This window comes from Xyrauchen texanus, chromosome 4 (assembly GCF_025860055.1).
Source record: "Xyrauchen texanus isolate HMW12.3.18 chromosome 4, RBS_HiC_50CHRs, whole genome shotgun sequence".
NCBI lineage: Eukaryota > Metazoa > Chordata > Actinopteri > Cypriniformes > Catostomidae > Xyrauchen > Xyrauchen texanus.
Window position 1 is genome coordinate 34904361 of NC_068279.1, and position 144179 is coordinate 35048539.

Below are 144179 nucleotides of genomic sequence, written 5' to 3' on the forward strand. Positions count from 1 at the left end.
CCTTAGTGTCCGATTGCACCAACCCACTCTCTGATGCTGCAATCGAGAGCTCATCCTGCTCACAAGCTCCGAAAGAGACATTAAAATCATCCTGAGGTGAGCTGCCTGTCTCATCCCAGAACTCGACCGGGGCAAACGAGCATGCTGGGGAATGGCATTTCTGTGAGGGATTGCCTGACAGAACCACTCCCATTGGGGTTTCCAAATCGCCCCCCAGCACTAACCGACCCAGACTTGTACCTGTAGGTAGAAGGCACGGGGCGGGGAGCGGCTGGAGTGGCTTTCCCCCAGAAGAAGGATAGCCGCAACCGCAACGTTGCCATGGTCATGTTCTCACAGTAAGAGCACGAACCATCCACGAATGCTACCTCAACATGACTATGGCCCAGACACTTTAGGCATCGCTCGTGGCCATCAGAGGTGGAGCGATAGCAACCACATCCAGGAACTACACACAGATGGAAAGGCAACTTTAAAAAGATGCTGTCCGTCAGTGTGCAATATTTTTGAGGAAATATACTCTTTTTCTGCAAAAGTATATACTCTTCTAGCTGTTGAAGGGCCCAGGGGCGTACTTTGCATCAATTGCGCAGAGGAGGAGAAAGCCGCTGAAATGCACCATATATCCAACAGCATACACTTCTCAATAAGTCCAATGGAATGGTAGGGGAATTCTCTGCTCGACACCACTCGGCTCCGAAGAAAAAAATATGAATGAGTGTTTGTGAGCCAGCTCCTTTTACAGGAAGGCATGCAAATTCCATTCACCAATTCCCATTGGCCTTTTCTCAAAGATCAGAGGTGTTTGGGGCTCAGACGAGCGACCTCTAGTGTCACGACATCAACACAACGTGGAGTGAGTGACAGATAGGGAAAAGTACTTAAAGGGTCAATATTTTAACTAATAAGAATAAATAACTAACATGCATCTTTAGAAGAAAAAAAAACATGTATTTTTTCACTTATGGGAGAGTTTCTAGAATTATGGACATGTTATAAAAAACAGTCATAAAAGTTATAGTAAAAGCACATTCATGTACATGTTTGTTTGAAAAACTATTTGTGAAACTAAAACTAACCTTAACATGCCAATGCAATTAGTTCACCATTTACTGTATGTGTGGATAAGATTGTGAATCAAAATGCCCAAATACGTGTCATTTTGTATAAGTTTTATGGACAAAATCTTTCCAAATACATAGTGAAACGTGGTTCTATGACATACAGGATAATTCACATAACAATTAAAACGTGTTCATAAGGAGTTGGTTAGATTTCCAATGTAAAGTCAAATGCTTCAGTAGATTTGACAGAAGTGGACAGGAAATTTAGTTTTTGAAGGCAGAATTTACATTGCAAATTAATGTTTTGCCCTGTGTCTCCTTAAAAGTAAAATTATATTTGTAAATCCAGTGGTCAAATGCTGAGGGAGATGCTCCATCTTCAGTGTTATACAGTAGTTACCTGGCCAGTGGCTAGTATCAGGTCTGTGTGTGTTATTTGGTTACGTAATCCGGATTACATGTAGTCATGTACATCAGTTACTATCCTGTACTGCCTCCATGCAAACTTTCCTAAATTTGAATATTTTATACCAAATACACAAATGTGCAATTGAAGATTTAATTAACTTAAGACGCAGAGTAAAACATTTAGTAAAAAATGAGTGGACATTTTGGCCATTCATTAAAGATGTCTTGCTACACATCCAAACTGCTTCATCAATGTAAACACCCAGTGACATATGACAAATCTGAGAACTACGATTTCTAAATTACAATTTGTTTATGCGCAAACAATAGCCAATAGAATCCACTCAAATCTGCAAATGTTGTCCTAATATCAAACACATTCTTTTTATCACTTCGAAATCACAGCAATTCTAAAATATCTGCAACCCACGGTGTGCAGGTCTTATTATTTCTGTTTCATTATAGTGAACAAATTAAATATCAGGTTCAGAAGCAGGAGCCATGTAGTCTTTTAATTATGTCTAATAAATCTAACTCCCTAATTGCCCCTGGGGAAAAAGAAGGACTGCTGGGTAATAGAGGGGCCTTGAATGACACTTTGGTATTTGTAATTTTACCTTCATAGATTAAGCAAATGGACAAAAAGTGGGTGATTCTGAAGGCATGTTTTTTTACGTCCTTGTAGCTGGACTACCATTCTAATGAATATCTGAAAAACGCATGCTAATTAGATGTGTTTCCTTAATATTGAAGTGTTTCTAATGCCATCTATTCTGTTTTGCAGTTGAAAAATGTTTTTTGTGTATTTAAAAAAAAAATTGTGTTTGAAAGTAATTAATTCTTCATTAAGGACACATGCACATCTGCTTCATTAAAGTGGTAGTTGCTGTTAATAGTTGCTAATGCTCATAAACAGTCCAAGACACTAAGTTGAGATAATTATGTTGTGGTAAAGATAACGTCTAGGTTACTGTTTTAACCCCCGTTACCTGATGGAGGGAATGAGACTTTGTGTCGATGTAGTGACACTAGGGGTCTCTCTTGAGAGCCCCGGTTGCTTCTGAACTTGAGAAAAGGCCAATGAAAAATTGGCGATCAGAATTTTCATGTCTTTCCCCAGGACATACAGGTACAAAGGAGGGTGTAATACAGCTGTTCATTCAGGTTTTGCACTTTCGTTACAGCGGTTGGTACAGTGTTGTGGCAAGAGGGACACAACTTCTGGTTCCCTCCATCAGGGAACGGGGGTTACAACAGTAACCTAGACATTCCCCTTCTGTCACTCAATCAATGTTGTGTTGATGTAGTGACACTAGGGGTCCCTGTCCAATAACACATGTTACGTGAACTGCTGATGCAGGTGCAAGCAAGCTGTTGCGTTCCAAAAGAGCAGACCACATCAGGCTGCACATAACCTGCCCCAACACCCTATAAGACGTCATATACATTTTAGGTCCCTGGCATCCCTGAGGGACGAGTCGTATGGTCTTGGCCAGCCAGCCTAACAGGTTGGAAAGCATATTAGCGATGTGTCCAAGCTTCGAGCGGTGGGGTGGGGTTGGGGGGGCACTAGGCGGGCGATCACATTTGTCATACCTGGTGGGGCTTTGCAGCGGTGAGGAGCAGGTACTGTTATGTTGGGGGGCAAATTTGCATCCCTAGACAGTTGTGCTGAGGGAAAAATCAAAGCACTTACCTTGCTCCGTGTACACTCAGGAAAGTGACTGAGGAGGAGGTACTGTGGAGGCGTCCTCTAGACTCGTCAGAATGAGCCCGCCGGGAGTCTACAGTCGAAGACGTGGAGGTGAGGGTACCGTGTCCATGGTGCCGTGACTGTAGGTGTTTGGGAACCACCATGAGAACGGCGTGTGTGGACACCGGTTAGTTGAATCAAGGAGTGAGCAAGCTGCTCCTTTGGGTACCACAGCCCGGTCGGCCCTACACTGGGGGATGGAGTGGTCTAGAGGCCAACTCCGTAGCGGCCATCTCGCTCCAATAGTCAATTGTCTCAGGAACACTTGGGAGCCTTATGGGTCCACGAAGGGGTTTATGAAACGGGGGCGTCAGCTTCCTGCAGGGAGGGGCGGAGCTGCCTGAGCTTTCGCAGCTGCAGGGGGACGCCCTCGGCGAACAGACGGAGTACTTGCTCTTGAGCGATGAGGAGGCATGATGTGTTGAATTGCCTCTGTCTGTTTCTTCACCGCTAAAAACTGTTGGGCAAACTTGTCAGCGGCATCGCCGAATAGGCTGAGCTGGGAGATGGGGGCGTTGAGAAAGAAGGCTTTGTCAATATCCTGCATCTCGACCAGGTTCAGCCATAGATTTCTTTCCTGGACCACGAGGGTGGCCATTGCCTGTCCAAGTGCTGGCGATGTGACCTTCGTGGCCCGGAGGGTGAGGTCAGTTGCTGAGCACAGTTTCTGCACCACATCAGGATCAGGACTACCCAAGTGCAGTTCTTTAAATGCCTTGGCCTGGTTGGTTTGCAGGATGGCCGTGGCATGCAGAGTGTAAGAGGCCCGTCCAGTGGCTCTGTAGGCTTTGGGCGCCAGGGATGACATCGTCCTGTGAGCAGTGCACTGACCCAAGGAACAAATCGTCTAGCCGTGAGGGCTGAGGGGGGGGGAGTTCCGTTCCAGCCCAATGCTTCCGGAGGCCCGGACATCTGTGCGTCGGCCTAAGACTGGGCGAGCAGACGAAGTTGGCAGCCCAGTCGAGTCCTCAGTGTAAGACGCCGCAATGATCTCCGATGCAGCGGCAATATTCTCATTCAGCTGAGGGGGTCTGAAGAAGACATCAGACTGACTGTGGGGCGAGCCGGTCTCGCATCGGACTCGGACAGGGGCAAATGAGTGTGCTGGGGGGCGAGTGATTCGTGGGGATTTACCCTGAAAAACTGCACCCGCTGCATTCCCAGATCGCGTTCATCGCCAACCGCACTGGCCTCAATCCCATAGAAAGAAGTGGCTTTTCCTCAGAAGAAGGAAAGCCGTGAACGCAACGTTGCCATGGTCATGTTCTCGCAATGAGAAAACATTCATAAACACTGCCTCAGTGTGAACGCAGCCCAGTCACGTGAGGCAGCACCCATGAACGTCAGAAGTGGAGAGATATCTGCCGCATCCCGGAATTACACAAAGGCGGAAAGGCATCTTTAAAAAGACGCATCTTTAAAAAGACGTTCAATGCCAATGTGTACTCTTTTAGAGGTTATTTGCTCTTTTAGAAGCGCTGTTGAAGTGCCCAGGGCGTAGACCGCACTGGCGTGCAGAGATGAGCAAAGCCGCTGGTAAAGCACATAAGATCCAACAGCAAAGCTCTGCAGAGGTGAGTGGAACAGTTGTGGAAACATCAGCTTGCTGAACACACAAACGCTTGGCTCCGAAGAAAAAAATCTGAATGAACAGCCATATTGCGCCCTCCTTTGAACCCGTATGTCCGGGGGAAGGACATGCAAATTATGTTCACCCATTTTTATTTGGCCTTTTCTCAAGTACAGAGGCAACCGCAGCTCTCAAGAGAGAACCTAGTGTCACTACATTGACACAATGTTGACTGAGTGACAGAAGGGGAACCGTTGTTCTATCTGCTTCAATATATGTTACTATAAAGTGAATAATTGTATGCATTTAATAGGTGAATTCTACACTTGTGCTTTCTTAGGACAAGTTTGATAAAGTGCTGAATGTTTTTAATTGAATCAGAAATGGATTTGTGTTCCCCTGTTGGTCCCCAACTTTGAAGATAAGGAGGCCTTTTTTACAGTGAAAACACACCTTTCTATGATACATAGGCTGATTATAAACTAAAAGTCAAAATCCCATTCATTTTCTCCATATAGGAATTGATTTTTAGTGATAACTTTAAACTTTTAAAGACAGACCTACCATGAGCATTGATGGCATGTGCTTCTGCTTTTGTTTGAAAATAATGAAAGATCCCACCAATCAGAGAATTGCAGAGACAATATTGCTCAGCAATAACCACCCACTTCCCAGATAATCTCAGACTGAATCAGTCTGTACTGCCCCCGGTGGCTAAAGCGGAAAGTGTTGTTGGGTGTATGGCCACCTGTTAGCTAAATTTTCTGTGTGTATTGTCCACAGAGTGGGACCAAAAGTGATTTGTCAACAAGTTGTTTTCAGCTGTACAAGCTTTAATACAGTGAGGAGAAATGCATACTTTTCAAACAGTAAGTCACACCTTAAGGAAAAATTTATTTTCTTCTGGTCTCAAAATGTCTCAAGATTCAAGAAATACATTTATTTTCTTTGAATATTGATGGATCAACATAATTTGGAAGACAATTAAAAACAAAGGAGTCTTTTACCCCATGGAGCCTTTAGCCCCGTTGTATCCTACCCCCTAACCCAAACCCCAGGCCTAAACCTAACCATCAGTGGAATAAAAATGTAAAGGTAAAGAAAAAAATGCAACCTCTGAATTGTGCTCATCGCTGATTATGTGTACGCAGATACTTTCTGGTTTGATTCAGGTGTCTGGATCACAGTTGTGGAGTGATGCTGTACAGTCCCAGTAAACTGTGGAAAATCGCAGCAGTCTGATGCATTCACCAAATTGCATTCAACACTAAGTGTTTGCCCATGTTTGTGCCGTTAACTGATTTGCATAATTCCTTTAGTGAATTGAGTGCTAAAATAACACAGACAGTACGTGCAAATTATTCTCAGTAAATTCACCCACCAATAGACAATAGACAAATGTCCTTAAAGTACATCACACAGTGGTGCATACAGAAAATGATAAAATAACTCTGGTCAGAGTATACTGTATATTTAAAAGATGTGTGACTACAGTTGGATAAAGTGATTTCAATTCTCCCATTATCAAACATATGTAGCATTGCTCTCCTCTCAGATTGTCCATTGACAGGATGGAAGACATATAATGAAGTGATTTACATTATATCATAGAATACAAATTAGTCAGTCCTTGAGTTCCTTGTCTCATAGTCTGTCTGAGAGATGTCACTTAGCATTCTGTGTTTTGACTCAGAGGTGCCATTTGTCTATATGTGTGCTTGTATACGTACATGTCTACACCTCAAGCACTGTACAGTCAGCCACAATAGACCCGAGCCCTCTTCTGGTGGCCAGAGAAAGGGGGTTTGTTACTCATTGGTGTCTATGAATCAAACATCAAATGAATCAGAATGACTATATGGTGTGGCGTGAGGTTGGAAAGGGGCTTTGCTTTTGAAAAAGCAAAAATTAAAAAAGACCTGTTTGAAGAAATAGTTCACACAAAATGTAAATATTGTCCTTATTTACTCACACTCATCTGGTTCCAAACTGGTAAGACTTTCCTATGAGGAACACAAAAGACTATTTTTTAATGAATATCTAAATGCAATGGCAGTTGATAGTGACTCACTTAATCCAGTGGCGGTCTTAAGCATCTGGGGGCCCGTTTCAAGGGTTAATGTGTGGCCCTACCCAATAAAAAAAAAAAAACATAAAAGAGAGAAAAAAAGTTATTTTTATCAATATGTTATATTTACGGACTTCACCTTAAATGCATAATGTGCACTTTCATTATCAACAGCTCAGCATAGAAATAATCCAAACAATTCCCTTAATTAAAAATCCCATTATTTTTGCTTTGTAATAAGGAGAAGCCACGCACTTCGGCAACTACTATTTGGCACTGAGTAGCACTATGTGTTATGTATCGGCTGACATAAAAACAGCTTAAACAATTCCCTCATAATAAATTAACAACAACAGCAATAACATATTTTGCTTGGGAATTAAAAGTGTCTGAAACTACTGGTAGTTTACAATGAATTGCGCTTTTGCTCTTTCAGCACTATGAACAGCTCACTACAGGCTTGGAGAGCGACAAGACAAGGGAGAGACAGAGGTGGAGCAAACAAAGCGGGAGAGAGAAATTACGATCCAGTCAGCCTCCTGAACAGCCACAATTTAGCTATATATATTATACAGTATACTGTATAATATTTTTTAGTGGGTGATTTATTAAATTCTAGCATGTCAGTTGGGGGCCCTTTGGAGGGCGGGGCCCATTTAAATTAAAACAGGTGAAGCATAGCTAAGGCCACCAATTACTTAATCATAAAAATACTCATGGCGGCTCATCCGTCAAATTCCAAGTTTATAATTCATGCCCTTAGATTACGTAAAATTTTGCTGCACAAGCTGCATGTACTACTTTTGTGACACTTTTGGGTAAATGTTTAAGCTTTAAAGTAAAAACCACTCCTTATATAATGTTTATATTCTGTACAACAATAAACATCTCTGAACATTTTATACTTTACTGGTGTCTTCATTTTAAAAACTACATATAACACAAATGTTTGCAACAAAATGTTTCCTACACTACAACTTTTAGCATCACAGCATGGGATCAACTTTTTATGAGAATGCTGAAGTTTGTAGTCAAGAGACATCAATGTCTAAATCGTAGTTCTGAGAAATGTAATGCATTGCTAATTATTTTCCTCTGGAGAAAATTTCCTTTCAGGATTCCCTGAAGCCATAAACACATTTTTTTATATATTAGTTTTCTACTAAAAATCATTGGTCTTCCGGGCCTATTTATGAACCCTGCAGAGTCCAATGAGTGAAAATCTTTATATGAAAACAAAAGACAATGAGACAAAGACAAGAAAAAAAACAAATGAAAAAAGGTCCATTGGGTCAGCTTTTAAAAAATCAAATGGGCAGTAACATGGTGCTCTAAACAGCCTTTTTAATTTTGTGTTCACCAGAAGACAGAAAAACGAACGGTCGACAAACACTCTGAGGAATTAAAAAGATCCAGTCCGTTTTGTTAACATGTCAGCAACTTTTTTATGGCACTAGATTACTTCTTACAAAGTTATTTTATTTTGCATAGCTTGCATTACTAAGATAGCTGACAATTTCTGTAGCTATATCATTTGATATTATCTAGAATGTTAACTTTTTAACTTAGCTGCCCTTATCTGTGTTTTGTTGCTTGGTTTAATTTTTGGTTGTTTTTTGGGTACAAACTGATGATTCGAGTAGCAAAATGAATCATTAACTAAGCAATTAAGCAAGGGTCTCTTCTCTTTCATTCATATGAAAATCTATGTTTTGTTCATGACTAAATCACCAATAACTGACAGTTTCCAAACAATGTCTAAAAACCGTGGTTGTGCTAAGCATATCAAAAGGATGTATAAAGAAAATGGTTTCCGAATATGGAGATGACCAGTGTCTAACAGGCTCTCATTACAGCCACTAATAAAGCTTCTCTCTACAGTCTCTATGAACCTTAGCCAATAAATGTCAGGAGTTGAATAAGTAAGGGATAATGCCAGTCATTATCCAAAAAAAAATCCTTGTCAGGTCATGTATTTTTCTGAAGGTGTTTAATTTGTGATGATGTCTTGCTGAATGTCCATTATGCTGCTTATTAGATGGCTACTTACAGTATGAAACAAGTAGATAAATTGGTGATAAATATTAATTTGAGTTATTATTTAACCATCCTATTGTCTTAAGAAACTGTGCCCTCCTTTTGTTCTTCAGGTCATTTTTGACCCGAACTGGTTCTTCCAATATGGGCCAAAATTGACTTGTTAAAACAATGGAAGGAACAATTTGTTTTAAATTGTTATATCTTTTAAAGGATTGTATACAACAATGCATTTTCCTGTATTTTATTTTGTTTGTTTGTTTCTATGGTCTTGGCATAGTCACAACATTTGGTTCCAGTAGCAAAAACTATCCAGTATTTATAATGCATTCTTTATCTGAACCACATCAAAATTAACCTAAGATTTTAGAATGGTTCAGTTATGCTAAAATTAATTATTTAATTTAACTGATTTAAAATATTTATTATTTTAGTTTAGTTAAGTCATTTAAAAATTATAATTTATATAAATAAAATGCATTTGAGTTCAATAGAATAATCTTTTATTAATGAATTTATTACAGTATGTCAGTAGAAAGAGAATGTGAAGTTAATCAAGAGGCATGAAACAAGCACAGCTACTGTATGTAGGGAATCAGTTGCCAGGGACAAATATACTGTGTAGAGGTCATTACAACGAAGTATTAGAGAGCCGTATAATAAGTTTGGTGAGTATGTATTTCTTACCAAATCATGCCATCATCAGGCTAAGTATGCATTTGATTATGACTGATAATTTTCCTGATGCTTCCTTCAGCAATCAAACAGGAGTATTGTCAAACCTTACTTTGACCCTGTAGTGGGGTCCTGATCACTGCTGCACAGTTGCATGCCAGTCTCATAGTCCCTCTTTACCTTTTAAACAATCCGGGCCTCTGCTCTACAGGCCTTTCAGCGTCCAGAACTCTGTGAACTCTCAAAACATTCAGAGTCACTAAGCATGGCCCCGGCCACACTCTTTAAACACTTGTTAAGCGTACTTTTTTTTTCTGCAATGTCAACAGCTTCCAATCACCCTGCAGGGAAGGCTCTAACAGCCCTGCAAAACTGCTGAGAGATGAAAGAGGAGAAATGGAGGGAGAAAGATCAAGAATATAAACTGTCCCTCTCATTGCTCTCCTCCCATGAAGGGCCTGATTGAAAGATGGATGACAAATCCATCCAAGCGTGCCAACCACCACACCTCTGGCTGAGAGTCATGAAGCCCCAAACTAGACAGCAGAAACCAGGGATATCTGTTACATTCCTATTACCTGTGAAGTTTTGGCAGCACAATGTACTCAAAATGGAAATGCTGGGCAAATAAAATAGGCCGGAGCTGTCTGCACTCTCTCCCCGCAGATGGATGGTGAAAGGCAACTCAAGCAGGGCTTAGATAACCATTGGCTGCCCAGAGGCCTCCATCCTCCTCTGGAAAGTGTAGTCTGAGGAGTTTCCATTGTTTTAGAGAAGCAGGAAAGAAAAGACCACCGGTGGAGGTGTCCATATGGATTATCATGAGTGCTCTTAGCCTGTGATCTTCTGCAGGCGCCAGAGCAAGGCATGGAATAACTCTCTGTGTTGGCAGGGACAGAAAAGAGCAAAACTGGACTGCCCAGAGTTGATTGCATGGCCATTCCATTGCATCATAGAAAGACCCTTTCCATTTTCAGTACACCACATACTCTCTCATGGCCAGTGTTGAAAGAAAATACCAGCTAGTTAACTGGGTATGTGTATTCTGTAAATAAAAATTACTTTTGAGGGTTATATGTATAGTTCATCCAAGCATGAAAATACTGATTATTTACTCAACCTAATTTTGTTCCAAACCTCTGACATTCTTTCTTCTGTAGAATGTAAAGGAAATGTTAGGTAGGAAGGCCATACAAAGAAAGTGAATGATAACTGAGGCACTAACATTCTACCTGAAATCTTCTCTTTTTGTGTTCCATGGAAGAAGAGGAAAAGTCATACAGGCTTAAAGCTAAATGAAGGTAAGTAAATGATGACAGAATTTTCATTTGGGGTGATCTGATCCCTTGATCAGTTAAACATAATAATAAAAACAAAATTCCCTCTACAATTGCTGTTGGAAGTCTATGCGATACACTTTTCCAGAACATACATTGATGCTTGTAGCGTGTAGCCCTTTAGCCTTGACTGGATCTTTTTTTTTGCCAGAGAATTAAGAGAGAGAAGGGCCTCCACTTACATAAACAACCAGCAAATTGACTTTGTCCCTGTTTTTCCAGCCTTTAATGATGTTTTTCACCCTCCCCAGCATTACCAGAGATGAGAGTAATTCATTCCAGGACCTGCAAAAATAAGGTGTTCCAGCGTATCTCCCCCTTTCTGTGAATTGTAGCGGAAATAGGAGAAATGATTGTGGGGGGACAGGAGGAGAAAACTTAATAGAGGAAACCATTTAGACATTACCGTCATTTTAATGTACTTATGTCTGCCTAAAATCACCCTTTGAGCAGTGCACTGCTACAAGTCACAGAGTATTAGTCCTGTCAGCAGAGGCTTTGAGAGATATTGACTGCACAGGTAGCTGCTAAAGATGGAGTTCACTTAGCACCGGATAATGTTTCTGACCCAAGGAAACTGCAGCACGCTCTTTCCACTTCTTTCTTTTTTTCTTAAAAAAAAAAAGAAAAATTGAGTTAACGGGACTTGAATGGTGATAGGAACTACAATATCTTACGGTAGTGAATCAACAGCTCTCGGGTATGGAAACCATTTTAAAGAAAAGTTTACCCAAAAATTTTAATTCTGTAATTATTTATTCACGCTAATGTTGCTTAAAAACCATTATTACTTTTTAACACTTCCATGGAAGTCTTCACAGGTTTTTTTTTTTTTTCACCATAGTGGAAGTGAAAGTGTATCTGGTTTGTAAAGTTATATATATTAAAAAAAAACACCATTAAAAAGTAAACTTAAACATTATGACTTATGCACTATATTCCTAGTCTTCTGAACCGCTAAAATCAAATATTGCAGTTAGATCAATAACATCATACCTAATTGTTCCCCTTCTGTCACTCACTCAACGTTGTGTCAATGTAGTGACACTAGGGGTCTCTCTTGAGAGCCTCGGTTACCTCTTAACCAATGGGAATTGGCGAACAGAATTTGCATGCCCCTCTCCCGTATATATGGGTATAAAAGGAAGGAGGCGTGCGTCTGTTCAGACATATTTTTTCTTCGGAGCAGAGCGGTTGTGTTTCAGCGGGCTGAATAAATCCACTGCAGTTCCACTCACCTCTATCAAGAGTGTATGCTTTTGGAGATACAGCACAAATCATTCGGCATTTCTCTTCTCTGCACCCAAGGGTGCTTCGACAGCCACCTAAAAGAGTTTATTCTCTAAAAGAGTATGTTTTCTCTAAAAGAGCAAGCACTTGGACTTTGAACATCTTTTTAAAGACACGTCTTTCTCAAGATGCCTTTCCTTCCTAGTGTTATTCCTGGATGCGGTCATTACCTCTCTGCTTCAGACGCACACAGGTGCTGCCTCGTGTGTCTGGGCAGAGAACACACTGAGGCAATATATGTGTATGTTCATGTTCTCTTTGTGAGAACATGAGCATGGCAACGTTACGGTTGCTGCTTTTCTTTCTTCTGGAGGAAAGCCACTCCAGCCGTCCCTCATGTTGCGCCTTCTACCCACTGGTATAGGGCTGGCGCGTCTGGTGCTAGGGGCGATTTCGAGAGTTCAATGGCCGTGGTTTCACTGGGTAAATCCCCGTGGACCACCCGTTCCCCAGCACGCTCGTCTGCCTCCATCTGGGTCCGAGATGATATCGGCTTGCCATACGGGAAGTCCGATGTCCCTTTCGGACCACTCAAGCTGGAGAGTTTCGCCACTGCACCTGAGAGAGTCATGGCGGACTCCGATGCTGAGGACTTGACCGGGCTGGCGCCTTTGGGCACGGAGGTGCACAATGAGTTGACAAAGTTGTGGAAGGCACCTTTTACTGCCTGAATCTGACTTCCTTGATCGTCTGCTCTCACTGCCCTTGATGGCAGGGCTGTCCACGGATACTCCCCCAGGTGGATAAGGCTGTTGTAGTGCACCTGTGCCCGCAAAACATCCCCACCTAGCGGGATCAAACATCACTCCCCTCCAAGGCCTGTAGGTTGACGTCGTCTCTGGTGACCAAGGCCTACAGTGCCGCTGGACAGGCCGCCTCTGCCCTGCATACCATGGCCCTCCTGCAAGTCCACCAGTACAAGGTGCTCAGAGATCTGAACTTGAGTAGTCCTGATCCTGATGAGCTGCAAGAACTGCGCTCTGTGACTGACCTCGCCCTCCGGGCCACCAAGGTCACGGCTTATGCACTCGTAGTCCAGGAACATCATCTGAGTCTGTTTGAGATGCGGGACCCTGACAAGGCTCGCTTTCTCAACGCTCCCATCTCTAAGATTGGCCTATTCGGGCGGTACCCACATTGTCAAAAAAAGAGCAAATTTTCCTCACTACCTGGGTCACTTAGCCGGAGCTTAGTTCTCACGGCGATAAGACACAGAGCACCTGCAGACGGGCCCCAACAAATGCAGACCCTCCACCTTGATGTGCCCAACTGCACCACACCCACACCTCAGGCTGGTGGTGACAAGTCTAGAGATCGTCGCTACAGAACCTCCTCCTACCCGATGAGGCCCCATCTCCAGGTACGTCACATGTGATAGTCCCCTTAGTGCCCCTCGCCCAGAGCTTGGAAGCGTGGCTTACGCTTTCCAACCCATTTGCGGTGGCTGGCCATGACCATCCGACTCGGCTACGTGATTCAGCTCGCCAGGCACCCACCCCATTTTAGCAGCGTCCGCTTTACCTCAGTGCAGGGCGAAAATGCATGCGACGGCATCAAGATTGGTTTGCGGTGGTAGACCTGAACAATGCGTACTTTCACGTCTCAATATTACCCCGTCACAGACACTTTCTACGGTTTGTTTTCCACAGCCAGGCATATAAGTACAAGGTCCTCCCCTTCGATCTGTCCCTGTCCCCACGCGTCTTCAAGAAAGTCACAGAGGCAGCCCTTGCCCCATTAAGGGAAGTGGCCGTTTGCATACTCAACTACCTCGATGACTGTCTAATCTTAGCACACTCTCAACAGTCACTCTGTGCACACAGGGACCTGGTGTTCATGCACCTCAGCCGTTTAGGCTTTGGGTCAACTTGAAAAGAACAATCTCTCCCTGGTTCAGAGCATCCCTTTCTTGGCATGGAGTTAGACTCAGTCTCAATGACAGCGCCTCACAAGCAAGCGTGCGCAGTCAGTGCTGAACTGCCTGAGTACGCTCAGAACCGGCACAGCAGTTCCACTGAAACAAATTAAGGCACGGCCTGCTCTCAGGCTAGTTACGTCGCTTCCTTCCCTCAGGGATGTGGTGAACTATATGACGTCTCTTGGGGCATTTGGGAAGGATACGTGCAGCTTGCTTGCATCTGCATCAACAGTCCACGTTAGACGTTCAGTGTTGTGGCATTTTTAAATAGGGACTCCTAGTGTCACTAAATCGACACATCGTCGAGTGAGTGACAGAAGGGGAACATCTCGGTTACTGTCATAACCTCCGTTTTCTGATGGAGGGAACAAGACGTTGTGTACCTCTTGCCACAACACTGTACTAAGCCGCTGAAATGGCCGGGACCTTTCTCTCGGCTCCTCAGCTCAAAACCTGTCAAACATTTCTCATTGGCCTTTTCTCAAAGATAAGAGGTAACCGAGGCTCTCAAGAGAGTCCCCTAGTGTCACAACATCGACACAACGTCTCGTTCCCTCCATCAGGGAACGGAGGTTATGACAGTAACTGAGACGTTATTGACATATCCGCCATATTTTATTTGAGCACTTTATCAATGGATTTTAGAAATAATAACAACATAATTAGTCATATTTTGCATACCTTTACAGTGGTTTTAAAACCTTAAACATGCTCTTGACCAAGTGAGAGTAATTGATGGTCAACAGCTCCGGCCGGGCATCGCCATTGTATACCCATATTTTGCCATGATTAGAAATCGGTTATATAGAGTGACGCAGGACGCTTAAACAAAGGAGGACAGGGATCAGGTGTTCAGCACAAGGTAAGCTTTTAATTCTCTTTATAATACACAATATCATGCAAGCGCACTGAGTTGGCTTGTCGTCTCTCCCCCACTGAAGGCTCGGTGTCTGCTTTTATGCCACTCTCCTCGTGCTCACTGGAATTAGAGACAGGTGTTAGGCATAATTTAGCTAAGGTGTAAGCGCCCTTACCGCTTTCCTCTCCCGGACGGGCGCTTGACCACGCCCCCGCTGCCACACTTACAATTGCACTTTCTGTGGGTCTTATATTACATGTCACATTGTCATAAGCCTGGCAGTAATGACAAATGGTATAGGTGTTTTCCAACACTACTTTAAGTCACCATAAACAGGATGGCAGTTGTTATCTGGCTTGCCATACTAAGGAAGGTATCCTGTTATCTCCCTAATCTCAGTTTTTTTTTTTCACTTATTCAAAAAACTACTTTGTGCCTATTCAGTACCACATATTAATTTTGTTTGTCAATTATGGATTCAGGGACAGTAAAATTAAATGCTTAGACGGCATTATAAGCTTACTTTCCACCAAAATTTGGCTTTTTTTCAACACAACATTTGCCAATAACAAAGTAGAAGCCAATCAAAGCAAATAGCACAGTGGATCTTTACCGTATAATTGGGATACTTGTAATCATTAACCTTGGCGCAGAACGAGGAAGTTAATGAATCAAATCAATACCTCTCTCATCTGATCCATAATTATTTGAAAAGAGATGAAAAATTAAACAGGCCCGGCCTATGAGTTTATCATGCCATGCAATTAGCTCGCCGGCGGGAGATTACGTTACCTAGATACCAACGAGAGAAGTGTAATTTCTCTTTCAAATGAGAATTTTTTTAATGAAGAGTGCAATTAACTAAATAGGTCAGCAGAAGACATTGAAGCAGTTTTCATCCCTACCTGAGAGAGAGAGAGATTTAGAGACGAAAAGAAAGACAAAGAGCGAGGCTTTCCTCTGCATGGGTGTTTGAAAAACACACACACGCAAGCGCGCACGCACACACAAACACACACACACACACACACACACACACACACACACACACACACCTATCCCCAACCATTTGGATCATATGTCTACAAGAACTGCTCATTATCTACCTAGAAACTGAGTATACACAACAACAACAGTGATAAAATTCATAACCAGCATATATTTATACAATAAAAAAGTGTCCTATTTATTAAGTAATTGCGGCATGTATTCCTTTATGAAGAATCAGAACAAAAGGTTTATTTGAATAATTGTGTTTAGATTATTTTGATTTCATTATTTACTAATGTTTCCTTTATATTCAGGCCATGGAGGGGTTTTGTTTAAGCATGATGGATTACAAAATATGGAGAAAAATAAATAAATAAATAAATAAACAAAGATTTTAATGCATGCTCCATTGTATCTCTTTCAGTACATTAACAAAGGGCATGAAAGTAATGGATTTCAACCTTGTGACACTGATGTTAAAGATCCTCTGAGATATTTGCTTTTATTAACTAGGAACACATATACACTGGTCTAAAATAGGTCAGGTATACATGCAGAAAGATGGCCAGAAATTTGTGATCTGTTTCTAATCTCTACTGTTTCAAAACACCAAGCAATAGACTCTATGTGACATTAAGAAATGGTGAGTATCTGAGTGAGTATCTGGTTCTAAATGCAGTCATTTGCTCTGAATTCCGTCTAATTGGCCTTTCTTTTACACTTTCATTAATTTTGAATAGTAGAGAGAGAGAGAGTACAGGAAATTATGTGGAGAAGAATGGGAAATGGGATCAGGAAATGTAGGTAACTAGAGTGAAACTCACATTGCCCACATAAGCACCACAACTCAATATGTCGGAGAATGTGTGCTAACCACACAAGCACGGCACCAGCAAAATCACTTATTCTTCTTGGCTTGCAGACACTTTTCAAAATAAAGCAATAATAGTTTGTGTAAATTTTAATCATTGTGTTAGATTCACATGTTTATCTTAAACACCTCATATATATATATTAAATATAATATTCTTAAAGGAAAAGTTCCTTTAAATGAATCATACATTCCTACGTAATGAGTTAGTGCTCCTCCAACCCTGTCTCATGACAAGATGCAATAATTAGTACGAGATGCATACAGTAAATAGTAAGAATTTTCACAAGTTGGCTTGTACAAAACCATGAAAATCTCACTGGCAAAGAGAAAAATAAACACATATTGTCATTCCGAAGAGTAAAATAAAGGAAGCTAGCGAATATTTGATGCCTGTATTGTCTCAGTTTGAAATTCTGTTTGGTGATTGGTTGGTTTCTATGGTAATAAAATTCATCCATTTTCATACAAGCCATATTTTACGATTTCACCATCTCGTACAAATTATTACAAGTTGTCATGAGACTATGTTGGCTTCTCAGCAGAATGGTCAAACAAGTATTCTTTCCATTACTGTTTTAGAATAAATTTAGTAGACAAGCTTTAAGGGTGATTGAGAAAACAAAATCCAATACTTATTTGATGAAGTGATAAGATTCACTGGTTAGCCAAAGGAATTACAGCCTACACAATGCACTGCTAAATGATTCCTGTATTTATTTATTTATTTATTTTTTTAAGGAATAGCTTTGCAGCCAACCAACAGTGGCATGACATATGTTACATGATGCGAGTATACACATCTGCTTTGATTATATGGCTATATTGCAATTTTGCTGTAAGCTATACATCTGCCATCTGACCCTATTTTATCTAATCACTTGGACAATCACTGGTTGTCAATGCTTCCTTTGAACTTTTACAGTAGTCACTCTTGGTTGCTTCTGAAAGGGGAGCAAACATAGGAGGCAGGTTAAAGTAACAACTGTCCCACTTTGTCAATAATTTTCAGCTCACCATTAGAATTCCAGGCTTTTCAAAATAAACATGCTCTGGATGTATTTGAATCACATCAATTACAAAGGTAATTTATTCAAGACGAATCATCTTGCTTCATCTGAATATGAAATTAAATAAGAAATTAAATAAATCAGTGCAATTTGTAAGAGACAATTTTTTTTAAGTCTATGATTGCTAATTCAGGACCAATTAGGTAACGCACGTCTTGGAGGCTAAGTTGCGCTTAACAGATAACTAATGGTTTGCTGGTAGAATAGAAAGCAATGATAAAATGATACAAAGATTTTGCCTGTATTGAAGGTGGTGGCGTTGAAGAGATCACCCTATGGGGTCTGTACACCCTCTATAAACACAACTTTAACAAAGATATTTCGTTTCACAACATAAACACTGATTATTTTCCAAGACAGTGTGAAAGTAAGTCTAATTTTTTTAATTGTTAACTTGTATAATTCACGTCTGTGCAGTTTCTAGACTTTACTTGATTATTAATCTTTTTTTCTTTTTTCTTCATGGGAGTGTTGGCATCTAACATCCACATTCCATATGAACTATGTGACCAACCAAATGTTCACTGTTGCAGGTTTGCCGAATGACAGGTGCTTCAGAGTTTTCAAATGGCCTGCCAGCTAGTGCTATTCCCCACACCAAACTTGGCAGTAACATCATGACAGCCTCTGAGCTGTGACTTCAGCAAACAAGAGCGCAAAAAATGTGTCAAAGAAGATTTAAAAGCACCAGATTAGCAGACACTTTGTTCTTCTGTGCTTTTTGCTGCATGTCATGGTGAGGGAGATGTTCTGTGACCTTGATTCGATGATAGAATGCCATTCTCCACTTGATAGATGGATCTTTTGGGGAGCAGGTGTGCCAACTTCCTCCCCCACAAAGAGCAGGGCTGAAACACAGGCATGTCAAATGATGCATTTTCTGGTATTTAGAAAAGATGCTTTTCAGTTGTATGGGATTGTCTTATTTGAAATTGCTACCCCAGGGTCATAATAAACCTTGGGTTAAGGTAATCATGGGTTATCTTGTTCAATGTTGGCACTGATACAGTATTTTACCCTAGGTTAGTAGGTGACAATGTATATATTTCGCACCATAATTTGGGTAGTCTGGAGAAGTGTTTTATAATTTAAAAGCGATGCTAATCCCTTTTCAAAAATATAAGTATGAATTGTTTTACTCATTGCTTAACTCAAGGTTAAAAGTGGCCTTAGAGATATAGTTCCCTTTCGTAGGAACTCGAGCTGTGTATTTGCTATGGGCCACCATCTATGTTTCATGCGGTCTGAAGCCCTTATCCAATCATGCCAATTTATTAGCTGAAGGCGCTTAAGCGACGCCCCTAGGGAGCTATGTCACGGGCTCCATAAAAGGTGCTCGCTTTCGCCCCATCGAGTCAGATTTCTGTTCTTCAGTGCATGATTTTGTCTAAGCCCATGTTTTTATCTAGTGACTCATGTCGAAGCGGGTATAATTAATTCTCCCTTTTGAGTGGCGAACACGCAAGGATGTTATTTATACAGCGTAAATTTCAGAGCAATTTTAATTGCGTTTTTCCTAATGATAAAAGGGTCCGATGGGGAAAGCGGTGCTTTTCGAGGCATGTCATTTCTCACCATGAGGCATTTTCCCTACTTGATCCAGTTCCATGGCCTCGAGATTTGGAGCTCTGTGTGCGGTAGCCATTTGGGATTACAGATTTGTGTTTTAGTGTATTGGAGTGCGAACGGACATCGGGTTCTTCCTCGTGTTTGTTGCCATCCCCCTGAGAAAATGCGTGAGTCTCATTGGACATGCTCTGAGGCATAGCTCGGTGGCCATACTCTAAGGAACAAAGCATGCGAAAAATATACCTTTGTGCGTCTTGAGCCATTGCCATAAAAAAAGATAATTTATCATTGGAAGGGAACAAATTGGCCCTTTTTTATTCTGGGAGAATGCACATGAATAAGGCAATGGAGGAGGGCCTCTGCCTTGCTCTCTCCCTTCCCCGTTCGAAGCGAACTGCTCACAGTGGACAGGTGAGCCCGGCCGCAGAACGAGGGGGCTGGAATAAGAAAATATTCCCCAACAGAGTGATGGCGAACAGACGCGCGGAGTGCTTTGTCGGTGCCATTATTCTTTCAGGATTCTATCAGGAGATGCAAGATATTTTAACTTGTTTTTCTTTCCCCGGTTTGTGGACCAAGTGGGCGTGCTGATGAGACAAGCGACACGCACTGCTGTCTCTGCTTGATTTTTTGGTGGCGGCATGGATGTCGGTCTTTTCAGTCAGCCGATGGATCTACATACAATGGTTTTGCAGTCTAACTAAGCGCATCGTGTTAAGGAATGTTTTTGTCTTAATTTTGGCTCTGTTTGAACTTTCCCTCATTTTCACCCCTGAGGCTCACTCTAGGGAATGATTTGGTAAGGGCGATGCTTTTTTTTGCTATCCGGGTGCTACAAGTTGTTCCCCCATTATATGGCGGGATTGGTTTAGTGTCCAACTAGTTTTTCAATACACCAATTTAGCTCAGTTTCAAGCATTGAATATTTACACCTTGAGTTTTGCTTCTGCCGCCATGACCAAGGCTCTCGGTGAATGCGTAATATAACTCAATGCACAATAAGGTCTACACACCAGCCTGACAGGCTTGCTGTGCAACGAAGGATAAGCTCCCATTCAGTGAATGAAATTGGACCATATAAAAAAGAGAGATAATTCTCTCCTATTTGCCCTTCGGTCAGTATCTATATGAGTTTGCCATTGTACACCCCTCAAACATCCGACAACCAAAATATGGTTCAGTTTTCCCCAGAGGCTTGCTGGGGAGTGAACATAAAAAAAGCTTCCCAAATTCAGCCTCTGTATCCATGACCAAGGGTTTCAAGACATGCATAATATAATTCGATGTTCACTGAGCACAAGTGTACAAAAAACACAATGAACATTAACACCACACATTGTCACATCATAAAGAATACTGGGGCCATTGTGGGGAACCTGCTTGCTCTCAATTCCCTCCATGTTTGCACATTCTGCCCTGTTCTATGCTAGGGAAGATGGTTTATCTGGTGTCCTCTGTTGCAAATACATTCAGAGTGACCACTTTTTATAATTGCAAGAATGAATTCATCCTCTATCTTCATGACCAAAGGTTTCGAGACATGCATAACAGAATTCGATGTTCATCAAGCTCAAGTGTATGCAAAACACAATGAATATAAGCACCACACATTGTCCCCCCATAAAGCATGCTAGGGCCATTGTGGCAAACCTGCTTGCTCTCAATTCCCGCCATGTTCACACATTATTCCACATTCTATGCTAGGGAAGAGGGTTTATTTGGCATTATCTTCTGTAAATACATTCAGAGTGACTGATTTTTATAATTGCCTGTTCGAATTTTGCTTCTGTCTCCATGAACAAAGGTTTCGAGACATGCATAAAATAATTAGATGTTCATCAAGCACAAGTGTACACAAAATACAGTGAACATAAACGTCACACGTTGCCCATAAATAATGCTGGGGGCCGTTGTGGAGAGACAGTTTTCATAAACTTTTACCCATTCAAAATACTAGGCAAAAGGTTTATTCTATCAGCATCCCTGTTGTAGTACATTTCAGGGTGCTCGTCATTTATGCCTAAGTACAATAATGGCAAAACATTATCAAATTCCCTTCAACCAGCCACAGGAGCGAAGGCTTCCCTCCGCTGTGTTGCTGGTTCTGGGGAAGTCAACAAAAGTAAACCAAACACATCATCTAGAGGTTACAGGTCGCGCTGCAGGCAAGAGCCATGCATTAATTCCTTTGTCTGCCCATCTGATGGCTTGGCAGCAGCTGAAAGGGGTTTCGAACTGGGTACTTCGAACGACAAAGCATGGTTATGTTATTCAATGGTTCCTTCCGTTCAGAATTGCACTGACACCGTGCAGTTTCACCAAATGCTTGGATGCAGCATTGATGCCCTGAAGGCTTCAAGACATCTGCATTTTGAATTAGCTTGATGATTGGTTGGTGTTAGCCCACATGGAGACTTTAGCTGCCCAGCATTTAGATGTCGTTCTCAGCCATTTGAGCAATCTTGGGCTGCGTGTAAACCTACACAAGATGCAGGCGTGCCTGTCTCCAGCTTGCTTTTCTGTCATTATGCTGGTGCTTCATAGCCGTTTTAATACCAATATTTGTAAAATGCACAGAAAATTAACATGGCTCAATGTGGAGACTAAATTAGATCTAAGAATCATGGTATACTTTTATGAAGTCATCAGGTATCGCATACCGTGTTTCTTCTTTGAAAAGCTTGAAGTTGTCATCAGCTTCTTTTACCATGTCCAAAAACAAACTTGATGAATTGAACAGTTTTGTATCGAGGTTCAGCTGCCTGGAATACCCTTCACATCAATATAAGACAAAGTAAAAGTACATATTTGTTCAAAAAATTATGTAATGCTTAAAACAACATAGGTTAATTTATGCGCTTTTCAGATTTCATTTAGTTCATTTCATTATTGTTGCCATCATGTTTGATGATTTCATTCATTTTATTCCACATTTCATATAAAGCCTAATATAATGTTCACCATATGACCATAATGTGGTGATTTGACTATAGAGATTTGTATGAATGTTATTTTTACAGTGTAATTTTTGTGTGGACCCCAGGAAGACTAGCAACCACTTCTGGAAGCTAATGAGGATCTGAATAAAGAATGAAGGATGGTGGGGTCCTACATCAATTGCCAGGGAGGAGTGCGATCTCATGGCATGCTGAGGCTGGTACGTCACATTTTTCTGTGAGCACAGGACAATGAGCTGTCTCTACGAGCTGTAGATGTTCTGGCCGGTTGATTTGTGGGGCGGATTTTCCTTCCAGACAGGGCTTGGTGCCTGGAGAGTGGACAATACATCCTCAGATTATGGAACAAATCTGGAGAAGGTTCAGCAGAGCAGAAGTGGACCTGTTTGCTTGGAGCGAAACATCATACTGTCCCTTCTGGTTTTCACTCTTGCCCCCAGCACCGCATTTGGCACCCCTGGACAGACTTGTGGAAGTTATGGGTATGGCACCTCAACGGGGCGCTCTTTTTACTGAAGGGTTATCCCCTGCTGTGGTTGATACATTCTAAATGCAAGAGATCCATCAACTACACACATAGCAAAATTGGTTTGCCCACACTGCCCACTTACACTCATATATAGCACATATATAGCAATGAATTAAGGTCCATGGGTGGTCCAGATCTGGTAGCCAGAACATGGGCCATACATGGCCCAGAGCATAGCCACATCTTAGCGAACTGCATAAGAGCTGGCCCTATTCTGGCCCTATGTTGGCCCAGACAAGTTTTAGCACTGGCTCCAGATATCAGGCTCCACTAAACCTTATCCAAGCCACTTAATACACACCCTTGCCATATTTGGCCCAGATGAAAAATACCTCAATGACAACAGTTAAGAAGAAATATTTATATATTTTTCACAAGAAGCACACATGACAGTTTACATAAATATAAAAATGTCCTCTGAATCTTTCTTCCTCTCCTCTTTTCCAGTGCCAACTATCCTTTAAGTAAACTTTAATTATCACAGACTACGAACATATTAGAGGTGACACTATCAACTTTTTTTTTTTTTTTTTACAAATTACTCAGGAGTTAACAATAGGTGCACCCAAAACATTCAAGTTCTGAGCAGGAAGAAATGTTTTCAACTGGTGTCATTTATGGGCAACTGATGTAAAAATGTCCTCTGTGAATCTTCCTCATGAACCAGCTGGAAGATCAAAACTCTTGAACATCTGTGCCATTTCAGTCCATGAACCAGCTGAACTGCACCCAACTATTGAACGTCCGTGCCATGTTTCAGTCTTTTAACCCATCACACTCTCCACGCACTCTTTTCTTTTCATCCTCTCTCTCATACCATCATCCCTATCCTGGGCCAGATGTAGCCATCTTTTAATTTAGGATTCTATCTCTTTTTCCGATGCCCCAGACGTCAGATGGTTATCCCTCACAGCAGCTGAAACATACATACACACATAGTTTCAAATAAAATGTTTTTATTACTAGCTAAACTGGCTTCTGATCTTTAAAGAACAATTCCACTAAAACGGAACCCAGGACGTATTGACAGACATTCTAATTTAACATCCACAGGCTGTGACTGTAATTTTGCAGATCATTTCATGAATTAGCTGGCACCATCCACCTACCAGGTTCCAATAAGGCTCCAGAAGAAAGCAAATATGAGCAGTTGTATCTCACAGAGCCACATGCAATTAAGTACAAACATATGACTGTACTTATTTTTAAATTGTGTGTAGCTCAGTGTGAACATACAATATAAAACCTTAAAAATATTTTCTTGTTTATGGTTTGACAGCGCTTTGCTTAATTTGAATTAAGATGAAAGCTATTTATTTCATAAATAAGGATGAAAATATTTAACTGGTAAACCATTACCCGACATTAAGAATTTTGACCAATTATAACTATCAGTTAAACGTTCCAAAAATGGGGGACAAGAGAGTGCTGGGGCGAAATGGTTAAACCATAGGCTACTAGATTATATGTAAAATAATCTAACTGTTGAATAGTTACTGTCAGAGTGGTGGGACACATCCTACTTGTACATATACTGTATAATAGCAATCAAAGTGTCTGATTAAAAAAAAAAAGCAGCACTTCCAAAGTGCTCAAGTGCTCCCAACTGACTTTTAAAAAGTATTTCAAGGTAATCTATGATGGCATGAAATACATCAATACAATACAATACTTGAAATACATCACCACTGATGTCATCTAAATTTAACTGAAAAACAGATTAAATTGATTTTTTTCACTTAACACTTTGCTTGTTTGATTCAGTGTGAGTGTTTTAGGCAACTGTAAAATTTGCAGCAGTGTCACCTTGTGTCAGCAGTCCAACGTCCATTGGTGGGATACTCTTTCAGGTGACGTTGCAGTGACCTGACGTGGCTTACACTGATAGGGTACAAATACATTTTAAAAAGTCGATACACGTTGGTTAAATAAGAGTCAGACAAAATTAAATCGTTGTTGCCGTTCTAGTTATCGCTAATCTGTTCAAAATACAAAAGGCACCATACTATACTTTTTTTTTAAACATTATTTCAGCACATGGCAGTCAACCTCTTTTGAAAGCTTGACATGTCCTCTGCAAATACAAAATACAAAGTTAAGGAAGTTACCTTTGACCTCTTGTAAACATGATTTTGATTGACACAAAGCCAACATTATACTGTTCTGTAACAGGTTGGAATGTTAAAGTCCACTTTTTTAGATGTTTTTTTTTCCCATAGACCAGTTTTTTGTTTGTTTGCTTGTTTGTTTTTAAGACAGAAAAAAATGACAATACAAGTAAGCACAAAGGAAAGAAAAATGAAATAGTTAATAAATCTGTAAATAAATGATCCCGAAAAGAAAATCACTAAAAATGATCAATGATGTAAATTAAAGGCATAAAATATTCTTTAATTTATATCATTTTGCTTTGTTATGTAAAACATTAAAATAGGTTTCAAACACAACCATTATAAAAAGGTTGAAAATAGACAAAAATTGTCCATGAAATAAAACCTTCAAACAAATAAGTTGACAGTTTGATGTGGAATACATTGATGCTGGATTGATTGATTGATTAGCTTGAAACCACTAAACTTATTTTGTTAAAAATCTGACTGTATGAAAATACTGACACCTAAATCAAAAAGTCCGGCAATATGTATGTGGCCTATATTTGACATTTGGGCCAAATATTATTAACAATTGGCCCACATCTCATTTGCTGCACCAAAGACGATGCCACATCTACCATACTCGGGCATGTTTGGTTCACATGCCTTCTGCCAGTGCCCGATTAATGCCAGCTGTGCCAGCTTAATGCCAAATCTGGGCCACATGTTTTTACTATGTGGGTAGGAGGCTATATCTGTGGGCATTTTCAAACTAGGATGGGCGTTTCTAAACTATTCAAAGAAAGTAGGGAATCACAATGTAGTTATCAGTGGGCGTTTCCAAACCAGGATGGGCATTTCTAAACTATCCAATGAAAGTAGGATATCTCAATGGTTTGAAAATGCCCAGTGATTGGGAAAAGACCATTTTTGTTCTGCAGAGACATGTCTCCACTCAGACGGTGTCCCATAGCGAATATGCAATGTTTCGTTCCCACTCTGGGAACAAGGGTTGCGTTCCACGTATTCACCCAATAAGGAAAATTATGTCATCATTAACTCCATCCCAGATGTGTATGACTTTCTTTCTTCAGCAGAACACAAATAAAGATTTTTAGAAGAATATCTCAACTGTTCTGTAGGTCCATACAATGCAAGTGAATGATGACCAAATTTGGAAGCTCCATAAAACACAAAGGCAGATAAAAAAGAAATCCAGTTGACTCCAGTCAGTCTCTATGCACGATCATGATTTCAAGCCCAATTTTACTGCCTTGTGCTTGGCGCATGCACAGAGCGCTAGATGGAGCTAGGAAGCGTGATCGACCTTGAAATCATGATCACCAAGGAGACTGCTGATGTGAAGATTTATGTTCTCACCCAAAACTGATTGGATCACTTCAGAAGACATGGATTTAACAACTGTAGATTTATGGATACTTTTTATGCTGCTTTGATTTGATTTTTGGAGCTTTAACATTTTGGTCACATTCACTTGCTTTGTATGGGCCAACACAGTTGAGATATTCTTCTAAAACTCATCCTTTGTGTTCTGCAGAAGAAACAAATCTTACAATTCTGGGATGGCATGAAGGTGAGTAAATGATGAGAGAATTTGACATTTTTAGATAAACTATTACTTTGATACGTGGTTAGACATGCTGTTATGGTTTAGAGTAGTGTGAAAAATCATGTACTGAATGGCTGTAATGTACATCCAAAGTGAGCACATCCTTTCTATGAAGTAGAATACATTCGCATTTCACAGATGCTTTATCCAAAGCTACAGTGCATTCAAGTAATACATTATATCAGTATGTGCATTTCTTGGGAATAAAACCCATGACCTTGGCATTGGTAAAGGTTAATGTGTGTGATATACATGTATAGTGTATAGGTGTTGAGTAAAACCTTTATTTATAGCACCAAACAAGATGGACAAAGCTAAATCTCAGCCTCTTATGTTCTACTTTTTACCCTCATCCAGGATTCAAGTCATGTTGGCCTGTTGAGCTCTGGTACAGACCCTAAAGCCCTCCTGCACTGATGATTAAAGGAAAGACTGCCCCCTAAAGAGGATCCAGGGCACTACCCTTGGCTCCCTCCTCCTTCCTCTCTTCTCTCCATGTGCCCTCACCCTCTCCATGATGTTCTGACCCACCCTGTACCAAGAAACCAATGAGACGTGACCAAGTTCCCTCTCTGAGGTAATACCGCTGCAGGCTAGTTTTTTCTAGGAAGGTTGATTATCTTAAAAAAATTAAGGAACTGGCCACAACATACATGAGGCAACTTTTGCAGCAAAGGCACACTGAGTAGTGCAAGTACTGTTTTGAGAGAAACAAGCCTGCACCTTGAGCTGATTTCATGGCTGGGATAAAATTACTTGCCGTTTGCCAAAGCATAACTGCACTGCCTATTTTCATGGATTCCTTTCCGATATTTCTCTTATAAAACTTGACAAACTATCTCTGCATCGATTTGTGTCGGTCTGTTTGCTGCTTAAAGATGAGAAGGCTTTTGTTCCTTGCTGAACCCTACATGCCATTTACCTTCCCTTCAGGGCATTTTCAGTGTGTTCCAGGCAAGGGATGAACTTGTGCATTGTTCTTTCTGGTGTAGAGTGGCAAAAACTCTGTAGTATGACAGAAGTGTTTCAGAGCCAAAGGTGGAAGAAATGCAAAGTTTAGCTGGTATCAAACACCCTCAGCCATCAAAGAACACACACCGTTGCATGTTTCTGAAACTTAAAAAGCCAGTTTCTCCAGATTCTTCCCTCCATTTGTGTGTGTGTGTGTGTGTGTATGTTTCGCTTTCTTCCTCAATCTCCCCACTCAGTCTGTGTAGGAGTTTTGTTCTGAGCATGACGAGTGGCTCGTCTTGTTTTGAAGTTTGTCAGTTTGCACTAGAACATAGCAGCCTACTCTTTTGGCACCTCGACGCATGCTCTCACTTCTTTCCTCGCAAACATTTGCCGTGGGTGGGTTGCTTGGTTTTTTGCTTGCAATGATCTATCATTATAAGGTGTGTGAGCTCAGTGGCGAGTGTAAACTTGGCATACTCCATCTGTAGCGCCACCGCCCCAGTCCCTGTTAGCTCAGCGATTTCAGAGTGGTCAGGCCGTCTTGCCACAATCGCATGCTGGCGCCACAATCGTGTAGCCCAACTGAAACCCTTTGCTTGGTAATGAATACATACTGAAAATACACCAAACCGCCACGCTCTGCCCCTCTGCTACCCGGTACCAGAGAACTGGACCATTCTGAGAGCAGGACTGCTGGCCTAGTCACCCGAACCTGACTGGACCATGTGGCCATTGGACTAACACTGCTGCACTCAGTGAATGGACAGACTGCAAACCCGCAGGGGTGGTCAGGGGTAAAAAAGTGGGTCCTGTGATTCCGGGCTTGGTGGCGATAATAAGGTTGAGTAATTATGGTGTGTGTCACTGTGTGAGCATGTGTTTGAATGTTTGAAGGTGTCTGTGTGTATGTACACACATCGAGGCTTCCAGCCACAAGACATAAATACATTTGGTTAAAAAACCTCTGCAATCCCACAGACCGCTTCTCTGCTAATTGTGAAAGAGCAGCTATCATTAGACCAGTATTTTTCACACTCTTCTTCTTTCCTCTCCACAGGTGCCCCAATATTAATTTTAACCAAAGGCAGGTCGAAATCTGTTGATACAGTTGATAAAATCATGAGAGGATATTTACTTAACACAATATTTAGATAAAACTCAACTGTCAGTACAACCTTTGTCCAGATAAAGTTTCTGCCTGAAACAATGCAATTTGCACCTAAGACAAGAGAGCAGGCTAACCAAATACATCATGGATGGTTAAAAACAGAGGTGGAAAGTAAAAGATTACATTTACTCTCGTTTTTCAAATTATTCTACTTTAAGTATAAATATTTAATAGTACATTTACTTTTATTTGATTTTAGTTGATTAATAATGAAGTATTTGGGGGCCTGGGTAGCTCAGCAATTAAAGACGCTGACTACCATACATGGAGTCGCAAGTTCGAATCCAGGGCGTGCTGAGTGACTTCAGTCAGGCTTCCTAAGCAAACAATTGGCCCGGTTGCTTGGGTGGATAGAGTCACGTTGGGTTAACCTCCTCGTGGTCACTATAATGTAGTTCTCACTCTTGATGGGGCACGTAGTGAGTTGTGAGTGGATGCAGCGGAGTATAACATGAGCCTCCACACACGCTAGGTCTCTGCTGTAAAGCTCTCAACAAGCCACGTGATTAGATGCGCAGATTGACGTCTCAGATGCGAAGGCAACTGAGATTCATCCTCCGCCACCCTGATTGATGCATGTCACTATGCCACCATGAGGATCTAGAGCGTATTGGAAATTGGGGAGAAAACTTCGCTATAGTTAATTTCAGGGGTGGAAAGAGTACAGAAAAACCATACACAAGTATGAGTACTGTTACTTCCTAAAGCGCAATGTTCCATGACACATAATAACATTCCATTTGTATTAGAGATGCGCGGATGGGCTATTATTATTTAATCCGCAACCGCATCACAAAACTCATCTGTCCGCACCAACGTTTTTTGATAAATTTTCAAAACCGCATCCGCGGCGCTGACTGTTTTAAGGTCTGAGCGATGCAAGGCGCTGCTGCCGCGAGGCTAGAAAGCTCTTGGCTGTTCTAGAAAGGAGACTGATCCAATGCAGCAAAGATATTTTAAAGGCTAAAGTCCCTAGTAGGCTATAGCCTATTGGCTATGTTGTATCCCCAGAATATCAGCAGTGAAGTCCGTTTCCGATTGGCGCACAGGGATAAAAATAAATAAATAAATAGTAACGCACATCGGCAAACCTGACTACTAGGCTACTGTAGCCTAAAATTTTATCATTTTGTTTTGAATTTTGTTTAAAATGCATTTTAAGATTTCTATTTATTTCTCATGTCTGTGAGGCAGTAGGCCTAGCCGCGAGTTTCGGTTCATTTATGAGAGAGCTCACGCAGCAAGAGATCGCGATCGGCGATTCCACGTCCTGCTGCTGATTATATGTCTGCTATATTTGCTTCTTATTTATTAATTCCAGGCAATTAGTTAATGAAACAGTGATTAAAATTAAGATACAATTTATACAAAACGAAATTTTAAGTTAAAGAAAGGCTTTCTACAAAACAAAACTTAATAAAGTGGTCAAAATCATGTCAGACCCATCTTCAATGCGAATGTATCTGAGAATAATCTTAAATAAGGAAATCTATACAGTGATTAGTTCATGCCAAATTACTGCTTGATGAAAATTTGACTATTTAAAATTGTGCTCGTTTTTTTCTTCGGATGTAGATGACAATATTTAAAGTCTGTCTATCAAAAGCGACTTCTGATGTGTGCGCCAAAGTCTGTCGGAGGACTTCTCTGATCCACTGTAATTTATTTAATGCGGTTTACCGCTATACCGCGGGAATATCTTGCTTTTCAACCGCGGTTAGAAAAAATCCATACCGCCCCAGCCCTAGTTGACAGTTTGATGTGGAATACATTGATGCTGGATTGATTGATTGATTAGCTTGAAACCACTAAACTTATTTTGTTAAAAATCTGACTGTATGAAAATACTGACACCTAAATCAAAAAGTCCGGCAATATGTATGTGGCCTATATTTGACATTTGGGCCAAATATTATTAACAATTGGCCCACATCTCATTTGCTGCACCAAAGACGATGCCACATCTACCATACTCGGGCATGTTTGGTTCACATGCCTTCTGCCAGTGCCCGATTAATGCCAGCTGTGCCAGCTTAATGCCAAATCTGGGCCACATGTTTTTACTATGTGGGTAGGAGGCTATATCTGTGGGCATTTTCAAACTAGGATGGGCCTTTCTAAACTATTCAAAGAAAGTAGGGAATCACAATGTAGTTATCAGTGGGCGTTTCCAAACCAGGATGGGCATTTCTAAACTATCCAATGAAAGTAGGATATCTCAATGGTTTGAAAATGCCCAGTGATTGGGGGAAAGACCATTTTTGTTCTGCAGAGACATGTCTCCACTCAGACAGAGTCCCATAGCGAATATGCAGTGTTTCGTTCCCACTCTGGGAACAAGGGTTGCGTTCCACGTATTCACCCAATAAGGAAAATTATGTCATCATTAACTCCATCCCAGATGTGTATGACTTTCTTTCTTCAGCAGAACACAAATAAAGATTTTTAGAAGAATATCTCAACTGTTCTGTAGGTCCATACAATGCAAGTGAATGATGACCAAATTTGGAAGCTCCATAAAACACAAAGGCAGATAAAAAAGAAATCCAGTTGACTCCAGTCAGTCTCTATGCACGATCATGATTTCAAGCCCAATTTTACTGCCTTGTGCTTGGCGCATGCACAGAGCGCTAGATGGAGCTAGGAAGTGTAATCGACCTTGAAATCATGATCACCAAGGAGACTGCTGGTGTGAAGATTTATGTTCTCACCCAAAACTGATTGGATCACTTCAGAAGACATGGATTTAACAACTGTAGATTTATGGATACTTTTTATGCTGCTTTGAATTGATTTTTGGAGCTTTAACATTTTGGTCACATTCACTTGCTTTGTATGGGCCAACACAGTTGAGATATTCTTCTAAAACTCATCCTTTGTGTTCTGCAGAAGAAACAAATCTTACAATTCTGGGATGGCATGAAGGTGAGTAAATGATGAGAGAATTTGACATTTTTGGGTAAACTATTACTTTGATACGTGGTGCCACAATCGTGTAGCCCAACTGAAACCCTTTGCTTGGTAAAGAATACATACTGAAAATACACCAAACCGCCACGCTCTGCCCCTCTGCTACCCGGTACCAGAGAACTGGACCATTCTGAGAGCAGGACTGCTGGCCTAGTCACCTGAACCTGACTGGACCATGTGGTCATTGGACTAACACTGCTGCACTCAGTGAATGGACAGACTGCAAACCCGCAGGGGTGGTCAGGGGTAAAAAAGTGGGTCCTGTGATTCCGGGCTTGGTGGCGATAATAAGGTTGAGTAATTATGGTGTGTGTCACTGTGTGAGCATGTGTTTGAATGTTTGAAGGTGTCTGTGTGTATGTACACACATCGAGGCTTCCAGCCACAAGACATAAATACATTTGGTTAAAAAACCTCTGCAATCCCACAGACCGCTTCTCTGCTAATTGTGAAAGAGCAGCTATCATTAGACCAGTATTTTTCACACTCTTCTTCTTTCCTCTCCACAGGTGCCCCAATATTAATTTTAACCAAAGGCAGGTCGAAATCTGTTGATACAGTTGATAAAATCATGAGAGGATATTTACTTAACACAATATTTAGATAAAACTCAACTGTCAGTACAACCTTTGTCCAGATAAAGTTTCTGCCTGAAACAATGCAATTTGCACCTAAGACAAGAGTGCAGGCTAACCAAATACATCATGGATGATTAAAAACAGAGGTGGAAAGTAACAGATTACATTTTCTACATTTTCTACATATTCTACTTTAAGTATAAATAATTAATAGTACATTTACTTTTATTTGATTTTAGTTGATTAATAATGAAGTATTTGGGGGCCTGGGTAGCTCAGCAATTAAAGACGCTGACTACCATACATGGAGTCGCAAGTTCGAATCCAGGGCGTGCTGAGTGACTTCAGTCAGGCTTCCTAAGCAACCAATTGGCCCGGTTGCTTGGGTGGATAGAGTCACGTTGGGTTAACCTCCTCGTGGTCACTATAATGTAGTTCTCACTCTTGATGGGGCACGTAGTGAGTTGTGAGTGGATGCAGCGGAGTATAACATGAGCCTCCACACACGCTAGGTCTCTGCTGTAAAGCTCTCAACAAGCCACGTGATTAGATGCGCAGATTGACGTCTCAGATGCGAAGGCAACTGAGATTCATCCTCCGCCACCCTGATTGATGCATGTCACTATGCCACCATGAGGATCTAGAGCGCATTGGAAATTGGGGAGAAAAAAAATAATTAAAAATTTTGTAAAAAATTAACTTCGCTATAGTTAATTTCAGGGGTGGAAAGAGTACAGAAAAACCATACACAAGTATGAGTACTGTTACTTCCTAAACAATTTAGTGTGAGTAGAGTAAAAGCAGCTATCCTAAAAACTCCAAGAGTAGCTCATTTAAAAGTACTCATGAGTAGTGAGTATTGAGTACTGAGTTGCAAAACCTATGCCCCATTATAATGAACTCTGTATGACAACTTTTAAAATACATCACTTATCTATGATAAACACTACATGAATCTGATTCCAAAAAATAAAAGGAAGACATGATAACAGAAATGAAAAGATTAAAAAGTTATTTTCAGTACACTGATCACCATTTCAGTAATGTTTGTAACAAATACAATAAAATCAGTTCATGTGTAGGGTCTAAATTCCCCTTAATGCCGACAGAGCGTTATTGTTGTGCATAAAACATGTTCAGACAGTGCAAAAATTAAAAAGCTAAATAAGCAGGATCACTTGGCACGTCATGTCCAGCACAATAGAGTAGGAAGAGCAGGCATGGGAAAAGATGTTTGGTACAGGTGCTACATCACGCTTAAAAAGGAATAATTCACCCAAAAATAATTTACTCACCTTCATGCCATCCTGGATGTGTATGGCTTTCTTTCTTCTGCAGAACACAAATAAAGATTTTTAGAAGAATATCTCAGCTAATTTCATCCATACAATGAAAGTGAATCGGTGCTAAAATATCGAAGCTCCACAAATCAAATAAATCAGCATAAAATGTGCCTTCAGTGATTTAATCCATGTCTTCAGAAGTGATTTGATAGATGTGGTGAGAAACAGATCAATATTTAATTCCCTTTTTACTAATTCTCATCCCTGTTCACTCAATCTCCACTTTAAATTTCACTTTCATCTTGTGTTTTTGGTAATTCACATTCTTCATGCATATCGCCACCCACTGGGCAGATTTCTAGAAAAAATTGAAATATTTATCTATTTCTCACCCACACCTGTCATATCAATTCTGAAGTCATGATTAAATTACGGATTTGTGTGAATCATTATAAAATGTATTAACATTTCTTAAAATATTTATTTAAGTGTCTCCTGTCAGCTAAGTAAAGGAAATTGTACATTCAGTCAGTTAATATCTTAAAATAATCCAGGCAGGTGATCAGGACTTAGTTCAACCTGAAGGGGTTTATTTTCAAGTACACTTTATGCAAAATTCAATTCCGCAGAATACAGCAATTGACCAATCAGAATCATGTATTCCAGAGAGGCGTTTTATAGAAGTTATTAGTGGCATAATCATAATTCTGTCTCAAGAGGGTTGTTGCGAAGAGTTTTATCTCATGTCCTCATCCTCCATCCATTTGTGAACTAGCAACATTCTGTATGTACAGCAGTTAGCAGTTAACAACTCTAAAATTTGTCCAAATGTTGACACAGACAATCATATCGGCCTATTTTCGGTATTTATAGCCATGTTTGGCAGCATTTGAAGGCAGCACAGTGCTCCTAATTGAATGTTGCTATTGTAAGAACACAAGTCATTGCTCAGAGATAGGCATTTCACTACTCACTGTTTCCCTTTAAAATCCACATGTCCTCCTGTACAATGCCTGCTGAAAAAAGTAACCTAGTAAGGTTTTTTGTAAGTAGCCTTGCACAATAAATGAATTAAATTACAATAATAATAAAATAAAATATCAATTGTTCCAAAGCAATCACATTGAAATTAAAGCACTTCTTGAGTAGCTTCTTAACATCAGAGCATAAGATTAATTAAAATATAAACAACAATTTAGCTTTTTATGCAAGCCGAGAGAAATATGCAAATCAATTCAAGTGAAATTTAAACTGGCTCATAGCTCATTGTACATGAATGAATTTAGCTACTGTATATTTTCATGACTATCAGACCCATATTGTGGTTTATAACATATGAGTAATGATTGTCAAATTAAGTGTTTACAGTTTAACCAATCTTCTTGCTCTGTGATATCTTATTGTTAAAACTATATGTGCACAATATGTAATATAAAATATAAGTATACTTTATTATAATACATTTTTTTGTAATTAATTGAATAAAATCCAGTATGGACAAACTGCAGCATTGTCTATGACATGAAAAGAAAGTCCCTGATTTAGTATCAAAATCAAAAGACAAGTTAAAAAGAAGTTTAAATTAACTCAAAGGCAATTATTTGAATAAAAGTGTGGACAGACAACAAAGTTGTCATAAAATTCTCTTGATTTAGTGTCAAAACAAAAGACAGCTGAAAAGGATACTTCGCCCAAAATTTAAAATGCTCTCATCATTTACTCACCCTCATGCCAACCCAGATTTTTAGAAGAATATTTAACCTCTGGAGTCTTATGGATTAATTTTATGCTGATTTATGTGATTTTTGGAGCTTCAAACATTTGGCACCCATTCACTTGCATTGTATGGACCAAAAGAGCTGAAACATTCTTCTAAAAATCTTATTTTTAGTTAATTTCAGTAGAAGAAAGAAATTCATACACATCTGGAACTATTAATTTAATTCTGGTACTGCATATCTCAAAATCAACATAACTCTTGAATATACAATGGACAATCTTTTAGACCAATCTCTTAGACTGTAAGGAGCACTGAATTGAGCAATTTTCTTTTGAGCTGATTTCTCGTTAAGGGAAGACTCTCTTTATAAAGCCGATTGGAAATGGATCGTGTTCTTTGATAGACAGAATTTTCACAACACTCTTTTACCTCCCAGTCTCTCTCTCTCTGCTTTTCTCTCTCTCTGACTGAGGCTGCCTTCACATCAGGGAACTCATCAATTACTTTCTTCTGACGTGACAGTTCCTCAGGGGAAAAGCAAGGAGGTCTTCATGTTTTTGTAGAGACCTGCATCAAGCATTGTGCTCATCCAAGTGCTGATACTTTCACACTGTAATTCAAGTCAAGGAGACACTGCTGTTTTTTATCCCTTGTCTTCTTGTTGTCATTGCTCCCGTTCTTACAACTCAAAGCAAGAGTTGTTGAAGACAGACATGTTTATGATTGGATATGCGAGTGTATACCTATGCACATCTGTATTAGGGAATGTTTGCATGTTTGATTTGGAGGTGTGTGTGATTCGTGTTTGATCTTTTCATTTTCTTTCTTTCTCATTCAACCCTGTACTCCCAAAAGGCAAAACTTATTTTGCTCCTCTGTGGAAAGGCATGAATCACAAAATTCAATAACAAACAAAAGAGGGGAAAAAAGGCATTGTAATGCTTCAGTGATTAATTATACATTAATTATAATGTATGTATGAACAGCTCTCGGAAAAATTAATGTTTGCATATTATACAGTACATTGTGCTCATAGGTTTGGATGCACTTGTTTATTCTTTGTTGTTCATGTGCTGTTCATAACAATTAACAATTATTCCTCGGTGGTGGAATGAACTCCTTTGCCCATATAGCGGAATATATTGCAATATTAAAAAAAATTAAGACACCTTTTTCAAGAGCTCTTGACTAACTACCTAGCCCTAGCACTTGACTTACCGCTTCCATTGCACTTTTTGCACAAAAATAAATGCATAAAATAGATAAATAAATACATAATCACATAAACAAACAACTTTTCTGCACTCACATTTGCTATTGTTGTACTACTGTAGTACGTATTTGAATTTGGTATAGTACAAGTCTATAGCGATTTAGTATTTAATTTTAATTTAGTTTTATTTAGTTTTGTATTTTAAGTTTTTTTTTTTTTGTTAAGTTTTAGGCTTATGTATGGTAGTGTGTTTGTGTTCTACCATTGATTAATCACTTCTACTTATTGTTCTAATTTGAAAGTCATTTTGGATAAAAACGCTAAATTAACAACTGTAAATGTCAACAGAATCAAATCTACAAGACTAGATGTGGGCTATATGCTGTAAAAAGCAGTAACCTGCAACTGTTACCGTAAGAATCTATTTCAACCTGATCTTACTATAAAAATGACTTGTGTTGGCGTAACCTAAGGTAGTAATGTTAATTAAAAAAAAATTAAAACTTTTGGTCATATCAAGGGTTTTCCTCTATGTGCAACTGAATCCACTTTTTTATTTTATTTAAATATACAGTATTTCTTCAGTCTGAAGGAGCTGAATTGTGGCAGAGCAAATGCATAGAGCATAAATAATAGATGGAGAGTGTGACACCTCAGCGGCCGCCAGTAATGAACGGCAGCTCCCGCAGGCGGCTCCGCTAACCCTTATCTCAGCTCTGACTCACCCAGCTGACTAATAAAGATGACACTTGACAGCTAACAAAGCTTGTCGAAATCCCTGCCATCCCCACAGAAGGCATCCAGCTGAGTGCCTCGCCCCCCTTGCATCTGTCCGCTAGGCCTATCTTCCTTCTGGAGAAATAAAAAAGACAAAAAATTCTAGAAAAGAAAGGAATTGTTTTCCAGTTTGTTGACCTTTGACCACCTAAACCTCTTAGTGTGCTGTCAAGTCCTGGGTGTACAGTAATACTTCCTCCACAGCTCAAATAATTGACAGCTGTCATACTTGTTTGTATGCCAGGAGCCACAATAAGACTTTCCACAGAGGAAGGGACAAGGAGAGGTGGCACCTCAGAGGATAAAGCCAGATCGGCATCAGGCTATGGGCACTCCATTTCTTACAGTTTCTTTGTGGGTAAACAATAAACATTGAAACAAATTGATAAGGTCTGTTTTAAGGCTTGCCCCCATGCCACCCCACACACCCGCTCAACCCCTAAGCCAGGCTCCAGAAATGCCTCACCGTGGTCAGCCATGAGGCCCAACCCATACTTACCCGCCACAAAACTGCATGACGGTGTGGTTTCAGCCTGGAACAGGAAGGCCATCTATTTCAAGTGCATCTCTGCAGAGTGACTCATGTGTTGACTGGAAAATCTTCTGTAATCATTCATGCTTTCGATGGTCTATCACGACCCTTAATGCTTTACATGACACCTTCTCATCACCTAGTTATGCTCACCGCACAGTTGTCATCCTGCTTACTGCAAAACTCTAAGACAGGTGTTTTCAAATATTACACACATATTTTCTTACGTCTAATTTTTAGAAATATGTTTAACATATTTTAAACAATTAGATGAAAACTCAAATACAGAGAGTCCGATCACTGACAGAGTGAGGCATATTGCAGACAAAACTAAAAAGCACTTAACAATCACAAACCCCATTCAGACTTCCCAATTACTACACAACTTATTTGAATCTTCTGAGAGGTTTTAGTCTGTCCCCAGTAAAACAAAAGTCTGTGTACAGACATTCACAGATATTGTTTTAGGATATTGATTGCAGACTGCTGCAGCACATTTTTAATTATATTCCCCCTGACCTGCTCTTACTATACATTGACTAAATGGTACATAAAAACCATTAAATGTTAATCATTTGACAAATCATTTAGACACTCTATTCCTGTCTAAATTCCTATACCAGACCTATCAGTTTGTGAATGTGGCAACAGTAGGTCAAAAGCTCTGCTGCTGTAATCAGTCTGTGTTTACCAAAATTAAGAATTTATTTATTTCGAAGCTGGAAGTGTTGTTGAATGTATGGGCACTTGTGCATTCCAGTGTCGGGGGGAATGTGTGTCGTATTTTTTGTATGTAAAAAATGATGTAATACAGCCAATAGGAATGAAGATTTTATTAACCATACACCCTAATCCAAACTTCAACCCTAAACCTAACCTTAAGTTCCCTATCTGTCACGATGTAGTGACACTAGGGGTTGCGCTTGAAAAGCCTTCCTCAAAGGGAAAGCCACTCCACCCGCTCCCCCGCCCCGGTCCTATGGGCACAAGGCAGTGACAGTTAGCGCTGGGGGTGATTTGGGGACCCCAATGGGAGTTGTTCCACCAGATGAACCCCCACGGACCTCCCATTCCCCAGTATGCTCATTTGTCCTGGTCGAGTTCTGGGATGAGTCAGGCGGCTCTCCCCAGGGTGAGTTTAATGTCTCATTCGGGGCTCGGGAGGAGGATGAGCTCTCGATCGCACCTTCGGGTGTGGGTGCCCAGTCTTCGGGGTCGAGTGGAACCCTCCACCCTGAGCCCTTGCAGCTCAAAGACCTGTTCCTGCGCTCAGAGTACTGCTTACAGCCACACTCTGCTCCAGTTCCATTCTTCCCGGAGGTGCATGAGGAACTCACCAAATTCCTGGCAGGCACCTTTTACTGCCAGAACCTGGTTTCCGAGTTCCTCCGCTCTCTCTACCCTCGATGGTGGGCCGGCCAAGGCGTACATGGAAGTTCCTCAGGTGGAGCAGTCCTCCTGTGGCAGCAACACCGGCTTCACCACAGCCTGAGAAAACCACTCTGCCCTGGTGTAGAGCCTCCCACAGGAAGCTGACGTCCCCCGTCCCACGGTCTGGCACCAAGAACCCCAGGAATGCTTCGAAGCATCCCTTAGATGGGCGACCCAGGGCAGAGGAGAACAACTGTAAGTCTGGAGGTGGTGCACAGACCACTCCATCCCTGCCAGGATGTTAATGTTTTGTTTAATTTTGTGTCGATTTTGCCACATGTGGCAAAGGGCTCCATACTTTTAAAAAAACAGCGTAATTTTCACGACAGCCGTACATCGAACATTTGTGGCTGGGGCGCTGTTTCTCTGCCTTCACGCACTTAGCTGAGGCACACTCATACCCAAACTAAGGCGGTTGTGATGAGCCACAAGGAGCCATGTCGTGTCATGTCTACTAGCCTGGCAAGCATTAGCTCTTGAGATCAACAGACAAAAGGCCATAAATGGCACATGGAGCTGGAACTTTCCAGATGGCAGCAGCAGTTCATAAAAAGGGGACAAGAGGCCCATAAAAAAGACTTCAAACATGCTCATCCTCCTCCCCCTGTCGCTGACCGGTCCTATGGTGGGTACGTGGAGCAAGGTAATTGCTCTAGTATTTCTCTCACCACTAGTTCGGGACACGAGGCCTCTCAACGTGGCAGTTCCTGCCCCGCCCCACTGTGAGGCCCCATCTGCAAGTATGTCAAAGGCAATTGTTCACTTGGTGCCCCTTGCTCGGGGTTTGGATGCATGGTTAGCTCTGTCCAACCCTTCATGTTGGCTGGCCAGGATGATCCGACTTGGCTACACGATTCAGTTCGCCAGGCACCCGCCCAGGTTCAATGGCATCCGTTTTACCTCGGGTAGGAGGTGAGGTTGCTGCTATCCTACGTGCAGCGTGGATACCATTGTCTCGCTTTTGCACAGACCGTTCCTTTGGTTTGCCTTCGAGGGCCCGGCATATCAGTACAATGTCCTCCCCTTCGATCTCTCCCTGTTGCCTCACGTCTTTAAGAAAGATGCAGAGGCAGCCCTTGCCCCTGCTAAAGGAAGTTGGCATCCGCATCCTCAACTGTCTTGATGACTGGCTGATTCTAGCTCACTCTTGAGATCTATTGTGTGCACACAGAGACCTGGTGCTCAGACACCTCAGCCGATTGGGGCTTCAGATCAACTGGGAAAAGACCAAGCTCTTCCCGGTGAAGAGCATCTCTTTTCTCAGAATGGAGTTACACTCTGTCACTATGACAGCACGCCTCACGAACGAGCTTGCTCAGTCAGTGCTGAATTGACTGAAGTCATTCAGGGGAAAAACAACGGTCCCACGGAAACAATTTCAGATGCTTCTGGGGCATATGGCGTCCTCTGCAGCGGTTACGCCACTCGGGTTGATGCTTCAGCACTTGAGTCCCGAGATGGGTATGGTGCCATATTACGCATCACGTGGCCATCACACAAATCTGTTGCCACACGTTCAGCCCTTGGACAGACCTTGCATTTCTATGGGTAGGGGTTGTAGTACTTATGTAGTACTTCCAGGTTGGTAAGTCCATGTGACACATGTAAGTCCACATGTTAACCTCCCCTTCGGGAAGGATGTGCTCTCTGTGGTGTCTTTTCCCCATGGGGAAAAAGAACACCTTCCCCGATGCGAATACATCTGGTCCCAGCTGAATTTATTAAAATTTTTGTGGAGAAAAAGAATAGAAAAAGCCAAAGCGGTTTGTGTGGCATATTCTCATTGTAAGTACGTCTTGCCCCCACCATGTGATGTATGTAGGGCGTTGGGAAGGTTATTATGGGGCTGGGTGCATTTGCTACTAGGCAAGCAGTGGCCTGCCTGCACCGCCGATCCACGTAACACAGTTCAGCTGGTTGTGGTGTTTTGAATAGGGACCCATAGTGTCACAACATAGAAACAACATTGAGTTAGTGACAGATAGGGTATGTCTCGGTTACTGTTGCAACCTCTGTTCCCTGATGGAGGGGATGATACTTTGTGTCCCTCTTGCCACAAAACTGAACTACCCGCTGAAATTACCAGGACTCTGTCTCAGCTCCTCAGCACAAACCTGAATGAGTGGTTGCAAGCCGGCTCCTTTTATACCCGTATGTCCAGGGCAGTGGCATGCAAATTCCACTCGCCAATTCTCATTGACTTTTTCTCAAATATCAGAGGTGTTTGGGGCTCCCAATCATGACCCCTAGTGTCACTACATCGACACATGTCTCGTTCCCTCCATCAGGGAACGGAGGTTACAACAGTAACCAAGATGTCAAATTGTGCTCCTCATTTTTAATGTGATTATTTTCTGGTTGCCAAGTAACCAGAATCCAAGAATCCGAGTTATCCACTATCAGTAGCTCTAGAGGGAAATGTGATCATGGTTGAATTGATTCAAAAATGTCTGATGCTGGATTTCGCTTGTCAGTAATTCAGCAGTATAAGGCTGTTCCCTTTACAAAAAGCTTCACTACGATGTTGCGCTGCTAAGCGCTACGGGGGACAGCTTTAGCTGTGAGCCGAGCTGAATAATGTGTGGAACACATCAATGAACATTGACCAGAATTTATAGCCTCGGCTGATGTAATCATTAGATGCACCTGAGGCCAGGCTATGAATGGATACGTCACCAGGTGTCGTCAGAAACTCTTTTTTCAGAGCGATTCTGTTTCTGTGTGTTTCACACAAACTGTCAAAACTTTCTTTCCTCTGTTAGGAGATAGAATCAGTTAGGCAGTGTGCAGTGAACGTTGTTCTATGTGTCTCTTCTGTTTCGAAAATATTATATATATATATTTCAAAAAAAAAAAAAAAAAAGAGAGAATGACTGAAAGCCGCAAACGGTGCGTGTTCCCCTCTTCTCGCCCTATAGCTGAAGACGGCACACATCAGTTTTTGCTGTTTGTTTGGGGGTAAGAGCACGCTGCTCTCGTGTTGCAGCAGGGCGGGTGCGAGCACTGCGATTTGCTTTAACAGGCAGAGTGCGTCGTGCTCGCCTTGCTTGCTTCCGGGAGTCAGCACTCACGAAAAGATCGTTCGTGGGGCTCGTGCATGGATTCGGCTGAGGAGCAAGAGACGGGTTGAACCCTTTCTCTCACTCTCTCCCCAAACCCAGCTTGTCCTTCACATGATCTCGAAGCGCGTTCCGATGCTTCTTCGGATCATGAGGTGGATCGCGACTCTCTTCCCGCCTCCAAGCTTTCCGTCCGCGATAAAAAATCTATGGAGGAATTGCTCGATGTTGTTACTCGTGCGGTTGCCAGATTGAACTGGCCACGCGAAAAAGAGACCCCCAAACGCTCCAAATTAGGGGATAGATTTTATCTTCCAGTCTAAGAAAGGGAATGCCTCATGGGTCCCTTCCCTTTCTTTGATAACCTCCATGAAGAGCTTTTTCGCTCATGGAGAACCCCTAAAAAAAAAATATATATATATATTTTCTTCCCGTGTTCGCATACCCTCGACGTCATTATATTCGACTATCGTGGGTGCTGAGGCACGGGGGTATTTAGTGATGCCGCCGGTCGAAGAGACGCTTGCGGGCTATCTCTCGCCGGGCTCGGCATCGTCACTTAAGAAGCCCTCTCTCCCCTCAAAGCCTTGTAGGACAACCTCCACTTTAGTAGGAAAGGCTTATCAAGCAGCAGGTCAGGCTGGTGCTGCTCTGCACACTATGCTGTTTTTCAGGTGTACCAGGCTGACCTCCTGGACGACCTGAGTGTGGGTTCTGCGCTTGACGAGCAAGCCTCAGACCCACCTCGGTCCTGACTGAAGGGAGGCTCAAAAGCAAAGCGTGGCGAGTCGTGCTCCTCCTCCCAGGGATTGGGGACAGTCTCGCCGCCCTCGCCAGCCCCCGAAGCAAGACCTCAGGACTATAAATTCTAGTAAGAGAAAACCCTGACGGTCTTGCGCCTAGATTAGGGGTAGCTCCCTCGGACGGGCGCGTGCTTCACTTCACCCCTCCCGTACCCCCTCGAAGCCCCTCCATTCCCGCCACCTCTTGGTGTTTCGGGTTGCAGAGGCTTCCGTCAAAATTGGGTGTTTTCGCTGTTCCTGCATTTTATTCAGGACGCTGAAACACCCGACAACCCCTCAACAGGAAGTGTTAAAATATAATACCCATCTCAGAGATCCTGGCAGCGTGGAAACTTCTGCCGGATATATTCTTTTCTGTGGGTCTTATAAGGGCGTCAGGATTTAATTCTCTCGCCGCTTTCCGTGTTTCAATGGCGTGTTCTCACTACCGTAAACCGGATTTCTTTTTATGTAAAAACAAAAAAACTCAATCTCCTGGTTAAAGGGGCCATGGTATGTGTTCCCCTTCCAGAGAGAGAGTTAGGTTATTACACTAAATACTTCCCGTTTCCCATGGAGGGTGAGGGGTGGCGTCTGGCTTAGATCTTAAAGCTTGAACTACCCGTGGGTGTTCAAGTCCAAGATGATGCCTGTCAAGACGGTCGTGTCTCAAGCCCTACAACTCGTTTGGCTGGTCACCATCGATCTTATGACGCACTTCTATACTTCATTTAGAAGTTCTGCCACAACATGGAAAGTTCCTGAGGTTCACTTCGGGGCTGAAATCTTCCAGGGTCAGGTTCTTTCACTCAGCCTTGCCCTTTTTACCTGCACATTCACAATGCATGATGTAGCCTGGCTCCTTGCGACACCGGGCATCTGCATTCTGAATTACGTAGACGACTGGCTGATCCTAGCGCAGTTCCAGGAACTGGCAGTTCAGCACAGGGACATCGTCTTAGCTCATCTGTTTCTCTGGGGTTGAGGCTCAATGCCAAGAAAAGCGTCCTCTCTCCCACTCAGAACACTGTCTATCGGGGCATCGTATGGAGTTCAATCACAATGCGGGCACAACTGTCTCCCGCTAGGATTGAGTCCATACAGATCACCCTGAGCAAAGTCAGGCTAGGTCAAGGTTGCACTGTTATCAGTATCAACGATTTCCAGGTCTCAGGGCGAACGCGTCCACGGTGATCCCTCTGGACCTTCTGCTCATGAGACCGTTTTTTTTAGGGCCAAAACCCCTGGGCTAAATAGGGTTACGCGCCTCAGGCTTCGTTCCCTTTCTATGTGGTTCAGACCCCGGTTTTCTGCCTTGGGTCCCACTCTAGGTGCGTCTTGCTGTAGCAGACTGCTAACGACAGACGCCTCCATGACGGGCGGGGTAGCGGCCTTAAGTGGTCGTCCAGCTTAAGGGGATAGGAGGGTCGTCAGCTCGGTTGTCACAGTCACTGTCTCGGGTTGATGGCTGTATTTCTGGCCCTGAAATACCTCCTCCTGAGGCTGCCATGTCTTGGTGCGGGTGGACAATACAGCGGTAGCCTCTTACATAAATCTTCAAGGAGACCCACGTTCTTGTCAGTTGTATTTCTGACACGTCGGATTCTCCTTAGGGCCCAGGGTAAGCTCCTGTCACTCAGGTGTTATATCCCTGGATGCCCGTATACGGGAGCAGATTTACGGTCCAGACAGGAAATACCAACGGGGAGTTAAGAACTCCACCCTAAGGTAGTAGTTGCCCAGAGTTGCCAGCAAGGGTTTTTGCCTCTTACTGATAGCACCGCGCTGGCCGAACAGGGCTTGGTCTCGGAGCTAATCTCTTCCCTCGACGACTCGCCTTGGGCGATTCCGAACAGGAAGGATCTTCTATCTCAGGCACAGAGCAATATTTCATCCCTGCCCCGAATTGTGGAATCTTTCATGTTTGGCCCCTAAGGGTACCAACTGAGGGACACAGGGCTTTCTCCTGAGGTTATCGAGACCTTTTTAAATGCCAGGCTTTTTCCACTTGGAACAAGTTTGGGTGAGATCTTAGGGCAGAAGAGGACCTCTTCGCCTCTATGGATAGTGCAATGTCTCCTCTACTTCTCCCTGAAATCACCCAGCCCCCTTGGGTCTGGACGTTAAGACACATACATGACTCAGAATGCGTCTGTATGTATTTCTTTCCCCGGTTTCTCTGCTCCCGGGAGTCTTGGCGATGTTCACCAGCAAGGGCCTTGCCTCCTATTAATGGTGCCGGGCTGGCCGAACAGGATATGTTTCTCGGAGCTAATTCCTCTCCTCGACGGCTCGCCTTGGGCGATTCCGAACAGGGAGGACCTTCTCATCCTTGGCCCGAATTGTGAAACCTTTCATGTCTGGCCCCTAAGGGTACCAAATGAGGTTCACAGGGTTTTCTCTTGAGATTATCAAGACCATTTCAAGTGCTAGGGCTCCCTCCACTTGGAACTGATCTGGGTAGATTTTACAGGGCAGAAGAGGACCTCTTTGCCTCTGTTGATAGCGCAATGTCTCCTCTACTTCTCCCCGAGTCGCCTAGTCCCCCTCCCCTTGGGAGGGGCTGAACGTAGTAACGCAAATGCGCCTGCATACGTTTCCTTCTACTAAAGTTCTTATTACAGAACCAGCTAACTGCCAGTTTGTTTCAGTTCTGGATTTTCTGTAGAAAGAACTGTCAGCGGGCACTTGCCTCACCACTGCCAGGTTCTGTGTGGCCACTGTGGTTTGCCACGGCTTGGTGGGTGGGGTGCCCTCAAAGAGGCATCCTCATTATTGCCCGGGCCTACGAGGCGTGCGGTCAAGCTTCGCCAGTAGGTTTCAGGGCGCACTCTACCAGAGGGCTCTCCTCCTCTAAAACCTTGGATAGAGGTCTCCCTCTGCAGCAAGTTTGTGATGCGGCAGGTTGTCCTCTCCGCACAAATTCATTAGATTTTTATAGTTTGGATGTTCTGCACTCCGGGCTCTTATGCCCTTGAGTCGACATCTCAGCTCATACCTGAACAAGTTTGTGATGCGGCAGGCTGGTCCTCTCCGCTCACATTCATCAGTTTTTATGACAAGTTTGTGGTGCGATAGGGTTCTCTTCGCACACATTCATCGAACTTTATGGGCTAGATGCTTTGCTACTCCGGACTCTTATGTCCTTGAGTCGACATCTCAGCCCATGCCTAAACAAGTTTGTGATGCGGCAGGTTGTCCTCTCCGCACACATTCATTGGACTTTTTTAGTTTGGATGTTCTGCACTCCGGGCTCTTATGCCCTTGAGTTGACATCTCAGCTCATATCTGAACAAGTTTGTGATGCGGCAGGCTGGTCCTCTCCGCTCACATTCATCAGTTTTTATGCCAAGTTTGTGTTGTGATAGGGTTCTCTTCGCACACATTCATCGAACTTTATGGGCTAGATGCTTTGCTACTCCGGGCTCTTATGCCCTTGAGTCGACATCTCAGCCCATCCCTAAACAAGTTTGTGATGCGGCAGATTGTCCTCTCCGCACACATTCATTGGACTTTTTTAGTTTGGATGTTCTGCACTCCGGGCTCTTATGCCATTGAGTCGACATCTCAGCTCATACCTGAACAAGTTTGTGATGCGGCAGGCTGGTCTTCTCCGCTCACATTCATCAGTTTTTATGACAAGTTTGTGTGGCGATAGGGTTCTCTTCGCACACATTCATCGAACTTTATGGGTTAGATGCTTTGCTACTCCGGGCTCTTATGCCCTTGAGTCGACATCTCAGCTCATGTCTGAACAAGTTTGTGATGCGGCAGGCTGGTCCTCTCTGCACACATTCATCAAAATTGAATGGTTTAGATGTTTATGCTACTCCGGGCTCTTATGCCCTTAAGTCGACATCTGAAGCTCATGTCTGAGACCTCTCGCGTTTTGTGAGTACACTGCACAACCGTAGGGGTCCGGACAGCCCCAAGTCGCGCGGCGTGGGTATTGCGTTCCTCAGTAGCGCTTAGCAGCGCAACATCGTAGTGAAGCTTTTTGTAAAGGGAACGTCTCGGGTTACATGTGTAACCCTTGTTCCCTGAAAAAGCGGAACGAGATGTTGCGCTGCTTTGCCGCACTGGGACGTCCCAGGACTGCTCTTCAAAAAGAAGTATCTGACGACACCTGGTGACGTATCCATTTATAGCCTGGCCTCAGGTGCATCTAATGATTACATCAGCCGAGGCTATAAATTCCGGTCAATGTTCATTGACGTGTTCCACACATTATTCAGCTCGGCTCACAGCTAAAGCTGTCCCCCGTAGCGCTTAGCAGCGCAACATCTCGTTCCGCTTTTTCAGGGAACAAGGGTTACACATGTAACCCGAGACGATTTCAGGATGAATCTCTCAAGCTTTGTGCCAATGAAAATAAATTCCTTACTAATTAGAATACAATCAACACAACAGATCTGAGAATTCTACAGCTTTATGTTGTTAAAGCTGATGTGTGTATTTCTTTAGGTTAAAGTTCTCGTTTCCCAGCTTAATATTAGTTTTCAACTATAAATAAGGCATTTGTAGGTTGACCACATATAGTGTAAAACTGTGCCTCTGTGAAACTTTCAAAACTTTAGAGTGACTCGTCCAGCCAAACACAGCAACACTGACAACATGGCGTTTAGGGTAGCACTATCTTTCTGAGCGATCAATTAAAAACAGGGGGGTGTTTTCATGAATCTATTTGGAAAAAAAATATGAGTATTTTTGCAGATCCATTTGGTGACGCTGGTGGTGCAAAAAATATACACATCAGCTTTATGAAAGCCAATAAATACATTTTAAATGCACAAATTTTTATTTTCCCATTGTCTAAAATATATTGACACATACAAACAGCACCTTCAAGATGTGGGAATCCTTTGAACATATCATTAGCCATCTTGCTTCACTGTGTTCCTGTATACAGTATACATGTTTTCTCAACATTGTCGTGTCATGGCTACTAGCTTGGCAAGCATTAGCTCTTGAGATCAACAGACAAAAGGCCATAAATGGCACATGGAGCTTCACAGCTGGAACTTTCCAGATGGCAGCAGCAGTTCATAAAAAGGGGACAAGAGGCCCATAAAAAAGACTTCAAACATTAAACTCGCCACCATAAAACACAGAGCAGAAAACCTTTAACAAGGCAGTTATTTATCTTTCTGGCAAGCAGACACAAGGGTTTCAGCTTCAAGCCAAAAGGCATGAATTTATTCTCCCTCAATATAAAGTTATTGGTGGATAGAGAAATGTTTGATAACTCCTAATTCAGAGTAACAGTTCTATTGTTAGTATGGCACTAGTGATGAAGCCAGAATTGTGTTAAACTTGGCAAGGAACTTAAAGAGAGAGAATCTGTAAAAGGGATAATTCACCAAAATATAAAAATTCTGTCAAAATTCTGTTATTTACTCACCTACATGTTGTTCAAGAACCGTATGACTTTCCATCGCAATCAACAGGAGATATGTATGTATCTTTCACTTTTGTTGTATCGAAAAAATGCAATGAAAGTAAAAGGTGACTGGATATAGCAGACTGCCTAACATCTCCTTTTGTGTTCCAAGGAAGTAATTCAGGTTTAGAAAAATACGAGGGTGAGTAAAAAAAATACAGCATTTTTAATTTCCAGTGAACTTGCTTTTTAATACTGTAATTCAGGTCAAATTAAAATGTTGGGTTACGTGTAGGCTATTGAGCTTTGATGTAAATTCATGGGGCTTCACACTATTGAAATAATCTGCATATAATATCATACATGTATGAATTAATTCATTTCCCCTGTGCAAATGGCACCAGCAGCTACCTTTTATGAATTAGCATTTCTCTGTCTTCTCGTTGTACATTGACTCCCTCTCTTTGTGTCGTTAGAGTGTGAGAGTGATGCGGTTTTGAGGAAACCATCTCTGCTGTGGACAGGCCCTCCTCAGAAACAAAAGGCAGACATTTTCTCGCAACTGGGACATGTGGCACACTGACATTCCCTGCACCCACACTGGCAGGGTAATATGCCAATTAGTGGCCATCTCAGGGAGGGGGCATGGGGATAGGTTCATTGGGAGATGGTCGGGCCAGAGGAGGGGATGGGTGGTGAGCCATGGATGGAGGTGGGTAGGGGTGGAGTAGTGGCTCTGGCTGCAGACCTCAGGAATGCCTTTCACTCATATGCAGTGTGTAATTAGCCGCATGTTCCCTCCCCTCCCAGGCTGCATCATACAGTGGAAGTCCCCGCCCATGGGTCCTGTATTGTAGGTGGGCAACACTGTGACCCATAGCTGCCCCACCCAAGGAGACAGATGGAGGGCTGAGGCAATTGTGTGGTTTAGTGCAAGTGAGTGTATGATTACATATCTGTGTGTCTTGTGAAAATCAAACTCACCCACACAAGCCTCTACTCTCATTATCATAACAACTATTTCAGATAGCACACACCCTCATTTCTCTCTCTTTACGATAACCATATGAACACAGTCACCCAACTGCAATGGACCGCCATCTTGCATTCTGTGGTGCCACTTGCACTTCACCATCCATATCAATCACAACACTGAAGGTCTCCCTTGACAGCTGGTGGACTCTAGGTGAGGCTGACAGGGGGTGGTGGAGCTGTCTGCTTAGACTCTAGAACAAGGAAAAAGAGATTCTCAATTATGTAAATGTCCGTTTTCTGTTATGTCTGTTATTTTCTGTTTTGTCTCAGAATTAACAGGTCATGTTTGTGGATGCACTGTCTGAAGTCAGGTCCTCTCAAGGTGTCCTAGGAAAGTTGCTGCAAATTAAACTGTCACGTAAACCACAATTCTCATAATGTGAAAACAGCGTAAAATAGCGGATGTACAGCACAGTAAATCTCAGTACAGACTATTTCAGAGCTAACAAAGCAGAATATAAAGTTCTGCTTGTGGATATTCACTTGCTACTTGCTACTACATGCCTCAAACGAAACTCTAAATATCTTTATAAGCTTTGACGTCACTAACATGGAAAACTCTGTTGTTTCGTCAAACTTCTGCACACAAAAGAGTTTATCATTTTTGTGTGCAATATGCATCAGATGGTTAGTGCACTATGGGAGACCTGTGGGCATGCCGACTGAGCCTGAGACTTCTAACAGAGTAACCAAAGGTGTAAGTTCATCACATTAACTATGGACATGTTTCACGGTAGTAAATTTGACATCCAAAAAACTGTGCAAACACTGGGTCTGTTCCAAAACCTATTGAGCAGCATTTTAAGACATCATATGCATGCTCCAGATGTGAAGGCTTTTCCAAAAGGTAGGTATCTTAATTTTGCTGCTTCATAAGGTATATTGTTTTGGACAAATTCCATGGTAACATCGTCCATAGCCTTCCCCAGGAAGGCTATCCAAGAATGCACCAAAATAAATCCAAGATGGCTGATGAAGCATCATCTGCAAGTGCTTTGATATTTTGTTATCTAAAGTAATGTGATTTTTAAGTGTGACTTAAGTCTCCAAATACTTTTTTGATGCACTGTATTCTGAATGGAATACATTTTTCGGCAAAGCTCTGTGTCCTCAAGAAGGAGTTTCAAAGTTCCATTTAAAGGCCAGTGAATGTCCCCAGTACCCTTTGGTCAGCTCTGAGCATTTCTGCAGCATCCATCCATCAGTGACCTATTTGAACAGCTGTTGGTTGTGCAGTCACTAAGGACACAGGCTGACTGGGACAGACAGATGTGAGCAGAGTCTGGTGGCTGAGACCCAGAACACAAGCACTACTTCAACACCAGCCCTTGAAATGCCAAAAGTCGCAGCAGAGGCCTCAGAGGACACTGTGATGTCTGGTGTGTGAGGGTCAATGACAGACAACTGTTGAGAAGGCTTGTTATCTATTTAAAAATAATAATAATAATACTATTAACAATAATATGCTAGCAGCATGTGTGCTGACAAGCACTTTTTGAGTATTTTTGTAAATAGAGCACTCTATCTTTACTCACCCTCATGTTGTTCCAAACATTTTAGGACTTTTGATTGTCTACTGGTTGGTCACTCTTTTCAATGAATGGGGACTGAAGCTCTTAAGCTTCAAAAAGGATGCAAATACACCATATAAAGTGTGTATATGTGTGCACCATTTACCTGGGGAAGAGATGGCATCAGGATGCACTGTGGGAATATGACAAGCAGGTGGAAGGAGTGTAATGTCCAGACAATGTCTAGGCACTGTTTTGGTGGCATGCAGAGGACCAACAGCATATTAAGCAGGTGGTCATAATGTTTTTGCTCATCAGTGTAAATATACACTCTGACCTCTGTCACTAACAAGCTGTTTCTGCCCACAGAACTGGCAAATAATTTGTAATATTAATTTGATAATAATAATAGTCTAATATAATAATAATAATTTAATACATTTATGGGAAAACGAGCAAAATATCTTCTTGACATCGTCAAAGGCATCAGCATTTGGTGATCACTCTGACATCGTCGATCCCTGAGATCATTGTCTCTCTATAAATTAACAAAATGTTCTAACAGTCTACTTGCTGGTTTTTCCGACACATTCAGAATCATTACCGCTTTTGCCAGAGTCACTGCAGCTCGCTTCGTGTGTGAGCTTGTAAAATGTATATTTTAAAGGCTCATTATTACGGAATAGTAGTTCTCTGTAATGTAGAACAGTGTTAGCAACTCAAAACATTTTCTGATGCCCCCCTATATCTATATCGACTAATGATTTAAGCTAATGCCTACTTGTCGACTAGGAAAATCTTTGGTCGGTGGCAGCCCTAATATATATATATATATATATATATATATATATATATATATATATATATATATATATACACACTCACCTAAAGGATTATTAGGAACACCTGTTCAATTTCTCATTAATGCAATTATCTAATCAACCAATCACATGGCAGTTGCTTCAATGCATTTAGGGGTGTGATCCTGGTCAAGACAATCTCCTGAACTCCAAACTGAATGTCAGAATGGGAAAGAAAGGTGATTTAAGCAATTTTGAGCGTGGCATGGTTGTTTGTGCCAGACGGGCCGGTCTGAGTATTTCACAATCTGCTCAGTTACTGGGATTTTCATGCACAACCATTTCTAGGGTTTACAAAGAATGGTGTGAAAAGGGAAAAACATCCAGTATGCGGCAGTCCTGTGGGCTGAAAATGCCTTGTTGATGCTAGAGGTCAGAGGAGAATGGGCCGACTGATTCAAGCTGATAGAAGAGCAACTTTGCCTGAAATAACCACTCGTTACAACCGAGGTATGCAGCAAAGCATTTGTGAAGCCACAACACGCACAACCTTGAGGCGGATGGGCTACAACAGCAGAAGACCCCACCGGGTACCACTCATCTCCACTACAAATAGGAAAAAGAGGCTACAATTTGCAAGAGCTCACCAAAATTGGACCGTTGAAGACTGGAAAAATGTTGCCTGGTCTGATGAGTCTCGATCTCGAGTCAGAATTTGGCGTAAACAGAATGAGAACATGGATCCATCATGCCTTGTTACCACTGTGCAGGCTGGTGGTGGTGGTGTAATGGTGTGGGGGATGTTTTCTTGGCACACTTTAGGCCCCTTAGTGCCAATTGGGCATCGTTTAAATGCCACGGCCTACCTGAGCATTGTTTCTGACCATGTCCATCCCTTTATGGCCACCATGTACCCATCCTCTGATGGCTACTTCCAGCAGGATAATGCACCATGTCACAAAGCTCGAATCATTTCAAATTGGTTTCTTGAACATGACAATGAGTTCACTGTACTAAAATGGCCCCCCCAGTCACCAGATCTCAACCCAATACAGCATCTTTGGGATGTGGTGGAACGGGAGCTTCGTGCCTTGGATGTGCATCCCACAAATCTCCATCAACTGCAAGATGCTATCCTATCAATATGGGCCAACATTTCTAAAGAATGCTTTCAGCACCTTGTTGAATCAATGCCACATATAACTAAGGTAGTTCTGAAGGCGAAAGGGGGTCAAACACAGTATTAGTATGGTGTTCCTAATAATCCTTTAGGTGAGTGTATATGACTTAGAAATAGTCAATTTGAAAGTTCTGTGTAGGAAACAGAATGAAATGTAGGCTAATTGTTATTCAATTATCGTTATTTAATCTAATTTAATCTAATTGTTATTTGATGATTCCCTGACTGTTATAACCTTTCTATTGTGTTTTGAGGTCATTTCTGAAGTTTAACCCTCTGGGGTCGACGGACGCGCCGGCGCGTCCTGCTGGATATTTTCATCATTACAGCAAAAACAACTTAAAATACATTTTTGGGTATACAGATAAGTGTAAGACATCATTAGAGACTATAAAGGGTCTACTTTTATTTGTGTACACTCACAATAACAACAAATTCTTGTGCTTTTGTAAAATAAAGAAAATAAAAAGGGTGAGCTTTCAGCAGTCTCTGTGTTCACGAGCATATTCCAGAAACATGTCACAAAAATGAACTGAAACTCCGCGAAAACTTATCACACAAACATGAAACATATGTCTAAAGAAACCTTAAAATGTCTACTTTTAAATAAAACAATTCAAATTTAAAACAAATATTCTCCTGCAATGCAATCTGTTTGAAATAAAGCGATGTACAGTTTTTACTAGGCTATCTAATTATCTGTAATGTGATCCCACCCACCAGCAGAGCGTGCCATTCATAGGCTAATGTGCTGAGCCAATCAATGCAAATGTAGACGCCCCCGACTGTGAGGTTTAATGTAAACACAACACAACTCAACTTTTCTGCGTGTTTGTAACGACACACAGACAAGAAAGCTCCAGGATATTATGGAAGAGTTAACATTTTCCTCAGAAGATGAGCGGGACTCCGATAAATGTTTGTATTTTGAAGGGAGACTTGATCCAGCCGAGGATATAATTTCAGATGAGTAAGTCATTGAGTTTTCATTAGTTGACATGCTATTTTATATAAACATGTACATATTTTACTAGTGGGACTGTTTCCAGACTTGCCAGCCAGGATTCAGAGTACTGACATTTGAAATATGTCCTAATAAGCCATTTTTAGTTACATTTAAATGCTGTTTCGGCTAAAGCAGGTATTTAAATTGTATGCTGTATAATATAAATATGATATGTAATATGATATAAAATTATATGAATGTTTAGATTATATTTTAAATATATTATCATCAACAAAGCTTGTGCTTGCAAATATCTGTTCAGGTGTAAATGAGTAAAATGCACTATAAATATTCCCATATGTGAAAATCAGCATATTATAATGATTTCTGAAGAGATTTATTTTAACGGTAGTGTAGGTCTCAAATTAAGTAAAGTCTTTATGTAAAGAAAATATATAGTCAGATTACTTCTTTTAACTTAAAACTTGATTTGGATCATTAAGTCTCCTCACATTCATTCTCTATCCCTCATTGATAGGCCCAGGGGAGGGTCTTTGTCTCTCATGTGTGAATTGCAATGAATATTCATAATCATCCTCGCATATTACCTTTCAACACTAAAACTGTCTTACAAAAGTTAAATTATTATATTGTTTTGTATGTATGAGTGATCAGGATGGTTTTCACATCATTTTGTAGCAAAAACTCTAGGCTACAAGATCCAGTATTGTGGACAAATGTTTAGTATCTGTTATATGACCTTATTTCAGTGACTTAACATTTTAGTTTAAAAAAAAAACATGCATAAATGTTATTTTCTCAAAAATACAAACTTGTACATACATGTTGCTCACATATTGTTGCCCAGTTTGTGCTGAATACAGTGTTATCAGACTTTAGCCATTAATATGTTTTTAAGCAACTGAAAAAAGCACAAATGTCAAGGCATGTCAAAACTTCTCCAGGGCCCAAAATACCCTCAGACCCCAGAGGGTTAAAATCTTCAGTTTTTTGGTGAATTGTTCCTATAAAGGATATTGAAGATACAGGAACGTTCAAATCTACAGTAAAAATGGCCTTGAGAACAAAAGGCTGACCCTGTTAACCAAACAACCTTTTTGTCTCTTTCTCATTATATTGCATTAATCTATGACCCTTAGCTTACAGTTGACACCATCTCCTCAACCCTTTCTCCCCACCAAAACCAAAGTGACAGTGAGTCTGTGGGCGACATTTAGAGGCCAAAGAGTCACACTGAAGATGATAGTATTTGCTAAGGGCCAAAGGGAGAATGGCCAGAGGGAAATATGGTAAGGAGAGCAAAGGAGGGAAAGAGCCAACAGGAGTGAAGTATTCATTAGTGAAGTCAAGCTGACACTCTCACCTTAGCCTCTTCTTAGGGATCTGCTCTGGGCCTAACATCATCTGTGGCCAGCATGCATGTGTGTGTGATTGTCTTAAGGGATAAGTGTGCATTTTTCCACAGTGTCAGGATTCACACTATATTCAATCTACTGAATAAAATGTGATTGTTTACAGTGACTGACATACCATTTAACTGTATTTGCAGTTCAACACACTGTATATTGAGCAACACTACTTTAGATACTGATAAAAGTATACAGCTGATCAGCATCAGAAATTCAACCCCACTAGTTGAGCAAGTGCAAGTGATAGACAAAAATGCATGCACATTTGTCTTTGTTCACACAAAGTTTACATCCTAATGAGGATTATTGAAGCATAGAAAGCCTTTTTTTGTCCGCCACAGAACACAAAAGATGTATTTTTTGAGAAATTTCACACAGCTTTTTTCCATATAACAACAGTTCATGGAGACCACAGTGTGTAAAGCACCGAAAAGGAGAAGAAGCAACTATTATGTTCCTCCCACTTTCAGAAATCTCTAAGTTCACCCCCACCCCCAACCTTTTGGAAAATAATTATTAACATTATTAATAAATAATATTAATGAATGTGTCCTCCTTCCTCTTTTCTAATCATTCCTACACCCCGGACAAATGTACAATAAGCTCGGTAACATGAAAGATCCAGGTAATGCAAACATCTGGAAACTACAGGAGCCGGCTCCTTTATCCTTAGTGTGCACTAAATGTGTGCATTGTTAAACAAAGGTAAAGTTTGAGTTATCAAGTTAGGTAAAATAACACTTTAATACACATGGCACACTCGTAGTATTGTCTTCATCAGGTTGACATTTCACTCCACAAATAAAGAATTCTACTTATTAAGACAAGTGCTAAATCAGGGATAGGCAAGCAAGTAATGATTTAACAGATGTTTTCATTCCAAACAACAGTACTTACAGTACACTTATCACAGACACAATCCCTTTAAAGGAACCTGTGGTTTGGTGTTTTACAATAGTAACCTAGACGTTCCCCGCTTGTAGCTCACTTCCCCGTTTATAGCTCACTGGACACTGGCTGTAAAGGGACTCCTGTCTGTAGAAAACAGAGGTCTGTCCAGGGTTTGAATCTAGTGACAGGCAGGGGTGATAAAAACAGGGTGCGTGCCGCGGCACCATGACCATCTCGTTACTTGAGTCTGGAGTCAGTACTGAAGTGGTCTCATATGCGTGAACCCCAGTGGTGCGACCGCCGTGGAGGAAGCCATATGTCCCAGGAGCCTTTGGAAATGTTTTAGAAGAACCGTCGTGCCTGGCTTGAACAAGGTGAGGTATTTCAGCACTCACCATTGTTGAGGCGTGCTACCATTAAGACTGAGTCTAACTCCATGCTGAGAAAAGAGATGCTCTGAACCGGGGCAAGCTTGCTCTTTTCCCAGTTGACCTGAAACCCTAGGCGGCTGAGGTGCCTGAGGGTGCATAGTAACACTCGGGAGTGGGCCAGGATGAGCTTGACACCGTAGAAAGGTTCGGAGTCGAGGCAAGATAGAGACGTGGAAGTACGCGTCTTTCAGGTCTACTGCTGCAAACCAATGTTGATGCCGGACACAAGTTAGGATGTGTCTTTGCGTGAGCATTATGAATGGGAGTTTGTGCAAGGCCCGGTTGAAAACTTGCAAGTCCAAGATTGGTTGTAAGCCTCCGCCTTTCTTAGGTATGATGAAGTAAGGGCTGTAGAGACCCTTCTTCATCTCGGCTGGAGGGACAGGCTCTATCTCATCTTTAAGTAGAAGGATCACGATCTCCGCATGCAAGGTGTTGGCATCTTCACCGTGCACCGAGGTAAAGCGGACGCCGCTGAAAGAGGGTGGGGGCCTGGCGAACTGAATCGCATAGCCGTGTCGATGGTTCTGGCCAACTAGCGCGATGGGTTGGGAAGTGAAAGCCATGCATCCAAGGTCCGTGTGAGGGGCATTAAGGGGCCGATAATGGGGTTATTAATACAATTAGTATTTAATTACTTATTTTTAAACACTATAAACAATCGTATTATATCTAAAAACACAATGATGACATATCGACATTATAGACATTAGTTTTATCATCTGCTAATGCCTGATCTTTTGTAAAGCTGCTTTGAAACGATGTGTGTTTTTGAAAGGCGCTATACAAATAAAATTGACTTGACTTCAGTTCATTTTCGACGTACCTGGCAAGGCTTCGCAGCGGGGCGGGGCAGGTAGTGTGGTATCAGGAGGCAAAAGCATGTCCCAAGACTCTGGTGCTGAGAGAAGATCAAGCACTTACCTTGCTCCGCGCAACCGGCAGGGGGCAGGTAGTGACTGAGGAGGAGGTCCCATGTAGGTGTCCTCTGGACTTGTCAGAACCGGCTGGCCGGGGGGCAGTTGTCGGGACTGTGGGGTCCGGAGGCGGGGGATTCACATCCGGGTTACCGGGACTGCTAAAGTGTGGCACCAGGTTGCCGTGAGGACGGCATTTGCGGGCCAGGTGACCCAGGGAGAGAGGAAATTGCTCTATTTTTGAGAATGTGAGAACCGCAGGGGGTGCGGCAAAGAAAATACCTTTAACTGAAGGTTCTCCTCCCGACCCTCCACCGGGGGACGGAGTGGTCTGCTTTCAGCTCCGGAGCAAATATCTCATTCCCTGGGTCGTCCTTCTCAGGAACGCTTCGGACCTTCGGGTCCTCAAGGACGTTTGGGAAACGGGGGGCATGCGCTTCCTGCGGGGTGCTCGAAGCTGGGGCTGAGAGCTGGGCCCAGGTTGAAGCTGATCTGCCTGACATTTGGAAGCCGCAGGGGGACGCCCTCGGCGAGCAGACGTAGCATGGCCCGAGGTGGTACGGCGGCAGGGCATGATGTGGCCTCCGTCTATTTCTTCACTGCTGAGAACTGCTCGGCAAATTCATCAATGGTGTCACTGAATAGACCGAGCCTGGAGACGGGGGCGTTTGAGAAAGCATGCTTTGTCTACCTACCGTATCTCGACCATGTCCAGCCATAGAAGACATTCCTGGACCACGAGGGTGGCCATTGCCCGTCTGAGTGCCGGCGCAGTGACATTCATGGCCCGATGCTGATTTGGACCTGCAGCACATCAGGAACAGGACTACCCAATGGCAAATCTTCAAGTGCCTTGGCCTGGTGTATTGCAGGGTGAGCCATGGTATGCAAGGCGGAGACAGTTTGGAATCACTCCTCCGTCGAGGTTAGTGGGAGCGGAGGAGGGAGGAAGCTGGTTTCGAGCAGTAAAATGTGCCCTATATGGCTCCGTCAACTCGTCATGCACCTCCAGGAAGAAAGGAACCGGGGGATGGGGGGGCAGTGAGCGGCAGTGGCCAGCTGTGGACACTTCTCTTCTTTTTTGTCCCCAAAAAGTGGAAATAATTCAGCTGGGGCCATAAGCGTAGTTGTAGAGGTAGTTGAGTGGAAGTTGTGTGGTAGTTACCTAACAGTAGTATCGCATGTTGAGGAAGTCCCCGTGGTAGGTCCTACACAGAGGGGCCGGAGCACTACAAACACGGTGACCAGTGGCAGAGGGATCTCTGCCAAAGGAAGACGCTGGTGTACAAATGTGGATATATTTGTACAAATATTCTGCAAATATTCTGCAGAAGATACATCACACGGGTTTACTCAAGAGCAACCAGCAACTGTGGAGCACCTACCACAGTACAGGGCCTACTAGCACACGTACTGGGCCAGCATAGAATTTAGCTGCCGAATTCGCCTGCCACAGGGCTAAGGAGGAAGGACATCCAGGGTCCACAATCTTGTGAACTCAGCTGTGGGAAAAAAGCACATATCTTTCCCTCCAGGAGGGGATAGGCGCACCTTGGGCACATAGCCCAGTCGGGGTCTCAGGATCACGTGAGAGTACACCAGACCGAACTCCTGGCAGGTGTCGCTAACAGAGAACACCTGCAGGTCCCCAACCTGCTTGATTGAGTTGAGCACAGTCAGGAGGGCAGTCTTCAATGAGAGCACCTTTAGCTCAACTGACTCTAGGGGCTCAAACGTGGCTCTCCGCAGGCCCCGCAGGACCACAGAGAGATCCCACAAGGGAATGAGGCATGACCTGAGAGGATTCAGCCTCCTTGCACCTCTTGATGATCAGGTTGTGATTCCCGAGGGGCTTACCATCTATTGAGTTAAGGTGTGCCGCTATAGCGGCCATATACACCTTCAAGGTGTAGGGGGACAGCTGCCCCTATAGCCTCTCCTGCAGGAAGGAAAGCACTTACCTGACTACGCATCTCTGGGGGTCTTCACGTCGGGAAGCGAACAAACGACATTTCAAGGCATACAGGCGCCTCGTAGAGAGATCCCTGACCTGAGTGATCATGTCTACCACCACTGGTGGTAGGCCACTTAGATCTTCTGCGTCCAAGGGCTAGACATGGAGAATCCAGTGGTCTGGTCACGGGTGCTAGATGGTGGCCCGTCCCTGAGAGACGAGGTCCTCCCTCAGGGGAACTTGCCAAGGAGGGGGAGTATGAGCTCTGAGAACCAAGTTTTGGTGGACCAGTAGGGTGCCACCAGGGCGACCTGCTCCTCATCCTCGCTGACTTTGCACAAGGTCTATTAAGCAGGCTTACTGGGGGAAATGCATAGTGCGTCTGTGCCAAGGGAAGCCTCGGTCAGGGCGTACCAGAGTGGGCAGTGGGAGGATTCACTTGAACGACTTGAGTCGTTGCATAGGGGGAAGTGGCTGGCAAGTTGCAACATGCGATGCAAGTGTAAGCCGCAGTGGCGGTGTATATAAGCTACCATCGCCGCCCGGACCAACACGTGCTTGCCCTGGATCAACGTCCGAAACCTCTGCAGAGTGAGCAATACCGCCAGCAACTCAAGGCATCTGATATGCCAACGCAGTTGCGGCTATGTCCAGGAGCCCACGGCTGGGTGCCCATTGCACACGGCACCCTAGCCTCGCTTTGAAGCGTCTGTCATAACAACAACATGCCTGGACACTTGCATTAAGGGGACAATTGCCCACAGAAATGCAATGTCTTTACAAGGACTGAAAAAGTGGTGGCAGATCAGCTGGCCATGCAATGTGTGCAATGGTGCCATCTCGGGACTCGATTCTGAAGCCAGTGCTGGAGCGGTCTCATATGCATCAACCCAAGCGGTGTGACCACCGCCTCTGAAATTGTTTCATATGATGTTCTCAGTTCAGTCAGATCAGTTCAACAAATATTTGTCAATGTAAACTTCTCTGAGTCTTCAGCTTCACAAAAATATAACACAATACTCAGTAAGACACACCAGCCGCTCTCCCAATGCTCACTGGAATTAGAGACAGGTTTTTTACATAATTTAGCTCAGGTGCAAGGTGCTTAACGATTTCTCTCTCTCCGGACGGCGCTCAACCGCGCCCCCGCTGCCACAGTGACATTTGTGATGGACACCCGTGGCTTCAGATGCTAACCTATTCTGAAGTCAAGTTGAAATGAAGCTTTATTTTTTTATTCCAAGTGCATTTGTTTTTGTTAATATTTTTTGTTTTATGTTTGGTTTGTCCATAGGCCATCTTTTTTGTTTGTCCAAAATTGGGACCTAAAGAAGGGGCAAACATTAATTCTACCACTTCTTTAATGTTTAATCTACTCGACTGTTTCATTAATTTGTTTTCTGCAGTTAGAACGTGATAAAATCATAAGGATGCAGAACTTTTCAACAGTGCATTGTTGCATGCATATTGTTGTTTGGATACCATATTGCGGCTGAGACAAGAAACGTGCAGATTCAAAGTGTTCTACTTTGTATTGAGCCTTTTTGTCTGTTTCCTATTTCATGGCATTTCCGTTTCATCCTTAATGCACCAACTCCTAATGGCTCCACTACAACATGAAACAAGGGATCCATTTGTTTCAGAAGAGGAGTACAGGTAAACATCACCTCAAGTTGAGACAATGCATGTCACATAATTTTTTAGGCTTGCTTTTGAGAAGGAAGGTGAGAGGAACGGCTTCTGTAGCAAATGTAAGCCACACGGCATACTCAATATACTGTAAATCCAGTCCCACTGCTTTGCTTATCTATTCAGACAAAAGCCAAGGAAGGACACTTGTGACTGATATAACTCACATGTATAAGAACAGCATTCACAAACAAACAAAAGAGAAGCCAGGCAAAGAGAACATAGGCTCATAAATGCAGTTGAGAAACAAAAGCAAGACTACCAATTAACAAATGGCAACAGCAACTATTTATACAAAGCAGATAATTACAAATGAGTGAGCATAATTAGATATTGTCATGGAGATATGAACAGTAGTCTGGTGATGTTGACTTCTGCTGATGAACTTGAGACATAACTTTTGCATTGGTAACCCAACAAACAAAATTCTGAAATATAGATAGATAGATAGATAGATAGATAGATAGATAGATAGATAGATAGATAGATAGATAGATAGATAGATAGATAGATAGATAGATAGATAGATAGATAGATAGATAGATAGATAGATAGATAGATATGGCCCTACATCAGCACTGCAGAAGGTAATCACAGCAGTGCAGATTTAGGGCCATATAGCATGATTGCGAGTGTGTTATTGCTTATATATAACAGTTCAATGAACAAGTACATTTTAGAAAATTTTGAAAAAGTGAGTACATTCATAAAAAACACATTTGTACATGGAACTACTTTATTGTACTACTTTATTTTTTCTACCAAATGATGCATCCGAGACTCTGTTAGAAATTCAAAAATGTCACTTCAGAAATAGTATCACGGTTTTTGACCGTGCTGTTTCAAACAATTTATTGGATAAACAAGGATGGAGAGAGAGAGAAAGAGAGAGAGAGAGAGTGTGTGCAATCACCTGTTGCCACACCCAAGAAGAGATGCTATCAGTTTTCTGAAGGTCAGCTTTCTCAGTGGAAACATAGCATCCAAACAGGGGTATTTCTCCCTATTTCGCGGTAGCCGGTGCGCAAGTGTCTTTCACTATAGAAACCACAATGTCCTCTGCCATTTTAAACAGCACCCATTGTATAATTAATCAGTCTGTTGTGTCTCTCAGCTGTGATGAGCTGCAATAATGAAGTTGTTAATTTAAAGCAGAATATATACCTGTATATATATATATATATATATATATATATATATATATATATATATATATATATATCGAAAGAATACTCAAAGTTAAAAGAAAAACACCAAATAAAGGATACAAGGCAGAATTAGGCCAATACCCTCTCCTTTGAAACATTCAAAAAGAGCCATCAAATTCTGGAAACACCAAAAGACATGTGACCCCAGCACATACCATTATAAAGCCCTAAATACCAAGAGCTGAGCGGGGCGAGGAGTCCCCTCTGCCAGTTGGTGCTGAGACTGAATGACCTCACTCCTGCAGAGATCAGACAACCTCAGGACAAACTCACAATCATTCGGACCAACCAAATTATAAACACAGAAAAAGACAAATATGTCACCAATTGGACAAAAACCATTAAAAATCAACACAAGTTGGAATGTTATTCGGCACTAAATCTAGAGTACACCGTGGCAAACTACCTGAGCATGGTGACTGATATGAATTTAAGAAAAGCATTGATGATGTACAGAGTCACAGTCTGGCCGTAGAGATGGGGCAGCGCAGACAGACGTGGGTATCCCGAGAGGAGAGACTCTGCTCCCACTGCAATCTGAGAATGATGGAGACAGAGCTGCACTTCCTCACAGAATGCCCAAAATATGAAATCATCAGAAACCACTATTATCCCAAAATGTAATAATTGCAGCCCAACTGAAAAACTCCCTTTTATTCTCGGCAAAAAAGCTGAATGTGCAAATATAGCAGCAAGATTTGTAGCATCTTGTCATCTTCTGAGGGTCAACCAGAACTAAGAAATGAACATTCAATAAATGTATTATCAAAAATGTAACCCCCGCCCCCACTCACACCACAAACCTCTCATTACACATGAATGTAGATCATGTTTAATTCAGTTTATATAGTTCATTAGTTAAAGTTAACTTGAAACATAATTAATCATAATCATTTTTATTATCTGTTTTTCTTTAATGATTTTCAATGTTTTTCCTTTTATATTTGCTTGATCATATCACAATTCAATTGTTCTAAACTATTTTATATGTTGTTTTTAAAAAGCTTTGGCAATACAAAATGTACTTTTGTCATGCCAATAAAGCAAATTGAATTGAATTGAATTGAACTGAATTATATATAGATTCCATCAGCAAGTTGATGTGCAGATGACCTCAGGCATGTTTGGTCTGTGCTTTTTTCTTCCACCTGAATGCTTAATTACCTAAATGAACTCGTTAAGTGCTTCATTGGACAAATGTAACACTTTTGGCCAAGGTCAAGCCTGATGAAGATTAAATATGACCCTAGAAATCTAGTAAGATAAAGGCCTGTGGAGCCCACTGGTGTAATATCTGAACATGCTTTACTATTTTCCAAAAAAAAGGAAATGATACAACTAACCTTATAGAATGAGAGATATTAATAAGTTTTATCATTAAATAAAGATTGTTAGTATAAACATAATTAATCCTTTTCTTTTTACTTTTGATAGTTTTCTTTTTCTTTCTTGTTTATGCAAGGAATGCTCAAGATAGTTAAAGTGATGCAACTATGCATTTGTTTATTCATGTCATTGCAAATCATTATAATTTTCTTTCTAATGTGAAACACAAATTGCGGTCAGTACAAAAATAATGGTAATGGATAATGTCTCACTTTAAAGATTAAAAAGGACCCCTCCACTGTCCACGTAACTCATGCATCATATTGCATCAAGTCTTCTGAAGGCATGCGGTAGGTTTTGGTGAGAGACAACCCATAATTTAAATATTTTTTGTTGAGATCTTGAAGTCTGTTGTGCTTTCAGGAGTGCATGATAGAAGCTTGCTCATAGTGGGATGCATTCAAGCGAGACTTTTCATTTCTTTTAGCACTAAACAATGAAATTGTGGACAAGCTTCTCACATAGTGCTCATAAATGCACAACAGAAATCAAGAACAAAAATGACGTCCACTTTGCTTTACTAATATATTCCATTGTATTGAAAAGATGGACCACAATATTCATAAAAATCTTATTGTGTGTTCCATACAAGAAATAAATGTTTGGAAAGACATGAGGGTGAGCAAATTATTAATTTATTTATAATGATGAATTTTCATTTTGGGGTGAATTAATCATTTAACATTCAAACATTCATTTTTTTTAAAAGAAATACTGTCTATGTTTCCTCAGATTACAATTGTGTATTAGATACTGTGTAAAAAAAAGTCACAAATGCCCTGTCAAATGGTAAAATAATAGGCCTACTTAAAAGATTATCCAAATTAAAAAGGAAACTTAAGCAGGTGAAGTTTAAACCAGAAAATTGCTGGTTCTTTAATCAAAGCACTGCAAAACCTCACATTAAATTCTCTGACAGTTATGCCTAAAAAAAAAATCAAGTGTGAAATATAGGGCACTCTGCATTTTACGCCCAGCCCCGGTACACCTCTCCACTCAGATCTAGTCTGGAGCTGCACTGCCGTTCCCAGGGACCATGGGGAAGGACAAGTCCTGGCTGTCCTGGCTCTTGACAGGGGAAATAAATCACAGCGCACACCGGAGGATACCCTTCCAGGCTACAAGCTGGGAACTTCATTACCCCGCCCCTGCTTCTTATTACTCTGCATATTGGCTCTGATTGGTCCTGGGCTCTGACATACCGCAGCCTACTTCTGTCAGCATTTGAGGAGCAGCGGATCAGTCTTATGCCACAGACAGTTAGAAAGAGTGAGAGGGGGATGAGTGTAACTTTGAATGGGCCAGGAAACCCTGAGAAAATAAGGTATGGAAGAAAGGGTAAAGAGGGATAGAATGAAAAAAGACAGAGAAATATGAATGCAAGGAAAAACGAAAGAAAAATATAGACTGAGATGTTTGGGGAAAATCCCCAGGAAGCTGATGACTTGCTGTGTTGCTGGAACAGTCTTTGATTGGTTATTAAGCACTAGGCTCTAAAGTCACCACAATTTTTATTTTCTCTTGTTGACCCTTTGGTCCTATTTACACCTTGCATTAAACATGCATTTCATATCTGGATAGTTTCTGGATATTATTTAGCTGGATTGCATTTATACCTTATAGACAAATGCATCTCTAATGTGATCGGAAAGAAATCAAATAAATTTTATCAGTGCCAATTTATTATTATTTTTTTTTGGATAATACAAATGCTTCCCACACAAGGTTTTTCCTTCATTGAACAAAGCTATATTTTGGGTCGATGAAGCAAATGTAATAATATTTATCTTTTGATCTGTGCTTTGGTAGTGCTAAAAAATGCTTCTCATCTGAAGTGTGCAAGTGAAGCCTGATTTCATGTGAGGAGTTGAGGAGATTGACTATGTTCGATATTCCAAGTGTCTTCCAATGGAATAAATAATAGAACATTGTTTATTGTTCGGGTGATAACACTGCAAAACAGCAATTAATTAACAGAAAAAGGCAAAAACCCATGACAGCACTTTAACAACGGATGACTATAGCATAATCTCTTCACTTAATTAATTACTAGCTTAGTTGTATCTGGATAATGGTAATGCATTTGCATTTACAACTTTTTTTAAATGTGAATCCGTTCCTGACCACCTCCAAATGACAACCTCAGTCACCATTCACTTTCATTATATGTAAGATGCAATAAGAGTGAATGGTCATTCAGGCTAAATGCCCCGATTTACTTTCAGAGAAGTTCTTACTCTTTCTTATTTAACTTCTATAAAAGTTATAATGCTCATAATAAAGACAAAAGACTGATCGTGGGCATATCTTACTTTAGACAGATTTGTGAATGGCTTTCGCTGCAGATGGCACTTGATTGTATTTGAGAAGATTTGATTCCTTTTGTAGACTAATTAAACAAAACAAAAAAAATCGTATGACATGGCTTTGGAAAATGTCTCAAAGCGAATGAACGAAAAGATGTATGTGAATTTGCACTGCTCGCTAATAACTCTACATGTCAATGTGTTCCTTTCAACTGATTTTGACTGACTGAACAACATAAACAGAATGATGTGTCGGCTTCAAGGCAGGTGGAGCTCTAGGTCACACCTACCAATGACATGGACATGTAATGTCATTACATTAAGAAGGTGCTTTGCAGCCTTTAAGAATTTTTCCTGGGGGCCTTGGTAACTCAGCAAGAATCCAGGGCATGCTGAATGACAACAGTCAGGCTTCCTAAGCAACCAATTGGCCCGGTTGCTAGGGTGCATAGAATCACGTTGGGTTAACCTCCTCGTCGCCGCTATAAAGTGGTTCTTGCTCTTGTTGGGGAGCTTGGTGAGTTGTGTGTGGATGCCGCAGAGAATAGTGTGACCCTCCACACATGCTGGGTCTCCACGATAATGCGCTCAACAAGCCACTTGATAAGATGCAAAGATTGACCATCTCAGAACAGAGTTAACTGAGATTCATCCTCTGTCACCCAGACTGAGAGGACAAGGACTTAGAGCTTATTGAGAATTGGGCATTCCAAACTGGGGAAAAAAACCCAGAGAAACCCCCCCCCCCCCCCAAAAAAAAATAACAAAATATGTTTTCCTAAATGTTCGCCCCAGCGAGCTGTTACAAGCCACCAAAACGAATGCAAAAACACCTTCCTTTGGCCAGATTTTGTTTTAAATGATGTTACACCCAGTCATTCTTCAATGTTGTATGAAGTACATCCAGGTCTTAACATTCTCCCTCACATCTCATTCAATTTTCCACAGAAGAAGGAAAGTCAGATTTGGAATAACATGTGGGTGATAATTTACATTTCTTTAAGACTAAAGTGCAGAAAACTCCTTCCTAACATTTGATTTAAATAGCAGGCATTTAATTGAGATGCTTGATTTGTGTATTAATCTTGCCCATTCGTTTTTACTATAAATGCCGAGAATGCAAAGGCGATTCCAGGCAACATTTGTGAAGGGATGGACCCTGGATGCTGCTCCACACTTATTGATTCTATTGATTCCTTCTCCGTCTTTATGTGAGTGTCTATATGGGGAAGTGTTTTTTGCACTGAAATTGGAGGAGTAGAACTTCTGCTGCGTATAAAATGCATCATCTTTTTTCAGCACTGTCTCAACATTGACACAAGTAGGATAATATTATTCAGTCTGAGCATAGGTGATTTACCTCAAGAGAAGATGAAGGCAAGGAGAAGAAAAGATAACATGAAGACACCATGAGGCTGGAAATTTAAAGAACAAAAATCTGCTATCCTGGTTGGTTATTAGATTTATTTGGAAGACAAATGGTTGCGATAGTGCAATCAACATAAGAAATTCTATAGAGTATTCCTTTCTCTCTCTCTCTCTCGCTCTCTCTCTCAAACACATATACATCCGAAAGCTTATTTTTCCCAGGCTAGCAAGCCACATGATTTTGTCACATTCACAGGTAAGATTTTTAATCCTAAATATATATACTGTTGCTAGTTTTCTATAAGGAAAGACAGTTATTAATATTACAGGTGTAGATAAAAATGACATGCCAGTACTAACCAATGCAATATAGAATATGCTAAAAGATAGCACATCTTGTTTAATCAAACCACTGATGCGAAAAGTCTTGTTTCTGCCCAGACTTTCTTATACATACCAACTTAAAAAATACAATTTATGTTTTATACAATATTTTTGGTTATATGGTAACCAGCATATGTTGTGTTTGTCGTGTTTTGCAGACTGGTTCCCAGAATGGGATGGTTTGGTGCTGGTCTAGCAGGCATGCTGTTGACCAATAAACTTGAGGCAGTTGGGGCTTATAACTAGCTTAAGCATTAAAACTCCTTGGTAAACCAGCTTCAGCAGGAGGACCATGCAATGGCCTGTTGCATGAAACTGGTTGAATAAACACAGAGTTTCAGAGTAAGTTTCAGGTTGACAAAACCAGAAAGAGCCAAATAGGTTTAGATTGTGTTCAGTGATCTCAAGATGCTTGGTACAAACATTCTCTGTCAGCTCAGACTTTTATCCTGAGTTCACTGTTAACCCTGAAGGTCGTGCACATGAGTGATGTTTTCCATGAACAGCCAATGGGTGAAGCTTGGAAAGAGTTGACGCGATTTCTTTATTTCTTTATTTAATTCAACACGATTTACGTTTCCGCTGAAGATCAAGAGATCATTATGGAAATATGAAGAATTTTAAGATTTAAACAGCATGAAGAAACAATGCTGCTGCCTTGAAAGTGAGAAAAGAATATTGTATGTAATGTGTCATTTCATTTATAGTATATACAGCATGTTCACATTAAGAGGCTTGTTCATTTTAAAAGCATACATATATTCATCTAAAATGTAAAAGCTTTTATATAAATTTCAATTAAAAGCCCAATATAATTTAATGATGAGCAAGCAATGTCACTTAGTGTGATAGTCTACAATATAATTTTAACCAATATATTGTTAATGTGCAAAGACTCGTCAAACAATATATTTATCTTTAAAGTGTGAGAATCACCTTACATCTCCCTGTAAAGCATTTAAATTGGTTTGAGAGATACAGGGGGTGTAACTTTATTGCATCAGAGTCCACAAACTGTTTGGTTCAGCATCAGTTTGTGATCTGTAACCCAGAATAAATCCTGCTCTGGAGCAGGTTAGCCATGTAGTGTAAGCTGCTATGTCGATGAACACAGACCCACCTTCTCAAGCCCAAAAAACCTGAGTTTGCACAAACTAAACTCAAACTTACTGGGTAGCCACTGAAATCGGCTTTGTCAACAGGCCTCAGGTTGACCAGCTTCACGAGTAAAGTTTTGTTGGTCAACAACATGTTTATATTGGTGGTCAAGCTAAACCAGGACCAATCCAGCAAAACTGGCCTGAAATTTAAGATGGTCTCTTCAGAACAGCATTATTTCAATGGAAAAATAGGTTCAGTCTCCCTCTGAGATTTATGTTGCCATTGTAGTGGTATCAGATCTTCATTTCCTTCTCTTGAGGTCACAGGAAGGGATCAATTCAGTCATGTGAGAGCAGTAACCTGATCACATCGACCACCTCTGATTGGCCCTTGCACATTTTATCTCACAGAGCAGCAAGGTGAAGTAAGGCACACCAGGGTTACAGAAGACATCCCTGAAGACACTTTTTATGTGTGATTGCTGTTAATATGGGTGTTAGGAAGGGCTGTGATCTTCTTCTTGTTTGGTTTTACCCTAGTGTTGAGAGAGGTCAGGTACCGGCACAAGTGTGACATCACCACATGCAACCACTACGAAGGTGTCACATAGCCTAAATATTTGGAACAGTGAGTCATCGGCATTGTGGTATGTATTTCCAAGGGAGACTATGCTGAAGGAACACTCAGTTGATCTTGAATAAGTATTTATTATAAGAATGAGTGCCACAAGGTGGTATTCATCATAACTCTGGAAATTTGCAATACTAAATAATATATCTATCTATCTATCTATCTATATAGATAGATAGATAGATAGATAGATAGATAGATAGATAGATAGATAGATAGATAGATAGATAGATAGATAGATAGATAGATAGATAGATAGATAGTATTTTAGAGTTAATTAACATTCTACAGTAATTTTACATTACAATTTTTCCAGGTTTTGAATTAATTATACATACATACATACATACATACATACAGATAGATGGATGGATGATATATAACTGTAATATAGGTGTGTTTGTGTCATAACTCTGTGATGTAGGAAGGTGTTGATCATTCTCAAGCTGTCACAATGATAAGAATCCACAGACATTCGTAAATGTAACCAGTGTAACCGAGGACTAACAAGTGAATGTTTGCCAAAAGTTCTAGACAGAAGTTTCAAATCAAATCAAGAACAAAAAGTGTATTATTTAGTGTTAAAATTAATTGGACAACAAACTCTCCAAATAAGTAGCATGCACATTACATTTTATCCTGTCCTAATGTTATTTTAGTGCTGTTTATGCAGCTCTGCTGGGTTCAAGGGATGTCAATTTTCAGACTTTTTTATAATTGTTGCAGAAATGAATGATCAATAATCAAATTAACATTAACACTAACATTAATACCGCAAAATAATATGTGCATGTAGCTTACAGTTTAAATATAATTTAAATTAATATACTTACATTAAGATTGAAGTATTGGCAATTTCCTCAAAAAATTAATATTTCAAAGTATTTTAATACATTTAGGCTATAATTAGTACGAATTTGCGATTTGAATGACGAATTACTGTAAATAATAACTTATATAGAAGATACATAATTGAGTTCTTTAAAAATTAAAATTGTGGTTCGTGGGATATTTTGGACCTTTGAACTTATTTTTTTAATTATTATTAGTAAATCAAATCATAACAAGCTGTGTAAACACAGTACATTACATACCGTTTCCCAGATGCTGGTGAGATTTCAGCTTAATATGCCATTGTGCTTTCCTGGCAATCTCTGAGGTATTGTATGTTAAGATGAAATGAGACCAGCAGATCAACACCGCATTTTTGTCATGTTGTACTTTCCACACTATCAAAGTGTAAAACATAATGTTCATTTATAGAGAAATGGTCCAAAACTGATTACATTGTTCGGACGTCCTTTGATTTGATTTGATCAAAAGGTACAAGTTCACCTGAAATACTTTATTAGAAAGTGAAAAACATTAATAACATCATCGTCCTAAGTATATGGTATTTAAGCATCAACCACCAGGTGAATGAAGTATACAAGTTTTCACCTCAATAGATTTTTTCTAGCCATGTTTTGCTCTCAGTTTAAATATCCAGTCAATTTAATTCCCATTATAAATTATTTTATTGCTGAATGGAACCTGCCTGCTGATCAGTGATGAATGTATCTACACCTCAAGAAGAAACAAGGAGGAAAGAAGATTGCCTCTCACTCCATACCCGGGAACAGCGAGAACGCCTGGGGCACAGCTGGGCTAATTAGGGTGAGTTGTTAGGAGAGAAACACAGGTGTTAGGCTGAGCCATCCGCTGTATGGAATAATGACTGTTCCCCTACCCCGCGCACCCTCAGTAATTTGTCGCTACACTGTGTAACCATGCATCTCTCTGCTCCACTTCTATGCACATTTCATTAATTCTCTTTATGTGCCTATTTGTTCTCATTATTTATTGCCCACACAATGTTAATGCCATTAGCAGGAGCCACAACAATGACTTTGCCTGTGTAGTCCATAACTGGGCCACGGGGAGCTTTCAGGATGTGGTTTATTGGGTCAAGGTTTTTTGTGAGATAAAGACTTAGGTTGAAGGCTTTCTGTGCGAGCGTTATCATCAGGATTCCCACGGTCATGGAAACATAAATAAACAACAATAAAACTTGAAAATTCCCAGTCATGGAAATTACTAAAACCTAAAAATAAAAATCATAGAAATGTCATGAAAATTTCCACTGTGATCTTACATTTTTGTAGTTACATTCTGCTCAAAAATATGTAATATTTTTTCTAAATATAGGTCTAGAGTGAAGTAAAACTTGCTCATAAGCAGTGTTGGATGTAATGAGTTACATGTAATCTGGATTACAAAATCAGATTGAATTAACTGAAAATTGTAATCTAAAAGACAAAGTTCCTGATTAAAATTTGTACAAGATTACATTTCAGAAGTAATCTTCCCAACACTGTTCACTCACCATAGTAAAATGTAATATGTAAAGTGAATAGTTCTTTTGAGTATTTTTTTAATTATTATTATTATTATTATGAATTGTTCGAACCAGTTCACAAATCAGAATAATTAATTAGCGAATCAGTGTAAATCTAAATAACTTTGAAAAAACTTTATCCAGTAATAACAAAGGACTGGAAAGGTTATTAAAAAGTCATGGAAATTCATTGGTTAAAAAGAAAAAAAGAAGTGTGGGAACCATGTATTATGCAAAAGAATGTTGGAGGGTTTTCTCAGAGATCTTTCAGTTTGTGTCACAAGTGGCAGTTTGATTTTCCAAATCTTTGTTTCATCATGGCTCACATCCACTCTAGTACATCTAGTGTTTTTCTTACACTAAAATTGAATAACTGATCCACCTTTCTGAGTGCACTTTAGAAGAGAACTCCAAGAAGTGAGTTTAACAAGAACTTCCCTTCTCTCCATTCTGGCTTTGGAAAGATAGTCCCTGTGCTCCATACTTTTGCAGCTTCAATAAAACATAGGACTCCTCATGCCATATTTATGCGCACAAATCTACAGAGAGTTGAGAAAGCATCAGAGGCAGAGAAGCCCAGCAGATTCATTCAAGGAGAAGGATGGAGTGTGCAAAGAGAGGGTGTGAGAAAGAGGCACACAAAAAAGATTAGGGACTTTAGTGGCGGTGCGCAAGCATCGAGGTGGAATAGGAGTGAATCAAGGAACACTCTCTCAGCTCAGTGCCTGTCCTTCCACTGAGCAGTACTCACCAAGGCAAAAGCTTTAGCTCTGACTCAGCTCATAAAGAGAGGAAACCATTCCTGCCTTGTGATGGATGAAGAATCTATTGCGTCATGCTTGCTCAAGACCTTCTATTTCAGGTGTGTCGGGGGGCAAAAGAAGAGGAATGAAATATAATGTATATGTAAGCGGCTGTGAGTGTTTTCTAGAAAGGTACACTTGCAGGCAGCTGATGTGGATGGAAGACTTAAGCATTTCAAAACATTCAGTTTTGATTCAAAACATTCAGGTATCTGCAATTAAAAGGAAATGCTGTGTTTAACAATGTAGTGAGCTGCCTTGATGTCCACTGAATCCACTTTTTTACATTTGTCTGCACTATTTTACAATTACTTTTCTATGTAAAGGTGCTAGATGGACATCTTTGACCATTGCAGTGCTTCTCACTGTTGTTTAGATGCTGTGTCAAGTTAAAAAGAACTTCAACTTTTAAAGACACACCTCAAAACACGTGCGTTCTGTTCCAATCATTTAGTTCCATTTAGCTTTTTTAGCGCAAGAACACGTTTGGTCTGATCGGCCCATTAGGCAGCATCCTAACTGAAATGAAATCCATAGAGTTTATACATAGAGTTTAGCATTCTAATGTGAAACATATATCATGGGAGACTTGTCAAACAGTTGTTTTCAACAAAGTCTGGCATTACCATGTTGTGAAGCCAACGCTATGATACTCAAATAAGAATAAAAATACATAGCACACACAAATATGGGGTAAGATAATCCCTTTGAAATTAAACTACTTTGTCAATATGTTTAGGTATTGCATTCATTTTAATCAACATTTCTGTCGCGTATATGTATTTTTCGTCAGCTCAAAAGTTTATGAAATAGAGTGTGTCTATGTGGTGGTTCATTGAATAGAGAGGGTTAAGAAAACCAAATCACGACTTGCCTGGAAAAAGTTTCCTCTTTATTTTCGTTTAACAGTTCTCAGTCAGCACAGACAGGCCTCAGTGGTCCTGACATAATTTCAGAATTGATTTCCATGAAGAAATTATTTACTTTTTCTGTTCATTTGGGAATAATCTTGCTCAGATATAAGAAAACATTGCAAGCTGCTTTCAGAAGGCCTTCATGAGAACAAATAATACAGTACATCAGGCTCTGATCCGTCTGCACCTTGAATGTATGAGTAACACATTTAATTGATATGTTGTAATGGTGTCAAAGCACCGGAGGGAACATACACACACACATGCTCTCACACTTCCAGTGTTAGCATAGGGAGCAAATGCCATTTACACTAAGTGAAGGCTGAATTCTCTGAGAGTTACGACACCTTGACATAGCCCCAGCGGTGACACACTGCTGATCAGAAGGTAGGTTTAATATCCCAGGGTTATACAGTTCATTTACACTCTGCATCTTGGGTGTGGAGTTCAGAGTGGAAAGTCAAGCTGCTACCAAACTTAACTTTTGTTCATTAGTTGACAAAGTCAGCTCTTTTTTTATTTTTAATGCCATCTGTACTGTTCCAGAGACTGCTAGTAGGGAATGTGAAATTAAAGCTTTAATGAGTACATTTAATAAATAGTCGCAGGGAAAGTATAAGAATTTCTTAAATAAAAAAGTATTGATTTTCAATGAAGAACATTTAGCATTAGCTGTGTTTACATCCACATATTGTTATGCACATTTTGAAATATTGCATCAAAATTATGTTTATGGAAACACCAAGATGCAAAAAATATTTCCAAAATGCACATTAAAAAGAAAACGGACAAATGCTCACTTGAAGATGACAAATGTTTTATCCGGTAAGACGATATTCGCAAAAACTCTGTAAGACACATGTACCGCATACGTTTAGATGTGCATTCAAAAAGTCATGTGACTTCGCTTCCAGATATTTGGCATCTGCCACCAATGGCTTGCAAACATGAAGCATGTCTGCACAACTAAAACACTGTTCATTGCATTTAATAAAAAGAAACACACTTTCTTCCCCAGTGGCCACAACATCCATTCACATTTGAATTTAGCAGCAATTTCACAGGAAGTGATGGTTTTGTTCTCTGAAATGCTTGTTTTTGTGAATAGTTTTTGCAATATTCTAAATAATTTGCATATATTAAATTAACAACTGGAAACAGATCTATTGTGTGTGTGTTATTTGTTTGCAGACTTTTTAATGTTGAGACTTCATTGAAGATCAGATCAGCTATTCTAAATTGATGCAAAAAATTAAAAAGTGTTCATATGCTGCACTTTGTCATGCAATTTTTAATCTAATTACAGTATTTCGGTAAGGAAAAGCCAATTATTGTTTGACAAAATGAGATACAGTGTGTTTAAGTTTTGAATTGCCATTACCATCATAATCATCATCGTCATCAGAGACATTATATTAGTGAGATACAATCAGCAAGGTGAGAAAATGTCAACGTCCAGTGACATATCGACACAGGCTCAAGACCAGGGAAGGTGAAAGCATGGTAATTATAAAGACCGGATGTCAGGTAGTATTATCTTTAAATGTGGCATATGCATTAAGAGGTGTCTAACCTGGTAATGAAAGTCTAAGTGTGCCTCTGGTGAGCCTCATATGTGAAACAAAGAAATAAAAAGATTTAAACATATCACAACTTGTGACATTTTTTATTTATTTTTTTAATGGAGAGAAACCCCCATTGACAAATGCTGAGGTTCGATTTTGTATTGAAATGAATATATTTGTGAACAAATACATTAGTCAAATGAGAATCTAACACTTGCTAATGGATGTGATACATTGTACACAATACCACATATCTAAACAGTGTATTGTGTGAGTAGTTTATCATGGCATAATTCCTGCAATTTAGCATCCACTATGTGCTCTCTTTTAGCAATCGCCTTGTAAAAATACATATAATGTAAGTGGCCATAAAGTATCGTATCCTATTTGGCCAAGAGTTTGATGTCCCATCTGGAACAGCACAGAAAGAGATGGACCCTCTGGGGCAGGACTTACTAGTACTTGAGTAGAGAAATAAAAAGGGTTAAGTAAAGCATTATCACCAAAATGTTCTAGTTTCAGGGTGGCGAATCCAGCCACTGTTAAAAGCATGAACTAAATTGAGGGACAAACAAAAAGCTTTGGTTCATTACTTTGGCTGACACCTTGTTTTTTTTTTGTGTGTGTGTGTGTTATGTTTTTTTGTGTGTGTGTGTTTTTTTTAATGGGACAGGAGAAAGAGCTCTTTTGGGGCATTAAACCATTTTGTTTGCTTCTGTTCTCAGACGGTATTTGAAAAATCTGTGCAGCTGGAAAGAAATAGGCCCAATGTTTTCTTCCAAAATCCCTCAAATCCTTGTTGCAACAAGCTGTGCTTTGCACTTTATTGTAATACTCCTTTTTATGGTATTTTTTTTTTATGTAAAGCTCTAACATGGTCATATTTACATTAATATACTTGCTTTCATAGTGTTTATAAAATTCTGTAAATGTTGTTCTTGTCAGAATAGATTCCATCAGTTTTTTTGCAGTCACTCTGGTATGAAACTATCAAATGGTCTTAATTTCAATGGCTGAGCATGAATCAAAGAACCTTGCGTAATGTTTCAAAGAAAACTACCACATAAAATGTAATTTACAGGCCTATAGCTTATGTTTGTCTGGTTAAGAAACATGGCCAGAGGCAAGTTACCTTGCTTAAGTGTTGTCTCCAACGTCAAGAAGAACCCACAATTCATTTCCCTCACTGTCGCGCCACTCGGTTGGCAGCCTGGCAGAGTTGGCAGGGACCTGAAAGCTGTCCTGAGCTTTCACTCGGTGTGAATGGACGTCTATTTTAACTTCTCAGTGGGGCTGCCAATTCACCTGGGCACTTTTCCACACTTCTGTCTTCAAAGGACCAAGGCCTCATCCTGAAACACATCAAGTAAGACTTCATTTCAATAAAAGATTAGAAGGTCCACCACAATATTTCTATGTCATATAATTCTCATAAAAGTTTGATACATTTGTGAAAATACATCAACACATTTTATTGACACCTCAGCCTGGACTGTGCTTTGATGACATTACTGTATTTGTTTTCAAGCTGAGTAAACTGATGGAAGGCTATTAGTTTGTGACATTTAGAATTCATGTCCTTCCTGGCACCACATTTTACCAACACAGTGAATGAACACAGCTTATACAGTTACATCCTTTAGCATGAAAAATGTATGTTGTCCTTAAAGGGACAGTTCACTCAAAACTGAAAATTCTGTCATCATTTACTCACCCATGTGTTGTTCCAGACCAGTATGACCTTCATGTTTTTTTTTTTTTCTTTTTTTTTCTTCTGTGGAACACAAAATGAGTTGTCAAGCTGAATGACAGTCTCAGCCACCGTTTCTTTTATTGTATGGAAATGTTAGACCCTAACATTTTATCTAACACTTTTTGTTCCACAAAAGAAACACAAGTTATATGAGTTTGGAACACAATATGAGGTTGAGTAAATAATGGCATAATTAAAATTTCTGGATGAACTATCCCTGTACCTGCAGTGAAGCAATTTGTCTGTAGTTACCAAAATTCCAGTAGTCGTTACCAATACCAGTGACATTTTTATAGTTCTCAATACCAAATTCGATACCATAGCAAAAATATGCTAATATGATAATGTGCAATTCAACACACTCCTTTAGCCTATTTGAAGTCAAATGTTTATGTAAATAATAAAGTTAAAGAATTGAATGTTTCCTTCAAGTGTTTCTCAGTGAAGTATGCATTGCAAAAAGTGATTTTAAGTAGGGCAAAACTGAAATAATAGTTTTTCTGAATTCCATGTTATAAAGTTTCATTTAATTTCATCATCAAACTGGGTCTAAAAAGAAATAATGAGAAACGAGAAAACGAGGTGTCCATTCCTTTTTTCTGATTGGTCAACCCGTGCTCTTATCAGTTCTTCTTCAATGCCGAGCGACAGAATAAAAGTCCACCGCAATTACAGTTGTACAAATTCTCAATGTGTTCGATCAGCTGCTCAAATTTTATTGTAACTATGGCAGGCTGCATATTATCCCTCACTCATCAAAAAACTGGACTAAGGAGTGCCTGTGACACAAACCATAAACAGGCTCTAGACAGCTGTCCGTGCCAGCTTTTTTTCTGTGAAGGCATGTGCGACCTACGCGTGGCAGAGAAATATAAGTTGTTGTTTTTGAAATAGCCTATTTATGTCCCTTGCATCTGTGTGCAAAATTACCCCTTAGTCTACTTCTTAGACAGTTTTATTTAGCTGTCAGCTATCAACATCTCTTAAAGTGTAGCGAAGCTGCGCTACTCACAGTGATGAGTGGATTCATTTACACTGTAGTGATTGCAATTATACAATCTCTTAGTATCCACCAAACCTGTGACCTGTTTTATACCTTGCATACCTCAGATAGTTAGCAACCCAGGACATCATTCCACTCCCTCCACCTCACAATTTATTTATTTTTTCAGTTCTGCCCCCAACTCTTCAGTTTTACTCATACATTCTGTTATGAATAGTGTTTTTGCAACAATTGCAACATTCTTTCTTACATTCTTTTCTAACCGTTTTTTTGTTTTTTTATAGGGTGGCTAGGGCTCAATATGTATTTGTGCGTCCATAAATCACATTTCATTTTTTTTTTTTTGCATATCTTTGTCTTTAATGTATAATCCCAACTTCTCCCCACATAGATGTTACATATGGAATAATACTGTAAGTATATTTTGTTTAAATTCAAGTCCTTATTTTTTTTTTAAGCGTGATGTATTTACCCATGTTTACATTGATCATGGTATAATTAATGGGGGGGGACTTGCTTGTTTTTATTATTGAGGGTGCTACCTCCTCCCATCCCTCCTGGAATCTACACCACTGGCTCCTGTACCCTGCCCTGTGACCTTACAAATGCAGTTTGTCAAATCAAATTTACATTGATTTTTAAGCAAATTTAAATATATTTTTTAGTAAATGTGGAATTTTCATTTCAGGGAAGATGCCAGGAAATGCTCATTTACTGTGTATTCATTTCTGACCATTGATTGCTAATTGGTGACCGAGGAGCACAATCTCATCCTGGTCCATGGTCTGGTCTGCATTGAATGTAGATGCTAGATGACGCTTGACTGAAGTTCTCTGTCAATTCTGACAGTACTGAATATGTTGTCAATACGTGATACAGTAAGAATTGTGTAGCAAGTACAGTAATTTAAACTAATGTAATTTCCTGTACCATACTGTTTCGTATTCTTACAGTACAGTATGAATGAACTGACAGTTTATTTATTCAGACTGGGGTGAGTAATTACATTTAGTCATTTAGCAGATGCTTTTATAGTAACCAAAGTGACTTTCAAATGAGAGAGACTCAGAAATATGTGTCACATATATTTACTGAATCAAGCAAGTGGTACATTTTCAAAACTCTTAGTACTAATCTCATATCATCAAAAATACACTTTTTTCCAACATTTCAGCATATTTTCAATATGTAATGGCCCAGATGACATTGGGCTCACCAGTTCCTGCCCTCTTCCTTCCACTTTTGCCCACCTCTGTGACCTCTCTTACTAGAGTCCAGTATACAAATTCATTGTTTGGTTCCTCTTCCTTGCAGTCTGTCCTGCTCTATATTGATACAGTAAATTGTAAATGCTTATACACACACTCTGAATGCATATGGTACATACTGTAAGCAATAGTGGTTAGGTAAGATGTAAATTGGCAATATTGTAACAAATTCATTATGTTTTCCTGTTCTGAACATGTGATTTACTGAAGATGTTATTTTACAAAACATAAAATAGACAAACCATTTGATGGTCAATGATCAAAAGATGCACTGATTAACCATTAATATCAGTGGGATCAAATGGTAGACAAATATATTAAACTGAACGTGAACAGATGTAAATTAAATGCTTGATGTTAATATCATTATAAAAAGGCAGTTATTTTCAATGAAAGGTATATATAGATGAAAAATGTTTTTGATGTGGTGAAAACGTTATTTTGTGATTTTGTGTTTTGTAATTAGTCAATTGAAAAAAAATGCATTTTTGATGATCTGTTGTGATATTAGTACTAAGACTGAAAATGTAACCCTTTCTTGTGAAAATAGTACCAAATCAAATAAAAAAAAGCATCCTGGTTAATTTCGTAACATCCGTTCCCTGATGGAGGGAACAAGACGTTGTATCGATGTAGTGACACTAGGGGTCACTCTTGAGAAACACCTCTTATCTTTGATAAAAGGCTAATGGGAATTGCCAAGTGGTATTTGCATGGCCCTCATAAGGTTTTGTGCTAAGGAGCTAAGAATAATATCTCAGCCATTTCACTCACAAGGGGAAGACACCGCGGAGACCACACCCCGCCAAGAGAGGGGGGGATTAAGTGGAAACACATGGTCTTGCCGAGTCTAGTCGGAAGTATGTCATGTGGAGAAGACCATTGATAGGTCCTACCCAATGGGGAGGAAGCTCTACGAGCATGGAGACTGGGGCAGAGGGGTCTCTGCCCAAGGAAGACGCCGTTTGCCAACAGGGGAAACATTTTTCAGCGGAAGATACATAGCAAGGGGTTGCCTATGGGGAACCAGCACATGCAGAGCACCTGTCTCAGCACGGGGCGTAGTTAGCATAAGTACTGGGCTGGCGGTGAGTTTCTATGCAAACTCATCTGCCACAGGGTTAGGGGGAAATCAACCAGGGAACACCTTTGTGAACACTGCTGGGAATCAACAACGTACATCTTCAGCTCAATGGAGGTATACCTCTGGTATACCTGGCCGGTCGGTGCGGATTTACCCGCTTGTTCCTGCTAAGACACAGGACGAGACCGGCTCAACCCGGAGATTGTAGAATCTCGCAAAGTTGTTGGGTGTAGCCCAGCCCGCTGCACTGCAAATGTCAGCTAGAGAGGTGCCACTGGTCAGAGCCCAGGAGGCCGCCACACTCCTGGTGAAATGGGCTCGTAGCCCTGCAGGGGGCGGCACGTGCTGGGCCTGGTAGGCCACAGCTATGGCATCGAGATCCAGTGGGCGATCCTCTGTTTGGAGACAGCGCTTCCTTTCCACTGTCCACCAAAGCAGACAAAGGGCTGTTCAGAGATCCTAAAGCTCTGCGTGTAATCCAAATAGATGCACAAAGCACGCTCTCCTCCTGGGGCAGCACTTGCAGGTTCATCACCTGGTCCCTGAAAGGGGTCGTGGGAACCTTGGGCACATAGCCTGGTCGGGGTCTCAGGATTGAGAGTAGAGTAGCCCAGACACGTTTCCAACCCTCTCCCCAACCCTCTTGATGGAGGTGAGCACCATCAGGAGGGCAGTCTTCAAGGAGAGTGCCTTAAGCTCTACTGAATATAGGGGCTTGAAGGGAGCCCCATGCAGGCCTTGCAGGACTATGGAGAGGTCCCATGAGGGAACGAGGCGAGGACTGGAGGGATCCTGATAATCAGATTGTGCTTTCCTAAGGACTTGCCATCCACTGTGTCGTGGTGCGCAGCTATCACCGCTACAAACACCTACAAGGTGGAGGGGGACAGCCATCCCTCCAACCTCTACTGCAGGAAGGAAAGCACTGAGCTGACTCCACATCCATGGGGGTCATTGTGTCGGGAAGAACACCACTTAGCGAACAGACGCCTCGTAGAGGGGGCCCTAGCCTGAGTGATGGTGTCTACCACGGCAGGTGGTAGGCCACTGAGGTCTTCCACGTCCCGTCCAAGGGCTAAACTTGGAGATTCCAGAGGTCTATTCAGGGGTGCCAGATGGTGCCCCATCCCTGAAAAAGAAGGTCTTTCCTGATGTCTAATCAACTTAATTATTTTAAGTGAAAATAGAACAATTACTCTTCAACATACCATTGCATTTTTTAACAAACTTTTATTCAGTACAAGAGCACTCTTGCTTGTGATATATTGCTTAGTTATTATTATTATTATTAATAGTATGATTATTACTATTATTAATAACTTTTTATTAATAATAATATTACTTCAATGAATATTACATTTTACTTTAAAGTTGTAATATATTTATGTCACAATTTATTCAATTTCAGACATTTAGCTTTTATTTTGATGTGTTTTTTGTATTAAAAAAAATGCATGATAGCTTCACTTCTCTGGATAAACACCAGAGATCTGTAAACAGTTCACTACATGGCCCAATGTAATCATTAAAGCGCAAATGCTGTGATTTAATTATAATTTCAGTCAAACAACGTGGTGGAATCAAATTACGTTGGTGCTCGGTGCTACTGGTACTGCATAAACACTGTTATTGTGACATCTTTTTTATTTTAGTATCGACTTGGTACTGAAATACTGGTACTTTCGACATCACTAGTCTGTAGGTATGTGTTCTTTCTGGGAAACTTGCCTTTATCTCTCAAATGATTCTGCCATGAGAACCTCATGATTTTGAGGATGTGGCTTAAATGGAGAATGTGTGATATCATCGGACAAAATCACTCTGGTTTTTCTGACCACATGCATAATTGTCTTATTTCTGTGCACCTCTGTTGCAAATAAAGACCTTAGGAACAGATGTAAATGATGCTTTTGTGATAGTTAATGTTTTTCTGTCACTAACATCTCTAATTGAATACACCAGAAGTAATTCCGGCAACCTACATCTCATCACAGAGAAAGTGAGGGAGATTGTCGTTTATACACCAAGACCTTCATTCTTATGGCTTTTTGATGTGGCCGTTTGCAGCTTGATTCTTATCACATCTACTTATGCAAGGAATTCATAGTCATACAGGTTGGAACAACATTCATTTCATATTGTATTGAACTAATTCAATTTAGTTAAAGCTAAAATATCAGCAGGCGCCGGAGGCGTCAGTTCGAGAGAGACACACGTGGCCATGCTGCATGTGTGTGCGTGTGTGCCCATGTTTGTTTTATGTTGTTTTTGACATAAAAATGTATGTTGACTGTTCAGCCGGTTCTAGCCTCCTCCTTGCCCGTCCTTTAAGTGGTAAATACATCTAATAATGGAGAACATAAAAAGATGGACACCAGAAATATTCCTCTGAATGAGACTGTAATCGTTTTTCATGTGAATTTGGAGGTCTCAGGGGAATGGCTTCAGACTGAAATTATTGGCTTAAAATAGATAGCCATTAGGCTTTTTCAGTTTTGAGGGGATTTCCAGTTTTTAGCTGGGCCAGCTTGTTTACTTTCAGGAAACTACAGCCTAAAGGTTAATAGGTAGATGACCATTTCTGTTTACCAAACTCATGTCACTGGAGATCCCTGTCAAATTGTCATTAAAGGTCCTGCAAAAAACTTGCTCTGTTACACTCACACACACACTCATATTATGAGCATTATGGCTGCTTTTTTGTTGTTGTTTTTTCTCCTACACCTAGTTTAAATAACAATGAAAACACACTGGCTAGTTGGTGAATACGAGGCATAGCTGAAAACTGTAACAAAATGTATAATACCAGTTTCATCATTTAAAACCGAAGTATGTAATTTCTGCAGCATTAGTCCACCATAATAATTGAAATAATGAATATGCCCCCCTGTCTGCCATTGGTCATACAAAGAGAGTCCTGCCCCCAACTCAAGCCATTGGTTGAGTAACGTTGTTGGGATGGATCTAAGCAGATTGCTCAAAACAAGCGATTTTCAGATGCCTCAGAAAGACAGTGCTTACATTTTCTGAGAAAATTAACCTATGAACGGCTTACTTATAGTTGTCTCTGCATATTAAGCTGGGATAGGAGAAAGTCTTTTAACACAGAAAAAGTTCCATACTTCAGCTTTAAATGGGGAATGTTGTTTCACCTAAAAGTCCATCATCAACACATTTTAATGCCTATTTTGTGAGGCCTCTGCCAAAAACCATACAGGGCATTTATAACTGATCTCTACTTATTTTTTCGAATAGACATTTATCATCCCCAAACAATTTCTTATAATTGAATTTCTATCACAAACCTAAATATACAGTATAACTAAACTAAAGTTGTAGTCAGCTATAAGGAACTGCAGCATGCTTTGTCATCGGCTATGAACTATAAATGTCATCCATAGGTCATTATGCACTCATGTTAAACACACTAATTAAAGTTGGAAAACACTTTAAGGACCCAAAAATATGCATGCCCAACATGATTACTGCTGTGGTTTCCACATAAGGCTCTGATAAAGCGAGGAAATTACTGCAAATTAGTTTGTCGCTTTGTCCAGCCCAGAACGTCAAGTCTTGGCTGATGTTAGAAATGAGCATTTTTCTTGCCAATTAGCCTCTATGCTCCTGGCATCTCTCAAATCTTGTGCAACCTGTTGATATGTGGATGGCAATTTGTCACAATCTGTCACAGCACTGATAGACAGAAAGTCCCTGGTGTGGCCTCCCAGAATGCCCCTCAGCAAAAACCCAGGTCCGTGGGAACAACAAATGGGAAGGAACACAATGCCACTTCCCACAGGCAAAAGACAGATGTAATCATGTAACCCTTCCCTAGACATGCGACACACACATACAAACACACAAACATTTGGGGATAGTCATTCTTGAACACTTGAGATTTGGCATTAAAGTATTTGAAGAATTTTCAATACTGTATGGGTAGTGGGTACATATGAAAAATGTAAAAAAAAAAAAAAAATAAAAATAAATAAATAAATTGATTATAAAGCATGTAAGTACCCAAAGGAGGCAGTATATTTCTGAATAATTCTCAACCTTAAAGAGATGAGAAAAATGAAAATGATGTCAGTGTTAATCTCGTCAATGAACTTGCTAATGAAAACATTTGTTAAAGAGGGATTATTTTATTTATTCAATGTTAATGAAGATGAGGTAAAAAAAAGACTCATGACGATAATCAAATTATTTAAATTCATACATTTTGTTATCAAAAATACAACATGAAAAAAACAATACTGCAATTGTTAACTGTTTATAAAACAAATAAAACATATATAAAATAGAAAAACTGTATTTGAATAATCCACTCATGGGCACTTCCCCACATGAGCTGAAATAGATGAACACTGGTAAACTGAATCATTTTACTAACTAAAGGTCTTCCGGGTTCTGGTTTGTAAATAATAAAAAAAATTATTAATCATTATTATGAACATTTATATAAACAGTGTATATACTGCATAAAATAATAACATACTGTGTGTATATGTGTGTGTGTGTATATATATATATATATATATATATATATATATATATATATATATATATATATATATATATGTGTGTGTGAATTATTAAATTATTATTGTTGAATTATTGAAAAATAATGCACACCCGAGGTAGTATTGCAATGTTCAGTGGAGAGACTGTTACTCTTGGGTGAGCATTATTCAGAGTCAATTAGTCTGCATATCCCACGTTTACCACACCTTATGACAAGGTTCAGGGTTTATCTCAAGACATTTTCTGCTTTTCGTCCGTAAAACGTTCTTGTGAGTGGAACTACTTCCTTCCTCCACAGATTCAATGTCTTGCTTTGATACAGTCTGAGCCTTAGTTTCTAGATAAAAAAACATAACTTTTTTGCTAAAAGAGCAATGTGCTCTTTTTTTGCATAGCAAAAGAGAATGTACTAATTTTCAGCATTGGAGCAACAAGGTATGTGTGTGTGTGTGTGTGTGTGTGTGTGTGTGTGTGTGTGCATGCGTTTTTGAGCAAGAGAAAGAGAGAAACTGAGAGAGATTGCATGTGTTTAAAGTGGCTCTCATCAGCAATAACATTGCTTCAAGTTGCCAAGATATAAGTATAAGAATACTTCTCAGCAGCAGGGAGTGTCGCCATTCTTGCATATTGATTTTGCTGCTAAACATTTTACAATCTGACTGAGTTAAAGGGGTGCGCTGACTTTGCTCCCGAGTAAGTTTGTGCATTCATGTGTGTGTGTTGTGTGAAAGCAAAATGGTGGGGGAGGGGAGCGCAAGGGTGCTTTCCACTATGGGATGCTTTTTAGGGTGAAATACGTTGTCACACTACGTTGAGATATTTTGGATACTGTAGAAACTGTTGTATTGATCAAGTGGCAGGGGTGCAGGTCTCTTGTGTAGTCTCTATATGTGTTTGTGAGTGTGAACGTGGGTGAGGTGAGAGAAAGAGAGGGAGCGTAGGGATGCTTTTCAACTAAAAATGAAATATATTTGGATATTACATTTGTCATTCTTATCCAATTTACTGAACATTTTTATATATATATATGGTTATTTAGCTCTGACCTGTGCTGCTTTTTAAAATAACTGAAATTATTTGGCGAAGTGATATGGAACCATTATTCGGTCAAGACCTGGAACTACTTCATAGTCGAGCAATTACTGGAAAATAATGACACGCCTTAATACCTCCATCAACCAATCAGAATCAAGCATTCAACAGACCTGTGGTATAAATATAAAAATGCTGTAGATATATTTTGGGGATTTGGGCTTCAACAAATGCACATACAGACCTTTATTACTAACGGGTTAATAACCTAACTCAAATGCATCCTTTACATTTTCATCAACATTTTGACTAAAAAAAGTCAAAAATAAACACTGCCCTTATGTTGTTCCAAACATGTATGACTTTGTCTACTGTTGAACCCAAAATATGTCAGGCAGAATGTTAGCCTTAACAACTATTCACTTACATTGCTTTTTTCTATTAAAAGAAAGTGAATTGTGAATAAGGCTCCTTTTGTGTTCTACAGAACAAAAAAACATCATAAGTGGAACCACATAAGGGTGAGTGAATAATGACACAATATTCATTCTTGGGTGAATTATCCCTTTAAATGCATACACAAACACATACAACACATTTTTATACACACATATGATGGTCTTCCCACTCGTTTTCTGAAAGCACTGGAAAATTAATGGTACTTCCGTTGCAGTGCCCTAGATTGGCTCAGAACATTCATCACCCAAGCCCTTGGAAGGAAATCTGTGGCCACCAGCTGTCATTCAGCCCCACTCCCACAGCGCCACAGTAGCACTGATAAAACAAACAGCACCGGACTTTTTAAAACCCACTCGTTAGGCCCCTCTCTCCCCCTCTGTTCTCTAAGGGGGTGTAATCCTGAGGACTGGGTTATGGGCTTGAGGAGAGGGGTTGAGTGTTGTATGAGCTTGCGAGCCTCAGAGGAGCAGATCTAAGGCCAAAAGTGTAGAGAGGAAGTTACTGGAACATTAATCTCATTAATTTAAGCATCGTCATCCCTTTTTCTCTGCTGACTGCCTTTTCTCTTAGCACAACACACAGATATATACACTTATCTGCCATCCCACAGACACTCTTCCACACTCATGCAAAAATGCCACTGTAGAATAGGAAGAAAAGGTTTGAGTGCCTCTGCTGAATGGTATTTGTTCAGGGACTCCTTTAAAACAGGTCAACTAATGTCTAGATGAGACCTTACAAATAGTTCCATTGTCCAAATCACAGATGGTACCTGAACTAAATGCTTAAACACTTTCCTTACTCTGGCACAAAATAAAACTGCATCAGCCCTTAAAGCATGCTCAGGTCATTGTACAACTCCTCGACTGATCAAAGAACACGAAGGATAAGCTGCTCTTCCTGAGAGCTGCTGGTTAAGATTGCCAGGATGCAGAGCTGCCCTCATGCCGCCTGCTGCGAGTTAGTCACACCGAGGAAAGGTGTGGAGTACCCCTCATTGTGAGCAAGGTATTGGTAATGAAGGGTAGGAAGAGAGTATGGGGTACAGAACATGGAACAGTACAGAGAGCTATAGAGTTAGAGAAAGGCAATTAAGCGAGTATCACAGATACTGAGAGATTCCAAGGTCCTGAACACTGGGTGGTAAAGATCAAGTGCTAGCAGGAAATCATTTTGTGGTTGTAGTTGTATTACAAAGAGCAAGCAGAGCTGTGGTGGGAGCTCATTATCTGATAGTGTATGATGACTAGCTGGGAAGACATGTGCATGTACTTTTTTTTTATCTGCTTTAAAAGCAGCTTTACAAAAACTTATGCAATAATGTCTAAACTGTCTTAATGTCCTTTTTAAGCAGTTTAATTGAAAAACATACTTGAAAATCATGGCTATTTTTTTATTTTTTTTTTTTTTTTTTTTGTCTTTAGGCCCCCAGAAAGCAAGCCAATGGCGACTGTGGCAAGGAACCTAAAAGATGTCAGTTAAATAAACCTTGTGGGAAACCAGGCTCAGCTGGGGGAGCCAGTTCCACTCTGGCTAAACAGCTTGAATATATTGCCAATAGGCCTATTAGTTAGCAACGCATAATAAAAGTCATATAAACGGAGTAAATTTTTGGTGGGCAATATTTAAAACTGAAGGATGTTGATTGAAATGTAAGATGTATGATGAAGTGTCTCTGAAGTCCACCCTGAACAATGCAGAAGTGTATGTAGGTGCAGTGTCTATTGTTATTTGGTTGATAAAGGCTTTAGTTGGCATTCATTTATTGTCTATGTATTCTATTTAAGAGAAATTATGCAACCAGTGACCAAAGAAGTTTTGCTGAGAACTTGCTGTTCGACTGGATTGCAGTTGATAGCAGTTAGTAGGAGCGCATCAAAGCATTTGTAAATTAATGCACCTGGGTACACACGGATATCCATTAGGTCTGAGAGTTTTTTCTTGTTAATTAAAAAAATATGTATTTATTTTTTAATTCGAAAAATCAATATTTTGCCAAAAACATTGCAAACGCTATAGTTAGATTCATTGTAAATCCACCAAAGGCTGAAAAGAAGAGAAAAAGAATTAAAAGCGTTTGTCTTAATGCCGCTCCCGATATGATCAGCTGCACGTGTGTAGCATGCTCCAACTGAACGTGACAGTTTAACAACATGGAGACTGTTTTTAAAGACAGCGGTAATATTCCCAGTACAATTGTACACAGTGTGATTGTAGCTCAGCTTCGTCCATCATGCAGGTATATACCGGCTTAAGACCTTAACTGGCCCCTGCATGCGCATGTTGGTAAACTGTCTCCTTTCTTTTTTTTTTACCTATAATAAAGCGTTAGTACGTGATGTTATGGGCACTTCATTTCAAATCATGGTGAAGCTATTTATGGGAGAATCAAACATCTGCCACTATTTTTACCATGATGATTCTGATAGATCGCCAACTATTGCTTTGTTCTGTCACATGTTTCAAGTGTACTTCATCTATAGCCAACATTTGGCAAGGGAACTTTTTGACAAACTTTACTAATTGAATTGTAAAGATAAATTATTTCTTATTATTTCTGCGCTGCTCAGCATGAACCCCTCTATCAGCAGGGGTTTATGAATACACTACACAAGTTGTTTAATAGACAATGAGTACTTTCTAGATAAACTTGATCATTTATAGATATTGATTTCTAGATAACTTTCTAGATACACTTTGTTTAGATAAAATGAATACCTACACTGGCTAATAATTATTTAGCAGTTTTCTTATTCTATTATTTCTGAACATCTGGGTTTATTCGATTTTAATTTATTTACATTTACACTCTGTTGACAGCTTTCCCCTGTGGTGCATTTGGTGCATTTATAAATTTTTCTAGCACACGTTTGTTTCTTATAATGAAAAGAACTTGAATTTCTTTAACCAGGTTGCCTTGTATTGTAATAAAGAGCATACAATTTGAATTATGTTGGTGTACATTTAAAAGTGTGAAAAATTGTGAAGCGTCCAGAAGTTTGATAAAATCAAGATTTCATTGTTTTGCAATATCGTCCAGCCCTAGAATTCATTTTGTGGAACTTAAAAGGATCTTTCAAAGACAACTGACCTAAAATAAAAATGCATTGTACTCTATATTAACAAGTACTGGTTAAAATCACCCTCAAAATTAGACATTTGCAGCCATGTTATATGCCTGAACAGAGTACTCTGCGACAACCAATATGAGACCCTGCCACAGTTTTTACACTTGTATGAATAAATATGTAATGAATACAAAATCATAAGCAGATGCATATAACACATTAACATTTACATGTCAGTTTGGGAAACAAGCTTCTCTCCATCGTAAAATAAATAAATCAATAACATACAATATAAGTTAAGATGATCTTAAGAAGATCTTAATGATTTGCAATGTTATAAGGAAACCTGGCCAAATTTGTTTATAGCCATATGCTCAAAGGATGATGTAAAAAAGATGATAGAAAGAAAGAAATAGAAATAGAATAAGAACACTAGCAAAACAACAAATAAACCATATTTTTAAGAGGCTACCTAGGAACAGCATTGTGGAGGTAACCAATTTATGATTATTAAAATGTTTGAAAGAGATAAATCATCTCAACGATAACTCGCAGAGTCTTCTGTTTCAAGTAGTGATGGTTTCATGGACCATATAATGTCACAACAATAAATGTCCATCATTTAAATGGGCTAAAAAGAAGCAGATGCCACTCCAAAGCAGCTCTTTGTCTTTTAGCAGGTAAAATTCACTCTGTCTGCTCATCCATTTCACCCACTTTAGTTCGCTAATAGCATTTAGCTCATCAGAGACAGGGAAAGGAGCCAACATTCCAGCAAGCAAAAGAACACTTGAAAAACTCCTCGTCTATTGATGAATGGGAATTTCAGTCCATTTCGGCATTTACTATTTGGCTAGGCCAACTGCAAGAAGCTTCTGAAAGGTCTGCGTCACCTAGGCACACACATTAAAACTTGTATCTCTCATGCTGCAGAGCTGTAGCATGTCAAAGGGAGACTGTGCACAGCTAGGTGACTCAGCTTCTGAGGTGGGTGGTATGAGATCGGGGACGTGGGTGGATGAATAGGCTGTCATCTCTGAAAAATATTCCTATGAGAATATAAGCCTCATAAGCAGCTCAAAACCTGTTTGTAACAGGTTTTCGCAAATTAAAGCTATTAGCTGCTTCGGAACAGAACAAATTACTTCAGATGAGGGGGCAGCGAAGGTATAAATTTCAAAGAAGGCCCGTTTACTAAAAATCTTTGATATGCTTGTAAAATCCTTGTACTTGATGTGTGTTTGGATCATCACGGAGGTTTATTATGAGGTTTAGGAACACCTGCACTGACAAGACAATTGAAAATCTAATTTCTTTCTGTTATGCAAACCCACACTTATGTTACTCTCTGACTCACTCAGTGGACCTCAGTGAGGCCCGTTCAGATAACATAGCAAAGGAATAGTTCTCTAAATTATAAAACATTGTGTTAGTTTTCGCTCACCCTCATGTTATTTCAAACCCATATGAACAAGCTTCTCCCATAGTCATGAAAGTGCAACAAATATCAATATTTTTACTGAAAAGAAAAAATCTTGAAGATTATGCACAAATAGATTACTTTTAAGATTATTTTGGGTCCTTGTTTAAGTTTAAAAAAGACTATTCACAGCCATTGCATTGAATATTTTATTTTTTTAATTATTGTGCTCTGTAGACAAAAAGTCATACCAGTTTGGAGCAACATGAAGGTGAGTAAATTATAACAGAATTGTCATTTTTGTGTGAACTATCCCCTTAAACTCCACTGGGCAACAATTGGTGATAAGTGGAACCTGTTTCGAACAGTAAAACAATGATGGGAGGCTGAATCTCTTTTCGTACAGCAGGGGTCGGTAAACTATGGCATGTGTGGCAGCATTGCAGGGGTTATCACTTGGACGCCAGCAATGGCACGAGAGACTATTTTATTTAAATAAATTCCACACCAGAATTTCATGCTACATCTGAAGGAAGCAGTAAACTCCCAAATCGTACATCTTCCCTGTGGACTATGGGCAATTAACCATCGTCGAGTGTACATCAAATATACACTCGAAATTAGAGTGCATTGTGGGTAAGAGTGAGTGAAAAAAGTAAGGGAATGAGTGGCTGACTCAGAATTCAGACACTCCTACAAAATGGGGACTCTCGAAATAGTGCACTATATAGTGGATAGGGGCAGTTTTAAACACAGCGAGTGTTCCACGACCGGGGTTGGTGCCCAACAAAGGTTGTGTACTCTGCATTGAGAGAGGGGCGGTACTGCTGTACAGAACTTATGATCTAAATTCTTTTGACACTAAAAACTGTAACTACACTGAAATAAGAATCCATGCAGCACTTTAAAGGCTATGAAATAGCGAAAGTAGGCATTAATAAAGCATAAACTTGCTTTGGTTTATATGTCCTTGTGGGACATTTTCACGTTTTCATCGTAATAATTACTGGAAATGTTCCTAAACCTCTCTTCTTATTGACACATTCATCCAGACATCACAAGAGCCCTTAAAGGGATAGTTCACCCAAAAATGAAAATTATCTCATAATTTACAGTATGACTTTCTTTCATCTGCTGAACTCAAATAATTTCTCAGCTCTGTAGGTCCATACAATGCAAGTGATTGAGTGGCAACATTTTAAAGCTAAACAAAATTACATGTGTAAAAAGTAATCCATAAGAGTCCAGTGGTTAAATCAATATCTTTAGAAGTGATATGATAGGTGTGGATGAGAAACAGTTCACTTTTACATTCTTCTTATTGTGTTTTTGGTGATTCACATTCTTCTCTACATATCGCCCCCTGCTGGGCAGGGAGAAGAATGTCTAGCAAAAAAATTACAAATATTGATCTGTTTCTCACCCACACCTATCATATCACTTCTAAAGACATTTATTTAATTACTGGAGTTTTATGGATTACTTTTATGCTTTTGGAGCATTACAATTTTGGCCTACAGAGCTAATCTATTCTTCTAAAAATCTTCAGTGTTCAGCAAAATAAAGAAAGACATACACATCTGGGATGACATGAGGGTGAGTAAATGATGAGATAATATTCATTTTTGTGTAAACTATTCCTTTAAAGTGATAGCTCAGCTACAATTTAATATTATGTCATCATTTACCTACCCTCATGTTGTTCCAAAACCGTGTGACCCTTTGTATTATGTGGAACACAAAATATGTTGGACAGAATGTTAGGGACTGACACTCTTGGTCACCATTCACTTTCAAAATATGGAGAGATAAAAAAACATTCACTGAAAGTAAATAATGACTCATTCTGTCTAAAATCTCCTTATTGTGTTGCATGGAAGAAAGAAAGTCATACAGGTTTGGAACAACATGATGGTGAATGATGATAGAATTTCCATTTATGATAATAATAATAATTATGTAATATATTTGAAATGTGTATTATGTAATGGAATACAGGGGAGTAAACAAAAAAGGTTTAAAAAAATATATATATTATGCTTAATTTCCAACAGGACATGTGTAGTAGCCTACTATATGTTTGACACAAGAGTCTTTCTTACAATATGCTAATTTCATCCAAAACTATGTTGACTCGACTGCGCACAATAACATTCTATATCCAACATTAATTTTGTTACATATGTTTCTAGTGATAATCTGTATACCTTTTGTTACACATGAAATGATAACATTAACTTGGATTTTGATTTTGTCTTTTATTCCTCTTGTGCAGAACTCACAATGTACACATTTAGTTGCAGTTGTTGTAGTTTAAGAGTAGTTTTAAGTATTTATGTGCACATTTATGTGGTCAAACTGTAAAACAAAACAATTCACAATTAATATCCAGTATTGCACCAAATAAATGTATACAAATTATAACATAAGCTTTTAGATGGTAAACACTAAAATATACAATGCAAAATATCACATTTTGCATGAAACATTATCACAAATGTGATATACAACCATCAATACAGAGAAAGTCTCTGTATTACAAAAAACGTATTTAAACTTTGTCTACCAACCAAATGCAACATATATTGAAAGAATATTTCAAAAGGTAATCATTAGGCGTTTAGGCGCTAATTAAGGCCGTGATCGCAAATACCGATCTATAATATCAATACATAAAGAACCATCAATATACTTATAACAACAAAACTATGACTCACCACGCTGGGAATAAATAGTTTTAAATTATAGTTTCATCTGGTATTGTTCAAAATTTCAGCAAGCAACACAAGAACAACATGGCTTTCTTTCTCATTTTTTTGTTTTGTTTGTTTTTTGCGCCTTTTCCTAGGCGATCACATGAGCCCACAAAATCAACGTCCTTAAAGGGGCAGCACCCAACACCTTTTAAGGTCCACACTGTCGTGTCCTAAAAACTTTCTCTTCTGTGTTGTGGCTAACAGACTCACAGCTAACAGACTTTGTTCAGTGCCTCTGAGAGGTCATTATAATCTATAAAGGGTCTAGGATAAATATGTTGTAAAGAGGAGGATAAGAATGTGTTTTTGTCTCTGTTCCAGTAGAGCATCACTGGTGTACATGTTTATTTACTATTTTCATTCATTTCACTAATGTACTGCATTCTTCTGTAGATGCAATTTCTTTTCTTTCTCTCTCTGGAATGCACTATTGCGAACTTTTAAAATTTTGAGCGTTTACATGGGAAAATGCCAGTCCCATGAGCAACAATGAATGTGCTGCCTCACAGTTTGACCTTCTGACTCTGCACTGCTTCATACAAAAGGGAAGAAAAGGAAAAAATATATATTAGGTCATAGGGAAAATGCCCAGACTGCTGTGAAAATATGTGCAAAAATAAACAGTGCAATTTATTGGCTTGATCTGAATTCCAGTCATGATTTCGATCTGTGCCACAGGTCCAAGATAAAAAATAATAATACTAATTACCCTGTAAGCAATGTATGACAGTCATATTAAATATATACTCAATTTTTTCTCGGTTCTAGATCACGAAACCTCTGCTCATAAATTTAAAGGTTCAAGTAATTTGTTCAAATTAAAATAACTTTTACTCATAGAGAAATTTTATTATTTGAAAAAATATGTTTAAATTTATGTACAATCATACGAGATAAAGGTCATAGCAGTGGCTCAAAAAAAAAAATATTACAATTATAATTTAAAAACAAAAATGTTTATAATTTGTGAAAATGTGGCCTCCAGTCAAGGGGTCTCACATGCTGAGATCCTATTACCAGGAGAATACTACTCAATTTATTTTAACACCCCAATCAGTTGCAGAATAAATTACATAATAATAGGCAAAAAAATAGGCTAACACTACCATTAAAAAATCTACAATGGGATCAGTATTTATTAGCATGATGCTGCATGCAAGTTCGATAAACATAAAGTCCATGACCATCGTCTTAACCTTTTCGTGAGTAGGGTCTAAATTCCTCTGGAGTGCTCCCTGGAGTGAGTTATTTTTGCACGTGACACTGCACAGCCAGTAGAGGAGGCAGGGTGTAGAGGAGTACTATTTTTCATTATTTTATTTTAATTTGTGAGTTCTTGTCATTAAAAAATACATGCTGCTGTCCTGTTTTTGTTTTATTTAGTTAGTTTTTATAGTTGTAAAAAAAAAATATTTCATAAAAAAAAATAATGATATGCCTGAAAAGACCGTTTTAGTTGCTGTTTGTGTGAATGAACCACATCTGCACCTAATAAGTAGATGTGGCTGGAGCATGGGAAGATTGTGTTTAGATGTGATGGCTGTTACTGTGGTACATTGGTGACAATTTTGGTGCAAAAAACATTAACATCCCAAAAAGTGCTATTCCACCATCCAGCTGAATGGTTCTGAGCAATGAGTAACAGTTCCAGCAGCATTTCCACTTGATCACAGTTCGGCCCGTTACGATTACAAACCGTTCTTGGCAAGGTAAGCTAACTGTGCTCAAACATGCTGGTGGAATGGTTTTAGTATGTGGTGACTCACAATTGTCAGTTAATAAATCTTTTTATTAACATTATTTTTCTACATGCCTTTTTCACCAAGGAGGTAGTTTATGCTAGTTAGCTCTTTAGCTAGTCTGGGAAATTTAACGTATCTGTGTGTTCATGTCCGGTGGCATACACAAACTCTCACCTTTATCTCTTTGCTAAAGCACAGGAAATGCATGGCCCTTCACACAAAAAGAAAAGAAGAATAAAAACCAGGGGTAAAAGCAGCCCTAAAAAAATGGAGTAAGTGATCATCCTCCTTAGCACACTTGCTCCAATGTTTACCACTCATGCTTCACCAACTGGTTGTATTTGTTATGTACATCCTTCATTTCGCAGCACCACAGTGGAAAAAGAAGCTGTAACCTTGCCCATTGGTCCATGTCGGCACGGAACAGCACTGTTTCACAACAAGAACCATTCAGCCTGATTGTGGAAAAGCAACCTTAGCAGACAAAAAAAAAAAGGTTTAATAAAATAAAACACTTTTCAACAGATCAAAGTTTTTCAAAAAGCATATTTATCCATTTATGGCCATTCATATATAGCCATGTAATGTGACTAAATCAGGTTTCAAACTGTGGGGTTGCATGTGCCAGCTGAGCTGCTGCCATTAAGATGAAGGGGAATTCTAACGGATAGCCCTCTATAATATAGATTATTAAAAACCTCCTAAATTGTATGATAGGCCCTCTTTCACTGATCTTAGAGTCAGCTGGATTATTACACAAGCTGTTAGTTAAACGAATGGAGGTCTGTGACATATTGACAAGTTCACTAGCTGTGGTCACAGGATTCAGGCATCACAGAGACAGTATAACAGCTGGTTGTTAATACAACTGAATTACCTAATTATTAAAGACATGATCCACAAAGAATATGGTTAGACACTCGACTTTTCATAAAGTTAAATGCTGTATGAACAAATTCAGCCCCTCTGTGCTCCTACCCTATTCTTAACTACTCCCCATTTGGCCAAACTCTGTTGAACACTGCCGGATATCAACACGTCTTTTAGGAGTTAAAAAGCCGCCTGTGTTATTAGCAGAGAGCAAATTGAATTGTACATATAACTGTATCTGCTGTGCTGCTGTCTCTGCGGGACCAGGGGTCTCAAAGAGGGCCGTGTCAAAGCCCACGAGGCACACAATGAAGAGCTTGTCCCAAAACCTGCAGGGAACAGGCTGAGAGAGAGGAATCTGTGTCATGTCGTTGTACACCCCAGCCACTGAATCAGAGGGGTCCTGTCAAAGCCCACCTGGAAGGACCTTCTGATAAGTGGCAGGGGAGAAACTAGTGTGTCATCTGCCACACTTGAACGTGGGACTGGTCTCGTAAGGAGCTCTTGTACAATCCTCGTCATTGTTGTCTTGAAAATGTGTAATCAGCTATTCAGTCTGGCTACAGTTGGTTTTCAGTGTCTGTCTGATTTAAACTGTGGTGAACAAAGCTTGAAGGGGAGCCATTGAATTCTGGGAGCCAACAGAGATGAGAAAATTAAAACTGAAGTGTAGTAGGACATCTTTTTTTTACATTTGTTTTATTACTAGCCATTACAAAAAGGTACTGTGGTGGAACCATTGTACAGTTATGGTATCAGATGGTACCATGGAACAATGAGAATGTTTACATACACAATCTTACACTGATTATGCTAAATAAGACATCAATGTGTGTGGTCATGTAAACATCATAAACAGCTTTCCTTTATCAGGTTAAGGTCATAAACAGTTTAAGCAAAAAAGGGTAAATAGTTAAGAGTTAGATCAAATTGCTGATCTGTCCCTTAACTATTGCTGGGGAAAATATGATGGCATTTTCCTTCCAAGAGGTATAACCCACTTTGCACCAGACTATGCATCAACACAGATGAAATGTTTGAATATTCCAAATTCCTCATCCATTTCTAACTCATAGCACTGAAGCACTGCCCTGTGTCAATTCCAGTGGGAGATCAACACTCCAACAGATTGACTTGGTACGCAGGTATGCTTATGCACGGAGCTGAAAATTCCCAAGAGATAAGATTACCTCTAGCTTTTGCTCTAACTGTTAGCTTGGTGTCCCCAATGAATGATGAAGCATCTTTCAGATATTTGAGAGAGTGTAATATAATCCTGAAACACTGTATTACCACATATGTAAGTTGCATAGAATCATGGAATAACAAGAGCTTAATATATGTTGGAACAAGCTTGTTCCGTGCCCTCTGGAATTGCATCCGATACCTATATTAGTGGATCTTCCTCCTCATGTGCTTCTAAAATCATGTTTTATGACTTTTTTATGCAAGTCTATTATAAAACACTTTGTCAATCGCTGGCAATATACTTACAGAAAAATAGCTATGCAGATTCTGTTAATCATAAACAGTGTGTAAATAAGGTTCTATTAGTTAATAACGGTGAATGCATTAGGTATCATGAACTAACAATACGTTTTTACAGCATTTATTATTCTTGATAAATGTTAATTTATAAAGATACAGTATATATATTTTTTTTTAACTAATGTTAACATTTACAACTTTTAATAAAAAAATGTTTTAGTATTTATGGCGGAACAACCCACCCCTCCCTCTCATCATCATCGCTCTGCCTCTCAGGGCCATCCTTCAGCCTGGCTCACAACAGGAGTAGGCAGGAGAGAGGAGCGCTTTGAGCCTTGTTTGGGCAGAGGTTGATGAGGCACACCTGATGTTAATAGAGCCTCATCACCACTGCCATTGAAACAGAGTGTGCCTCTCCCCGTGGAGGCCAGCTTCTATCTTCTTGTGTGCACACACTGGTGTCCTCGCAGGTCCAGGTGAAGAGCAGGGAAGGTACCGGCCGAATTATATGTGCACCGGACCCTCCCTCGGAACCCCAGAGCAGGTTAGATGAGTCACATAGAGATGAGTATATTCAGATTTTATTTGCCAGAGATTGAGTTGTGCAGTGGTGAAGAAGGCAGCGCAATCCTTAAGAAGATGCCAAATAAGAATCTGGATTCAGCCTCATCTTAACTCATTTGGCTGCAGTGGGTCCGGAGATGTTGTGGACCATGCTGTCACCGTCACTTTAGTTGAGCCATGAAATGTCATTGACATTGGATTTAACGATTTGAACTCTGACTTTGCTTAAACTTTTCAGCATTCTCCATTTTAAAGCATGGCTTCATACTAGTGTAACACACCTGTTGGACATCTGTTAGAAGGTAAAAGTGTTGCAAAATTCAAGAACATGTTGATTTTAATGTGATAATCTGTACAATAAATATTTTTATAAGCAAGTCATACACATTAAGCAAATAAAATGTTCCTTTTGCTTTGTTTCGTGTATTGTGTTTTCAAGTACGAGATCAACTCAATTTTCATTGCATGTCTTCGCTGAAGAGATGAAAATCAGGGTTCCAGCCTATGAACTACGCTTATATGCACTCTAGCCACGGCCATTTTGGCGGGCTTTGATGCAGTAAGCGCGCGGACGCCTCTCATTGGACGCGAGTTCGCCCAAGTTCGTCTATAGGCTGCAGCAGTTGCCGCAGAGCAACCGATGAGCTCGCTAGCTAGCCCGCTCAAGGTCTGCAGTTGCTGCACTGCGTTGACAAATGATACAAAATTAAGGATATTTTTTGGCTTCAATATCTCAGAAAAGATGAATCTTTCCCGTAGCGTAAGCTAGCTTACGCAATACGAGAGAACCTCTCGTAAGAGAACATTATATTCTACTAATAGCCAAAACGCCGTGCAACTTCTCTTTCCTTAATGTGCGCTGCATTCCTTCAACAGTAATATTTGCTTGCGGGGCAGCCATACTCTTAAAAAGACAGTACCAATTTAGCACTTGTTATACATATCAATGTAAACTAAATGTAAATCGCACAAGTGCATATTTTACAAACATGTTACAAAATGTAGTAATGTTGTAAGTGTGTCAATTTGGTGCCAAAACTAATGTATCAAGGTTAAAAATGGGAAAGAAGGATGTGGGAACTGGCTGAACGGTCAAAATAGTATTTAATGAAACAAAAAGAGACACAACACAAACGCACACATGGCAGCTGCGTCTGGCTCTCTCTCTCGAACTGCTGCATCCCGCTGCACATATCCCTCTCCTCAGCTGATTAGCCCGATTGGAGGTCAGGCATGGTAGTAACGAAATGGCCCGCCCTCCTCATTGTCACAGTGTAATTATATTTTCATTATTAGGTTCCAACCTTGTGAATATTTTGTTTAAAAAATATTTAAAACAACAGCTTCGTTCATAATTAAAAATGCTATTTAATGACATAATATACATTGACAGAATGTGAAATGCAGAAGCTGATATGTGATTAAAATGATAAAAGTGAAATATGAAAATAAAATGTACAATCATGTATACTATTGCATGAGGTCATATGAATACTATATGTAAAGATGCCCACTTCTTGGTTTGCTTAATATCTTTTTCAGTTTTCATTTGCATAATGCTTACATGTCGTCAAAATTCTGGCGAGTAAAAACACAAAGTCCTATCTCAGGCCAGATTCCACTTTATTTGGAAACTTTCTCCAATTAACACTTCAATTCCCCCTTTAAGGACATTTGCTGTTTATTATTATTTTAAATGAATGCCTCGCTGATGCTTGACGACACACCCACTGTGTCTGTCTCTTGCACACCCTGCCAAATATTTGTTACAATTACCATTAACCAAGACAAATATGTGCTAAAAAGAGTAATTCATTGTTAGTTTGTGGTAGTTAAAGTAATAGTTCACCCAAAATATTAATTCTCTCATCATTTCTCTCAATATCCTTATGCCATCAAAGATGTTCATTTACATTTATTCATTTGGCAGACTGTATCGCTTCCATTAAAATTGGCGAAGATGCCTATGATGATGTTAGATGGATTAACAGCTTTGCTGATTATGCTGGGAGTAATCTAGTTCAATAGGCGTATGTGCATATACAGCTCAAATATACCTGAAAGGGAAATGTGTATAACTTTATTTATTCTACAGAACACAAACAAAGATTTTTTGGGAAGAACATCTCAGCTCTGTAGGTCCGCACAATGCAAGTGAATGGTGACCAAGTCATGTCAAGTCATTTTTATTTGTATTGCACCTTTCACAATGCACATTGTTTCAAAATGGCTGTACAGAAAATCATGAATTAACAGAAAATTAAACTGTTATATCTATAATGTCTTAGAGTCATCATTTGTAGTTTGATAAAATACAAGTGTGAACTGTGTTTAGAAATAAGTAATTAAAGATATATATATACTAGCTATATATATATATATATATATATATATATATATATATATATATATATATAGATAGATAGATAGATAGATAGATAGATAGATAGATAGATAGATAGATAGATAGATAGATATTATATAGATAAATAGTTTAGAAACCCAATGCCAAATGTGACTGTGGCAAGGAACACAAAACTCTATAATATGTTAGTTAATGGAGAAAAATAACCTTGGGAGAAACCAGGGTCTTTGGGTGCCTGTTCTCCTTTTGTTGATTTTGATATTCTAGGAACTATTAACATGCCAGATTTTTGCAATCATAATGAACGTGATGGAATATAGCATTGTAGAAAGTCACTTAAGTACTGCGGAGCTAGACCATTCAAAGCTAGTATGTAGATAACAGAATTTTAAAATGAATATGAAATTTAACTGGTAGCCAATGTAATGATGATAAAATGGGCTAATATGATCATATTTCTTGGTTCTAGTCAGCACTCTGGCTGCTGCATTTTGAACCAATTGAAGTGTATTTATTGATCTTGCAAGACATTCTCCCAGTAATGCATTACAATAATCTAGTCTTGAGGTCATGAACACATACATTTGTATTTTGTCATCAGTAACAGAGAGCATGTGTCGTAATTTAGCAATATTTCTTAGGTGGAAGAATGCTGTTCTACAAACATTGGTAAATTGATTTTCAAAGGACAGATTGGTGTCAAATATAACACCCTAAGTTCTTCGCTGTTGAAGACATGTATGTAACAGACCATCCATGGAGAGTCTAAGGTTCTTGGTTTAGAGGTTTTTGGTCCAATAATTAGTACCTTTATCGGAATTGAGTAGAAGGAAATTTCTGGCCATCCAATCTTTGATTTCATTGATACACTCTTGATACACTGGAAAATTTTGAAATTTTGTCAGGTCTTGAAGAAATATAAAGTTGGGTATCGTCGGCATTACAGTAGAAATTTATTCCACGATTCCTGATAAAATCTCCCAGGGGAAGTATATACAAGGAGAAAAGAAAACTGATCCCTGTTTCACTCCATACTTAAATTTAGTTTAGCTTGACAAATCCTCATTTACATAGACAAAGTAGTAGTGGTCTAAACCATGCTTATGCAAGTCCATAAATATGCCAACATAAGTCTCTAGTCTATTCAAGAGAATGTCGTGATCTATTGTGTCAAAGGCAGCACTAAGATCTAAAAGCACTAGAAGTGAAATGCAGTCACAATCAGATGATAAGAGCAAGTCATTTGTAACTCTGATAAGTGCAGTCTCTGTACTGTGATGGGGCCTAAATCCTAACTGAAATTGTTCATATATACTATTTCTCTGTAAAAATGAACATATTTGGGAGGATACTACCTTTTCTAGTATTTTTGACATAAACTGGATATTTGAAATCAGTTTATAATTAGCCAGTTCTCCCAGATCATGTTGTGGCTTCTTAAGAAGCAGTTTGATAATTGCCATTTTAAAGTTTATTGGGACATGTCCTAAGGATAGTGAGGAGTTAATAATATTAAGAAGAGGGTCTTAAATTACAGAGGGAATACCTCTTTTAAGAGCTTGGTTGCTATTGGATCTAACATACATGTTGTGGCTTTTGAAGTTGCGCATAAGGAAAATAATTAGGTACTGTGATAGATGATAATTCCAATTTTATTTCTGATTATTTCAATTTTATCAGTAAAGAAATCCATGAAGTATTACTATTGTGCTGTGATGGAATATCCGGTTCAGTTGATGCTTTATTCCTGACCAATTTAGCCACAGTGCTGAATAAAAACATATGATTGTTGTGGTTATTTTCTACGAGTTTGCTAAAATATGTTCACCTGGCTGTTTCACCTGATTGTGGTGCAGGGCTTTTTTTCTTCAATCGAAGGCGGGCGACACTATCAAGAGTGCTAGAGAAGGCTGTATTTATATTTTCTGTTATTTCATCAAGTTCTTCTAGACTTTGGGGCTTATTGAGTGTATGAGATAGATCTGGAAGTTTATTAGTGAAGCTATCTTTAGTGCTCTAAAGAATAGTTCTACCTTAACGATAGTGTGGTGTAGATTGAATAACATTAGCTGATCACAGCATACAAGAGATGAGGTAATTATCTGAGATGTCATCGCTCTGCGGTGGAATTTCTATAGTATCAACATCAACTCCATATGACAGAAATAAATCTAGCATATGATTATAGTGATGAGTTGGTCCTGTCACATTTGCTCTGACTCAAAGAGAGTTTAGAAAATTGTTAAATGCTAATCCCAATGTGTCATTTTCATTATCTATGTGAGTTGAATCTAAGTTGAAGTCAGAGACAACTAAAGCTCTATCTAGTATCTAATAGATTTGATTAAAAATTAGTTAATTCACCAAGGAAATCAGAATAAGGCCCAGGTGATCTATATACTGTTGCAAGGGCAAAAGATGACAGAGTATTTTTATTTATATCTGACATTGTCACATTAAGCATTATTAGTTCAAAAGCCTTATATCCTGTCCTCTGAATAACACCAAAAACTTTACTGTAAATTGTAGCAACACATCCTCCTCGACCCTACAGACGAGGCTCATCTTTATAACAATAACCTGGGAGAGTAGATTAATTTAAACTAATACATTCATCCGGTTTAAGCCTGGTTTCGGTCAAACAGAGCGCATCCACACTATGATCAGTAATATTTTAAATTACAATTAGTGCTTTGGTAGCAAGAGATCTAATGTTTAGTAGCCCTACCTTCATATGATGTTTATCTATCTTTCTTTTTTTTTTTTTTCAAGTTTGACCGTGATCAAATTTTTTCACAATTATTTAGTGAGAGTTTTGTGTTTGGTAGTTCGGGGTACAGACACAGTCTCTATATGATATCTAGCAGTGGTGGGCCGTGCATTAAAAATCTAGGCCTTCAGTGTGATTCATGCCATTAAGAAAACACAATGCCTAAGAAAACACATCACAATGACACTTAATGCTCAAGCAAGCCTAATTTTAACTGCAGCATGACTGTTTTGAGAAATGAAAAATCTCCTGAACAGACATTCAAATAACATAATTTTTCATATGAATCTACCAAGGAGGTCTATAATACCTGGAAAAATCTATCTAATAATATTTGCAATTTAAATGTTGCTTGCAATACATTTTGTTTCTAGAAAAGGTAGTATCCTCCCAAATATGTTCATTTCTACAGAGAAATAGTATATATGAAGAATTTCAATCAGGATTTAGGCCTCATCACAGTACAGAGACTGCACTTATCAGAGTTACAAATGACTTGCTCTTATCATCTGATCACGGCTGCATTTCTCTTCTAGTGCTTTTAGATCTTAGTGCTGCATTCGACACAATAGATCACGACATTCTCTTGAATAGGCTAGAGAATTATGTTGGAATTTGTGGAGTGGCATTAGCATGGTTTAGGTCATATTTAGCAGACCGCTACCACTTTGTCTATGTAAATGAGGAATTGTCAAACCAAACAAAAGTAAAATATGGAGTGCCACAGGGATCAGTTTTAGGGCCTCTGCTTTTCTCCATGTATATGCTTCCCCTGGGAGATATTATCAGGAATCGTGGAATAAGTTTCCACTGCTATGCTGACGATACACAACCTTATATTTCTTCAAAACCTGATGAGATTTCACAATTCTCAAAATTAGCTGAGTGTATCAATGAAATAAAAGATTGGATGGCCAGAAATTTCCTTCTACTCAATTCTGACCAAAAAACTCTAAAAAATAAGCCACTAAAATATAATTTGACTCTAGATGGATGTACTGTTACATCATCTTCAACAGTGAAGAACTTAGGTGTTATATTTGATACCAATCTGTCCTTTGAAAATCAAATTACAAATGTTTGTAGAACAGCATTCTTCCACCTAAGAAGTATTGCTAAATTAAGGCATATGCTCTCGGTTGCTGATGCCGAAAAACTAATTCATGCGTTCATGACCTCAAGACTAGATTATTGTAATGCATTACTGGGAGGATGTCCAGCAAGATCAATAAATAAACTTCAATTGGTTCAAAATGCAGCAGCCAGAGTGCTGACGAGAACCAAGAAATATGATCATATTAGCCCCATTTTATCATCGTTACATTGGCTACCTGTTAAATTCCGTATTGATTTTAAAATTCTGTTAACTATGTACAAAGCTTTGAATGGTCTAGCTCCGCAGTACTTAAGTGATCTTCTACCACGCTATATTCCAACACGTTCATTAAGATCGCAAAATTCTGGCATATTAATAGTTCCTAGAATATCAAAATCCACTAAAGGAGGAAGATCCTTTTCATATTTGGCTCCTAAACTATGGAATAGTCTCCCAAACACTGTTCGAGATGCAGACACACTCATTCAGATTAAGTCTAGACTAAAGACGCATCTATTTAGCCAGGCATACACCTAATTTATCCTCCAACCCACAATTAGGCTGCTTTAGTTGGGTCTGCTGGAACCAGAAACCAGAAATATTGAGCATGATCTCTAACTCTGCAATAAATTAAATGGCATCTACGCTTACATCTTTTTATTTGTTTCCCCGTCTCAACCTCGGGACTCCTGAGGTCACCAGAACCGGCTGGATCCAGCACCATTCCTGCTTCATGTTGGACTCCACTGCTACATGTCGCAGAATGATGATGACTAAATGCAGCCTGTGCCAGCCAAACATCACTTCAATCTATTATGATGGACTTCAGAGGATGAAATGATGCCAACTCCAACCTGCATCACCTCGGTCTATTTATGGACTACGATCTTGAAATGAAATGCTTAGACTAACTATTGCCAACAAAAGCCTTCATCAGCCAATTAACAAGGACAATTGCATCTATGTGAACTTCTGAAATTAATCAAGATGGACTTCAAAGACTTTGGTCATTAATTTTACAGTTCAAACACAATCAATGTTTAATCACTGACCCTTAACACTTAGTTTAATAATTTTAAACCATGATTTTACCTATACATAATTAATATTTCCATTACATTCATAATGTTAGCCAGAGGGGAACTGGCCCCCACAGTGAGTCTGGTTTCTCCCAAGGTTATTTTTCTCCATTAATCTACATCTTATGGAGTTTTGTGTTCCTTGCCACAGTCGCCTACAGCTTGCTCACTGGGGTTATTAATACAATTATCATTTAATTATTTTTAAACACTATTAAAAATCGTATTTTATTTAAATTACACAATGACGATTAATCGACTTTATAGACATTACAGTTTTATCGTCTGTTAATGCTGATATTCTGTAAAGCTGCTTTGAAACGATGTGTGTTGTGAAAGGCGCTATACAAATAAAATTGACTTGACTTGACTTGACTGTTTCATCAGGGTACACAGTTATGCTACGTTCCATGCAAGTTGGATGTGGAATATTTCTACTTGATATCTCCGACCATAAATGCATTCCATTCCCCGATTCAATGCAATGCTCCCGTTAGCTTAGCAGGGGTTTGACTCTCATTAGAGATGTCGCCTAGCAACCCAACTGATAAACAATGCTGCAGCTCTAGCATTTGTGCTTGCATGATTATCAAAAGAGATTATAATGTTTTATACACCTGTTTCTACAAGCGTTTGTTAAACAAGCTTTAATATAATGTAATGTGGAAACAAACTAATTTATCGGTATTACTTAATAAATTGAATGTTTATCACTTACTTTGTATATCTCCCTGGGTGTCGACATGTTTGTGTCACATCATGCCCCTGCATCTCGGCGAATTTGGAGTTGAATTTCTGCAGGAGCCTACAAGTTGTAATTCTGACTTCAAGATGTATTCCATTGCACTTTTCCTAGTAGGAAGTTGTAAAATCTGATTTTCCGTGTTGGAATGCAGCACTACTTTTCAAAACTTGATCCAACACTGAATGCTGCAGCAGCCTAATTTACACTTAGAAAACTTCTGATGTTGCTATAACAATGCAAAAAGCACTTACCAATTAGCTTGAAGTGAAAATCAGTCCGTCTTTCATGATTAATAAATTAAGCAATCACACAGTCGTGCAGAACATCTCAGGTTTGTAAATCCATAAGGATCTCTTTCTCAGTGGTGATAGCAACAGTGATGACAGTCGACTCGTCAGCAAGATCTTGCGCTCTTCGCTCTCAAATTATGTCACTTAAAGCGTGATTGCTTAACTCAAGACAATCTAGAAGGCCTCGACATATCCTAAATATCACACCCACTAAGAACATATAAATCAATCTGATTGTCTGATGAATCTGACATGCTTGCAAATGACTTTACATGAGCATTAATTTGCAATGTTGAGGGATTCTGAAGAAATTCTGAAGGCCTGAGGGGGTGGAGCTCAAACTCACATGCTGCTTTGGCTAAATAGCTTGGTTTTGGCATGTGATTTGTGAAACAGTTGTCATGCTTTGCTTGTAAGCATCAATGAATAAATTCTGACAGGATAAACTTTGAGTTTTTCTCTTTTTGTTTGTAGATTCATTAAGAGTGGAAAGCGATTAAAAATACATAGGTAAAAAGGTGATTGAGAATGAAAGGATGAAAAATATTTACTTATTTGACATGTTAGGCCAGCAGAGAAGGCATTGCTTGCCCTGAGAATTCGTCACTTATATCTAGATGATACAGTCTCAATGTTTTAGTTTATGTGACCTATGTGACGTCTCAAGGCAGCTAGCAGATGTTCGGATTAACCAGTTTGTCTTCTTCCTGCTCTGGGCTCCAGTTAGTCAAATACTATCATTATTAACACTATGAGCCAAATTACTGAGGAGAGCGGAACCTTCCTGGAGGGATGTAGTTTGTCTCTCTTTAGCTGGCCAGGTCTACCCCAAAAACTCATCCAATTGTCTATAAATCCTATGCTATTCTCCGGACACCACTCAGACATCCATCCATTCAGTGACACTAATCTACTATAACCTTGTCACCATGACGAGCAGGGAGGGGGCTAGAGCATATAACAGTGTCTGACATCGTTTTTGCAAGTATCACACATCTTTAACATTATCTCTAATGATCTCTGACTGGCCAAGCTGGACATAATTTTTTCCAAAATAAAGAATAATGTTAGAAAATCTATGTATAGCATTAGGCAGCATTTAATTTGATCTGATGTCAGACACTCAAGCCACGGAAATGCATTTAACAATAGTGGCTGGAGTCTCTATTTCCATGTTCCTTACTACCAATTATTAGGGCTCTTTCAACATGATTCTCATTGGGTGGATCATTGAGTGGGGAGAATCGATTGGAAATCCTAACAGGAACAGGAAAGTGGTGTCGCTTTTCTAAGCGAGTATGCCGCCGAGATGTCATCCAAATGCCCTGCTGCAGGGGCTCTAGAGCCAAAACCAAAGTGTGTGTGTGACTAGAAATCAGAAGGTCCAAACAGGACATAAAGGCAGCATAAAAGTAATTCATACAAATCTAGTGGCTATATCCATATCTTCTGAAGTGATTTGAATTATATTATTCAAACATAATCCTGACTGGCAGTTTTCTGTCTTTTCCTATTCAAGTAGATTTGAGCTGTATATGTACATACACCAATTAAACTATATTTCTACCAGCATAATCATCAAAGCTGTCAAACCAGCCAACATCATTGTAGACATCTTCATCGATTTTGATGGGAGCGATACAGTTTGTTGTTTGCCAGCTTGCAGTGTTTATTAGGTGTTAAATGCACGAGTATTCATAGATGTTCCATTTTGCAAAATATGCACACAAAAACATCACAAACCAAACTGATCTGATTAGTAGTTGTTCAATTGGTTGTCTTTATGAAAAACAAAACCCTAATGAATATGCTGTATCTCAGAATATAGTGGGCCTATTCTGTAAGAAATGGCAATTGGCTGGAACAGCTGCTGTGAGTCTGTGTCGGTATGACAGATTTTGGCACCTTAGCAGGAAATCGATGTATCCCTCGCCAAGGCAGATGGTCAGGAATCTCTTGTTCTAGCCATGCTGTAAAGCACACGCAGCATCAATAGTGATATCTGGCTTCAAGATGGGCTCGCTGACCTTCCGATGGCACACCGCCCACAGCCTGACACTCCCACTCAATATGACTGCTAGATCTTGGCTGAAGCAGATGCAGAGATAATTGTGCCTTGTGTCCATCTGAGAGAAAGATGTTTTTAAGGACCCAGTTTCTCACTAATTCCTTGTGGCTGACAGAGCAAGAGTAACATTCTTGAAAATTTGGCAGATTCTGAAGGCCTCTTTCTTTTGGGTAAGGACACGGCAGGACATTGTTTTTGCATGTTTGCAAGAGTTTAAAAAAGACTGCACCTTGCGATTCATGGGGTCATGCATTCTGAGTTTGAGTTCTCATGGATATGATGGAGTATGCTTTATGCAATAGATAACTATTATTTAATAGTTAACTGTAAACTAGACCATATTATCTGAATAAAAATAAGATATGTGTCAAGAATTATTAATTATATTTTTGTATTAAGTGCATACTTAATTGACAGAGGCAAACTTTGTATCCACGTACACCCTCTTTATTTTGCCCAAAAAACCTATAGACACTGGGTTTCAGAAGTACAGCAAAACCTGAAACTCTTTTCACAGAGGACAATAGCAGCATGTGCTTGCTGGTCAGGGGTCAGGTTGAACACAGTCATTGCTGATTGAGACACAAGAGCAGACCATTATGCCCACTCCAGGGTGCCCTGTCTCTGTCAGGGCTCAATCTCCAACCCTGCCCTTGGTTCTTCTTTTACACCCCTGTCTGTCTTGACATCCCATCACAATTAAGTTGCAATTATCTTACACAAGAGGATAAAACCTTGGCTGTCCTTTATGAATCCCTAGCAAATTCATTGGTGTAAGCTTGGATTAAAAAAACAAAGCCTTACTAGTTGTTTAATAGTGAAACAGAATGCAAAATCAAACATGTTTTTAAACAGGTTTCCGCAACACACTCCCAGTCATCTGTTGGTCGATCAAATAGATAATCTTGCCCTAAGCTCCAATGAACTCCATAAAATGCCATTGGGTTTGACATTTAGTACATTTACATATGCAATTGTAATCGAGCTACAGTGTATTTGTGTGTATTCAGGCTACAGTCTCTATCTGTTTGTGTAAGTAAACATTATAGTGCGTAATTGAATATTTGAAGACAGGACAACAAATACAGCAGTTTAAATAAATGTTGCCAACTTACAGCCAAATATGGGACATTTTATTTTTCGATTCACTTTACTAATGTACTAATAACCAACAATGACCTGGGAGAACCACATTTCTCTCAATCTATACTAAACACTATCTTTTTCCTAAAGAACAAAATTGAAATCCATGAAGAAAAACAGTATTTTTCCGATAAGCACTTTCTTCCCTATAATAATGTACGTTAAGTAATTATTATAATTGTTTTCATTTTTTCAAGCAAACATTCAGATGACGATTCCATACTATATGTGCTCTTTCAAAGCATGCCTGCACACATGCCAAAGCCAGTTGTAGTCTGATTAATGGGCCTTATTCATGAAATATGAGCAGAACAAATTTGTTAGTTACATGCATTCTTATATAGTTTCCACCATTAAACTGAATGGGGCAATTTAAGAATAACTTTACAAATAAATAATGCATAAATTTGTTCTGCACATGTTTCATGAATAAGGCCTTGTGTGTATGCAGTACATGCTGGACAAAGTGGAGCAACACTTGCATTTTCCAAGTCTGTTAGTCCATCTTTGCAAAAATCAGACTGTGTTTACATGACACTTTAAAAAGACTAATTATTATTTTAGTCTAACTAAAATTGACTGTTTAAAGCGCATTTTAAGTAATGAATGTTGCTTTGTCAGACTGGTTGGATGCTCAAACATCAAATCACAGTCAACAATCAATTAATCTATGAATTGCTCTGCAAATAAAACTGGGAGAACTGAAAGCTGCTCTTTTTGGAGATAAACAGGGCAATCCTATAACAGATACTAACATGCACATTAGATCAGAATCTCACGTGCTTGGACATGTGGGAAAAAGTTAGTTTTGTATGACCAAAAGTCCATTCTCACATGGTAGCCACATGTGAGGATGCACTTAGTAGCAGTTTTGTTTGAATCTGTCCATCAATATTTTCAAGCTATTGTGCTCAACCTGAAGCAAAGCTCTGCCCCAGAGGCAAAGGATAAATTAATTTTTGTTGCACTATACAGTCTTTAAAGCATATAAAATTGTTCATCTCCATAAAATGTGAACACCAAGCACATCCACCTACACAAAAGCAGTTGGTAAATCATAGTAGGCCTTGAGAGAATGAAGACCTTTCTGCTCGGGTAGGAGATGGAGTTTTATTGTGACTGACAAGACAGTGTATGAATGTGAGGGTCTCCTTGGTAACTGCATGCTTCCTTTCAAAGCCTCGCTGCAAATATTGAATCACTTCAATCACCTAAATTAGCATGACAATTAAATCAACAACATAAACATTTATTTCCCCTCTTTTACATGGCTGATTTTATGGGGGGGTCACATTGCCAAGGGTCAAATCAGGTAGAAATAGCTCCTTAAGGTATCAACTGCGCAATTTTTACAGTACAGTATAGATTCTGTGGTATACGGACATGCATTCTAGCATGACATAAAGTGAAGTGAAGTGACCTATCATGTTCTCTCTAGTCTCACACCCTACTGTGAAAAAGGCCTTGGTAATGTCTAAAAAGCCTGCACTTGATGGCCATATGAATAAATGTGGCCATTTACTAATGTGCTCACTGAGACAGAAAGTGCAATCATGCATAATTGTGTCTACCTGAAGGCCTGAGCTCTCAGTGGAACACATCAGTCGAAATGCCTGGACTCATCTACTCTTCTGTGGCTGATTGTCTGACCCGTGCTGCCTGGTGTGGCACATACATCATAAAGTGGCTTTAATTAAGTAAAATGGCATTATAGGAGAAATCAAAGTTCCCTTTACAAAAAGCTCTCGAAGAGACGCTTGCGGGCTATCTCTCACCGAGTTCGGCATCATCACTCAAGAAACCCGCTCTCCCCACTAAGCCATGCAGGACTATCTCCATTCTAGTGGGAAGGGATTATCAAGTGGCAGGTCAGGCTGGTGCTGTGCTGCACACCATGGCCGTGTTACAGGCATACCTACTGAAAGACCTGAGTGCGGGTGCAACGCTCGACGAAGAAACCTTTTCTGATCTTCGTCGGGCCACAGATTTATCTCTCCATGCGACCAAGCAGACAGCCCGTGCCATTGGTCAGTCTATGTCCGCTTTAGTCAGCATGGAGAGGCATTTATGGCTTAACCTTTCGGGCATCAAGGATAAGGACAGACTTTTCCCACTCGATGCCCCGGTTTCGCCTTCCGGTCTCTTCAGAGACACAATGAATACGGTTATCTCCAGATTCCAGGAGGCGAAAAGCCACGAGAAAGCCTTCGGGGGGGGGGGCTTTGAGGCTTGAACCGCTCGGTCAGGGTTTTCAAGTTCAACATTCTAACTGTCAAGATGGTCGTGTCTCAGATCCAACATTACGATTGGCTGATCATGATCGATCTCATGGACGCATATTTCCACATTGGAATTCTGCCACAGCACAGGAAGTTCCTGGGGTTCGATTTCGGGAATGAAGCCTTCCAGTATTGGGTTCTTACATTCAGCCTAGCCCTATCACCCCGCACATTCATGAAATGCATGGATGCAGCATTGGCTCCTTCACTATCCGGGGCATCTGCATTCTGAATTAAATAGACGACTGGCTGATCTTAGCGCAGCTCTAAGAACTAGCAGTTCAGCACAGGGATATTGTCTTAGCTCATCTGGTTTCTCCGGGTCTGAGGCTCAATGTCAAAGAGCATTCTCTCTCTCACCCGGGGAATCACCTATCTGGGGTTATATGGAATTCGATCACGATGCGGGCACAGTTGTCTCCCGCTCGTATCACGACCATTCAGAACACCCTGAGCAAACTCAAGCTAGGTCAAGGTTGCACTGTTCACCAGTATCAACAAATACTAGGTCTCATGGCGTCTGCGTCCACGGTGATCCCTTTGGGCCTGCTCCATATGAGACTGTTTCAGCTGTGGCTAAAAGCCAGGGGATTTCATCCAAGGGCCAGTCCCCTAGGGCTAATAAGTGTTACATGCCGCGTGCTTCGTTCCCTTGCTATGTGGTTCAGACCCCGGTTTCTTACCTTGGGTCCCACTCTAGGTGTGTCTCGTCATCGCAGGCTGCTAACAACAGACGCCTCCCTGACGGGCTGGGTAGTGGTCTTAAGTGGTCGTCCAGCTCAAGGGGATGGGAGAGTCGTCAGCTCAGTTGTCACAGTAACTGTCTCGAGTTGATGGCGGTATTTCTGGCCCTGAAATACTTCCTCGAGAGGCTACCATGTCTTGGTGCGGGTGGGCAATACAGCGGTAGTCTCTTACATAAACCATCAAGGAGGTCCACGTTCACGTCAGCTAAATTTCTGGCACGTCGGATTCTCCTTGGGGCCCAGGATAAGCCCCTGTCACTCAGTGCAGTTTATATCCCTGGATGCCTGTATGTGGGAGGAGATTTACTGTCCAATAAATGGAGTGTCTCCGAAAAGTGGTGCAGTTCACATGGTGCAGATCCAGTTAACTGCCAAATTGTTTCAGTTCTGGACTTTCTGCAGGAAAAACTGTCAGCAGGTATATGCCCCGCTACTCTCAGGGTTTATGTGGCCACCATTTCAGCTTGCCACGCCTTGATGAACGGGGTGCCTTTGGGGAGGCATCCTCTACTCGCTCGCTTCATTCATGGAGCATGCGACTGAGGCCTCCTGTTAGGACCAGAACTCCTTCATGGGACTTAGCAATAGTCCTGGAGGGTCTGGTTGAGACCCCCTTTGAACCTCTAGAGTCAGCATCTGACAGACTTCTGACTCTCAAGATGGTCTTTCTTATGGCGATTACCTCTCTTAAGAGGATTGGGGATCTACAGGCTCTGTCTGTTTTGCCAGCCTGTTTAGAATTTGCCCCAGGTATGGCCAAAGCTATTCTGCATCCTCATCCTGACTACCTTCCTAAGGTGCCTTTTTCGACACTACATCCTGTCACTCTGGAAGCCTTCTGCTCCCATGCCGGAGCAGGAAAGACTTCACGGACTCTGCCCAGTCCGTGCCCTTCAGACTTATGTCCACCGCACTAGCCAGTGGTGTAAGTCAGGGCAATTATTTGTCTGCTATGGGGGCTGCAACAGGGGGGCGGCCGCTACCAAGCAGACTATGTGACATTGGGTGAGGCTATTGCCCTGGCCTATGAGGCGCGCAGTCAAGCTTCGCCAGTAGGTATCAGGGCTCACTCCACCAGAGGGGTCGCCTCCTCTAAAGCCTTGGCTAGAGGGGTCCCTCTGCAGCAGGTTTGTGATGCGGCAGGCTGGTCCTCTCCGCACACATTCATCAGATTTTATAGTTTGGATGTTCATGATACTCCGGGCTCTTACGTCCTTGAGTCGACATCTCAAGCTCATGCCTGAACAAGTTTGTGACGCGGCAGGCTGGTCCTCTCCACGCACATTCATCAGTTTTGATGGCAGGCTCATGCCTTAACAAGTTCGTGATGCGGCAGGCTGGTCCTCTCCGCACACGTTCATTGAGTCAACATCTCAAGCTCATGTCTGAGACCTTTCGCGTTCTTGTGAGCACACTTCACAACCGTAGGGGTCCGGACAGCCCCAGTGCGGCTGCGTGGGTATTGCGTTCCCAAAAGCGCTTAGCAAAGCGCAGCATCATAGTGAAGCTTTTTGTAAAGGGAACGTCTCAGGTTACATGTGTAACCCTTATTCCCTGAAAAAAGCAGAACGAGATGCTGCGCTTCTTTGCCGCACTGGGACGTCCCAGGACTGCTCTTCAGAAAAAGATATCTGACGACACGCTGGTGACGCGTCTGTTTATAGCCTGGCCACAGGTGCATCTAATGATCTCACCAGCCGAGGCTATTAATTCCGGTCAATGTTCATTGACGTGTTACACACATATTCACAGATGGTCACAATGCAGGATTGTTCCCAAAAGCGCTTAGCAAAGCACAGCATCTCATTCCGATTTTTTCAGGGAACCAGGGTTCCACATGTAACCCGAGACGTTTTATATGTTAAGATTGTTTAATGCAAGAGGCAGCATAAAAGATGTGTGGAATTCTTATCATCAGAACATTTTGCAATTTGGGGGGAAATAGTGAATGGTTACAGTTGCTGTCAGTCTCTAACATTCTGCTTAAAATCTATTTTTGTGTTCCACACAAAAAAAAGAAAGAAAAAGAAAAAGGAAAAAAAATTCATACAGATTTAGAACGACATTACTGTCATTCAGAATTTTACTTCTGGGTAAACTATCCCTTAAATTGAGCTGTGGAGCGGAGGGGGGGCGCGGCCGATCAGAATATCGCGCGCCCGGTCCCCAATCGGCCTGATGAGGCGCGCGAGGGATAAAGGCGGCCGGTGACGATGGTTCGAGAGAGAGAGAATTATGGGCATGTCCGTCGTGTGTGTTTGTTTATGTGTTTTGGTTTAAGTTTTCATTAAATTATCATTTATATTGACAAGCCGGTTCTCGCCTCCTCCTTGCCCATCCTTGAGCTATTTTACATTGGTGCCGAAAGCCGGGAGGGAGGAGGGATGCCCGTCGCAGAGTCCTCGACACTGCCGTCCACCCTGGGGAGCACCGCTGCCATCTTCCAGGTGACGGAGTAGCCCGACCGCCCGGATGCGGGGAACAGCCGTCGTCCGCGGGGCAAATGGGGACTGGATAACCCGACTGCCTGGAGCGAGGGAGCCGCTGCCGGGGGCGGAGGAGTGCCCTGCCATCCCCCGAGATGCGGAGGGGTCGAGGGAGACCGCCGTCCGTGAGGGGAGGAGGGAATAATCTCTCCGACTGCCCGGAGCGGTAGAGCCGCTGCCAGGGGCGGAGGAGTGTCCCCATTTGCCGCCAGAAAAGCGGAGGCGCGTTCTGCCCGCTGGGGGTCGAAGGTGTCACCGGTTTGCCCGGGGTTGGAGCGGCTGTCGTCCGCCTGAGTGTTGAGGAGTGTTCGAGGACCACGCGACGGTACATCGGAGAACCGGTGAGTGAGTTTTTTCTCTCTCTCCTCTCTCTCTCCCTTTCGCACCGTGTTGGCCTTTTCCCGCGCCTATTTTGTTGTTTGTTTGTTTTTTTTTCTCCCTCCTCTCCTCCCAGGGTGAGGAAGGCAGGGATGACCACGCGGGACGCAAGATACACCCCGCCCCAGGGATGGGGGGGTGTACGTCATGCCGGTGGCACCCCGGCCTGAGATAACGCTGGGAGGAGTGTGGAGCGGAGGGGGGGGCGCGGCCGATCAGAATATCGTGCGCCCGGTCCCCAATCGGCCTGATGAGGCGCTCGAGGGATAAAGGCGGCCGGTGACGATGGTTCGAGAGAGAGAATTATGGGCATGTCCGTCGTGTGTGTTTGTTTATGTGTTTTGGTTTAAGTTTTCATTAAATTATCATTTATATTGACAAGCCGGTTCTCGCCTCCTCCTTGCCCATCCTTGAGCTATTTTACATGAGCAAAGGGATGTAATAAAAACAAATAATGTGTAAACTAAAGGTATAACAGTGTCAATCGGGGGAAAGCGGAGAACTGAATTGTTCCTTGGATTATTGCTCTGTGATTAAATCATATTTCGTCAAATGATTTAGCAAAGAATAGTGCCTGACAGTGTCAGTGCAGGTCAGCAGAAACCTGTGAAGATTTTAATTAAAGTTGCCTGAGGTCACATTTCAAAAGATAGCCTTGTAACAGCAGTGAAGAAAAGCACACCCCAAAAAAACATACATAATTATTAAACAACCACACTGGACAACATAAGGCCAACTTTTGTATTAAATATTAGAATTCTAAAAGAAGTCTGGTTTAAAACAACTCTGTAAATTGTTTTGTCAGAAAAACTAAAAATATATATATTTAATACGACTGAATCGGCCTGACCACATGAGGTTACAACAGGGGTTCCCAAACATTTTTGTCAGTTGAAGTCCAATGAACTATATCATTTACTTGAATTAACTCCTGATATTTTATGTAACGTTAACATTTTTGCACTTAGAATATTTTTTTTTATTCTTATTTCAGTTCAATTAACCATTATAACATTATATATTATTATGCATTTTTATTTCATAAAAATGTGTCTTGGCATTTCTAGCCCCACCTGTTTGGGAAACACAGCTACACGAACAAAAGTATTTTTTAAGGGTCAGATCTGGAAGAAATAGTAACATCTGCACAATTTCACATTTTTCAGTGAATATAAAATAAATTTTGTAGACATGTGGCAGATCTCCACTCCAGAACATGTTGTAAATGAGCCATGAATGGGGAGACCTGGGGAGGTGGAGGTGAGAGGATATGGATGTGCCAATTCTCCACCAGCTAGATCCACTATGTCCCTGGTGACATCTGGTTACCCACCATGCTCTACTCCCACTTTCCAGGAGGCTCTGGAAACAGGAGCTGAAAACAGTCTCATGGGTTCTCTGCCTATGTATCCTTAAGTGGAGACACAGTGAATATGAGTATTGCTGTAGATGACCTAAAACCAGCACACCAAAATCCCAGCTAACAGGAAGCTTTGGCTCTAAATCATGACCATTTTCCTATTTGATTGAGTGGCAAGCCTTCTAACAAGATCAGCTTTCACCAGCATTTTGCTCATGCTTATACAGGCTGGTTTATGTTGGTTTAGTGCTGATCTAGGAGCACAGCATTCTGGTCATGCTTCATTTCATTCTGGTGAAACTGGTTGACCAAGGAAGTCTTGTTGGTTAATCTAGTAAAGAAGCCTGGTGGAGACACCAGCAGCCCATACTCAAGACCAGCATCCAATCAAACATTAAAATAATGGTGACAATCAATGATGGTCTATTTTGTATATATTTTGAAATTATTGTGTATTAATTTGCTCTACATACCATCTCCCATTATAAAGTACAAATTGCAACTCTGATGATCTTACATAAGCTTATTTACAAGTTGAAGTATACATCAGTCTATACAGTGTGCATACAATTGATTAATGGTATTGCAATACATACCATCTCTATTAAGCATCACCTAAAAGGGCTCTGAACCTTCATGCCCATGCTGCAAGAAAGCTGTGACTCATTCCTTTGGATGGAAGCCAAGGCATATTAATTTCTTTGCAACTAATACAACAGGAAGATGCATTTTACAAATGCCTGTGTCAGAATCGTGTTACGTCCCTGAAGACCAGTGTCCTAGTCATGGAGGCCAGCATTCAGAGAAGTATTTGGAACTGACTGTCTTAATCCCATACATTACACAGCACAAATAAATAATGATACAAGTAGGTAGCCCCCTAGTAAGGTGGGAAGTATATGATACAATTGTAAATAAAGAACGTATCTCAGAGGTTTTGACCGTTTTGTATTGTTAATATGTTGAATTAATGGGACTGTCTATGCACAATTCTAAACTTTTTATCTATAATAAATCAACATGTGTGGTCATGTTAATGCCTTTAACTTATTTTCTTTATCAACAATTAACACACGAACATTTGTGCCCATTACTGTGAATTTGCATTGCATGTAAACACCTTCTTACTGGCTTGTTTGCATTTTTATCCAATGTGGTATGTGTATACCTCACTTCCCTGGCCTCAAGAGGCACACTAGCGACTGACTCTAGAGGCTGTAGCCTTCAGCCTCCTCATTAGCATGCCGGCCTTCGATGCCGGCTAACTCCGGTTCGAATCCTGCTCGAAGTGGGTCGAGCAGGACCGGTTACATACGCATGCCTGTTTACATTTTGACATCAAAGGCAGAGAGTAATCTAATGATTTCAAATGTCATGTGAACTAACACTGTGTCCAAATCAGACATGATGTGAAAACAAACAAGCAATTTAAGCTATCTCGTCCATAATTCAGTTTTGTCATAACCATTTGAAATCGCAACGAGCAGTAGACCAACACTTGTTTTGTTTTTTACAGTGTCTAACTTGGTTGCCGTTCTCATCGTGAAATTTCCTCACTTGCCTCTCCCTGATCAGGTTACACTGAAGACATCTTCAATAGCAAGAACATCAATACTTTCCATAGAAGTATGCACATGTAGACTGCACTCAGGTTTACAAAGACATCTGTGTCTCAACAATTGTGTGAACTGATGGAGACAGGTTCAGCAAGCTGAAGTTGAAAAGTGTGGGAAGGAAATCAAAAGTGGCCCTTCAAGAGGCCCATCGGCCAGTGGCAAGTGCGCAAGCCTGCTGAATTATGAATTAGCTTCTGATATCATGTGACTGAGGCAGGGCGTAAGCACTTCCTTTCAGGGCCAGAGAGGAGCTTGAATAATCGTACATTATTCATGGCCCAATTGTGCATTATAAGAAATCGATATTCAGAGTCAAATGTAAGATTATCTTTCCACTGAATGAAAATATTACAGCCATTTGTAAGCAATTGGCAATACAGAAACAGCAAGAAACAGCAGCTGCACAATATTTATGTAAAATCTGTAATGTCTTTTTCTGAAGCTCTCTCTGAGAGTTCCTGTTTGCACTGGTGGACTAGCTGGTCTGCTAACCTGGCCAAACTGGTCTACAGCTGATCAAGATTGTATGCAAGCCTGGCCAAGCTGGTCTTCAGCTGGTCTAGTTGGTCTGCATGCCTGGTCAAGCTGGTATTCAACTTGCCAAGATGGTGTTCTGCTGGACTTCCAGCCTGGCTAAGCTGGTACGTATCTGGTATTGCTGATCTTCTAGTCAGACCAAGCTAATCTTAAGCTAATTTAGGTGATATAGTAGTATAGGGCCTGGAGGAGAATTCTTGTTTTCCTTTTCAGCAGCCCGTACCCACATTCTCAAAAAAAGAACGATTTCCTCACTCCCTGGGTCATCTAGCCAATGCGTGCCTTTCTCACGGCGCCCCGGCTCCAAAATCCTACAGTCCCGGTTCCCCGGACGCAGTCACCTTGCCTCGGACCCGCGACTGCTAAGCCCCGGCAGGCCAGCGCTGATGAGTTCCGAAGACACCTTTCCAGGACCTCTTACTCAGTCTCTAACCCGGAGGGAGGTAAGTGCTTTGAGGCTTTTCTCAGCAGCCTCCTGACGCAGCAATTGTCCCTCTGGTGCCCCTCGCGCAGAGTCTGGACGCGTGGCTTCCGCTCTCCAACCCGTCGCGTTGGTTGGCCAAGACTATCTGACTCGGCTACATGATTCAATTTGCCCGGCTCCCACCTTGTTTCAGCTGTATTTGCTCCACCTTTGTATGCGGTGAAAAAGCCAGCACTTTACGGGCAGAGATCACGACTCTGCTCCTCAAGGATGTGATAGAGCCCGTTCCTCCAACCAAGATGAAGAAGGGTTTCTACAGCCCTTACTTCATCGTACCCAAGAAAGGCGGTGGGTTGTGATCGTACTCAACTGGGCCTTACACAAACTCCTGTTCAAAATGCTCACGCAGAGACAGATTCTAACCTGCGTTCGACAGCAAGATTGGTTTGCAGCGGTAGACCTGAAGGACACGTACTTCCACGTCTCCATCTTCCTACGGTTAGTGTTCGACAGCCAGGGGTATCAGTACAAGGTCCTCCCCTTCGGCCTGTCCCTGTCCCCTCGCATCTTCACCAAGGTCACAGAGGCATCCCTTGCCCCGCTACAGGAAGTGGGCATCTGCATACTCAATTACCTTGATGACTGGCTCATTCTGGCTCACTCTTGAGAGTTACTATGCGCTCACAGGGACCAAGTGCTCAGGCACCTCAGCAGCCTAGGGCTTCAGGTCAACTTTGAAAAGAGCAAGCTCACCCCGGTTCAGAGCATCTCTTTTCTCGACATGTCTCAAAGACAGAGCGTTTCGCGAGCACACGCATTCAGTGCTCAGGTGCCTCGCTCTCTTCGAGCCTGGCACAGCGGTTCCTCTAAAACAATTCCAGAGGCTCCTGGGGTCTATGGCATCCTCAGCCATGTTCGCGCCACTCGGGTTGATGCATATGAGACTCGAGTCCCGAGATAGGCATGGCGCTGCGGCACACACCGTGTGATAATCACACTCTCCTGCCATCATACTTTCAACACGTGGACAGACCTCTGTTTTCTGCGGACAGGAGTCCCCCTACAGCCGGTGTTCAGACGTGTTGTGGTCACCACAGACACCTCTCAACTGGGTTGGGGAGTCGTGTGCAACGGGCACGCTACTGCTGGCTCCTGGACAGGGCCTCGGCTGCTTTGGCACATTAACTGCCTAGAGTTGCTGACTGTATTCCTTGCCCTGCGGAGGTTTCTCCTGCTGATTCGGGGCAAGCATGTCTTGATCCGTTCAGACAGCACCACAACGGTAGTGTACATATATCGCCAAGGCGGCGTGCGCTCTCGTCATATGTCACATCTCGCCCGCCATCTCTTCCTTTGGACTCAGCAGCGACTCAGCATGGCACAGGTAGATCTCTTTGCCTCCCAGGTCAATACTCACTGCCCGCTCTGGTACTCCCTGACAGAGGCCCCTCTCGGGACAGACACTTTGGCACACAGCTGGCCCTGGGGGCTGCGCAAGTATGCATTTCCCCCAGTGAGTCCTCACGTTCCTCATGACAGCACCTCCCTGAAAAATCCACCTGAGGAAGGACATTCTTTCACAGGGATGGGGCACCCACTAGGACCCACGCCCAGACCTCTGGAACCTCCACGTCTGACCCCTGGACGGGACGTTGAAGATCTGAGTGACCTACCACTTGCAGTAGTAGACACGATCAACCAAGCCAGCGCTCCATCCACCAGGCAACTTTACGCCCTGAAGTGGCACTTCTTCACGAATTGGTGTTCTTCCTGAGCCGAAGACCCACATAGATGCGCAGTTCAGTCAGTGCTTTCATTCCAGCAAGAGAGGCTGGAGGGGAGGCTGTCCCCCTCCACCTTGAAGGTGTATGTAGCCGCTATCTTGGCCCACTACGACGCAGTAGACAACAAGTCCTTGGGTAAGCACGACTTGATTATCAGGTTCCTTAAAGGCGCCCGGATACTAAACCCTCCCCGGCCAAGCCTGTTCCCCTCCAGGGCTCTCTCAGTGGCCCTTCAGAGCCCCCCCCCCTTCGTGACGCTAGACTCAGTTGTGCTCAAGGCCCTCTCCCTGAAGACAGCCCTCCTGATAGCACTAGCTTCCATCAAGAGGGTTGGGGACCTGCAATCATTCCCTGTCAGCGACACCTGCCAGGAACTCACGTTATCCTGAAGCCGTGACCGGGCTACGTGCCCAAGGTTCCTACGACCCCCTTCAGGGATCAGGTTGTGAACCTGCAAGCACTTCCCCGGGAGGAGGCAGACCCAGCCCTTTCGTTGCTGTGTCCAGTATGTGCTTTTCGTATCTATTTGGACCGCATGCAGAGCTTTAGATATTGTGAGCAGCGCTTTGTCTGCTTTGGTGGATGCCGGAAAGGGAATGCCGTCTCCAAACAGAGGTTAGCTCACTGGGTCGTTGATGCCATCTCTCTGGCTTACCAGTCCCAGGCCGTGCACGCGCCCTTGTGGGTTCGAGCACACACAACGAGAAGTGTGGCATCCTCATGGGCACTGGCCAACGGCACCTCCCTAGCAGACATCTGCAGAGCAGATGCATCTCGCATCTCGCTTGGGCAGTCCAACTGCCCCCGGGCGCTGTGTTTGTAAAGCTCCTCCCTCATCAGGCAGTAACTACCACTGCGCCGCTCCCACGTGAGGCTTCACAACCCACGTGGTGTATTAGCCACATGTCACCTCCCCCTAGTCTGGGCAGGATGTGGCCTCCGCAGTGTGTTTTCCCCCTGAAAAAATAGGATCGGGAAAAGCCGCTTTCCCAGATGGATTTCATAGCGTTAAGATTCACATTCTATGTGAGAGACATAGAGAGAGAAAAGGCCTCTCTATGTCCTCACCCATGTCAGAATTATTTTGTCCTCTGGATGCCGTATCAGGAAAGCCATGATCTACACATTGCAGGCATCCATCTCCACAAACCCCTTCGACTACACTGGGGTGTGACTGGGACTCAGGGACCCAGTCCCTGGCTGTGCAGATTTACACATTATAGATCAGGGCAAACCTGAGTTAGCATCCCATCCTTGTCACCAAATTTTCATGGAAATTCTCCACCTGGAATTCACGTGAGAGTGTTCCAAACATACACAGGACACAGTGCAGTCTTTTCCTCAGCACTTTATTTATACCACCAGGCTTTGGGGAGAAGCTCATTTGTCTTCCCCCCAAACACAAACCCATGGCAGGCTAATCTAGGTTGTTAACAAGTTACATGTGATTTGACCTCAGCAAATTTCTCATTTGATATGAACTCAGCAAAATGTTTGTTAGGGATGTTTTGTATATCCTTGAGCAAACAAGTTGTCATATGATTGGACTTCAGCTTTATGCTTGTTATAACAAGGAGATATTGTCTTTTACTTAAAAACAGATTGGTCATCCATTTCAACTCATAGGGCTGCTCTCATACTGCATTTTGTAGCTTAAAGTATGTTAAATAATAATGTTCTAATATACCTAACTATTATAATTTCTTTCACACCACCTCCTTCAGATGTAGCCACCTCACTGTTTTTCACCATGGTCTTGGGAGGGTAAAATTATACATGAAAGAGGACAAAGACACTTGACATCAATCCGCCATGATGTGAAATCGATTAGTGCATGCTAACTAAAAACTATCCCTATCTGTTACACAACACACAAGTATTAAGCAGCCATAACTCACTATGCCCTTGGTTGTATTTCAGATGAATGTGGGTAAAAAAACTCTTCTTCAGTTTATTGTGGCCTGGCAAATATATATTAATCAGCTTAATAGTATTACCATTAGGGCTTTGTAGCCTTGTATCAGACTTAGGATGGGATTAAGAAAGGCCCAGAGCCATTGGGATGAGAAATGCTTAGGTTTGTATTGTAACGTGCCTACAGGAGGTAAATACATATAGTTTGCATGGCTGACTGAACTGAATCATACAAGGGAATGGTTTTAACAATGGAGTGACAGTTTATTTTATTAAAGGTAGAACTGTTTAAAAGGCATATGGTGGTCACACCAAATATTGATTTTTCTTTATTACATTTTTTTGATTGATTTTTGTATGTAATTAAATATTGTAAAAAAATCATGGTATTATTGTTTTCATCCTATACTATACACAATTTTCCAAAAATGCCTAAAACTTTTGCACTGTACTGTATGTCCACATATGAGCCCATGTCACGTTACAATATGTTTGCACAGAAAATATCGGAATACTGTGTTTTGGTTAAAGATGAGGTTATGGCTACAGGTAATCTAAGTAGACATAGGGTAACAGACATTAAATTCGCAGAAACCTTAGAAGCAAAAGCAGTTAAAACAAGCCTCTTTTACAGACCATAATGACTAACAATGGGTGGCCACTGAAATGGTCACCTGACTCAATACACCGTATATCTGTAATACTACAAGAAAGCCTGGGGACATCTATCCTAAATATATATATATATAAATATATATATATATATATATATATATGTTTTTTTGTACAACTATGACTTTGTACAACTTATATTAAATGATTAGGATTATTTTATTTTTTATTAAAAAATTATTCATTGTTCCACTTTTTCGTAAGTGGAACAATGACTTACTGTTCAAGATTTCAACAGAATCAACATAGTGGGCTGTAGTCCCTGGCTCTTCACACAGAAATAAGAACTGGGGCTACATAAATATTTTTCTTTCTAAAGAGAGTGTCAGCTTTAAGTCCACCACACACAATCCCCTCATTCAGCCTGAACATATCAGTTTTATTTCATTATGGGGTGTTGTTATAGCATGGTGAGGATCACTGGAGGCTTATGCTTTGACTCTAATGGCTAGGCATGATTACAAAGGATAACTTACAGTGAAGATAATGAATGAGAATATTTCATAGTGGTTTTTTGGCATTTAGCAGAGGCTTTTTATCCAAAGCCAATGGTTAGTGTCATTCTGTCTGATATTATTACATTTCTCATAATTTTAGCCAGTATCCAGAGGTTATCGGCTTGATTAATTTGAATCTCAGCACTGTTCCATAATTGTGGCTCTCACAGATTGCATTGATTTCTTAAATGGAATTCAATTATGTGTGAAAATGAGAAGTTCTTTGGTAGATCTATATAGGCGAGATAACTGCTCTGTTCCAAAATATAGTAAGACTCCTTCTGACTTGCAGGTAACATTTTAAGACATCCTAGGCATGCTCACGACTTGAAGGGTGTTCAAAAAGGTAGGCAACTTAATTATTCTGCTTTCTAAGATAACTTGTTTTGGACAAAGTCCAAGGCAACTGTGTCTGCTCTGTTAAAAAAAAATCCATCATGGCAAACGATGTGAGAGAAATATTGAATCTAAATACACAGTACTTAGATAGCATTCAATATTAAATCTACATCTAAATAAAAATCGAAACACTACATTGTTCAGTGAACAGTGTAGTTTAAAAAGCATATTGTACTCCTCATTTTTACATAGAAATAAATATGTAAACACTACATTGTTCAGTGAACAGTGTAGTTAAAGAAACATATTGTACTCCTAATCCTGAACAACTTTGACAGGACACCTATGGCTCTTGGTGGCACTATAACAGTCAGGAATATATAAAAAAAAAAAAATCTCTGTGCAATCTAACCTGATGTTTCTTAAATTAAGGCACTTTATCATTGTTTTAGGTGCCTGTACGGCCGCAGAAATGACTGACCTGAGAAATATTTACTCTCAGAATATTTCACCAATCATGAAATGTGGTGTATTTCTGATGGCTTTTTACATTTACATTTACATTTATGCATTTGGCAGACGCTTTTATCCAAAGCGACTTACAGTGCAATTATTACAGGGACAATCCCCCCGGAGCAACCTGGAGTTAAGTGCCTTGCTCAAGGACACAATGGTGGTGGCCGTGGGGTTGGAACCTGCGACCTTCTGATTAACAGCCCTGTGCTTTAGCCACTACGCCATCACCACTCCACTTTACTTTAAAAGTAAAAACTAGCAATGCCAAATATGCAAATTAATAATTCTTTTAAGTAGGTTTTTTTTCAGTGAATTGGTCAAACAGGCTTGCAAAACAGTCTGAATAAGTACAATTCGTTCAGAGCGCTCTCTCAAGGAATTATTTGGAGCGCTTTCTCTTACACAGTAAACGGTATCGGGATATTGAAGAATACAGAGCTAGATACATTGTACATTTACCTGCAGTCAACTGAAACTAAAGGCTGTCTTTTTGACAGGTAACTGATAAACTTCAGCTAGTGCTGTGTCATGTGAACAAGGGGCTGTTCCAACAGAACATGTTTTGCATCCGCTCATTATGTTTTTATATCGTTTTACATATAAAAATTCGCTAGATGTCTTTTGACAACTGCGTCACGTTTCACTGTGTTTTTAGCATCTCTCTCAGTAGCGCTGCATTTTTAGACCCTGTGTCATGTTAAAAATAACTTCTTCAACTGATAAAAACACGTCTCGAGAAACCTGCGTTCTGCTCTATTCGTTGTGGTGCATTTAGCTTTTTTAGCGAGGAAACGCATCTGTTTGAATGGTTACATTCAGCCAATAGTTACATGAATGCTAATCAGTATTGGGGAAGCTACTTTGAAAATGTAGTTTGACAAGCTACTCATACTTTAAGTAGTTAAGCTACAGTTAAGCTACTCTTTTGAAAAAGTAGATAGCTACACCACAAGTTACTATCAAAAAGTAACTTGCTACATTGAAGCTACATAATGAGGCAATATATATTTTTTAATGTTACCATCAAACTAAAAATATTAATAACACATTTTACACTAATTACATATATTAATTGATGTATTAATTAAAAAATGTAATGTGTTTAATTAAATATATTAAATGTCTTTAATACATTTAATGAATAGTAACATTAATACAGTTAATGATGGCCATTACAGTATAAAATAAAAACAAAAAAGATCAGACACCATTAAAAAATATGTTTTATATTATACTTCACACTTTTCAGTCCTGCTGTGTCCAGGTATATAATACTTCTCAAAAGATCAAATCTTTATGAAAAACTCTCCTTGGGCTGGCATTTTTCGTTCATGTCACATAATATTTAGTGTGGATAATATGTGAATAAAGACTCAGGGCTTGTTTCTCCCCTCACCTGGGTTCATGCTCATTGTATTTTCTGACTGTTTTGCCATTGACATGCAAGTGCCAGCTTTAGAGGTCACATACAGAGGTTGCTCTACAAATATTTGTTTGCTTTGTTCAGGTCCAAAACAAGTGGACAGATGGTCATCCTAGATCAGGTGTCGGGAACCTACGGGTCACGAGCCACAAGTGGCTCGCCGGGTGTCTCACCATTCACCAACACATGATTGCTTAAAACTTTCTAGAGATAATGTTCCAGCAGAAAGTGTGGGTGTGATTGCAAAGCTTGAAGTCAATGACATAGTTTTGATTTCCTTACTCCCAAATTTGTCGTACAGCCTAAGTCTGTTGAACAAGGTTTGAAATGAACACCCACCAAATGCAGATTTTTTATGCAGAGTATTTTGCTGATGTGGAAGGTGACCTGTAAGACCTCTTGGAGTGATATATTACAAGAAATTCGACACAAAGATGCGTGTTTGATGAAACGTGATTATATTTTGAAGAACAGATGAAAGAAAGCCGCAACACATGTCTACACATATGTGAGCAGTGAGCTCTGCTGTTCACGAGTGCAATGAAAGCGCTTATCCAAGACATACACATGCACAGTTCTGGGCCTCGTTTCCCAATGACTATTGATATTAGCTGTTAAGAGCATTTTCAACGAGCGATTTTTATGAACATTTGTTATTTTTCATGTGCACCCATGTTGTGATATAACACCCGCCACCCGCAAAATGCAACGAGGCTCAATCAAGTTTGCGAGCTCCTCGTCCAAATGTATATCATGTGCAAGTAATTTTGTTAATCTAACCACAACAGGTGGGTGACTTGTAAGACGTCTCAAGTGACACATGACAAGAAATGCTGTTAGTCAAAAAGATGCACTTGAAGAAACAGACAAAAGAAAAGTAGTCAGTGCTCATGTCTGATTCGCTTTGTTCAGAGGCATGCAATGGGACACTGTCTCGTGGAGCAATCCCATGTAAAGAGTTATCACTCCTTTTTTTCTGCTGCATTCGACTGAAAACTGTTTGGAAGAATAATGAACTCTATGAGAATGCTGCACATTATCTCTGATCATCTTGTGAGGTACTGTGATGGAGCAATTCACTCTTACGCATTGTGAACGCAACTCTGCAGGTTAAGTAATATATACAGGTATCTTTATATTAAAAAAACAAAGATGAAAGTGATTAAATCATGAAGTAATACAAGATGCGTTCACCTTGATCCTACAATTTTGTTTTATTTTCTTTTCTTTAGGCAGCATAAACTGTTACCAAAACACAATACAAACACATTCGATAGGAACACACATTTGGCAGCATTTTTTAGGCTTATTTATTAAGATGATTATTATAATAATCTTAAAATTTATAATTGTCTTTAGTTCTTAATTTGCACCTGTTGCTGCATACTAATACTTGCGTGATGGCAAATGGGGCCATTGGAGATGGTAAATCATTGGATTTGGGGAGGTGGTTATATAGAAGAATTTTTAATCAATTCATTATTTTAATTGTTTTTTTTGTTTGTTTGTTTGTTTGTTTGTTTTTTCGTTTAGTGTAAAGTGCAATTTGAATTTAGAAATGTCTTTTGTTTAAGTTTTTCATGTTTCAATACATTTATAAAATTTTTAATGCAATATCAATAAAGCAGATATATTCTCCAACCTTGAGGGTTGACCATATAATGGGATATCATGATATTTTAAATATCTTAAAATATCATGATTATTATTAAAATACTTTTTACATATCACCCAGCCCAAAAGGGAAGTAACATTTTTCATGAACAATAGTAACATATAGTAAATTATTCGTTTGTTGTATGGCTCTTTCGAAAAAATGCATCAACCAAAATACTTTTTCTTATACCAATAATTGTATTAATTTTACATGAAAATAATAGTTAATTTAATGCTAAGAAATCAAACAGTTCTGCATGATAGTAATTATTATAATAATATATACTGTATATTTATAAATATTATAATAATAAATCACTTGCTGCTCCCAATAATGCACAGATGATGAGAAATGAAATAAACATATTTAGAACAGAAACAAAATCCCTCAAAAGGCAATAATAACTTTTTTAATAATTTTATTTAAATAGTAAAAGTAAACAAAGTGTCTGAAACTGTAGCGAACACAAGTTGAGACAGTCACAATGTCGGGAAAAAACTGCTTTATTAAATAAAAGCAAAGCAGGCAAAAGTACAAAGGGCAAATCCAGAGGGAGAATCGTCGTCGAGGGAAGCGTAGGGTCAAAAGCCGGGGAATCAAAGTGAGTAGCGGGAAGGACTAAACAGGGGAGCTAGGGGAACAAGAGAGCTGGCAAGCTAAGGGGTAACGAATCAAAGGGGTGTCAAAACTAGAGGAGACTAGCGGGGGGCAAAGACACGGGAATCTAAATACAATAACCAACGGGTGTGAAACGAATGTGCTGTGATATAAATAGGGGAACTAACGAGCGGTGCAGGTGTAACGAATAAAGGGGTGATTGAGACGAGTGCAGGTGAAACTAATGTGCAGGAGGATTGGAAGCGCGTGAGAAATTCGAGGAAGGGAGATTGCATACGAGCATGTGAGCGAGAAGGAGCAAAGTGGGCGTGAGGGCTCGAGCGAGCAAAAAAGAGCGTGAAAAGCTCGAGGGGGCGGAGTGAGGGAGTGTGCGTGTGTGTGCTAGACGATGCGGGGAAAAGCAGAGGAGCGGGGTTCGTGACAGAAACATTCTTTGTTACATAGAAGAATAAAATGGTGTTCTTTTATTAGCCATCAGACAATAAATTCTTATCCAAGTGAGCTGTAATATGCTCTCAGTAGATGACGGTAATTCACTATTTTCATTGTGACCAACATGATGTAGCATTTGATCACGCTACACCGCTACTTGCTGGAAAATGTAGTTCGCTACTGTAAAAGCTACTCTGTTTTAAAAGCAGCTGAGCTACTGTCAAGCTACTGAAAAATGTATGAACATGTAGTTCACCTTCTGTCAATCACTCGACATTGTGTGGAATGAAGTGACACAAGGGGTCTTCCTTGGGAGCCTTGCGTACCTCTGAACTTGAGAAAAGGCCAATGAGAAATTGGCAGACAGAATTTGCATGTCCCACCCCCGGACATGCGGGCATAAAGGGAAGCGGGCACGTGTCTGTCAGTCAGATTTTTTCTTTGAAGCAGAGCGGTTGTGCATCAGCATACTGAGTCTCACTACTGTTCCATACATACACCTCTGATAGCAGAACACTGCTGTTGGATCTACGGCGCATTTCCAGCAGCGTTCTCTCTCTCTGCACGCTGTACAGTCCACACCCCTGGGCGCTTCGACAGCGCTTCTGTCTAAAAGAGTGTTCTCCCACCTAAAAGAGTTTTATTTCTCTAAAAGAGTCACAAAAGAGCAATACACAGCAGGCGTTGAATGTCCTTTTCAGGACGCATCTTTTTAAAGACGTCTTTTCGCCTCTGTGTAGTTCCTGGATGCGGTCAATTTCTCTCCACTTCTGACGGTCATAAGAGTTGCCTCACGTGCCTGGGCTGCGATCACATGCAGACAGCATTTTATGAATGGTTCATATTCTCAGTGCGAGAACATAGCCATGGCAATGTTGCGGTCGAGGCTTTCTTTCAGCAGTGTGGACTGCTTCAGGCTCTAGTCCCGAGATGGGCATGGTGCCTCGGCACATACCGTGTGTTAATCACCCCCACCTGCCGTCAGACTTTCAACCCTTGGACAGACCTCTGTTTTCTGCGGACCGGAGTCCCCCTACAGCAGGTGTCCAGATGTGTTGTGGTCACCACAGACACCTCTCAACTGGTTTGGGTCACCGTGTGCAATGGGCAAGCTGCTGCTGGCTCCTGGATTGGGCCCCCGGCTGCATTGGCAAATCAACTGCCTGGAGTTGATGGCTGTATTCCTTGCCCTGCGGAGGTTTCTCCAACCAATCCGGGGCAAGCACGTCTTGATCCATTCAGACAGCACCGTGACATAGCGTACATAAATCGCCAAGACGGCATGCGCTTTTGTCATATGTCTCGCCCGCCATCTCCTCCTTTGGACTCAGCAGCGACTCAGGTCGCTGCGCGCCACTCATATCCCAGGCAACCGCAATACGACAGCGGACGTGCTGTCGTGACAGGTTTCACCCAGAGGAGAGTGGGGGCTCGACCCCCAGGTGGTCCAGCTGATTTGGGGCCGATTCGGCATGGCACAGGTAGATCTCTTTGCCTCCCAGGACAACACTCACTGCCCGCTCTGGTACTCACTGACAGAAGCCCCTCTTGGGAAAAACACATTGGCACACAGCTGGCCCCGGGGGCTGTGCAAGTACGCATTCCCCCGAGTGAGCCTTCTTGCAATGGTGCTGTGCAAGATCAGTGAGGACGAGGAACAAGTCACCTTAGTGGCTCCTTACTGGCCCTCTCGGACTTGGTTCTTGGATCTCAAGCTCCTCGTGACAGCACCTCCCTGGCAAATTCCCCTGAGGAAGGACCTTCTTTCTCAGGGACGGGGCACCCTCTAGCTCTAATTATAAGGTCTAATTATAAGATAATAATTATGACATTATGACATTATTATAATTATGAGATATATTAATTATGATTAGCTAAAGGAGGAGCTGTCGATCAAGAACTAGTGGACCAATGAGGACACAAAACTCCCCCTGATTTACATGAAACTCTACTCACATGTAGCGCTTACGCTTAAAAAAAATACAGTGTAAGCGTAAAAAAAATAAAATAAATGTGATTAAAGTTGTCAAAGAGCACAAAAAACTGTAATATAACCAAGGAAAACATGATTTTGTTTTCAATTCTGATGACTTTGCTTTAATTTTTTTTTTGCAGTGCATTTTAAATGTGTTTATATATTTTGATTCATGCTTGTTATTTTTTATTAGCGCTAATTATTTTGATCTGCGTTTATATTTTGATTCACACTTATTATTTTGATTCACGCTTATTATTTTTGCATCCGTGGCCACAATAATTTTGAAGGGATTTTGATCCCATAGACTGGCACAGTTTAAAAACCATGTCAAGTTAAAAAGAGCTTCACATTTTCAAAAGGGCATGTTGAGACACCTACGCTCTGTTTCGTTCTTTGCGCTGCGACTAGATTGTTTTTAGCGCAGTTGTCACAAAGATTCAACAATCTGAACACGATCAGGCTGCATAGAGGGGACTGTTGCATTGTTTTATATTATTCCAGATTGTTCTGCACCAGGTGAAGTTTCAGCAAATAAACGGTACAGCAATGCATTTTTCCCCTTCTGCTCTAGTGTTCTAAATGGCTGCAATGCCTTGTTAAAACTGTGTATGTTTACTGTTTCAGTACTGTTAAGAATGTTGCCTATATGCTTGCATAAAATACTAGAAGAAGAAATTAAATAGTAAGCGATTTCTGGTTCGGGTCGAGTTCGGGCTTAAAATCTGATGGTATCTTTGGGACCGGATAGGGTCGGGCCACACGTTCTGGGGTTTGAGTTTCATTTTAAGGCCTGTGCAGACATCTAGGTAGATTTCTGTGCATACTCTCAGAATAAATCCTGCAGGCACCCATGTTAGGTGCTATCAGACTGTCTAATTACAAGGTTCCAGACTGGGAATACTTGAGCTGTATCAAAGGTAGACGCTTTCTTCCATGGCGGAAGACATTAGTTCCACTCATAAGAGCATTTTATTGACAAAAACCAGAAAATGAAATAAGACCATGAACAATGTTTTAAGGTGTAAGGAATAATTGAGCCTGGCCCATTTAATTTTTATTTATTTTTCAATAATTCAAAGGTCCGTCGTCAATTATTCCTTACACCTTATTTAAGTGTTCTGTGCATCATGCTTATTCGAGTATTGCATCGTTAGCTTAGCAACATTAACATCAAATTATTTTCAATCAAATGAATTTACGAGCCGAGTCACATAATTCTATTTGTGTGACATGGGCAGTTGCTGTTGTCCCAGTTATGCCATTTCATGCAGGCAAAGATGCTATCTGTTGAATTGCTTTTTTTAGTTCAAGAATGTTCTCTGTCTCATTGGAAGTTAGCTGCCTATGTTGTAGGTAGGCCACATGACAGCTCAATTGTTTTGGGAACAGAGCTAACATGTAACTGGCTAAGGAATTTGTTGGATGATTAGATCATTTGTTAATGACTATAAAATGTACCATATTGGGTACAATTAGACAACAATGTGTTGTTATATTGACATGAGTAGTATTAGTATTCATTTTAATTTAGACCTACACATTGCTAAGTAATCCATCATACAATAGCATAGTAAGTGGCGGTATTGGCTCTTACTATGGTTCAATGTCCAATTATTCAAATAAGACATTAACACAGTCATAGAATCCAGTAGGCCTAATTACAGTTCAATGGCTGCAAATTCAATACTATGAGCAGTTAAATGAAAGCCTCAGTAGCACAGTAACCTTTGAGAAGAGATTATCTGGGAAATATTCCTTAACAGTACAGACAACAACACAATGTAACTGTAGGGTCATCAAACAGCCAGGAGCTATTGAGGAAATGAAAACAGAATGGAAGGAGGATTCTTAGTGGATTGCTTTAATTTTGATGTGGTTTATTGGTTTTGGGATTTTCCTTCGTAAAAAAAAAAAAATAATAATTTCCATTATCCATTTTCATTATAACATTGGTTTTGATCATTGGTTTCATTAAGGATCTAAATTGAATTGAATTATATTTCATTAAATCGCATAGGCTTACATTTATTTAATATTTGATTTTCGTTAATAATGATTCATAAGAACGTTAGCTACAGACTTTGCTTGTTTTCATTGATTTTGCTGAACAGAAGTAACTGGGAAATAATGTATTACTAATAATGTATAAACTATGATATTATAAATATTTACTTAGTTTAAATATTTATTAGTCTTAAAGGTCAGGGAAGAAATCCAGAAGTCAGCACTGGGTTGTCCTTAAACAGAACTCCAGCAGGTACTGTCCTGAAGGTTTTATCATTCATAATGAATCTAAAAGCCTTTCACTGAAACACAGTTTATCCATTTACATTTATAACTGAGAGGTTAGACTTGTCAACCCTCACATTTAGAATCCTCAGAATCAGTGCTTTTCACATTGCCTTTTTGCAGTGTCTACTCAATGATTTAACTGGTGACCTGGTGTCATGGCTGTGGGTGGTGAAGGGGCATCCACTGACACTGCTTATCAGAATCAGAATCAGAATGAGCTTTATTGGCAAGTGTGCTTACACATACAAGGAATTTGTCTTGGTGACAAGAGCTTCCAGTACACAACAATACAACAACAATATATATATATATATATATATATATATATATATATATATATATATATATATATATATATATATATTTACACACACATAAATATACACACACACACACACACACACATATATATATATATATATATATACATACATATACACTATACACATATATACATATAGGGCAGTTTTAACTGTTCATGAGATGGATAGCCAGGGAAAAAACTGTTCTTGTGCCTGATGGTTCTGGTGCTCAGTGCTCTGAAGTGTCGGCCAGAAGGAATCAGTTCGAAAATGTATTGGGCTAGGTGAGTGGGGTTCAGAGTGATTTTTACAGCCTTTTTCCTCACTCTGAAAGTATATAATTCTTGATGGGAGGGCAGGGGCAACCAATAATCCTCTCAGCAGTCCGAACTGTCCTTTGTAGTTTTCTGACATCCGATTTTGTAGCTGAACCAAACCAGACAGATATTGAAGTGCAGAGGGCAGACTTGATGACTGCTGAGCAGAACTGGATTAGCAGTGCCTGTGGCAGGTTGAACTTCCTCAACTGGCGAAGGAAGTACAACCTCTGCTTTTTCGCAATGGAGTCAGTGTGGGTCTCCCACTTCATGTCCTGTGAGATGGTAATGCAGAGGAACCTGAATGACTCCACTAATGCCACAGTGCTGTTTAGAGTGGTGAGGAGGGACAGTGTTGGGGTGTTCCTCCTAAAGCCCACAATCATCTCCACCGTTTTGAGCATGTTTTGTTTTGACTGCAGCAGACAGCCAGCTGTTTAACCTTCCTTCTGTACGCAGACTTATCATCATTTCGGATGAGGCCGATAACAGTGGTGTCATCTGCAAACTTCAGGAGCTTGACAGAGCAGTCATTGGTGTAGAGGGAGAAGATTAGCAGGGAGAGCACATATCCCTGGGGGGCAACAGTGCTGATTGTATAGGTGCTGGAAGTGAATTTCCCCTGTCTCACAAGCTGTTGCCTATCCGTCAGATAGCTGGTAATCCACTGACAGATAGAAGTGGGAACAGAGAGTTGGTGTAATTTAGTCTGGTGAATAGCTGGGATGATGGAGTTGAAAGCTGAACTGAAGTCCACAAAAAGGATCTTTACATATGTCCCTGGTCTGTCCAGATGTTGCAGGATATGATGCAATCCCATGTTAACTGCATCATCCACAGACCTGTTTGCTCGATAAGCAAATTGAAGGGGATCTAGAAAGGGTCTAGTGATGTCCTTCAGGTGGGCCAACACCAGTCTCTCAAATGACTTCATGACCACAGACGGCAGGGCGACAGGTCTGTAGTCATTAAGTCATTAAGTCATTTGGGACAGGAATGATGATTGAGTGTTTGAAGCAGCAGGGAACTTCACACTGCTCCAGTGATCTATTTAAAATCAGTGTGAAGATGGGGGCCAGCTGGTTACCAAAGGATTTAAGACATGCTGGTGAAACACTGTCAGAGCCTTGTTCTTTCCTTATCTTTTTTTTTCTTTTCGAAAGACACAGCACACATCATCTTCACAGATCTTAAGTGCAGGTTGAGTAGAAGGAGGGGGAGGATTGATTCTGTTCAGAAAAATCAATGGGAACAAGCAAAGTCTGGAGCTAACGTTATGATATCAAATCAAATAAACTTTCAATTACTTTTTTTGTAGGGATGCACCGATATGAAAACTTTTTGACCGATATCGATTTTAACAAAAATCTATTGGCTACTGATACCAGTATTTTTCCACTTATTCGATTTTGTCATCAGATCACTGTTTTGCTTAGAAATTTTTTACAAATGTACAAAGTGGTACAAAAGCTTTGTATTGTTCTAAATATAAATAATTTCCATTGAACATGGATCTTCTGAACACATGACAGGCCAACATTGTAAAGGGATCCACAATTAAAGGAAATTACAAGTTAAAAAGATAAAATTCATTCAGTATTCAGAAATGTTTATTTTTGCCATTCCATTCAGTGGCAATAGTGTTGCAGAACTGACATACTTCCAACTTTAACTCAATCAGTCATGAAGTCTTAATGTATACCATATCAATGTCATAGATGTCAAAGTTTGCTGGTTTCAAAGTGCTCATCATGTATAGGTAGTGCTGTCACGTCCGTAATGTTAAACCAAAAATTAACCAAAGTGTGATGATAATTTATCATAAATAATCCATCAGTTTTGGACTGGCGACCTGTCCAGGGTGTCCCCCGCCTTTCGCCCAATGTTAGCTGGGATAGGCTCCAGCCCCCCGCGACCCTGTACACAGGATAAGCGGTTGACGATGGATGGATGGATGGATCCATCAGTTTTTCATATCTGCATTTTCATGCTTAAAACCGATTTGGTCAATAATTTGCCTTAGTAAATCACATAAATGGCTAATAATGAATAATAATTAGCTTTTTTGTGAGCAAAACAATTATGCTCTGAATTACAATATAAAGAATCTAGATAAATTACATCAGGACAAAGCCCATATGGGAATGCAAATATGAAATATAAAATATACTTTATGTTGGATCTTGTGAGAACAAGATATGGGAGAGATCTCTCAAGAGATACAACACAGCTTCAATGGGTTTGTTCAGAAATGTCTTCTAATTTATGTGTTCATATGTCAAATCAAAGTAAATATATCTATTTTTTAAATACTTAATTTATACAAGCATTTGTTGTGAAGTGTACTATTAGATTTAGTCTGCTCTGTTCTTTAGAATTGTATTGGCATCGTGAGCTACTACATCTGGGATTTTAATGGAGATTAAATACTGTCCTAAAATAACGTTTTAACAGGAAATACCACGCTGTTAAAATGTTTCATCTCTGCTTAAATTCAAACAAATTTTCCTGTTGTTTTGTACAACAATTATTTTTTAAGCATTAAAAGGTTTAATGCTTGAAAATATCAAAAGAAGTGATCTTTAAAGTCTTGAGGCAAAACTATAACAGTACAAAAGATTTGTCACAGCTGGCTGACAGTCCATGACAAAGAGGGAGACCATGCATTGGATAGGTACCCAAGTTTTATAATGAATTTATTCAAGAAAATAACCTACAAAATGAATGCATAACAAAATCGGATCTAAAATGACATATCAGTATGGGATGAGAAGAGAGTTTAAAAAAGGAGAGGACTACTTAAATGCCATGGACACAAAAAAAGATGTGTATGGCTCATCAGCACTGATGATCAAAAAGACTCAAACATTGCTAAAACAAAAAAGGAAGACATATGCAAGGGGCACATAAAAGAATGGTGAAAACTTTTGGTGTTCCCAATACTGCAACTGGCATAGTCTAAGTAAGCAACAGACTTGAAAGTGCTTTGAGAGAGAACCATAACTTTACAGAGGTTTTTTTTTCCTGCAGATGTGGACTTTCACTTGGTTTTCCGAAGCTTGAATCCTGATACATGTAGAACTAATATGAAAACATTTTCAGCTAACCCCCTGGCATTTGACCCATACATTATTAGTTTGTTTTCCATCACTTTGAATTTAATTACACATTCAACACAGATATCAAGTGAAATTGCCACTTATTGAATCTGACAATGGAGGAACATTAGGGGGTCTGCAAAACACAGTCAGGCCATTGAGGCCTGTGGTGACCTGCTCACTGTAAAGGAAGCAGTGTGGATCATTTCCAAGGCAAACGCTCTTCGACCTGTTCAGTGTCCTCAGAGGCTGGACTGTAATGCTACAACAGGGGCCCAATTTTCTTGTCATCCCCAGGAAGTCAGCAAGAAGAAAAAAAGAGAGAAAAAAACAGGGACTCTTGTCAGTGGTGAAGACACTTCGACTGCTATTATTAATAGTAGCTTTGCCATGACAGTGAACAGACCAGGCCCTTGTATAGCTGACTTTTATTCCACAGCTCCCTTCTTTGCTTATGAAATATGTACAATGCAAACAGAGGTGGGGTTGATGTGCTTCCACCTCTACTAACCGCTACATGTCCAGGGCTATTACTTATTTATAAGATGTACAGAATAAGTGCCAAAATGGTCCTTCATCTTTTCCACTCCTCTTCACACGCTATAAGGCACTTCTGTAACCCAATGTTTACATAGAAAACTCTCTGCAAAAGATATAACACACAGAAGAAAGAGCTAAATTAGTTAACAGAGTCCAGAGCAAGGGCAGCATGACAGCGATAAGTAATTGAACAAGTTTCAAGTTCAGTAATTTGGTTTCCCTATGGAGTTTTAGTACAAACAGTAAATAAAGGTATACTGTATGTCCCAGTGTTAGTATCATTAACAAAAACTAATATGAAACTAAATGAAAACGTTTTCGTTAACTAAAATAAAAACTAAAACTAAAATGATTGGGGGGGTTCATAATATTAGCTTTAATTAATTTAAGTTTTAGTTTTTTATTATTTTTATATACACAGTAGGACATATGGACAAAGCGAAAAATTTCACTTTTGGAAATTTTACTTTTTTGTCACTTTTAATAATGATCCAAAAGCTACATGACCTAATATTATCAAAAGCAAAGATTAAGAATTACTAAATGCTGGGAAGAAAAACCTTTTGAGACTTTTGACCAAATCGTATTGGTGGTAAAGTGGGACAGAGGAAAAATTATAATAGATAATATCTACACATGATTTGAAATAAATATTTATATTTTCTACACACTTCCACATCATATATCATATGTAACATTTACAAAAATTAAGTAAACTTTCACTTTTTTATTACCTTAAAAGTGTTTGCCTCAAATTTCTGTTATTTTATTTATCATTGCTTTTCCACCATTGATCCACTAAAATTCCCCTAAAATTTATGAAAAATAAAATAAAATAATAAAAAACAACAGAAGTTAATTATATGAGTGTGGATCATCACTTCATTGTTAATCTTATCTGTCCCATTTAAATCATCTTCACCCCATATTTTAAAATGTAAAATATTAACCTTTATTAAACAAGAAAGTGCCACTAGATATAGGAAACACAAGAATGCCCTAAAATATTTTTATGACATTAGACATTTTTAATGATACCACTAAATGTTTTAGCTTTGTTAGCCATAAAATACTAAAAATAACTAAACTGAAACTAGAAAAGATTGAGAAAACAAACGCTAAATTAAAACTTACTGAAAAGCGTGAAAATGAACGAAAACTAAACTAAATTGAAATGAAAACTCAATTAAAAATCCCAAACTGTTATAAATCTGATATTCGTTTGGAAAGACCCTTCAAGTGGCTTTTCCTTCCCGCAGTGCCCTTCAAGGGCACAAGTCAAGTCAAGTCAAGTGGTTTTTATTGTCGTTTCAACCATATACAGTTAGTACAGTACACAGCAAAACAAGACAACGTTCCTCCAGGACCATGGTGCTACATAAAAACAACAAAGGACCAACACAGGACCACATGAGAAAACACAACGAAATAAAATACCTATATAAAAAACCTATATATACCTATATAAAGTGCACGTGCAAACATGTGCAAAAAGTACGGGACAGTACAACAAATTTCTGACAATGAACAGGACAATAGACAGTGCAGCGCCGATCAGTACTCAGTAGTGCAAAAAGATGACAGTTTCTAAAAATGTAAACATAACATACTATGAGATAATGTTCTATGCATATAGCAGTTATTGAGGTAGCAGACAGTTATAAAGTCACAGTAATTAAAGTGCAACTCAGGACACGTGTGTGTCAAACCAGTCTCTGAGTATTGAGGAGTCTGATGGCTTGGGGGAAGAAGCTGTTACACAGTCTGGCCGTGAGGGGCCGAATGCTTCGGTACCTCTTGCCAGACGGGAGGAGGGTAAAGAGTTTGTGTGAGGGGTGTGTGGGGTCGTCCACAATGCTGGTTGCTTTGCGGATACAGTGTTTTTTGTAAATGTCTTTGATGGAGGGAAGAGAGACCCCAATGATCTTCTCAGCTGTCCTCACTATCCTCTGCAGGGCTTTGCGGTCCGAAACGGTGCAAGTCCCAAACCAGGCAGTGATGCAGCTGCTCAGGATGCTCTCAATAGTCCCTCTATAGAATGTAGTGAGGATGGGGGTTGGGAGATGTGCTTTCCTCAGCCTTCGAAGAAAGTAGAGATGCTGCTGGGCTTTCTTGGTAATAGAGCTGGTGTTGAGGGACCAGGTGAGGTTCTCCGCCAAGTGAACACCAAGGAATTTGGTGCTTTTGACGATCTCCACAGAGGAGCCGTCGATGTTCAGTGGAGTGTGTTCACCTTGTGCTCTCCTAAAGTCAACAACCATCTCTTTTGTTTTGTCGACATTCAGGGACAGGTTGTTGGCTCTACACCAGTTCGTCAGCCGCTGCACCTCCTCTCTGTATGCTGACTCGTCGTTCTTGCTGATGAGACCCACCACGGTCGTGTCATCGGCGAACTTGATGATGTGATTCGAGCTGTGCATTGCTGCACAGTCGTGAGTCAGCAGAGTGAACAGCAGTGGACTGAGCACACAGCCCTGGGGGCCCCAGTGCTCAGTGTGGTGGTGGTGGAGATGCTGTTCCCGATCCGGACTGACTGAGGTCTCCCAGTCAGGAAGTCCAGGATCCAGTTGCAGAGGGAGGTGTCCAGGCCCAGCAGGTTCAGCTTTCCAATCAGGTGCTGGGGAATGATTGTGTTGAATGCTGAGCTGAAATCTATGAACAGCATTCGAACGTATGAGTCCTTATTGTCTAGGTGGGTGAGGGCCAGATGGAGGGTTGTGGTGATGGCATCGTCCGTTGAACGGTTTGAACGATACGCAAACTGCAGTGGGTCTAATGAGGGGGGCAGCTGGGTCTTAATCTGCCTCATGACGAGCCTCTCGAAGCACTTCATGATGATGGGTGTAAGTGCGACAGGACGGTAGTCGTTGAGGCAGGACACTGAAAACTTCTTTGGCATGGGGATGATGGTGGTGGCCTTGAAGCACGTTGGAATGACGGCGCTGCTCAGAGAGATGTTGAAGATGTCGGTAAGAACATCTGCTAGCTGGTCTGCACATCCTCTGAGCACTCTGCCAGGAATGTTGTCTGGTCCAGCAGCCTTCCGTGGGTTGACTCTACGTAGAGTTTTCCTCACATCTGCCGTGGTAAGACAGAGCACCTGGTCGTTGGGAGGAGGGGTGGACTTCCTCGCCATCACGTCGTTCTGCACTTCAAACCGAGCATAGAAGTCGTTCAGCGCATCTGGAATGGAGGCATCTTTGTCACAGGCAACTGATGTTGTCCTGTAGTTGGTGATGGCCTGGATGCCCTGCCACATGCGCCGCGTGTCACCGCTGTCCTGGAAGTGACTGTGGATTCTCTGGGCGTGTGCGCGCTTTGCCTCTCCAATTTTCCAAATTGCCATTTGGAAAACACCCTAAAACTTCAACAAAATATTTACTGCCTTCATGTTCATTTTACTTTGCCCTGTAGGATACTCAGACCTGGGGGTCAGTGGGGGTAAGATGAGCTGAACATGTTTTTGCCTGTGTCTGTGTTATTTTTCAATTATTTTTCTATGTAAACATGCACTAGATGGATGTCTTTGACCATTGCACTGCGTCTCACACACGAGCCGTGGACCGTGTCAAATTCTAAATTACTTAAACTTTTTATAAAAGCACCTCCAGACTCCCGCATTCTGTTTATTGTGAAGATTAAACTATGTATTAAAAACTTTGGAACAAAGCTGTTTGTTCTTGTTCTGAGTTGCATGATCACAGGTAACAAGAAAAAAGGAAAAATATACAACAAAAAAAAAGTTTCACAATGGAAAACCCTCCTCTCCATGTGATGAGGTGACAGGCATCAACTCTGTAAGTAATCAGACTGCATCCTAACAATGTATGCCTGAGGGTCTATCCTCTCAGCATGTTAATGCAAGACCCTCTGAGACTAAATAATGAGAGTGAACCTTCCAAAGCTCTGCCTTGGGAGAAATATGGCTCAGTGAACTGAGCAGACACAGAAAAGAACAAATCGATGTAGGTCTTAAAACATCTGTTAGATAATACATTGCTACCCGTGTGTGCCAAAGTCTCCTTAGTGGCAGAGGCGGCGGCAGCCGATTTTGCCGGGGCTTCAGCCCCGAATGTTTTGAGTGTAGCCCCGAATGTATTTTGAAAAGTTGAAAAGTGATAACGCATTCGCCTCTCATGCCGGAGACCGCGGTTCGAACCCCGTTCGGAGTGTACTTTTCTTGTTTATCAGGTGTTGTTTTTGCTAAGGATAACCAATAAGCATTACCATAAAATGTATTTGTGACTTGTTTTGTGATATTAGTTTGTAGTAAATATACACCTTGATTTGATTAAATTGTTTTGTAGAGTGTAGCAAAGATGAGCTACAGACTGAGGAGCAGCAGCAGCAGCTGTGCCAGAATCAGGCATGAAAACTGGTAACAATTAATCAGTCACTTTACTTTAGAGAAAGTTAAAAGTGAAACATTGTTTAGCTCAATGATCCTAATGAAAAGATTTTGACAGATGAATTATTCTCATAGAGATGATGAGAATTATATGCAGTTTGATGCCATGGTGTGTCAATGAACTTAGACTAAAGTCATTCATGTATTCTTTTAACTTAGGATCTTATACATCATTTTGACTATTTATGTCAAAAAATATAAATTATTTACATTCAATATTTTTTTACCTCACTTTACTCACTATAATATAACTCTTTTGTGATGACTTTATGGCAATGTACATGAAAATTAAAGAATCATGATAGACCTTTGGGCAATCCCACTGATCTGCTCTTCCCAATACATTTTCTTCAGTGGTATTGGTCTACAATTTGAAATATGTAGCACTTGATGAAATAGTTGTTTGAAGCTGATTTGCAATAAGTTATGTGCTGTATCTGTTCTTTTGCATCACAGATGATTCAGGGAGGAGAGAGGATGAGTTAGTCGAGGATAGTACTAGAGTGGAAGATTTAGGAACTGTAGAAACAGGCCCAGCCAGAGCAAAACTCAAAGAATACCCTCTCACCAGCTTTGTACTACAGAGAAGTGGTTGCTAGTGTGAAAATAAAATTGTCTGGGCTAAGCCCCGGATGTCCTTCAATGCTGGAAACGCCTCTGCTTAGTGGTGCCCTTTTGCTATTTAAATGCACGAGTCTTGGAGTGTGATGGGGGCTCACATGGTACAGTGAAATTCACATGATATTAAACAGCATACTGAAGTTGAAGTGGCTGTATTGTCTGGGATAAACAAATTGAACAATGTTTTCTCTGGTGGTGGAATTCAACAAGAGAGGTTGTTGACTGAGAACAGAATATTTCCCTAAAATCTAAAACATGTCTTTGGATCACCAGCTTTCAGGCGGACAGGCAGCAGCTAGTGAGACTGGGGAAATTCACTTTGTAGCACTTGTACGATCAGCACTGGTGCTCCTCAGGGATGTGTGCTCTCGCCACTAATTTTCTCCCTGTATACCAACGACTGCACCACCAAGGACCCCTCCGTCAAGCTCTTGAAGATTGCAGACAACACTACTGTCATCAGCCTCATCCAAGATGATGATGAGTCTGCATTCAGAAGGGAGGTTGAACAGCTGGCTCACTGGTGCAGTTATAACAACCTGGAGCTCAATAAGCTCAAAACAGTGGAGACGATTGTGGACTTTAGGAGGAACAGATCAACATTAACCCATTGACCACTCACCATTTTAAACAGCACTGTGGCAGCAGTGGAGTCATTCAGGATCCTGGGCACTACCATCTCACAGGACCTGAAGTGGGAGACCCACATTGACTCCATTGTGAAAATGGCCCAACAGAGGTTGTAATTCCTTCGCCAGTTGAGGAAGTTCTACCTGCCACAGGCGCTGCTAATCCAGTTCTACTCAGCAGTCATTGAATCTGTCCTCTGCACTTCATTAACTGTCTGGTTTGGTTCAGCTCCGAAATCAGACATCTGAAGACTACAAAGGACAGTTTGGACTGCTGAGCGGATTATTTGTTGTCCCCTGCCCTCCCATCAAGAACTGTACACTTCCAGAGTGAGGAATATGACTGGAAAAAATCCCTCTGGACCCCA